At 31.4% G+C, this 115437-nt stretch overlaps 12 protein-coding genes and 1 long non-coding RNA gene across 16 annotated transcripts; 10 read left to right on the top strand and 3 right to left on the bottom strand.

Moving 5' to 3' along the window:
* Nucleotides 1–11449: 11449 nt before the first annotated feature.
* On the top strand, nucleotides 11450–13275 carry LOC114192535 (E3 ubiquitin-protein ligase ATL6). Its single transcript, XM_028082283.1, has one exon. It carries the CDS (start codon nucleotides 11641–11643, stop codon nucleotides 12742–12744), a length of 1104 nt encoding a protein of 367 aa, XP_027938084.1. The 5' UTR covers nucleotides 11450–11640; the 3' UTR covers nucleotides 12745–13275.
* Nucleotides 13276–24593: 11318 nt separating this feature from the next.
* On the top strand, nucleotides 24594–28152 carry LOC114191649 (DNA excision repair protein ERCC-1). The gene is made up of 9 exons (XM_028080955.1): nucleotides 24594–24862; nucleotides 24959–25094; nucleotides 25275–25378; nucleotides 25817–25916; nucleotides 26062–26138; nucleotides 26598–26697; nucleotides 26850–26921; nucleotides 27016–27084; nucleotides 27224–28152. Exons 1-9 carry the CDS (start codon nucleotides 24645–24647, stop codon nucleotides 27536–27538), a joined length of 1191 nt encoding a protein of 396 aa, XP_027936756.1. The 5' UTR covers nucleotides 24594–24644; the 3' UTR covers nucleotides 27539–28152.
* Nucleotides 28153–29221: 1069 nt separating this feature from the next.
* On the bottom strand, nucleotides 29222–32642 carry LOC114191648 (probable serine/threonine-protein kinase PBL7). Its single transcript, XM_028080954.1, has 6 exons — nucleotides 32128–32642; nucleotides 31597–31844; nucleotides 30470–30855; nucleotides 30063–30192; nucleotides 29818–29907; nucleotides 29222–29697 (listed from the first exon to the last, which is right to left on the bottom strand). Exons 1-6 carry the CDS (start codon nucleotides 32429–32431, stop codon nucleotides 29524–29526), a joined length of 1332 nt encoding a protein of 443 aa, XP_027936755.1. The 5' UTR covers nucleotides 32432–32642; the 3' UTR covers nucleotides 29222–29523.
* Nucleotides 30847–36357, top strand: LOC114191650. Of its 2 annotated transcripts, XR_003605991.1 has the most exons (6): nucleotides 30847–30948; nucleotides 32124–32282; nucleotides 32934–33063; nucleotides 35103–35186; nucleotides 35267–35297; nucleotides 36017–36357. It is a non-coding gene; the product is annotated as an uncharacterized LOC114191650 (long non-coding RNA). The 2 variants fall into 2 exon arrangements; XR_003605990.1 differs by lacking the exons at nucleotides 35103–35186; nucleotides 35267–35297; nucleotides 36017–36357 and having other exon boundaries at nucleotides 32934–33272.
* An 8532-nt stretch (nucleotides 36358–44889) lies between these two features.
* LOC114191476 (heavy metal-associated isoprenylated plant protein 34) lies at nucleotides 44890–47552 on the top strand. Its single transcript, XM_028080656.1, has 3 exons — nucleotides 44890–45212; nucleotides 45309–45384; nucleotides 45664–47552. Exons 1-3 carry the CDS (start codon nucleotides 45183–45185, stop codon nucleotides 47253–47255), a joined length of 1698 nt encoding a protein of 565 aa, XP_027936457.1. The 5' UTR covers nucleotides 44890–45182; the 3' UTR covers nucleotides 47256–47552.
* Nucleotides 47553–67052: 19500 nt separating this feature from the next.
* Nucleotides 67053–67924, top strand: LOC114189548 (nuclear transcription factor Y subunit C-3-like). Its single transcript, XM_028078141.1, has one exon. It carries the CDS (start codon nucleotides 67053–67055, stop codon nucleotides 67836–67838), a length of 786 nt encoding a protein of 261 aa, XP_027933942.1. The 3' UTR covers nucleotides 67839–67924.
* A 1930-nt stretch (nucleotides 67925–69854) lies between these two features.
* On the bottom strand, nucleotides 69855–72030 carry LOC114192288 (alpha-crystallin domain-containing protein 22.3-like). Of its 3 annotated transcripts, none has more exons than XM_028081966.1 (3): nucleotides 71043–72030; nucleotides 70403–70484; nucleotides 69855–70298 (listed from the first exon to the last, which is right to left on the bottom strand). In XM_028081966.1, the coding sequence occupies exons 1-3, from the start codon at nucleotides 71941–71943 to the stop codon at nucleotides 70295–70297; spliced, it is 987 nt and encodes a 328-aa protein (XP_027937767.1). In that variant the 5' UTR covers nucleotides 71944–72030; the 3' UTR covers nucleotides 69855–70294. The 3 variants fall into 3 exon arrangements, with proteins under 3 accessions (XP_027937767.1, XP_027937768.1, XP_027937766.1); XM_028081967.1 differs by having other exon boundaries at nucleotides 69855–70484; nucleotides 71043–71527; nucleotides 71658–71753; XM_028081965.1 differs by having other exon boundaries at nucleotides 69855–70484.
* Nucleotides 72031–79593: 7563 nt separating this feature from the next.
* On the top strand, nucleotides 79594–81642 carry LOC114192813 (coleoptile phototropism protein 1-like). The gene is made up of 4 exons (XM_028082634.1): nucleotides 79594–79741; nucleotides 79836–79905; nucleotides 80027–81118; nucleotides 81198–81642. The coding sequence occupies exons 1-4, from the start codon at nucleotides 79608–79610 to the stop codon at nucleotides 81564–81566; spliced, it is 1665 nt and encodes a 554-aa protein (XP_027938435.1). The 5' UTR covers nucleotides 79594–79607; the 3' UTR covers nucleotides 81567–81642.
* A 421-nt stretch (nucleotides 81643–82063) lies between these two features.
* LOC114189960 lies at nucleotides 82064–84446 on the top strand. Its single transcript, XM_028078690.1, has 7 exons — nucleotides 82064–82253; nucleotides 82635–82729; nucleotides 83057–83136; nucleotides 83217–83272; nucleotides 83385–83497; nucleotides 83805–83869; nucleotides 83939–84446. Exons 1-7 carry the CDS (start codon nucleotides 82079–82081, stop codon nucleotides 84234–84236), a joined length of 882 nt encoding a protein of 293 aa, XP_027934491.1. The 5' UTR covers nucleotides 82064–82078; the 3' UTR covers nucleotides 84237–84446.
* A 5198-nt stretch (nucleotides 84447–89644) lies between these two features.
* LOC114191885 (amidase 1) lies at nucleotides 89645–95213 on the top strand. The gene is made up of 10 exons (XM_028081331.1): nucleotides 89645–89902; nucleotides 90032–90184; nucleotides 92116–92240; nucleotides 92401–92526; nucleotides 92969–93151; nucleotides 93363–93510; nucleotides 93627–93795; nucleotides 94300–94434; nucleotides 94556–94717; nucleotides 94927–95213. Exons 1-9 carry the CDS (start codon nucleotides 89793–89795, stop codon nucleotides 94688–94690), a joined length of 1284 nt encoding a protein of 427 aa, XP_027937132.1. The 5' UTR covers nucleotides 89645–89792; the 3' UTR covers nucleotides 94691–94717; nucleotides 94927–95213.
* A 555-nt stretch (nucleotides 95214–95768) lies between these two features.
* Nucleotides 95769–97229, bottom strand: LOC114191886 (NADPH-dependent aldehyde reductase 1, chloroplastic-like). The gene is made up of 4 exons (XM_028081332.1): nucleotides 97048–97229; nucleotides 96533–96909; nucleotides 96101–96459; nucleotides 95769–95992 (listed from the first exon to the last, which is right to left on the bottom strand). The coding sequence occupies exons 1-4, from the start codon at nucleotides 97168–97170 to the stop codon at nucleotides 95970–95972; spliced, it is 882 nt and encodes a 293-aa protein (XP_027937133.1). The 5' UTR covers nucleotides 97171–97229; the 3' UTR covers nucleotides 95769–95969.
* An 11248-nt stretch (nucleotides 97230–108477) lies between these two features.
* LOC114190682 (uncharacterized GPI-anchored protein At3g06035-like) lies at nucleotides 108478–109445 on the top strand. Its single transcript, XM_028079659.1, has 2 exons — nucleotides 108478–108675; nucleotides 108764–109445. The coding sequence occupies exons 1-2, from the start codon at nucleotides 108546–108548 to the stop codon at nucleotides 109261–109263; spliced, it is 630 nt and encodes a 209-aa protein (XP_027935460.1). The 5' UTR covers nucleotides 108478–108545; the 3' UTR covers nucleotides 109264–109445.
* A 256-nt stretch (nucleotides 109446–109701) lies between these two features.
* LOC114190914 lies at nucleotides 109702–115061 on the top strand. The gene is made up of 9 exons (XM_028079991.1): nucleotides 109702–110386; nucleotides 110875–111123; nucleotides 111226–111519; nucleotides 111736–112401; nucleotides 112485–112553; nucleotides 112749–112916; nucleotides 113206–113422; nucleotides 113527–113871; nucleotides 114473–115061. Exons 1-9 carry the CDS (start codon nucleotides 109790–109792, stop codon nucleotides 114559–114561), a joined length of 2694 nt encoding a protein of 897 aa, XP_027935792.1. The 5' UTR covers nucleotides 109702–109789; the 3' UTR covers nucleotides 114562–115061.
* The last annotated feature ends 376 nt before the right edge of the window (nucleotides 115062–115437 follow it).

Raw genomic sequence — 115437 nt, 5'->3', positions numbered from 1 at the left:
GAAAAAAGAATACCAAATTTAAATTAGTGATTTTTTATTTTATAGTTAAAAGGGACAAAAAAAAAGTTTGAAGAAAAACCCCTCAAGTCCTTATTATAGCAGTCTCATAAAAGGGTAATTTCAAAGGGGTATATTATGCTTTTATATCCAATGCTTCATACGCAATAAATAATTTATTTTATATTTTATTATAATTACATGTTTGTGATAGACAAGTAATATAATAATATATTTGTCATAGTTGAGTGAGAATATTACTATTTAATAATAACGACACGATTTTTTAAAGTCAATTTTCTAATATAAGTTTTTAAATAATAGAATTTGAATAGAAAATTATATTTAATGTTTGTTACGAATTTTATATTCCATCTCATTTTAAAATGTAAAAAGTATATAAAAGTAACTATCTTCCATGTAATTTTATTTGAAAAAATGAAGACAATAATGCTAAACACAACTATTAAAGTTTCCTAAATATCAATTTCTTTTAGTGGTGACAAAATAGGTGATTCTAGATTATAGATAAGCAATAATTACTTGCAAAAAAATCAATTTTTTTTTCATTTGATTTGAAATCTTCACATGATCGAGAATATACGAAATATTGTAACCCACAAAAGTTATTTTATATTTTAGCTTTCAAGAAAAGCTAACATAGATGCCTAAACTATAATTTATCTTCTTTTTTTCCTCACCCACACCAGCTAAGAGATGCTACATACTACTAAAAGTGTCCTATATATTACATACTTAAAGTAAAAGAAGTGTAATATAAGTCAATTTTATTAAAAAAAAATAATATATTCCTCTTGTGACATTTGACATATAGATTTGGTATGGTTAGTAATATGAAGACTTTAGATACATATATATTTCATTTAATATTGCCTTTATATCTAGCCTTATACGCAATAAAATATGTAATAAAATGAACCATATTATAAATCTGAATTTTACTCAAGAAATATTCATAAATCTAAATGCTTTAAGTGATTATTAATACTACATAACATGATTCGTTATTTAAGGAGGTCAAACGTTATAACCAATATTCTAAAGGAGTTTTTATTGAGATGGAAAAGGCTCACCAAATTTAATGTGCTATAATCTAATTTCAATAATAATAATAAAAAAAAAACTATTCATTTAAGTCCTCAAAAACCCTTCTTTTTAAGGATTAGTTTGTTTGCCTAATGGAGTGACTTAGATTGTTAATAGTCTTGCACATGCATTGATGATTACTTTATTTTATTTATAAACTTTCAACTATAGTTGTCAAAATAGATCAAAATCATGCATTAACTCAGTCCACCACGAGTTCAAGCTCGATAGAATTGAATCTTTTTACAAATTTCACTATGAGTTAATTTTTACCTTATCCACCAATAATTCATTTCATCTAGGTTGAACCCATGATAAGTCAGATTAACTCACCAACCTACTTGGAGATAAATGGTCGCACAAAATTTTTATATTTAAGTTGGGTTGGGTTGCTTTTTTTTAGGTAATATATTGGGTTGATAAATGCAAACATAATATTTTTTTGTGGTTTTAGTTTGTATTTGGGGTTGAACATTATTTTGGATTGTATTTGGATTATATTGAAGTTTATTTAGATTTTAATCACAATTAAAGTTTAGTTTCTTTGTGACGAAAGAAAAAAAAATATATTTTTTTAATTAAGTAAGCTCGTGAACCAGTAGATCAATCCGTTAAACCCATCAACCCGTGGTGGATCGAGCCGGATTCAAACTTTTTTAGCTCACAAATAAGTGAGCCGGATTAGGTTAACTCAATAAATGACCAACTTATTATGAGTTGCATTGTATAACTCATTTTGACAATTTTACTCTCAACGAACTGATATATTTAAAGTGGATCTGTATTTCTTAATTATAATCAGGAAAACGTGTTTTCATATGCATAAAAGGACAAGAAAATAATATTAAAGGATTTATAACATTAATACTTTTATGGTGTTGTTGTTGAACTATATATAGGATATGTCGCGAACGAGCACAATTCATTGCAAAACTGAAAACATGCAATGGCGGATCTTAATCACAAATTTTGGAGGGGCCAAAATAATATAATTATTTGACTATTAAATTGTTGGATCATTAATAATGTTTTAAAAATTGGTTCCTCTAACTAAATAATTTAATCTTTAGTATAATGTTATGAAAAATATAATCTATCTTGTTTCCATCTTCATGAATAGTTTCACTTTTATCACTTTTGAATAATGAATCTATTCTTTTATTATTCATCAATATACCTATTTTTTAAAATAATATTAAAATAATTTATCATACCTTACTAAAAAAATTGAGAAGTGTAAATATTAAAGAAAAAATATAGTATATTTAAGTTACAATTAAAAATCGGTTATGAAAAAACACATAATACATTATTTTTTCTTCTATATTCATAAAAAATGAATCTATCAAAGGTTTATGAGATAAAAGAAATAATGTTAACTATTAAATAAATATTTAATTATCAAGTAAGATAAAAGATAATTACTTTTCTTTTCTTCAAAAAAGAAATAAGATAAATGGGAAATGAGAGAAAAAATAATTATCTTTTTTCTTTAAAACAAATATGACAGTGAGGAATGAGTATAATTTTTGTAAAACTAACAAGACAATAAGAAAGAACATAAAAAATATCTTAATAAATATTTTGTTTAATTATTCTTTTGGTTATTATTTTAGTTCAGAAATGTTAAGTTGGTTATCCAATTTTATTTAGTTTCAATTTGGTTCTGAATTTTGAAAAACTTATGCAATTTGGTTATTTTCATTAAATTTCTTGAAATGGATTGATGCTTCTTCATTAAAATTAAAGTTGTAAATAAAGATAGTTTGTTTTGTTGGTGTAATTAACATAATCTTACTATCAATCTTGATGAAAATTGTTCATCCACTTCAATAAATTTAACGAGAATGATCAAATTACATCAATTTTTTAAAAGTCAATATCAAATTGAGACTAGAAAAAATTTGATGACTAACTTGACATTACTAAAAGCCAAAAGATTAATTAAACCTAAATATTTTTATTCTTTATATATTTAATTTTATGTTTTATTATCTATTAACATTAATTGGTTATATTTTATAAAAAAATAAAAATACAAACAATTTAATTTTCATCTATTTATAGAATATACTACTTATAATTTAAAAAATTTTAAAAAAAAATCAAAAAATTTAAAATAAATATAATTTAAAAAAAAATTCAAAAATCTTGGGGGGGGGCATGGCCCCTCCCAGCACCTACAATGATCCTCCCCTGAAAACATGGGTGTGTGTGTGAATAAGGTTGATAGAAATACGAAAGATAACTGCTTCGTTGTTTGTTGAGAGACACGTATTAAATCAAATTGTGGACCAAACCTAACCTTAGGATGCATATTATTCACCACATAATATAAGTCTACATTCCATGACTTAAATGTGTTAATTAATTAATACAAAAACATCATTTTGGTAACCAGTAACCACAAATCGGTTATGGATAAGAGAGTTATTACCGTTGATTTTCCTCTCTCTGTTTCATGTTTTTTCTTGTACTTCTTATTTGTGATATGTGTGTGATCTCATCGATTTAAGCCACCTATCATAAATAAGTAATAATGTATGAAAAGAAAGAACCAATTGATTAGCATTTACAGCGATTTTTGTTTCTTGGTCGGATTCAAATTTTTGTCAAATTAAGTGTGAAATAACTTACTGTTATAAAAATAAATAGCAAAGGAAGTTACTCCTTAGTAGAAATTAGAAGGATTTAAAAAAAGTAGTAAAAATTTCAAAACCATATTTATTTTCGTATCCACAGTGTCAGCATTAATAGCAAATACATGTCTAATTAATTTGTCGATGTTAGTTAATGACAAACAAAAGGAATGATTAATGGTTTGGCCTTGATGAAGAAAAATGTGCTGCACTTTAACCTCTTTATGGTCTCTTTCGTATATTTTTATATCTATAAAAGAAATAAGCAAGTAGAACTTTTGCGTAATTATTGATGGTTTTTATTTTAAAAATTAATACATTTATCTGATTTTTTTCATTGATTTATTTTTTATGTCTTATTGAACAAAAATATAATTATTGTGGTAAAAAAAATAAATTAGAAGATCACTTAAACAACATGGCCAAAAACTATAGTTACTAGTCACAATTGTTAAGATAAACAATTACCACTAGGTCAAAAGTTATAGTTATTAGTCACGGGCGCAACTTTTTTTACTTAAGAGTGTAACAGTCCAAGTATCACAATTCGATTGTGACCCGGCTCACTTGATCTCTACCACAGAACAATTGATGCCACCCAAAACACTTTTAAAGTCTTAAACTCTTACTTATAATTTATTAATTTTCTCATGGTTTAGAAATAAACATTAAGAATTAATAATCCTTAATTTCATTGATTTCCTTTAATGGACCAGTTTCTTTTATTATTATATCAGAACTTGGAACATAGACTTTTGTATAAGTGACAACATCCGAGTAGTAACTTGAATATTCCTGATGAATGAAATTGAATCCCTTCTTGCTCCAAGCGAAAAAGATTCACTTGCAAACGTTAAGTCAATAAGAGAATATGATCTTGTATAGAAAGAGAGAGTATGACTATATGAAAAGAGAACACGTCATAGAGTCCCTCTTCCTATACTTATTTATAATACTCTCTTTGAGTCTTAGACTCATGTGATAAATCAGTAAGATAATTGTTGGATATTGGGCTCCCTTCTTATGTGGAAAAAAGATCCAAAACTTTAGAAGTCTATGTCTCACTTAACCTAGTGGAGAGAGGGCGGCAAAATAAATAGGAAGAAAGAACAATAGAGTCAGAACACATTGAAAACCCTAGCACATAGGGGGAGACGTAAAGGGAAAAATCTATTCAGGTGTTTCACAGAGCTGTCACCGTAAAATTGGCACCATGGATTCGTTCACCGTTGGATCAGGCTGAAATTTTTACAGCAGGTTCGGAACACATTGTTCTTCATTCTGATAGGTTGGATCGTTGATACGAGGTCTGAGTTAGGAGATATTAATTTCGCACTGCAGCAATAATTTTATAGGTTTTTTTTTTTCTTTTGTTCTTCTCTATTTGAAAGCTTTATTGCTTTGGAATTTGGTTGGGTATTGACACTAATTTGTGGTGTTGATTGATACTCTTTTGTACTCTTGTTGATCAAACTATTTCTTTGGTCTGGACGACTCATGATTTTTACGCTTGATTTGAGGGGTTTTCCACATTTGATGCCTTTATTTGTGATTGTGGTGATTGATTATTGCTGCTCTTTGATCGTTGCTCCTCAAGTTAGGAAATTATATTCGTTGTATTATCTGGTATATTGTTTGTGTTGTTCCTAGCCAATCTATGAGAAGTAACAATCAAAGAGTAGCAATAATAAATCATCATAAACACAAATGAAGGCACCAATACTTTTAACGTGAAAAGGGAAGAAAAACCTATAAAATTATGCCTACAGTGTGAAATTAATATCTTCCAACTCAGACCTTGTATCAACGATTCGACCAGTCAGAATGAAGAACAATGTGTTTCGAACCTGCTGTAAAATTTTCAGTCTGATCCAACGGTGAACGAATCCACAGTACCAATTTTACGGTGGCAGCTCTATGAAAAACGTGAATAGATTTTTTGCTCTACCTTTCTCTCTACGTGCCAGGAGTTTTCAGTATGTTCTAACTCTATTATTCTGCCTTTCTATTTATTTTGTAGCCCTCTCTCCACTAGGTTAAGTGAGACATAAGCTTCTCAAGTTTTGAGTTTTTTTGTTCACATAGGACAGGAGTCCAATATCCAACAATAATAACTTACCGTGATATCTTACCAAACAAGAGTGGACCTTGGTTATGACTAAGGGGAGCCATGGCTCCCCTAAATTTTTTTTATTTTAATTGTTATATATATTTATATATTTTTCAAATTATTTTTATACAATATTTTTTTATTTAAATTAAGTTTATATTATGAAAAATTATAATAAAAAATAAAATAAAGATAAAATAAAAATTAACTTGATAAAAGACTTTGTTAATGTAAGAAATTAATGTTCTATTTCTAGTTATAAGGTAAACTATTAAGAAAGTGTAAGAGGAAAAAAAAAACAAAAAGATAAATTGAGAAAGGGATATTAAAGAACAAAGATATTAAAAAACGTATTTTCACATTATCTTTTAGAGAGAGATTTGATAACACATTCTTACATAATCTCTCCCAAATTAAGTGTTTTCCAAATTAGTATGAATCTCGATTACAATTTTAGGAATTATTTTATGAAATTGATATAAACAATAATTATATTTTTCTCCAAAGAAATATAATCCTAAATGTAAAAATTTATAAATTTTTGTGTTTATTTTATGGTTATTTTATGCTATGATAATGAATGATATTCATTTTTTTCTTCTATTATCATGTTGTTTTGAATGGAGAGAATGAAGAGCTATTTTTTTTTAATTAAAAAAAATAATTTATATATACAAATTTGAATTTGACACCTCTAAGTTTTTTGTTCAAGTTCCGCCACTGTTGCTAAATATACCAATTATAACGGGATACTTGATATTCAAACATAATCATACAGACAAAATTTGTTGCTATGTCAAATAGAAATATCCTATAATACTGCGCCTTAGTGAACCAAATTATCTATTAGAGCCGGACAAGTAAATTATATATTAATTTGATTGTATTTAAACATAGAAAGTTTTCATAATAGGGCATATAGTCCTTAATTATTATTGAACAGTAAATAACATCATGTTAATTGTACATGACATTGTAGATATACTTTTCTGACCTTTGTATAAATTAATAACTTCAATACTTACTGTATCTTATTGACCCATACAATTTCTAATGATACACAAGATCCCAATCACAAGTATAAGCGAACATAATGTTAATAGGGTAATCATGTGAGTTCTTCTATTTTTTCTATAAAGTATATTTAAAATAAAATAGTTTTATATATGATTCTAATAATCTAATTAAGTTCGTATACATGGTAGGTACTAATAGTTTATCTGACAAAATAGCAGAACCAAAGTTTGTGTCATCAGGGTCAAACCATAATAGTCAAACATCTCGCTGGAGAGTAATTTTTATAACTATATCTTTGGTTATGCATTCTGAAATCTTTAAACTTATTCATGATTAATTTTAATTTGAAAAACGTGATATTTTCATAATAATTATTTATGTACACGTGTATGCAGTTTGTAGTTATCTAAAAAATATTAGAAAACAAGTTTTGCTAAGATTTTACAAAAGTCAAAAACAATATTAAACATGTCATTTTTTGAAATAATTTTGCTAAATCAACAACATTTTTCAATAAAGAGATTACTTTTTACCGAGATAAAAAGAAAAATTAGTTTTAGACAATTAAAGATACAATATTTATCAAATTGTGATAACGTCAGTCAATTCTGTTTTTAATGAAGAGTAACTATGACTGAAACGAAAGTAATTAATATAAAGGATTGAGCAGTTTGATGAATCCTAAAATTTTGAGTTGGTTTTTGTGATATTTAAAGCACTTGAGTGCTACTATTGACACATACACATGTTTTTGATGTATTGAAAAAAAAAAAAAAAGAGAGGAGATGATAAGATTTGAAATGAAGTGTTAGGTATGGTGCGAAGCTCCCAAGTTACAACAGTTTATTAGCCACCAAAGTCCAATCTACGTTTCTAGAATTTGACCGCTGTGTGGCTTAACTTCCAAAATCAAATTCATTGCACGACCAAGAAAATCGCCAGCAAGAAACTTAAAATAAATAAACAAGGTCAAACGAAAAGAGAGACAATGAAATCATGTTCTAGAAAGGAATCAAAATATCAATATTCATTTCATATTGTTATCCACTGTTCACTATTAAAATATTAATAATGTTATCCTCATCGCAATTTCTGGCAAGCTAACTCTTATTTAATCGTGCCTCTGAGCAAGATCCTAAATCAACCTTATTTATATACATAAGATTAGGCGTTATTGTGTTTGTGTAAGATTTTATAAATATATTTATTAAAAATTAAAAATAAAGTAAAATATATCAAAAAAAAATGGAAAAATAACTATAAATACAAAAAAAAAATAGAGATAAATGGTTATATAAAAAGTTTAATAAAATTGAAATTTTAAAATGTAAACGAAAAAGAGAGAATTTCCATTACATATTATTATTATTATGGATTTACGATAATTTCATCTATCTAATCTAGGTGTTCGGTTAGAGATAATAAAAATATTGTATTGAGCTTATAACATTGTGATCGTTTAACACCCAATTCTATACATCTTTCTCTAAACGAGGGGTCATAATAGAAAGACCTTATATAATATTGCTTTGGATATAACCCAAGCCTACTACTTTTTTTCTCTCCATTCTTATTGGATACATTAAGTTGTTGAATTTGTTTGTCCTCATACTTCATGTTGCGATATGTGACAAGAGACAAAAATCCTCTTTTCTTCCATTTATCTTTTTCATTACCATTCCGTTTTATTTATTTTTTAAATATTTCATTAGTCCATGTTTTTTCACCAAAATCTTGAATAGATTTTTAGATTTTTTTTAATCTCAATTAGGTTTATATTTTAAAAAAATGTGTAACAATTAGGTTCATTCCATTAGTATGATGTTAGCGACATTATTTTTAAATTCAAATATAAAATTTATAAAATAGTTATTTTTAAACTAACCTAACATTTATATATAAATTACTTAAAACAATTTTGTAACAAGTTAAAATAAATATATTTAAAATTTTAAAACAAAATATAAATAAAGTTTAATGTAAAATATAAATTTAAATAAACTTAGTATTATTAAAATATTTAATAAAATATAAATTTTAATAAAAATATCATTATAACATTAATATAAAATTTAAATTTGGTTTCAATTTGGAGGGAATGAAATTGAAAAATTAAAAAAAAAATAATGGACTGAAGTGGAATCAAAATAACAAATATATGGTTCAAATTGAGATTGAAACAATGACTTGACACGTGTCACCATATTGAATTGACACGTCGCACAATACTAACGTGACACATGACATAAATAATTTTCAAAAAAAAAAGTTAAAAAATTAAATAAAATTTTAAATATAAAAGATTCAAAAAAAATTAAAATATTAAAAAAACTTAAAAAAATAGGAACTGACACATGACACATCCTTAACCATGTTAACACCATATTAACCGAATAAACCTAATTGTTAAGCATTTTTTAAAATATGAACCTAATTAAGACTAAAAAATTTGGAGACCTATTGAGATTTTGGTACAAAAATATGGACCAATAAAATATTTTAACATTAATTTTTTTAATTAAACTCACAACTTCTCTCATTCTTCTTTATACATCCTTCAAATCAATCTTATTTCTTTAAATTATTAGAATTAAAGTCAGGACTTTTCTCTTTCATCTAATTACTAATTCACCTTATCACTCATGATTTTATATTCATTGTAATTATCAACTAGTAGGATTGTAATAACATGATTCCTATTCGTTTTCAGATATTTTTTCCACATAACATAATGTTGTTTGAGTGTATAAAATCAAATGTTGTCAAAGGGTTTTACTATAAACTAGTTTGAAATATTGTTACACAATCAAATTTTTTTTCCTATGACATATATTGTTTTTGTGTCTGATATTTTATAATTATGAAAATATTAAAGAGTAAAAGCGTGCGAGTATATATGATTATTAGACTAACTTCATCGTGCAACTTTGTCTCTAAAAATAATTAGAATATTCATAGACGAATTTGCAGACAAAGTATAGTAGCGATAGGCATTTTCGCCTCTACACGTCATATCTGAAATAGATTTTATTTATTTATTTCGATTATATAGTTACTAATATTTGTTTCTATATTTATGTATCCGATTTTGGTAACAGAAGTTTCGTATCCTTGTAAAACATTTTTTTAGTGGCGTCAAATTGAATTACACGAAATGGATCTTTCTACGTATCTCAGTTGTAATATGCTATAATATTCTGTACTTATGATAATAAATACATCATATGCTAATAATTATATAAAAGCCATCTGAACCGATAGTAATATTTATAATATACAATACATATATTTAACATTATTAATACAAAAAAATGACTAATTATATCCTTTAATATTAATTATAATATTGTTTTTATATGTACTTATTGATATTATGTTAGTGTATGCTATTTATGAATATCTAATAAATACACAATAGTTAATCTTTTAATTTGTATTTACTAACAAATGTTAATATTATTATACATTTATTACAATTGTTATTACTATATATTACATTAAATTATATTCAAACAAACACATTATAAGTTATATTTATTAATTTTAATATTTTTCTGTGTAACATTAATATCCTCCATTCAATATTAAATATATGTGTAAAAGACATAATGGTGTAAATGTTTCATTGTTATAAAAGTCAACTACTTATTGATACTACAAAACATGACAGACAAATGATCTTTATATAAAAAAATTGGGAAGTCTAGAGGTTCTCATTTAGTTATATTTTCCTTCATAACATTTGGTTTAGTTTGAAATTTATCTATCCAAACATATAATTGATTGCGAGATTTCAAGGTACAAGAAAACCAACAGTTTCATAAAATTCCAAATGAGAGAAATCCTTTGAGTTTTTCTCACTTTCCCTTAACTCTAAACGACAAAATCCTCAGAATTGGAGTGTAGTGGAGTTCAACGTGGTTGTGCTACAAATGCCACAAAATCATTTTTTTACTTATTTTGCATGGCCAGGGACGTGCTTCTTCATGCAAAAAAATAAAATAATATTATTTTTCAGTTTTGATTAATGAGAATATGCATTTTAGACAGTGTGAGTGAAAAGAAAGAATAAAAAAAAAACTATTTCGTTGTTTTTGTTGTTTAACATGGTTGAATATAGTACAAAAGTTATAATTAATACATCATTTAGGGAAAAAATTAATGTATTTTGTATTCTTTTTAAAATTGGTAACATTTTTTTTGGTGGTGTTTACATGTATTATTAACATTAGAAAATCATGATAAAGCTATATATTCGAGAATCTCATTCAATACATAGACAGAAGTAATTGATATTAGTCGAGGTGGTGAAGAGTTGAATAGATGTGAAATTAAAAATAAAAAATACATTACTTTTTTCCTTGAATAGTTACAGAAGAAACGTAATAGATTATGTAAGGAGCGAGGAAAAAGAGAGAGACGCGTGTGTAAGATGGAATGAAATAGTTGACTAAATAAAAACAGAAAGTAATATTTTATAAAAAAATGAAGAAAAAAAAGGCAGTTAGAAAATGATATGATTTAGTTTGGAAGTTTCTGGGGTGATTACACGAATTATATTGTTACTGTGGAACACCGTCTCTGACCAAAATCCGATGTAACTTCAACCAAGACTTCATAACCTATGAACCTTCTCTTCCCCTTCATCACTCAACAAAAACGAATCATTTATAAGCGCTTCCTCTTTTTCTTCTTCACTTTATAAAATCTCATACCCTTTTTTTTTTCTTCTCTCTCTAGAGTTTCACCTTCCTCTACACAGTGAGCCAAATGAAGAACTCAAGTGGCTCTAGAGAAAATGGAGGAATTTACCTTTTTCTCCTCCTCCTCATCGTTCCTCTTGCGGCTGCACAATCTCCTAACAACCAAAACGAATCGTATTACAACCGCTTCAGCCCTTCCATGGCCATCATAATCGTCATCCTCATCGCCGCCGTCTTCCTCATGGGCTTCTTCTCCATCTACATCCGCCACTGCGCCGACACCCCCTCCGCCAGCATCCGCAACCTCACCGGAGCCACCGCCCGCCCCCGCCGCGGCCTCGACCAGGCGGTCATCGACACGTTCCCCACGCTCGAGTACTCCGTGGTGAAGATCCACAAGCTTGGAAAGGGGACGCTGGAGTGCGCGGTGTGCTTAAACGAGTTCGAAGACACCGAAACGCTGCGTTTGATCCCCAAGTGCGATCACGTGTTCCACCCGGAGTGCATCGACGAGTGGCTCGCCTCCCACACTACTTGCCCCGTTTGCCGCGCCAACCTCGTCCCCGAGCCCGGAGACTCCGTCAGGGGAATTCCAGTTCTCAATGCTCCGAACGACATCGAGGACCAATCCGAAGCCCAACCCGAGGCCCACGACGACGCCGTCGAGCCTCTTCCCGAACAGCAGCAAGAGCCTAAGCTTCCAATTTCCTCTGAACCCCCTCAATTGCTCAGCCTAAACCAGACGCTGAACCGGAACCGCACTAGAGGCTCCCGGTCGGGCCGCCCCCGCCGGTTCCCCCGCTCTCACTCGACCGGTCATTCGCTGATTCAACCCGGCGAGGACACTGAGCGGTTCACCTTGAGGCTTCCCGAGGAAGTTAGAAAACAGATACTTCTCAACCCGGAACTTCATCGAGCGAGAAGCTTGGTTATGTTGCCAAGGGAAGGTAGTTCGCGGCGTGGATATCGAACCGGCGAGGGAAGTAGCAGAGGGAGGTCTTCGCGGCGGTTGGACCAGGGCTTTAAGTCCGACCGCTGGGTTTTCACTATGGCGCCGCCCTTCTTAGTGAGGGCCTCTTCCGTTAGGTCGCCAAGGGTGGCCAATAACGGCGGCGCAGGAACATCAGCTGCTGCGCCCTTTCCGCCGCCGGCTGCTGTGGATTCTGTTTGAATTTGTTCCTTAATTTATTGAATTAATCGATTTTTTTTCTGCCACGGTTTATTTTTTGGTCTGAAATTGGGAAGACGTGTATAATATTTGCCACACTTGTTTTGCGTTGAAGAAAATTAGCTGGAGTCGTGAATTGTGATGGTTTCGTAAGCCATAATCTTTGTCACCGGTTCAGCTAAAAGGGAATGCCCAGAAAGTAGAAAGCTTTGGCAGCGATGAGAACAAAAAGCTAGATTTTTGTTTGGAGGCACAGGAGATCCGCAGGGAAAATGGCATGCACATTACGTGTACAGATTATACATGAACCTTGTTATTTTTTTCTTTTTTTTTTTTACTTTGGTGATTCTTGTAGTGAGTTTGGGTAACTGGAAGGAAGATAAAAAATGAAAACGAAAAACATGATGAGACTCGAAAAGGAGATTCAAAAGAAAAGCTACCACAACGAAGGAGGAAGAACATGCATGTCAGAAAATCGAAATTGTCCTCACCAGCCTGGAAAAGAACCCGACATAAATAAGATGTAGAAAAAAATAATAATGTATTTGATTAGTAAATTTTGTCATTATAAGTTAAAAAATAAAGTTTTCTTTTTTATAATCGCTTTTTTTTATTAATAACATTTTAAGAATTATGTATTATCTTAAAAAAAACAAAGACAAAATAGGAGAGATTCTTTTATAAAAAAAAGGAAAAAAAATGATACCATTTAACAATATTTATAAGGATAAAATCATCTTAACAAAATAATAATTTTTACATTTTTTAATAAAAATAAAAATAATTTTCGGTAAAATAGATAATTGAAATTCAAATCAATAAAATTTAAAATAATATCAATATTTTATTAACATAAAATTTCAGAAATTCTTCTGGCCTTCAAGTTTATTTATAGTACATGCACTACAAATTTAGTGATCAATTATAATTTTTTATTTATATTAATGACTATTTTAGTAATCAATTTTTTATTATTAAAAATTAATAATAAATTAAATGCTTTTTTTAAAGTACAACATTTTGTTTATAATTGCTTTCTTTTGTTTTTGAAAAAAAAAAGATATATTTTTTTCTCTCATTTCTCATGTATTCTCTTCTATTCTTGAAAAAGAAAAAAAGGTAATTCTCTTTTGTCTCACTTGATAGTGAAATATTAGTTTATTAATTTATTTCATGAAAATCTTATATATTAATTTTTTATTTTATGAACATAGGAGAAAAAATATTATATTGTGTGTTTTTCTATAACTAAATTTAATTTATCATCAATTTTTCCTTTACCTTGTACGTCTCTCAATTTTTTATTAGATTATGATAAATTATATTTTAGTCTTAATTGTATTTTAAAATAGTTATATTGATAAAGAATAAAAGAATATATTTATTTTTTTAAAATGATAAAGGGCTGAATAATAGATATAAATGATAAAGAATAGATTAAAAATAATATATATCTGAAGATGAAAACACGACAAATTCAACTTCTTTAGATATTTTGAATCATGATATTGATGATCCAATTCTTCAGTTAGAGGAGCCATTTCTTAAGGTTCAAAGAATTATATGTGAGGAGTTTCATATTAATTATTTGGAAAGTAATCCAAAACAACTTCTTCAAATATGGGAATATCCAATAAGCCAAAAAGATGAAATTAGAAGAGCTTATTTAAAATGGGATCCATATGAAATACAACTTGAAAACTATCTTTAAAGAAAAAACATCCAAGGAGATTTCAATCTAATTGGTTTAAAATTTTTCTTTCATGGCTAGAGTATTCCCCAACTAATGATAGAGCTTATTGTTTGGCATGTTATCTATTCAGTTCAAAGCTATATGGTCGTCCTAGGTTAGATGTGTTTACTAAACAAGGTTTTAGATCATCGGAAAAGGTTAATGCAAGAAAAAAAATGTGCATTTCTCAACCACATTGGAGATAGTCATTGCTCACCGCATAACAATGCAATGAAAGTTTGTGAAGACTTGTTGAATCAATCTATGTACATTAATAACATTATAAACTATAGGGCTGGACAAAATATACCGAACTGCACTGCACTATCAATAACTGCACTGAACTAAAAAATAGTTCGCCTGAACTGCACTGAACTGAAAAACAATTCAGACGAACTGAACTGCATTGTTTTTTTTTTCTAATAAACTGAATTGTACTGGACTGCACTGCACTATAATATGAACTGAACTGTTATAAACTGAACTGTTTTGTGAATTGCACTAAGTTTGAAATGAACTGCACTATTTTTGAACTGGATTGAACTATTTTTTAACTGAACTGCATTACTTTTGAATTTAACTAGACTGTTTTTGAACTGAATTACATTGATTTTGAACTAAATTGCACTAGTTTTGAACTGAATTTCACTGTTTTGAATCGAATTGTACTGATTTTGAATCAACTACACTATTTTTTAAACCAAACTATACTATTTTTGAACTAAATTATACTAATTTTGAATCAAACTATACTACTTTTAAACTAAATTATACTATTTTTAAACCAAAGTTTGAAAGTGTTTAGGAAAACTAATTTTACAACTTTATTAATTTTTTTCTTTTAAACATGTCTTAATACCCATCTTATTAGTTGTAAATACATTATAAAATGTATGTTTAAGTAAAATACAAGTGATGAATTTAAATATAGAAGAAATATATATATATATATATATATATATATATATATATATATATATATATATATATATATATAAATGTAAGAAGGGCTGAATTATTATTCACATGGACTTGAATTTAAATAAAGATATATATTTTTAAAATAGAAATGGAAAAACATATTAACATCCTATCGGTGCTTAACAAATACTCTTTAATTTGTAGAGGAAGTCCATATTTAACAAATACGTCAATAACTTTAATGGTTTCTTTGCAAAAAAAACATGCATCCAAATTGGTTCTTTTTCTCATTAAAGTTTATCATTGTCTGTATTTTTTGAACCTTGTTTATTAGCTTTCAAACATAAAAATCTAAGTTTTTTTACTGTAACAGTTGGTGCTGATTGAAACAAAAGAAATGGAGACTGTTCTAATATAGAATAGGAAAGGGACACCCAGTTTAGTTCGTACATAGGTTAACTGATATAAGTTTGGTTTGTTGAAACTGAACTGAAAAACAGTTAAGTTCAGTTTTAATTACAAATAGTTCAGTTTTGTTCAGTATAAAACAATGCAGTTAACCATGGATCAGTACAATTCAGTATATTATGCCCACCCCTAATAAACTATAATAATATAATGAAAGCCTTTGTGGTTTTTGTTTTGTTAATGTTCATTATACAAAATTATGTATTTATTTTTTTATTGTATTAATAACGATAATTAAATATATAAATTTTGGGTGTATTATTTTGGCTCCCCCAACAATGTTGGTCAAGATCCGCCATTAATAATGACTAACAATTTTTGGTGACTAATTTGATTATTAATGAAGCATTTTATTGTACTAATGGAAATATATTTATTTCAAAATGTATGATAATTTCATTCTCATTGCACTTCCTTTTCATTAGCATTTTGTAACATGTTTTTTTTTCCATTACTTGCGTATATAAAATCAAGACTAGAGTTATGGATGAAACAGATTTAACGACTTTTGTGCTATTCGATAGAGATGTTTCTACATTTGTTGATTTATATTCCATATTCTCAAATTCATCTCCAACAATGTAATCTAATTTTTTGTATCTAGAATACAAATTATGTCAAACTTCCAAATTTTCAATATGAGGGTCTAGAATATAAATAAATGAGAAAAGTGTAAAAAACGCATTTAAAGAATGTACCATTAGTTTCAAAAATCTTATAACATGATTCATTGAATAATGTAGAGATATCTTTATCAAATAACACAAAAGTCGTTAAATATATTTTATCCATAACTCTAACATTGATTTTGTATATGCAATGGAACGAAAACATGTTAGAAGGATGGGAAGAAAAATAAAATGCAATATAAACGAAAATAAAATTAACATATATTTCGTAATGAATATATTTTTATATCCTATGAATAAACTTGAAGGTCGCAACATTTCAAAAGAATTTATCAAATTTTATGTTGAGAAAATATCGATATTTTTTTAAATTTTATTCATTTGAATTATCTATTTTACTATTAATGAAAAATTATTTTTATATATATCATTATAACTATATTTAAAATATTAAAATATTACTAATAATGGAAAACCATTTTTATAAATACCATTATATTACTATAATTAAAATATTACTAAGAATCTTTCATATTTAAGTTAAGAAAGTGTTGATATGATTCTAAATTTATTGTAGAGCATAAAAATGTTATCAAATTTAATAATATATTTGTTTTTATTGTTTAGTTTTCTTGAGATTTAAAAAATTCATTTTATTTTATAATATTATAACTATAATTAAAATATTAAAATATTACTAATAATGGAAATCCATTTATACATACATATATATATATATATATATATATATATATATATATATATCATTATTACTATAATTAAAGTATTACTAATAATTTTCTAAATTTATGTTAAGAAAGTGTTGAGACGCTTCTAAATTTAATGTAGAATACAAAAATGCTATCAAAGCCTCGAATAATATATTAGTTTTTATTGTCGAGTTTTTTTAAGAGAGAATTAAAGAAGTGTTAGGAGCTACCACGTGTTTAAAATATTCCCAACAAGTTCAATTTGTATAATATGTGTATTTGTATTATATATATATATATATATATATATATATATATATATATATAGAGAGAGAGAGAGAGAGAGAGAGAGAGAGAGAGAGAGATTCACAAATTATTAATTATATTTAATGAAAAAATTCGTTGTAATGACTAATTAATATTAGGTATATTTTATTACTATTAACATTAAGAGTTATACAGACTAATTTATATGATTAATTTGTTTTTTGATTAATTAAATTTAATTACATTTTTTAAAAACCAAACATGAATTACCTTTTTAATATATCATATATTAATTAATAAAATTTGATTCACAATTCAATATTAATTGTTAAATTACTAATTATCACTTATTATTATTTAATAATTTCAGATACAATTATGTTGTCTTATAAACAATTATATTGAGTTAAAAATAAAATAAAATTTAGATTTATACAAAAATCACGTGGGTTGCATTTGAATTTAGTTTAATAACAAATATATTGTTCCCAATGGTTTATAGTTAATATTGTGATGGAAATTTATATTAACATTGTTCATTCGTGCTAAAGTGTTATTTGCAGAAGTTTCTTAATTTTTTTAAATAAAACATTATTTTTCATAGCGTTCAATAAAAATATTTGTAGAAATTAGATATTTAAACACAAAAAATAAATTATCTATATTAAATATCATATATTATATAATGTTATATATTATATTATATTATATACTGTATATTATGTATTATGTATATTAACCTATTGTTATTGATGGCAGTAGTAATTATATATTGCTTTTTATAAATAATACATTATTCATATTATTTTTCTATTTTTTAAATCATTTAAATTCACATTTTAACAATCAATATATTTTAGCATTTATTTAAAAGATATGGCTTTGATTTATTATATGTTTTATTTATAGTAAATAGAAATATATGTATTATTACGAGTACATACAATTTAAAATTAACAGTAAAATTAGTAAATAATTATTTATTAAAATTAGTTTATTTTAAAATAATATTATTGGTTAAAGAGTAAAATTGAATAAGTAATGTATGTATTCAAAGAATAATATCATTTGATATAATACATTATGGAAATATGGAAAATAGAAACATATAGTATATGGAAATATATAGTATATGAAAATATAATACCTTCAAATATGGTGGCAAAACGGTTCAGCCCGGTTCGTTTTAACTTATACAGTCTTTGACCCATAAAAAAGAATCAATCTGAGTTGAATCACCACTCAAAAAAACGGGTCAAAAAACATAACATGTAACAAGGCTAACCTTTTACTGTTTTTTATAACTTTTTTTTAAAATATTTTTATTTATAATTTTGTTTTTGTATATATACTTATAAATAAATATGTAGACCATATTTAATCATATAAATATTTTATAATTGATTAATTAATATTTTGATTGGATAAATTAAAATAATTATTATATCTACATATTAAAGTTTTTTTTATAATCAATAATTAGAACTTAATTTGTAAGTGTCAATGATTTAAATTATAACAATATTACATATTTATATTTATACAAAAATATACTATAGAGATTTAATTTTTTAATGATTTTTAATTTTAAAAATCAAACAAAAAAGATGGACCAACAAGCTATGCGAGGGTTGTAACTCCAACTCAACCCACATTTTTTTGACGGACAAGGAATCGACTGACGGGCCAAACTCGTTTCAAAATCTCTACCTTCAAAGTTATTTATACTATATCGAAATATGAAAATATATAATTACAAAATTAGTGTGTTTATTTTTTTTAATAATAATATATTTTTAATATATAAACTTTTACGTATTTATAATAATAAATAATAAAAAATTAATAATAAAATTAAATATATATTTATTTAAAATATAAAATATTTTTTATTTATTTTCTAAATAATTAATTTTGTTATTAATAATTGTTTTAATTTAAAAAATAAATATTTTTTAAAAAACAATAATAATTTTGTGTGATAATTATTTTAATTTTAAAAAATATTATTTGTTAAAGAATAAAATTGGATAAGTAATATATATATATATATATATATATATATATATATATATATATATATATGTGTGTTTTTTGATGTGAGACTTGGTATGAATGAGTGATCTGATAGTATCTGAAAAAATAAAGGTAATAAATAATAAATTTTGATAGGATAAACTCTAATCGACGACTATGATATTATTATATTAAAAGAATTATAAACTTAAACTCAAATATTTTAAAAAAATTAAAATTAAAAAAATTAAATTTAGATTTTTTAGAAAAATCTCGTGTTTCTTACGGATAAATGTACTAATTTATTTCTTCAAATAAATGATTTTTTTAGGTAAATTGATGAGTCAAAACATTTCACCTTGAGTTTAATTTATTAGAGTGGCATCATGAGAGTAAGAGATGATATAATTTCACTCATTTTAAGATAAAAAAGTTTCATTTCCGGTTTAATTAAAGTCAAAATTTATATAAGACAAGATTAATTTATAAGTTTTGAAACTCTAATTAAGTTGATCTTAATCCAAGATTTATTTAAATTTAATCAATAAAGTTAATTTGGCCAACTTGCTAAATATTTACATTAGTTATTATTTTTGGATGTTGGATTCAACGTCCACTTAACAATCTTTTGATATACTAAATATAATGCGATTCTCTTTATGTTCGGGAATTTTGTTTGGTGAATATATGCTAAGTTTTCTAATGCTAAAATCAGTTTAAAATTGATTAGTGAAAGTAGTTAGTACTATAATAAATACATTATGAATGTGTCGACAATCATATTTTTAACTGTATTTATAACTTTGTATAGTTATAATTTAATAATAGGGTTAAATATGTTTTTGTTCCTAAGTTTTAGTGAAATTGAAATTGGTCAATTTTCAAATTTTTTGACCAATTTAGTCTTTTATCTCTAAAAATGCATGAATTTAATTCTTTTAACCAGATTTTGTTATGTTCATCTGACGGTTTAAACGCAGTTCATGATAGTATTTAATTGTTATATCGTTTGACACATCTCCGCTTTGATGTTAACTCAAATATTATCATAAAATGCGTTTAAAATGTCAAATAAATTTAATAAAATTTGGTAAGAAAAACTAAATCAATGCATTTATAAATATGAATGACTAAATTGATAAAAAATTTTAAAAAGAGATTAATTCCAAAATCCACTAAAACTTGAGAGGTAAAAACATATTTAACCTTTAATAATATTATGGAAAAAACTTTTTTGTTGCTCAGTAATTAAGAATATTTTTTTTATGCAATTTATCTTTGGAGGAGAATATAAAAAAGGTTTATATCTTTTGTTTATTGTATTTAATTATATTTGTGTCATGTTGTTTCATCGAATATTAAAAGAAACGATATAAAAACAACAAGAATAACGAATTCCGAAAAGAAAGAATTTTTATTTTAATAAAAGTGCGACTTTCTTTTTTTAATTTAAAACATTGACATAATTTGACCCGGTCAATTAATTAAAGTTTTGTGGCAGCCAGAATTATAGGCAAGGGTGGAAAAATGACCTAAATTAGAATGATGGTTTATTTGACTTTAAAATACCCCAAAACACAATCCTTGACGTTTGCAATTAAATACCCAGTTACCATTCAATGCTTTTCGTATGACATTTCATGACTTCAAACTTTCAATAAAATCACATAAAAAGTCTCTCAAAACATAAATAGATATCTTCAAGAAAATCTCTATAAACATACTATATCATTCATAATATTTATAATTAAAATTTATTAGAAAAGAATATTAATGTCACTTGTAACTAGAGTTAAAACAATATGCATTCACTCTCAATAAAACCCAATAAAAGATAATATCGTAAATGAATATTCATATGTAATATATAATGAATACCAATAATATTTATATTTGTATATTAAAGAGATGAGTACGAGTATCATAATTAATACTCATGTATGTTATAATCTAATTTAAATTAACTTTTTTTAGAAAAAATATGATAAAAATATATAAAAATTTTAAATGAATTATTTTTTATTAATTAGTTTTAAAAAAATTTAATTTTTTTATAAATTGTTATTTACTTTTTTAAATGAGTTATTTGTAATGTAATATATTATAATTTAAATTTATGGTTAAATATGTTATTAATTTTTTTTTTTACAAATATTTGTTAATGTCTATAGATATTAAAAAAATAACAGATATCTATATAATGGATACCAATATAAATATAATAACGAGTAAAAAAAATATTTATCCTACGAATAATAAAAGTTATTTTACCTGTCGTGTTGTATCCTGTTTGTAATAATACTATATTCTTTTAATGAGTAGGTCACCGGTTGCTTTTGTAAAAAATGAAAAGAAGATAAAAATACAGTGTAACATGATTTAACCACATTTGAGTAAAATTCATCCCATTATATTTTAATGAAATGGGTGGTGCTATCAAAGATAAATATTGGGTTGACTTAGAAGCTATAACTAGGAATTTGACTTGAAGTATTTATTTTTGGATAAATGCTTTTCATAATTAAAATGAGTTAAAATATTTCGTATGCATTTAATGAAAGTAAAACTAATATAGTATATTATTACTTCCGTAGATTGACATTTATCATCAGTGGACTATTACAAAATCTATCGCCGACTTGAGATAGTTTTTTCTTCTATATCCAAGACAAAAAAGATATATACCAATAGACATATTTTCAACTTTTTATCAGAAGACATTATATCCTATTATAAGAGATATTACCTTGAAAAATAACCAAGTCAACATAATAATTAAAAAGGAGTAAACTAAATGAAAACTAAGATTATAGACTTATAAACTTGAAAAAATTAATTAATTAAAAATAAAAGTTATAAACCCAAGAAAAATAGACAATCAAATATGGAAGGTTCTTGGCTACGACCATTACCTATTGCAGCAATTATTCTATACTGTTTCAATAATGATATTTTTAGTTTGTTTTCTTTCTCTTTTTTCTGAGAGAAAGTTTATTTTGTTTTTTGAAAAACAACTTGAAAGCTTAATTTTGAAATGTCCGTAGACATCTTAATGTTCTTTTCTTTTGAAAAATTATTTTTTAATAAAATTTTGTTGATAAATTTTTTATAATGTACACATAATAATAATACTATTTAATGGATGAAAGAAAATTTTGATATGATTTCAAAGAAAAAAAAAGTTTGACGTGTTTTAAAAAATAAACTTTATTAAAAAAGAAAGGTTATGAAAATATCATAATCTTTTACTTTTCCTGAATTATTCTCTCTTATTTATTTCATATTTATTTATAGGTGACACACATTTCATCCGAACTAAATTATCCGGTCTTTAAATGTTGGAAACATTATAATGTTTAGACATAACATTAAATTTTTTATTCTGTCTCACTTTATTCTTCTTTATTACAGGAGTTTAAAGTATCTGTATACATTAGCAGAAAATGTGGTAATTACTTTAACTATTTTTATGTTAGATTTTCAAAAATATTATTGCGGTAAAAGTTTCCCTCTGATTATATCGGAACATCTCATAATAAATGTACTGAATTTTGAACTGAATATAAAATTCTTAAGCCGTTTAATTTGAACTGAATTTAAAATTCTTAAGCCTTCTCTGTATTCTTGTAAACTGTTTAATAAAAATACACTAGCATTTAAAAAGTGTTTTAATATATTATGAAGACACGATTAAAAAACAATACATGAAAATTGAATAAAGAATCCAAATTGGTTCAACTGGATGGTCTTATTAGTCGTTGTTGGCCATTATTACGACCTCTTTTTAATAATATAGCAGCCATGTAAGACAGCCATTGTTGAGAAAAACGATGAATAATGTTTGGTAGAGATTGGGGAGGGACCATTGGTAAGAAACAGTTGTAGAAGGCCTTAAAGTAGAGAAATTAATTGGACGGAGTAGGCACGTTGCGTGACTGAGTTTTGTTATCACTTTTTCAATTTCTCTCTCAGTTTTCAACTACTTTCTACCCTTTTCACCCACAAATCCTTAATTACATACGCCACAGTATCCACCCACCTATCTTTCAATACCCACCAACTCACTCCTTGGGATAACGTGAACATCTTCACCAAACTTTAATCTCTTTCTGTGTTGATACTAACATTTCCTCAACATCAAATTTGTCAGCAGGGGGACAACGTGGACCTGAGTCGATGGGTCGGTTCACAGATTCGTAAAAAAAAAATTGTGAGGCAAATATATATCGATTTTTTTTTTTTAAATTTCTGTATGAACATTTCAAATTTTGGTACGAGTAGAAAATGTGAGTGTTATAGTATTATTTATTTTTAAATGTGTTAAAATTTGAATTGTGTACATCAAAGTTTGAGGATGAATATAATGAAAATATTAAATTATCAATTTATCATTTAACTTTCCAAAACTTTTCTTTAATTTTGTGAACTCTTTAAAGTTTTTCAATTTGTTAAATATTAAAAGCTTTATCATAATTTTTTAAATAATAAATAAATAAAAAAGTAGGCCGACTCGTAGGCCAAAACTTATATGAGTGGATTAGACTTTTCAGCCTGCATTTTTAATGTGGAACGGGTCAACTCGACTTGCATTTTGTATGCCAAGTGCAGGACGAGCCTAAACGAATCGGACCGGTCCACTTTGTCATCCGTATTTGTTATGGCTACACAATCCTTCTAGGTTAAAGACAGTCTAATAATCTCACATCATTTAAAAATCAAGGTCTAAGATAGTTTAAATATTTTCTTCTTTCTAACATTTTAGATATTTTTTAAGAACAAAACTGTAGTGAGACATACTCCATCAATAATAATGTTTTGCCACAGACTTTTTTTTTCATGGTCTTTGTACGGTCCTGAGAAGAACATTGCTTTTTAAAAGGCCCAATCTAGGCTCTTTCTCTTAACACCCTCATGGTTTCTTCCCATGTCTCCATAATTACGAAAAATTTCAAATTGTATGTACGTCTGGATATTGGTGAAATTTTGATTTTCCCACGGTTCAATTGGTAAAAGAAGAATGAACCCGAACATTGCAATGAGGCTTGCCCAAGCCCAAGCCCAAGCCCAAGTCCAGTTGACACTCGCACGTGAAGAGGACCGTGAAAAACAAGTTGGAGGAAGTTCGCGCGAATTGAAGGCGCAAGCGGAGAAAGTAGAAAGATGCAGAAGGAGGAAGAAGAGAAAAACAGTGATGGAAAGCAGAAGAAGAGTTCAGTGGTGATAAGAATACCTTCTTATCAGGAAGTAGTAGAAAGTTCACAGGCAAAGTCGACTCCACCATCTCTCTTCCTTCCCTCCCAATCCTTTTCCCAAGCTTTCGCCTTCGTCAAATCCTCTGAGTTCTACGCTCCTCCTCCACCACCTCCTCCACAACCCAGGTATACACGCTTCTAATTTCTGCATCCTAATTCTTTACTCATTATCGCCATAACGGTTAATATTTTGTTCCTTCTGTTAATTCTTTTGTTTATTAGGGAAACTGCTCAATCGGATGCTCCATCTTCAACCTCGACACCGTCTCCCGCTACTGCTGCTGCTGCATCTTCATCAAAATTACCCTCCTCTCAGGCCTCTCAAAATCGCACTTCAATTCTTGTGAGCCACAGACAGGTTGAATGCCTTTTAAAATTGTTATCGTAAAAGTACGACAATCGCTATGATTTTAGCGCATTCTAATTCAATTCTCATATTGTTTTTTTCTCGTGCATAATCTTAGGTGATTATTTTGTCAACGTGTTTCTTGTATTATTAATTAGTGTCACGAAGTGAATTTTCTTTTCCGTTTTGCAGAAGGGAAACCCCTTGCTCAAACACATTAGGAACGTTAGATGGGCGTTTGCCGATGTTGTTTGTGACTACATGCTTGGCCAAAGCTCCTGTGCTCTCTATCTCAGGTTATTTTCTCTTTTCTTATTAAGTTTCTCTTCTGAACTTAGATGTTCTAGAGTTTGTTTGTTGCGCACTTGCTCTCGTCAGTTTCAACGCCAATACACAGTGATTCTTCTAAGTTTTCTGGAAAATATCAGTCGTTGAAAATGCATATCAAAGCGTCAATCGACACTGGATATCCTGATGCATGCTCTATTAGTTTTACTGTGGCGTTTCGTGGGATAATTGCATGTTTTCATGACTGGAAAAAATATTTATTATTCAATTCAGTGTATTGACCATGTTATATAGTTTATCCTTGTGGGCTTGCTTTTATTCTAGATTCCTTGTTACCTATCCATGGTCACTTCAATATCTTACATGTTGTTCCTCCTTTACTAGTTGGGTTCATTATAGTTCTATTTTTTTGCATCAACTTAACTTAGTTGGATGATTTAATGCAGTCTTCGGTATCATCTTCTGCATCCAGACTACTTGTATTATAGAATTAGGGAGTTGCAGAAGAATTTCAAGCTTCGAGTGGTTTTATGCCATGTTGATGTGGTCAGGCACTCATTCAAACTTCTATACCATCTATTTTAGTTTATGTTTTCCAGTGATCTACCTAGAAATTTATAATTAACTATACCTGTTTTGCTATCTATACAGAGGAAGTGACATTTCTCTGTTGTTTTCTTGTTGATTGCAGGAAGATGTAATAAAGCCTCTACTTGAAGTTACAAAAACAGCTTTGCTTCACGACTGTACGCTCCTATGTGGATGGAGGTGCAATTGACTTTACTTTTAACTGCTTGTGAAGTATGCATACTGAAGATATAATTTTTTTTTCTTTACTGTTAGGAGCACGAGTCTGCTGCTGTTATCTACTACACTCTTGTGAACTTGTTATCAAACTGAGTAGAAAATTTAACATGCAATCAAAATTTATTGTTAAGGAAAAAAGTTGGTTGTTGCAACTTAATGAAGCATGTTAATGTCACTATCTATTTTCCAACTGTTTTTTTTGTGACTCAATTAATACATACACCTTGGAAGGAGAAATGCTTATCGTAGTTTCTTTCCGAGCTTTTGGTTTAGCAGAATTTCTTCCATATAAAGGAGCTTGAGATTAATGTAGCATCAACATGCATGTGAGTTTCAATATCTGTAGTAGCATCTGCCAAGATTTCCCTTCTCTTACCTGTCTAATCGGTTTTATGTGATTCCATTGTACTGTTGTTATAGTCTGGAGGAATGTGGCCGGTACTTGGAGACCATAAAAGTTTATGAAAACAAGCCTGCAGACATTATTCAAGGCCAAATGGATACAGATTATCTATCACGGGTATGGTTATATTTCTTCTTTTATGTTTGCTAATTTTTATGGGTTTTATTTAATAATTTCAAAAGTAAATTATAAAGGATGCTTTTCGTAAATTGATTACATTCGATGCATGGCCACCAATTGTGCTGAAGCTATTTTATTTTCAACTGTAGCTAACACATGCCCTTACAACAGTACGGCATGTTAACAAGACTGATGTTGTCACCCTTGGTACCACATTTGGGGTACGTATGCTGGCTTTTAGTGCACGCAGAGACACACGTAGAGTGATCTAATTCACGAAAGCACTTTCATCAAGCTATTTTCTTGTCTTTTCAGTCTCTTTCTAACATTATGGGTGCATCTATGGAAGATCTAGCTCGTTGCCCTGGCATAGGAGAGCGCAAGGTATATTAATGTTACCAATAGTGAAATTGCAAAGGGCAATTGATTTGCACTTGCCCATTTTTTGTAGCATTGGTGCATGATCTTGAGCCATTTTGCTCACTTATATTAACCAACAAAATCTGAATCTTCCCAATGACAGGTCAAGCGCTTGTTTGACGCCTTTCATGAACCTTTCAAACGGGTGGACTCAAGCTGGCAGGCCTTTCCAGATACTTCTGTTCAAAATGAGCCAGCTAGTCCAGGCTCATCGATCAGGAACAATACTGAATCTTCCTCCTTGATTGAAGACAAACAAGATGATGTAGACGATGTGAGCAAACGTAGGAAGAAAGAACCCGAAGTTACTGTCAAGTCTGCCCTTTCTGCAGCTTTTGCCAAGTACTCCGATAGAGTTGGAAAGAGGAAAGAAACTTCACAAGTGGAGGAAAAAGGAGAATCAGATGCTTTCAAATAATCAGAAACTGAAATATAAAATCACCATGATGTTTTTCACTGGTTGTTCAATAATTTACCCTTGAGCGTAATCTTATGATATTTAGAGGCTTCAGTTATTATGTCTATGCATGTGAAGCCATGGAGATTCTTTTGGGACGGTAATGGGGGAAACACTTGTAACAAGTGAAGAGGTAACTGTTATAATATGGCAGCTGAACTTGTAGGAGGTTAGGAGTCTTTACTCAAATGGGAAGGAGGAGAAAAAAATCCGTGGGAAGATTGGATTTTCGGTGTTGAGATGAGTTTTCCCTGTTTAAGAGATATTCTCACTTTTGTACATTGTGTCTACCTTCTATTCTAAAGTCTCAAACCATTTAGGGATTTTTTTGTCCAATGTTTGTACAAGATGTAGCCTATTTCTGAAACCACTTTAGGGTATAACAACAAATAGAGGGAAGATCTGATTTTCGGTTGTTGAGATAAGTTTTTACCCATTTAAGAGGTACTTTGTACGTTATGTCTAACTTATTTTCTTGATTCTGAGACCACTTTGGATTTGTTGTTTCATGTTTCAATCAGTTGTAACCTATTTTCTGAATTAGTGCCTATCAAGCTCTTCTTTTGTCTACTGCATTATTTATCTTTGGATCTTGCCTTGCCACCATTTTAGGGTAGTGTTGGGGTTCAGGTTTAGAATTTACGAGTGGTGCATATTTCTGGATGGTGCTCGAAGTTTTCAACTTTACTACCGGATGCAATAGTAATATCATAATGTCTACCTGACTTTTACTTAGAAAATAATATGTTAAAAATTGTGTTATGTTTAATATTGAGTACCATAAGCAAAATATAATCTGAAAAGTATTTTGATATTTCATTATATGTTACTATATTTTAAGATAGAGGGTACATAATGTATATATACATCAGTGACATAACACTAGCTGGTGTATCACATAAAAGTAACAGGTACACGAAACAGAATTAAATAAAATCAGAAAAGTAAATCAGATAGATTCACCCAAGCAAGTTATAACCCCACTTCGGAACCTATGATCTAGATCCTAGTTATTTTCTGCTCATGATTTGGATTCTGTAATTTTTGACATTGTCAAGAGGGCGCTAGAAAAGTCATTTTATTGTTTAATGGAGAATGAAGGAATATGCGACAGACAGTTATAAAGGACTTCTAGTTCTCCAAGTCCGGGTTACAAATACTGTCGCAATCATTTTACTGATCTTTTTTATCAGGAAATGTCCATTGATATGACAAGCGGGGTTCCTTGTTGTGCTACATGCTTTGTGGGGAATCCTTGCTTTAAGTCAGACACCAGTCATGCAAGTTAAAACAGGTCAGCATTATTCCATTATGTCCGTCACGTCTGCATGTTGGTATTTCTCCTTATACTAAAAGTGAATTAGCTTTTAATATATTTGTCTCATATTGCACCGCCTAAAATTCAGCTCTTTGCCAATTGCCAGGTAGAAAGAAGCTAAATTCCACGATCTCCTTGTCAGTCTCTAAGAGGGGGAGCTCTATATTTAAGGTCGTTTTCCGTTGGCCAAAGATGATCCAGTCTGATTTTAGGTATGTCACTAAGTTTGTTTCTACGAGGTGAGTTACGGGATTTAAGAATTTACAGGAAACGATACTCTTGAATATTAAGTTTCATCATATTGCAGGAGAAATGTTCTGTTCATATTAGCGACGTAATTATTAGAAAGTTCACATTCCTCTTATTTTCTTACCTTGTATCTTTGCAAGTTTCTCATGACAAAGACAATCTAAAAAATACAGATCATAAAATGATAAAAGCAAAATCTAGAACTACAAGTTCCATGATCGTCTTTCTGTTTGCATTTTCTTCCATCCTCTCTTCTCCGCTATTGAAGGCTGTAGAGATGAGGGTTTGCCAATTCGGTGGTGCCCCCCATTGTGTGTGATATTGCTCGTGTTTTGGGGCCTAATGTTTGTCCAAGGGCTAGTTTAGTCTAACACGAATGTTAGTTTATTTCTAGGCTGCTTCTGCTCTTTGTGGTTTGTTTCTGAAATCGTAGGGAACTAGAACTAAGGGAGGATGGGTTCTTAACAAGTGGTATCAGTGATTGTACAACATCTGTCATGAGCGGCCTGTAATCAGCTTCTGGCTGTATGCACATTGCTGCAATGGCAGCTATCTGCAAAATCCCATAGAAACAGAAAGCAAATGTTACTTGATAGGAAAAGTATGGTTAGTCCAAGACAAAAGTGACAGACATGAGGGTGAGAGAATAACTATGACTAAACGAAAAATTGACCTGAATTAAATCCTTCTTAGAGTACTGTCCGCGTAGAGCTGGGTCAACCATTTCAATCACCTTTTCTCTGTTTGTCAACCGTGGAAGAGCCTGGTGAATGCATAATATCTTATGTTACAAAATTAATATTTGACAATACTAGAAACTTAAATCTCAACTCTGTTTTTTTCTCCTTTGATTTTCTTTAAACAAAAGTTGCATAATCAATTTTATTCTATTCAAAATGCAGGGTGCTATTTACTAACCCAAGAGACAAGGACATGTTCTCCCGGGGCCCGCTTGATATCAACAGGCACACGTCCCGTGAGGAGTTCGAGAAGAACCACACCATAGCTGTAAACATCTGACTTTGTGGTAAGCTTACCCGTGGCATACCTACATCATGCCCAAATTCAAGGGACGAATTAAATTTACGCAATAATTTATGAAAGAAGCTGTAAATATATCATGAATGGTGTGCAGTATAAATTTTTTATATGTCATGTATCATACATAAAATTGAAAATCACAGCCTGCTTGATAAGGACTTGACTGTGACCATGTGCATGGTTCTTTTTTTAACGTTGTAGGTTATGTATGGGATTGGGTGGGGATGAAGATAAGGCAGGGCGGTTCCAAATGACAGATGAAATGGGGCACTCATAATACTCACTCTGGTGCCAGATATCCAGTGGTCCCCAACACACGGGTGGAAACCTGACCGTTCCTCTTCTCTGATCCCATCTTAGCCAATCCAAAATCAGACACCTTGGCACGGAAATTTTGATCCAGCAGAACATTGTTAGTCTTGAAGTCTCTGTGGATCACAGGAGAGACTGCATGTTCATGAAGGAATTCCAGTGCCCTGGCACAATCAAGGGCTATCCTCATCCGGGCCCACCAATCCAACGGTTGAGTTTGATCGTTGGGGGAGTGAAGATGGTGGTGAAGTGTACCATCGGGCATGTATTCAAAAATCAATAACCTGTGGTGTTGGTCAGCGCAATAGCCAAGTAACTCCACCAAATATGGAGAGTGCAAGCGACTTAGGAGATCGACCTGCAATAAATGTCATTTAGTCTTCACACCCATGTGCTGGATTTGAATAAAGCTCACAATATGAGTTGGCAAGTGGGATGGACTGATAGAAAGGTAAATGAATGTTCATTCCAATTTTCATGGTCCCAAATTTGGTTGCAAAACGCCAGAGATTTCTTTTAAAAGGATAATCGCTGACAGGAAATGTCTTATTGTCTGTATTTTAATGACCTATGAATAACTTTTATTAATATTTTGATTCAATAGAAGTGCATAATTCAAATGACTTGAATATTTATAACTTATTTTAATTTTGTGAATGATTTTTTTAATCTTTGACATGTTTTCACAGTTTACAAAATCTTCTAGGTTAGAAGATGCAGAAAGGTTAAAAATTTAAGATATTATATATAGAAAACCTAAGAATAATTTATATCCCTAATTGCTAGAGTCAAGTGTCAAACCATGAAGGCATAAATAATCTGCTAGTAGGATATTAAGGTTGTCACGTGATAGTTTGTAAAATTCCTTTCACATTAATGTAAACATTTCGTTACTACTTACAAACTTTGTTAGGCAAGCAATACACGTTTGAGCTTAACAAAAGACAAAAACAAAGTCTCTGAACAAACTGGATCTAATACAAGGAAAGGAGACATTGGGAGAGAGAGAGGGTGCAAGTAACAACAAGAAATAATTAAATCTTTGCGTGCTAAAGAGAAGAGGATATATTAACTCATTAAATGAAGCATACTGACTCACCTCTATTCTGAAGGCACGCTCCCCTTGCTTACCCTCACTGCGAAGCAACTTAATTGCTGCCAAAGTGCCATCACTTAGAACTCCTCTATACATCAAGCCATGTCCTCCATTACCACCAATCACATTTCTTTCACTGAATCCATCTGTAGCAATTTCTAGTTCCCTATATGTGAACACTTGGACTCCTCGAAATGTAGATGCTGGGGTCCTGCTCAAATTTCCCCCGTGAAGACACCCACTCTTCACTTCTACAATAAATGTCTCCAAGCATTTATGGATTAGCTTCTGAATTTTAAAGCCTCACCCCTCAAAGACTAGTTGAATTAATGTTAAGAACAACTATTGAATTAATGATACGCAAGAGACAAATTTATATGATCATCTGCAGTCTGGAAAGTTGTGCAGTTGTAATTGCTAGCAAATTAACTCTTCTAAGTTTCCATATAGTTATGGTAGTTGTTTGCTTCACTAATTAGTATTCAAGATACTATTTGCAACTAACTGATAGCATGTGATGTGGCAACTAGTTACCTGGGCTAGAATTCAAGGTTGATGAAGTAATGAGCCTGCTGCTTGTGTCATGAAGCTCTGTGCTGTCTTCTTTGCAACTGCCACTTTTGGTGGAAGATTTTTGGCGACGGATCAAGAATAGGACCACAAAAATGACAAACAGGACCGTAACTAAGGTAACCAATGAGATGGTAATGAGAATGGTTTTGGTGGGGAAATGGCCGTGGCTATGTCTATGTCTTTCTGAATGTGAGCGGTGCTGTGTGAAAGAGTGGTTCTTAGCTGGTGGCCCTGCAGGTACGGTGGCTGTAGTATTAACTTCCATGACTGACAATAGAGAGAAAAAAAAAGTAAATGGGTTGTGTGTTTGGGGTGAGAAAGAAGTTTGAGATTGGAAGGCAGGAAATAAAAGAGGATGGGGGAGAGTGGGGAATGCCGAAATGGATTTTGTTTACAGTAATAAACAAAAGAATGAGGGTTGCAAGCATTTTGCTAGTTTTAAGCCTCCTTTCCTAGGAGGGCAAGCCACCATCTCGTGAATATTTAATTAAGTGGTTTTGGTGTACTTCCTTTGTCTCTTCTTCTGTTATTTTCTGAAGAATTGTCTTTTTCTTTGCATAAGAAAATCTCGGAAGCTTTTGCACAATCATTCACTCTCGCGCTCTCTAATAATTCCCTAATTCTATATCATACACATTCTGTTTTACTACAACAAGAATGCATTTGTAGCGTATCTTTTTCTTAGTCTTCTTTGGAAATAGAAACCAAAAGAGATAATTATGCTTTTGGCTGGCTGATCAGTCAATTTATATCTGCTTTTGCTGCAGGAAGTGGTCACCGGTCAACCAGTTCCACCACTGTTAAGAATGGAGCAAGAGGGTGAGTTTGTAAGGTGACTTTCTGCCAATAACAACAATCCAATTACCACCTGCATAACTCAACATCCCTGAATTCAAGGTTCAGTAAACCACTTCCATCATGCATCATTTTGTATGGTTTAGTTTTTTCATTTGGCTTGAAGGCTAACTAAAGAAGGGGACAAAATGACAAACACATTTGCTGCATTTAGCTAATAATCTAAATGAGTAGCTGAAATATGCTATTTTACCTTTGCTCTCTGCCCCCTGCTTGTTCTGAGGACCTGATTTTGTACATTTTGGCTTGAGTTTTCTTCTTTCTATCCATTTATTTGTTTTAATTAAACCATTTTTCTATTAGTTATTTTTTCCCATTTAAGGGAGATGTTGGAGTGAAATAGCAACATTTTTTCCCAGTTAAACCTTTTAAAAAAGGTAAATTGTATGGAGTGGAAAGAAGAAGCCCCCACATGGATTGTTACGGAAGATTGGCAATCATATGGATCCCAATCACATGCCTTTGTGTTGTGCAAAAAGTGGAGTCGTCAAAAGACCAGAAGGGGAAACATTCTCTGAAACTTAAACACATTTGCTAATGACCTACCTTCTTTTCCATCTCACCAAATAACATTTGCTACAAACCCACAACTAATCAACACGTTTCCTCTTACCACAACATTACACTTATCTACCCTCCACTAAATAAATACCAACACTACATCAAATTAAACCCTTTTCCCACAGGTACTATTCCACTCAATCAACTTAATATCACATTTCATAAAAAAAAAAAAAAACCTTTTCTATACATATAAATGCCACTATTCACAAATTATTTTATACAAGTTCTTTAATTGAAAACTTCTTTCAAAATTGTGTAGGAGTCAATTTTATATTGTGAAGAATATATATTTTTTTGTTTCTAATTTTTTAATTTTCTCTCTAATCTTTATAAACGAAGTCACATGCATATCATTGGTGATATTTTTCTACTAAGAAAGATGGATTAAGAAAGACTTTAATCTTGAATAACATTTGAAAATATATTACTTAATAGTAGGTAATACATCTAACAATTCTCAAATTATTACTCAAGCTCTTAAGCTCTTAGTACTAGTTTCTTACCTTTTTTTTTCTTCATATTACTCGGTATAAGATTATTCTGAATACTTAATTAAGACCAACATATCCTCTTTTGACCTAAAGTCTCATGTAAACAGAGTAATTTCACAACAAAGCTTTTAAGAAGACCCTTTCTTTTTCTTCTTCCTCTAAAGCAAGCATCGAACATATAGCCACTAAATCTATGTGAATTGCTCTTGCCTTTGGTGATTTTTACAAAGTCATTGTTGACAACCATCATTTCGTGTTATTAGTTCTTAGTGTCCTGCATTTCAGACTCCATTTTTCATTGAGATTGATAACTCTCAATTTTTATTATTTAAATGATTAATTTTTTGGAAGATGTGCCTAAAAAGTAATCTTTTCTTAAAAAAATTTCTTAATGAAATTTTGTCTTGGAAGAATTATGGTGTTAATCTATGTATTTATGCATGATTACCATTTGAAGGATCTATGTTGTGATCTCTACTTTAAAACTTGTAGGAGGCAAAATTTATATTATTAAATCATCTCCGTGGAGAAAAAATTATTAAAGACACACCTTTCCCATCTTAAAACCTTTCCAATCTAAAATGTGAGTGAAGAGATTATGAAAGAAATATGCAAAATGCCTATCATAGATAACTCCTAATCATTGAGCACAAGTAAAGAGTCAATTGATGAGATTGATAAAACATCTATTAGTGCAAACTCTCCTAATTTTTAACTCGTTAAATAGACATCAACCAATTTTTCATCTATACATAAATCCATAAAACACATACCCTTCATAAGAGGTAATCATGCTCAAATCACAGTTGAATACTATAAATGTAGATACCGTAGAGAATCAGTCCTTTTTACTACATCCAAGTCCGTTGGTAGGGTAAATTATTTTTAACTTGTGAAAATTTTCTAATGGTAAGAAAAATTAATTCAGAATTATGAAAAGACTTCACTGAACTCTGAAATGCTTATAAAGTGATGTTAAATTAGAATAAATGGTTTGTGAATTTAATTAATTTAATTCTTGAGCAGGGTGGGGAAATGTGGTTCGTTGAGTATGTGAATAGAAGCCCAGATAATTGGGCCCATAATCTCTCTGGCCCAGTTGATGTACCAGTAAGACCCATTATTGGTCGGATTGTCTCTCCTTTTTGTTCTTTCCCGCTTTTTTTTATTTGTGTTCTTCCAATTTGAAGGTTGTCGTGGGGCCACGCAAACTGAATACAGGTACGTTCTCATCTGATCAAAGTATTACTTTTGGACCCAAAGTACACACAAAGTTAAAGTTTCACTTTCAATTAAAATTACACGCGAAGATAAACAGCAGAAGTAACTTATTATAATTATTACATAATTAACTAAGCTAAAATGTAAACTATTGACATTAGAAACTTCAGCTTTAGCATATTTTAAAAGTTAATTTAATGGAGATTGAAATTTGGTTTAGTAAGAATTTCTAAAAAATAATGATATTTTGATCCATTTTTTTTATTCACTTTTAATTTATTATTTTAATCACTATTTAATTATTTATTTTGATTTTTTTAGTAATGTGATGTGATATGATAATCTATAAATATAAATGATTGAATTGGTGGATTAGAGGTAGATCAAAATATATTATCTTCTATAAATACTCTCAACAAATTCACGCACTACAAAACGAATCCCAAAATTTTGTTTTTTAGTAGACATATACACAAATTTCTCAACATGTACACTAACTATTCATCTTCTCACTCACATATTATAAGAAGCAACTTATTTCAATTTAAAAAGACAATAAATGATAAAAAAAAATCCCCTGTTTTAACCATCGTAACTAACCTTAAACTATGAAGAATGAGTTGGCACAAAATATTATGATTTTGTTGGTGACTTGAGAGATTTATAGTAAAATCTTAGTCTCCTAGGGTTTGGCAGGTTGTGATAATATTATTTGGCAGTGATACGCAGCTTGGTCTCTAAACACATGCAGCCTGCAACATTGAGCCAAAGATTTTGTTGCAAAGGAAGAAGACATGAAATATGATTGGCGTGACAGCTAACAGTCGTGAATTGGAGAGTACACATAGGACAGTGAGAGACAAGATTGAAGATAGATTATGCAAAAGAGACAACATCCAAACTCATAATTCATCACAACTTGTCAACACAATCTCATCAAACATCGTCAAAAACCTCAACTATCATAACAATGTTAAGGATTCGGAATGATGTTTCAAACTACAAACAATTCAGAAATTTGTTACAATTGATTTTTCATAGCCTGAAGAAAGAAAAAGATCGCATGCAAAACCTTATCTGATATAAAGAGTAACTTTTTTAGCTACCATTTTATACAAATAAAGTACATACTGATTACTGTTAAAGAATCTGATATCTTCTATGACAAATTTCAACCATAGTTTTTTATCCACAAGATCCTAGTTCAATACTTAAAAAAGTTGTAAGAGAGCAACTACTTCAACACTATATTTACTAAGTCCTTGGGCTCCAGTCATGGGCCTATGGATGCACAAGACCTCCCAACCACAAAAAAAAAAAAAACTACTCACTAAATATTCATTTAGATTATCAAATTTTAGAGGTAAGTATCGGTCTTGGATCAGATTCGAATTGACCTGACCAATTAAGTATACATAAATTTAATATTTTAAAATTTATATTCGACCATTCAAATTATTAAATTATTTAAATTTAAATTGTTCAAATCATAAGTTAAATCAGTTAGATCTTCTAGATTGCAAGTTAAATAAGTTAGATTTTCTGGATTGCAAATTTATATTTAGTTAAATATTTTTAATAAAAAAATTTCTTCTATTTTGAATCTTTAATTAAAAAAAATCACATTTTCAATTTTAATAATGATTGTTATAATGAATTATAATTCTATATAACTTACTACTAAATTTTAATAAATAGAATAATATTAAAAATAAAATTTGAAATTTAAACTATATTTTTAAATTTTTAAATATTAAAATATAAATTTAGATCCGGTCGGATACCCATAAAGTTCTTACACACTATCTGAGTTCAACTTAGTTAATTATATTTATCTAGCATTATCCATTTATTCCATCTAACTGGATCATATGTTCAAATTTCTTTGGGTTCGGTCAGATACCGGTTTTGTTTTTCAGCCCTATCAACTCTATCAGGACAAATTGGTTTTTAGAATTTACAGAAAGCTCTTTACTTTGAGCTTTAATCACTCAAAATTATAATAGTGGACTGGGAATAAAATTTTGGGAAGTGACCCCTTCATCAAATTTTGGTTATATTTATCTTGCATTTGTTATGGAGGCAATGGGTTATCATACAGCACTTGAAAGCAGAAAGCAATGTTAAATGAGCCTCAACTGGAAGCTCATTCAAGATTTTTGATATGATATTTTATCTTTTTCTTTGGAACACTGCTGTTAAAGCAACCACTATAGACCACAAACTTCTTGTTCCAAATGTGACAAAAATGGTTTAACCAGATTCATACACCCCAAAAAAACTAGTGGAAAATAGAACTAATGAGACAGAAGTTATAGAGACTAAACAGTGCTTGAAACCCCCCTTGGTGGGAGCACATGACCCAATATCCATTTGAATAATGAGAAAGTGGGTACATGTTTTTTTTTTCTTGGAGTTCTCTGTCCTCACAAAACAAGTTGTACTTATGGATGAAAATCACTTCTGTTACCTTGTGAAACATCAACAAGACTTGCATGGTTGATTTAGTTTGGTTTAATTTGAAACTTCTCCAGATTCAGAGAGATCTTACAAATACATTTTAAGCAGACACAAAAATTAAACTTTATGGTAACCAATGCAAATGTAGGACTATTGGGAGTGTAAAACTGCACCAGGCTAGGTTGTCACAGTTAAAGAAACAGATATTATCCACTAACACAATGAAGGACAAATTAATGTGACAAAAATGTTAAGACAGATTTTAATGCATCTTGGAAATTGTTGTGTGAATCCTAAATCCTAAACTCATCGAATCTTACCAAACACATTCTTCCACTAATGTGTTTTCAGCACTATCTTACTCTAGTATCACCAGATCTAATAACTAGCAGTTAAAACTGTGTACAGTAAGTAACCTCATAACATTGAGGGGTTAAAATCATATAACACTGACCATTGACTTTGACTTGGCATTAATTTAAATTTTGAATCATAGTTTATCAAACGTTATGAAACTTTGAATAAGGAATGTTGAGATTTTGTGTGTACATCAGATACCAATATGATGCTCTTATTTACTTCTGTGACGTTGGCTAATGTTGTTATGTTTAAGCTGGTTAATCATTACAGACACCACTACTCTTGTTTATTTACTGTTTTCATTTTGACTAAGAACCAATTTTGTCGTTGCTAAGAGTTGATTTTAATTCTTTGCAATGTTACAGCATAAGTCAATATATACTCAACATGTTTCATTTCATCACCCCTCTATAGCCTACATTCTCATCTCTCAGTAGCTGAAAATCCAATCAGTGTATAGTAACACAGTGTCTTTCTTCTCAGTCACTTGAATGTTCATTGAGAATGTGGTTGTGATGGCATAGTATTTGGTAAGGTGGATGGGGCGGTGAATGTCTGCAGATGCTGATTCTGTGTCTTTTTTGAGTAATTTTTATTTAACTTTTTTACCAATCTCTGAGTGATATCGTTGCAGTTTAATCATCTTTAAAGTTGACACTTTTATCATTTGATGTGGACTGAATTGATGTTGGACCTGCAATGGTAAGTCTCAATACAAGTTAGTTGAACGTAAGGGCTAAAGTTATTGTATGTTCTGCTACCCTTGATTTCTGATTATTGTAGTTTGAGAATTAATTGAAGACCTTCCAGATCTGTGTTGAAGTAGCTTGTAGGTAAAATCTGAGAGAGGTATGTTTCTTATTTTGGCTTAAGACTTTAACTGCACAAAGGTTTATGCCATGAATTAGGCCCTGGAGCTAGGCTATGCTTTGTCATTGACATGTTACTTGTACAACAGTATCTTTGCAACGTTATTGAAATGTGAACATCATTTGTCGCCTATCTGAATCTAATAATGGTCTGAGATATCATTCACAGAAAATTACAATAATGTCCTTTGAGATAAAGAAAATTTTCTGATAAGGGTTTTTGAGACAATCATCAGATAACTGTCTTACAGTATTCTTACTGGTATATCACTACTCATATATAGCCTCTAATTAAACAGAAGTTATCAGTTCAATTCCTGTATATTGGAATTTCTTTGAACCTAAAAGAAGATAATTAGCACAAGTGATAGGTAATATACAGTGATCTTCATAATTAGCACAGGTGAAATGAATGAAGAACTGTTGGCATGGTATTTTATGGTCTCTGATGAGTTTCTTTGGTCAAAGTTGCCAAATTGGGAATGAGATTATTCTCTCTTTGGCACAGGTTTGCACTGTTTCACATCCATTTGTTATCACCTTTTCTAGTCTGACTTCTAATAGAATATCAAAATACAATAATATATATAAATCAATCTTTTCCTTTTCTTTTCTTGCTCATTTATTGTTTATCCTAGTCTCTAGTCTCTTTAAATACATAATAAAAACGTTCTTGTGCATATTGTCCACTCTTGTGAACATCATGAATATGAGTTCCGTTTGCTCAAAGGAATCACACATACACAGCATGTGAACTAGAGTACTACATGATTTCAACAATTGATATTTTTTGACTTGACTCAATTAGTATTTTCAACTTAACTAAAGTAATGTTTTCAACGTGCCCAAAAGAGAGTTGAGTCTCAGATTTGTTCTGCAATTTGCACAATGTTGAACATCATTGGCAACTTCAATTTTTACCTCGGTTAGAAAGTGGGACATCATCCATGGTGTTTATTTCTCCAATTTTATCTGTATGGTGATGTAAGAGAACAGTGAGGGAGATTGAAGTGGGAGGCGAGTGAGTGAGTTATTTAGCAGAACAGAGACAGAGGAGGATAATTTCAAAGTGGTCAATCAAGTTATGTTACGTTGCATCGTTGTTGGAGAAAGTGAGGTAAAGAACACATCAGTCAAAATGGTCTGTGAAGGAGCATAGCATTCATTAATGTTGTAAATTTTCTTTTCTCTTCTTTCTTTGTGTGTCTGTGTGTATCATAGATGGAGTAAACTCTGTGGTGGGTGTTCCCTGCACAAGGTCCCAAGAGAATAAAAAGGCAGAACAAAAGTGGGAATATAGAATATCAACCGCGACAAGCAAGCGTAAAACCACAGTATCTTTGGCATCTTAACATACTTTAAAGTTGAATTTTGATCCAACCCTCTCAGAATTTCGAATATCGAAGTCAAATAAAGGTACCCAAAGCACACTCCTCTCTGTGCTCTCAAATCTCAATGTCTGAAACTCTTAATTCCTGTCTTAAAGCAAACCGAACCACTCCGGACACTAACCATCCTATTCTATTCCACCTTCTGGGGATTGCTGCTTCTTCTCCCATCAATTTCAATCTATTAATTAACTCTGCTTTCATATAATTCATGCTACTCTATATCATAGTACTGTTCTACACTGTAATAAATTAGCAACAGTATAATTTGTCTTTGCTCTTTGTATTGCTACTTTGCAGGATCAAACTTTCTGACTTGAAATTTCACTGAAACCTGACATCATGGTCAACTGTCATACATTAGCAAACGAGAATGTCATGAGTTCAGCTTCAGCATGCGTACTGTCTAACGGGTCGGGTACGGGTCACCACGGAACCATGCTACCCCGATTCATCCATTTTATTAGGTTAGGATGTGTAGCAGCATCTCCCTTCCACTCCCACACCCACACATGGTGTCAGTGTCAACACAGAACCAATAATTCATTTCACTTTCAAACCAACCACTGTTAAATCTAGCAGAAAATTTAGCATCTTTTCTTATGTTTTTTCTCTCTCTGTTGTTAGTTAGTTGAAATACTAAAGACCTAGTATTTCACAATGAAACAAACATGTCTTGAACATAACTTTTTTATTTTTTTTTGTTTTTTGCAAGGAAAATAAAAAAGGAAATGGAATTGAGGTTGGGTTTTGGTTTTGGTTTTGATTCCTCCAATCTCATAAAAGCACTTATGACTCTGAAGTGATTACCCAACAACTCCACTGTACCAACCTGGCCCTTCTGTTTGGGGTCCCGAGCTCTTAATTTATCTGTCAAGTTCATAAACTAGTCCCTGCCTCCCTAGGGCACATGTCCCTCTATGAAAGGTAGCCTATTCCTTCTGATAAGGACCTCACTTCAGTTTTCATTGCCACCACCCAACACCAATCACTGTCCTTCTTCAGGATTAAATTAGCCCCCGCAAGTGTTGTTGCATGTCTTTTGTTATGTCAAATCTCACTCCATTATCAAAAACTAAACAACCCTTAATCAAGATCAATGTGAACATGATCAACTACGTCTTAATCTGCTGTAGCAGTGCTCAAGTTGCTCAAGTTTGGTAACGATAATAATCTCTCATCTTTCGAAAGTTTGCCAATAAAAATAGTACTTTTGCCATGCACTGATACATCTAGATATTAAACAACAACTTTATGCATGTTGCGTGAATTATTTGACTACAATTTTGGGGTTAGAAGTCAGATTTTTCTTTGCTCCATTTTCCAAAATTCGGCTATATCAATTCTGTATGTATGTGACCATCACCATAACCAACCAACCAAATATCCACCATTGAACCGACATGTAAGTTCTTAAGACCAACCGTCCCACTAAGATTTTCCCTTTTTTCTTTTATGCAAGTGTCACTTTTTAACCAGATTTTGGTGGGATATTTTGATTCCCATTTTGATCATTGATTTCCTCGTTTATTACGAGGAGGGAATTCAATTCAATACTCTCAAGCCGAAATAATAATAGTTGCATAAATAAAAAATAAAACTTCTTTTTTTCATAATATCACTACTGACTAAACTAAATTATTGGACTGTGACGTTTTCTCCATTTTGTAACATATCTTTAATAATTTTCAGGAGTTTGATAGTTTGATATGTTAGATTCAATGGGTTCATTATTTGGCAAATACAGGTGTTGTTGTATAACAACGGAGGAGGTGAAACATCAATTCAAAATGGAATCAAGTTTATTTTTGGGTCATTTTCCAGACAGAAAGGATTAATAGAAAGTGCCTGTTTTAGACAGAATTTTGAACCCCATCAATTATTTTTGTTTGGAATGAATAATCTATATGCTAAATTCTAGCGGATTATTTATCATAGTTGAGCTTTCAATACATGTGATGGGTTTCCTCATCCCTTTCCTCAATGTGATTTCACATTTTATGGACCATTTTGTTTGTTATTTTCCTGGTGACACTACCAGCAAAGTTTGAATTTTAAGTCAAGGGAACCCCAACCTGAAAAAGACCATTTAATAATTTTTAATGCATTACAATGAGTCCAAAAAAACAAAAAGTACTCATTTTTATAATATTTTTAAACCAACCCCATAAGGTAAAAAAAAAAATGTAAATATCATTTGTTAAAATTTAAACACGAGAAGAGTCTAATTCAATAAATGAGACATTAAATAGCACATGAAATAATTTATTGTAAGAGATATATGCTTCAATCACTCTTGTCAAATAGGTATATATATATATATATATATATATATATATATATATATATTTATGTGAATTGGGTGGATCTGTAAACTAAAACTTGTATCTGAATAATGGAGTGATGGGTTAGTTGACAGCCAGGTATTTATGAAGCTCTTCTTATTGGCATGTATAATCAATAATGCACCAAATTCTCTTCACTTTTCAGTCTTAAACGTTTAAATATGGTAAACTCTTTACCTCAAACATTGCTTGTTTAGTTTTTCAAATAGATTGGAGACTGTAAATATGAAACCAAGAACTGATAGTTTTGTTTTAATTATGTATTAAATTGCAAAAATGATGTGTTAGTTAAAATATGAGTAAAATGTATAACTTAAAGAGCAGTTGTGTGTGTCCTTGTCAGTGGCAGGGTCCCTAATTAAAGGGTGAAATAATGATGAATAAGAAAACTCTGAAGTGGAAAGCTTGTGAGAAACGAATCTTCTATTCCTTTCATAATACAAGATGTTCAATTCAACAACAGGAAGGAGTTGTCTATTAGCTATTAGGCCATGAACAGAAAACAAGTACAATTCATATAATATAATTTGCAGCACTACAAAAACAAAGATTGATTAGCACATACACTACTCTTTTTTTTTTATTGATTTAGTATACACACTAGTTGAATAACAAGTGGTAGCAAACTATAAAAAAGGAAAGGAGACAGAAAAGAAAAGAAAGGATAAATGGAAAGTGGTGGAAATTATGTGAAACTAAACCAACCCCACATCCTACAAAAACAAAAGCATTTTGATAAACTTTGGATTTTTTTGAGAAGGTGTTTGCCATGGTGGTGGGGTGGTTCTTTTGTAGATTACAGAAATCTTTTGAGGCTTTTTTTAAAAATTTGAAAGGATAAAAATAAAGAAAAGGTGACATGGGGACAGCAAATTTGCACCAGGTTGGACTTTTAATGAAGACAAACAATGATTTTGGTTGGAAAAGCAGGGTCCTAACTCGCAGAAGATCATTGTTCAGTGTTCTCCTACTTTAAAAAATTGTGCATTATTTTAGAGTGTAGTGATTGGCTGTATTATATGTCAGTACCATCGGGATGGGTTTTGAGAGGTCCCTGTGTTCCTTGCTTTTACACACAAACCCAAATCCCTTCTTTAAATTTCAGAATCACCATTTTACCTTCACTCACAACTCTCTCTTCCTTTGTGCAATTCCAAAAGCATGTTCTTGTGGCACACTTTCACAACGGAACATTAATCCACAAACAATATATACGTTACAACAAATAATTATTTTATGATCATCAAGCTAAACAGTCAAACACAAAAGAAATCTTACGTCGATTTTATATAAGATCAATTCAAAATATATAAGTGCATATAAATTTCATCTTATAAATTGATTTTGTAATGTTGAATTAGATTTAAAGTTCACTTTTTAACGTAATATCAAAGTTATATCTTAATAAAATTTGTTGTTTGTTAGATCTATTATTTCTCCTGCTATAAAACCACTCGTTGATGTTTAATTCTATACACAAGATGTACATAGATTGGAATCCGATTTTCTAGGGTTAGGTTAAGTCTAAAATCAAATATTCCCATGTATCCAAGTTTAGCATGAAATGGTTATGAGCTCATAAACAAATACTTTCCAATTACAAATTATAACTTGACTAGAGTGTAGTGCAGAGGATTGTAACGTAATATGCTTTAGAAATTATCCCTTTGAAGAATTGAACTTCTCAAGTAGTTCATTGACTAATTTTCTTGATAGGGAGAGTTCTACTCTGCTTTCACGCAAGGTCACATGCTACATAAGCTATTGCAGTATTTTTGTCACTTATTTTTCTGCTTCTTTTTGACTGGTTGAGTAGCAGTTTCTCTTAAACAATTCATGTCAAGTCACGAACAAGACCTTAGTTTTTAGAAAAATTACTTATATAAAATATATACATGTTTGCAGGCCCAATTTAACAGAGCCGGCCCAGAAGTTAACGGGCTGAATAGGGTAAAAGAAGGAGGGTCAAAGTAAGTCAGGGTGTCATTTTATGAAAAGGAAAACAGATATTAAAAAGATAGTTTGGTCCTAATTATTTAGGTGAGGCAATGGCAGTATTAAGCTGTCAGTGAGAGACCACTTTGAAAGGTTCACGAGTTTCTTATTTATTTATATATATATATATATATATATATATATATTATAAGTATATATATATATTATAAAGCATAAAACATAAAGCCAACTCACAGTCATAGGAAGCTATCTACCCTGGTTCCAAAATCAGCTTCTCTCTCTCTTCTCTTCTCTCTTTCTCTCTAAAATGTGACTTTGCTGTTCTTGTACGTGTGTGTGAGCCTAAACAGTACGGATACTTGAGGAAGGGAACAAATATAGAAGTGTCCAATGCGTACCAACAATACCCTCTCCTCTCTCTAAAAAACAATTCTCAAAACACTACTCTCACTGTCTGTTCTCTACTTCTCCACTCACATCTCTGCGCTGTGTGTGTCAACCACCAGGATGAGTAAACAAGACATGCTCAAAGTTCAGGTGCAAACTTCTTCCTACTTTCACTCTTCTCTTCATACCTTAATTAAACTTATTCTGTTTAACTGATCTGTGTTGTGTTTATATTTCCCCGTGTAGAATTGCCTTCTCAAGGTGAATATCCACTGCGATGGCTGCGAACAGAAAGTAAAGAAAATCCTACAGAAAATTGATGGTACATCTCTACCACCCACCCTCACCCTTTTGCCTTTTCTTTTTTCAAATTCTCATGTGATGCTAATTAGCTTCATTAAACTCAACTTTATCATGTCACTTAATTTATGCATGTTAAAGCTTCCAACTTTACTCTTTTTTTCTTTTCTTTTCTTGGTACATAGCTTGGAAGTTTTCTTTATTGGGTGGGATGGTTTCTGTATTTGCAAGCAAAGATAATTAGATTTGAGATTTGAGAGTTTAGTTTTGTGGTTAAGCATAGTGAGTTATTGTTGTGCAGGGGTGTATTCCGTGAACATAGATGCGGAGCGGGGGAAGGTAATGGTGTCAGGGCACATAGATCCAGCGAAACTGATAAAAAAGCTGAAGAGGTCAGGGAAGCATGCCGAAGTTTGGGGTGGCCAGAGAGGCATGATGTACAACCAAAACTACCCCACCTACCCTCAGTTCAAGAACTTGCACATAGATAACACCAAAGGGGGCAAGGACAACAAGTCTCAACATCACAAGGGTGGTGCTCCTCAGAAAGGTGGAGGAGGTGCTGGAGGTGGTGGTCAACTACCACACTTCCAAAATATGAAGGAAGGGTCAAAAGTACCACCCAAGAATCACAAATCTGTCAACTTCAACTTATCAGAAGATGAACTTGATGACAGTGATGAAGATTTTGATGACTTTGATGATGACTATGATGAGCTTGAAGACGATTATGATGATTTTGATGAAGAGGATGAGGAGGAAGAGTATGGACACGGCCATGGTAATGGCCGCGGCCATGGCCAGGGACAGGGGCATCCTATGCAACACAACAAGATGATGGCCCAGATGGCCCAGATGGGCCAGATGGGGAATGGACGTGGGCCTCATGGGCCTGGCGGAATGATGATGAACGGGTCTGGTATGAACAGCCATAAAGGGAACGGGGGTGGGAATTTTGGGAGTGTGAAGAAGGGTGAAGTCATTGATCTAGCCATAAAGGGCAAAGGTGGAAACTTTAACGAGGGTAAAAATGGAAATGGAGGAAAAAAAGGCAATGGAGATGGTGGTCAAAAGAACAAAGGTGGAAAGCAAAAGGGTGGTGGCGGTGGGGGAGATAACAATCATAACCATGGTAACAAGAAAAAGAACCCCAAAGCCAAAAATGGTGGTGGCTTCCTTGTTCGGTTTCTGGGCCTTGGGAAAAAGAACAAGAAGGGAGGAGGTTCACCCGACACAACAACAAACAAGAACAAAGACAACAGAGGTGGAAACAACAACATCATCAACAGCAGCAAAGGAAAGAAAAATGGAGGAGGTAAAATGGACAAAATTGACTTTGACTTTCAAGATTTTGATATCTCACCACCCAAAGGTAAAAATGGCAAGGGTGGTGGCAATAATGGTAAAAACAGTAACGGCAAGGGTCACGGTGCCAATAATGGTAATGTGGGGCACATGGGTCCAATGAGTCACCAGATGGGCCCCATGGGTCAGCGAGGCCCGATGAATCAGATGGGTCAAATGGAGCATATGAGGAACATGAACATGAACATCCCGGCGGTGCAAGGATTACCGGCGGCAGCAGCCGCGGCGGCGATGAACGGTGGGTACTATCAAGGGATGCAGGGGATGCCAATGCACATGCAACAACCAAACCCTTACAACATCCAACAACAGCAGCAGCAACAACAATTGATGGCCATGATGATGAACCAACAACAACAGCAGCAGCAACAGCAAGCGAACATGAGCATGTACCCGCCGCACATGATGTACGGAAGGGCACCGTCGATGAACTACTTTCCGCCGCCACCAATGCCGTCGCACCCGATGGCGGATCCTATCACGCATGTTTTCAGCGACGAGAACACGGAGAGCTGCAGTATCATGTAAATTATTAGTGGCGACTAGTTTGTTTTAATTAGGTTTCTTTGTATTTGTTTGTAGTATTTTGTTTTGGGGGTTCATTAAATTTTGTCCTAGTGCTAGAAAACTGTGCAACATTTTAGGAGTACTAGAGATATGATGTGGTGTTTGTTTTAATTTTGGTCCTGTGTAGGGCATGGTGTAAGACCATCACAGACTCTCACATGGCCTTTTAATTTCCTCAAATTAAATACAGCCATATGGGTCTGTAAAATTCAATGCTCTTCATTCTATTGGCCAGATATGCCCTTTTCACACTGCTCACAATATTCTATAATTCAACTTTTACTTATTTCTTTTTATAAGTTGTTTCTAATCAGGGTGTTCTGTTCTGTTACACTATGCTTTAGTTGCTTCTTCTTCTTCATCTTAGTCCTTACCTAAATAATTAGTTGAACACACGTTGTTACACTATGCTTTAGCTGCATCTTCTTTTCTTTCACTCTTTCTCTGGGGTCTTGGGAAGATGACAGAAATTCAGAAGAGGCAACAAAACTTCTTCAAACTTTTATGTTCCTCCTTCGAGGTATGAACAGTAAAAGCCTAGAGTTGTGTGGGACCACAGTCCTTATATGTTGAAAACTTTTTCTTTTCTTATACGCATCTTTCAAATGTTTCATTCTTTTCAACTCACAACTTACCTTTTCAAACAAATGAAAATAAGAGAAATGTATATGTAAGACAAATTTGTTTCCATTTACATATACCGGATTTACTAGTTACTTTTTTAAGTACAAAATTTAAATGCATTACTGTTTGTGCTACTATTGGCTATTAATTTATAATTAGATTTAGAGTTCTGTATCGATCAATTATTAAAGTATTACTTAAATTATCATTGTTTGTTGTTAATAAGTAGTGTTTGATAAATAAATATATTGTAGAATGTTGTAGTATTTTCTGTGTAGAATTAAATAATTTTTTATACCTTCTAAATTTTTACATGGTTAATTTTTTATCATTTTTTTTCAAACTAGTGTATTTTTTTTAATTTATCGGAAAAAATACTTTCTAAAATATGAATATTTCAGGAAAGTTTCAATCTAAAATGCTTTGAATTAAAATCATGTTACCTTAAGACAAAGAGCTTTAAAAATGTCAAGTTAAAGTCATGTCACCTTGGCATTAGGGGTAGCAAAACAGATAAATCTATCTTGGCTAGTCTTGTTGTTGACTCGTCAAAATCGGATCAGGATGGATCAACCCACAAGAGAAAACAGATTAAAAATTGGTGCTCGTCTCGCAATTAGGCGGACTGACGAGCTAGATTGGTCTAATTTGTTCTTGTTCTTTCACTATGCTGCAATAGATTGGTTGAATTTTTTTATGGCCCAATATTTAAAGACCCAATTTTTATGACCAAGGCCTTCCATCTATCTCTTTCGCCTGAGGACAAGCACCACATGTGCCACCGTTGTACGTCTCTGTCTGGCCAAAGTCGTCTTTCTCGCACAATGAATGAAGATACCTCGATTCAAATTTGATTTTTATTTCTCATTGTTTTCCCATGGTGAAACCGTGCAAGGCCAAGAACAACAATGTTACTCTTGTGAATTAGGTTTTGTTACTACTGAGATCATGTTCAAGATCACATGTTTAAAATTGATTTTTAATTTTACTTAAGTGTAATTCACTTTCGGGTACACTGAATTGGCGTTAGAGATTGTGACTGTAGGGTTGCACGCGAAGAATTTAGGGATTGAGAGTGTTTAGGTTGAGTGAGCCAACAAAGTTTGAGTATTACATGCATTAGCAACAGTAGATGAAAAATGATAAGAGGTCTAGCTTTGTGTTCTCAACCTTGATGCTAGAGCCACACATGCGTTTTAGTTTTTTGTTAAAAGGGTTGCGGGCTGGCCCGCTTTGACAGATACCTTGACCCAGTAGGCTGGTGGGCTGTGAGGGTCGGGTTATTACAGGCTACCCAGTAGGCTGGCGGGCTGTGAGGGCAGACCCACTTTGTTACCCTTACTTGGTACAACTTTTTCACAATGATGTTGTGTTGACTTGGTACCATAAAGAAAAAGCCTATAATAATTTTGTTACTAATAAATAATTATATTTCTAATTTTAATATTAAATTTATTAAGATGACATCATTAAATCAATTATTACATATGAGATATTATTAGTTGTCATTGTTTTGTTCTTCGAAAAGTTTGAAGAGTAACATATATTTTAATTATTCTTGAACTCAATTCTTAAATAATGACAATATTAGAAACAAAAACTTATTTGTGTAAGTCCTTATTTTTACTCAAATAGAATTTTATTCTTATATTTTTTCTATCAAGGGTTTAATTATACTCTTTTTAAATTTTAAATTTTTATATTATATTGTTTATAATATTTATTATACCATAATGACAAATATACACATGAGATAATATTTTTTGGCGTAGTGATCCACCGAACATTACAATAAATCAAAAAGCCCAAAAGAATCATCCCAATTCAGTCCGAAATCATAAAACCAAGACTTACCATAAATTATAATATAGTATAGTTCTCTTTAACTTCAATCATAATTGTGTGGAATATGAATGATACATCGTACATAAAGTATTCACTTTCTCTTTAATCCAAAAAACATAAAGTGAAAGAAAAAACAAAAGAGAATGAAAGAGATCCATGAAAGGGGATCAAAGAGAATGTAGAGACATCTCTTATATATTCATTAGGAATGGATATAACTATTAATTTGTTTTATCCTAATAATAACTTTTAAAATGATAAATAAAAATATTTTTTAAAAACAATTGTCAAAAGGAGTAAGAGGGCTTTCTTAGAAGTTATCAACGAGTGGGCTCCAAATTCTATTGGGCCATAACACTTGTTAAATATAAAGGAGGTGGCATAAGGGTGGTGCTTTTCAGGAGATGTTTTTGTATTCTGGAAGTGTTAGGGTGTTAGAAGAAAAATGATGGGGTGGGGGAAGTAACTCCCGTGGCATATGAATCTTGACTCAGGGCTGATTGGCAAAATTTGTCCAGGTTGATTGGTCATGCCTGATTCATTCTGTCAAGATTCACAAACTAACCATTCAACTTTTTTTTTCTAAGAAAAATTAAAAATTGGAATTAAAATAGTTTAAAAATTAATTTTTATATTATATTATTTATGGACGAAAATATGTAATAATGTTATAATTTAAATTACGATTTAAATATGTTTTGGTCCTTATTTTTGTGAGAAAATCTCAATTTGATTTTTCATTTTTTTAATTAAGTTTCAATTTTTGAAAAATTAATCTAATTTAATCTTTTATCTAACAATGTTAAAAATATGTTACATATCAATTCATGATTTATTATTATTATTATTATTTATTTATTTTTTTAAATTGTTCACGTGTTAACTCAGGCGTCGTGTCACATGACAGTAATATATGATGTGGTAATGACAATGTCACATGTTAGTGTAACTGCCATGTGTTATTGTTATATTCAATTAAGATCCTATATTTGTTATTTTTATCTAATTTAGTCCCATTTTTATGAAACAAAGTAATTTTGGTCCTCATCAAATTGAGACCAAATTTAATTTTTACACTGTCACGACCACATAATACGACAATAATACGTGGACAATTTTCTTTTATAATTAAATTAAAATAAAAGACCACAAATGACACTTGAAAACGTTGTTGGTACAATACTAAAAGAAAATATCAAAAATTCTTCAAAGATTGAGATTTAACTAAGAAAAAAAAAATAAGAAACCAATTTGAGATTTATTCACGAAAATAAAGACAAAAAACATATTTAAATCTTAAGTTATTTTGATGTATATAACTTAGTTTATAATTAATTATAATAAAATACTTTAACATGTAAAAATAATTTATTCGATTAATAATATTAAATAATAAATTAAAGATTAATTAAATATTTATATTATTAATTATATTTAAAAATGAAAAAGCTTTAAAAAAATATATGAAAAGGTCGGTGTGTTGGCAATCTTGTGAAACCACACTTTGGGTAGGTGGACCAACATTTTCAACCTATTTAGCCATAATGGAATGTCAACTCATTTTTTTACTCCTATAAAGAACACTTTCTTTCTACATTGTTGGATTGATAAAAATAACATGTCTTGAAAAGTTTCACATCGCTTAAGATAACCTAAGGGGTGGGTGTTAATGACTATATAATGAGCGATAAGTCCATGATGTTCCTTGTCTCAGTCAAACACACTTTAAGTTTGCATTTGTCTTTTCTTATTCTCTTGTAGTAGAGTGTTGCGAGGTTTGAGTTTAATTCTTGCTTTGGAGAGTGTGAGTATACTTGGGGTTAAAGGGCATGTGAGGGTAATTTATATGTTGTACAAATTTTCAATAATGTTATTCTCTGGTTGTCGTGGTTTTAATTCGATTTTAGGGTTTCCACGTTTTATTCTTGCGTTCCTTATTTTTATCTCATTTCTCTGTTAATAAAGTGATTCTCTGAGGTTTTTCCCAACAATGGTATCAAGAACTATGGTTCGTAGGATTTTTCTTAGTATGATTTGTGGTTGCAGCGTAATTTGATCTTCCACATCAAAAAAGATTAATTCCTTGTTATTCGAGAATCATCCTTGGTTGCTAAAGTTGTAATGAGAAATTTGATGGAATGATCATTGTCAATGTTGTGTTGACGCGGTGAATCTGCAGCTGGGTTCGTGGAGGTGCAAGGATCGTTAGTCGTGTTGGATATGCAGTGGAGTTCACATGTGGCGAGATGCTCCTAGATCTGCGGAGGACATCGTAGTTGGTGCTCGCATGGCCCAGTGAGTTATGTACGATGGAGATTTGATTTGTGTGAGTCATAGTTTGTGACATGTGTGTGGAGGAAATGCTTTGCGATTTACATATCTGCTTCGACGAGAGTCAATGGTGGTGCTACGTCAGCAGGTATTACATCGATAAGTGTTGCTTTTCTGGCGAGAGAGTAAAATGGCACGGTGGCTGCGAATTGCGGATGTTCGATTTGTGGTTTTTTTGCAAGGTTTGGTTGTTTTGCATCTAATGGAAATTCTTGGAATGGTTTGATTCTAAGTGGAAATTCTTGGGATGGTTTAATTCCAAGAGGAAATTCTTGAGATGGTTTGATTCCAAGTGAAAATTCTTGGGATGGTTTGATTCCAAGTGAAAATTCTTCGAATGGTTTAATTCCAAGTGAAAATTCTTGGGATGGTTTGATTCCGAATGGAAATTCTTGGGATAGTTTGATTCCAAGTGAAAATTCTTGGGATGGTTTGATTCCAAGTGGAAATTTTTGGGATAGTTTGATTCCAAGTGATACTCCTTATGGTGGAGTATGATTGCTGGTATAGGCAATGAAGATGTGTTTATTTTAATCAGGGTGAAGAATGTTGGACTGATGAAAATAACATGTCTTGAAAAGTCCCACATCGCCTAAGATAACCTAGGGGGTGGGTGCTAGTGACGATATAATGGACTCCAAGTCCATGATATTCCTTAATCAAACACACTTTAAGCTTGTATTTGACTTTTCTTATACTCTTATAGTAGAGTGTTGTGAGGTTTGGGTTTAATTCTTGCTTTGGAGGGTGTGTACTTGTTGTTAAAGGACATGAGAGGATAGTCTATATGTTGTACAAATTTTCACATAATGTTATTCTCTAGTGGTCGTGGTTTTCCTCCAATTTTAGAGTTTCCATGTTATATTCTTGTGTTCCTTATTTTTATCTTAGTTCTCCGTTAATATGACTTTTACTCATACATTTTGTTTTTATAATATTTTACTTTTATTAAATTAGAAATAAATTGAGAAAGTTATCATTATATAATATTTTTTATTGTTATACTACCTATAATTTAGTTAATTAAATGGATAATGATATTTCAACAAAAGTATTTGACAAGTTTTTTACAAAGGTGACGTGGCAGTGGTTTTTTTAAATTTTTATTACGAAAAGGTTAGTTCACACGTGCGGTGGAAAGAGAAAGGAAACTGAAATTAAATGTAAGTTAGAGAGAGAAAGTGAAGAAGAGAGAAAGGGGGAAAGTGAGGCTGGGGGGTTGCGGAGTGAGAAATCGAGAGAGAGACGGAGGAAGTAAGGTCGCCGGAGTTTCTGGTTCAGTGAAAGCGAGATTCCGGCAAGCATTTCGCCATCGTTAGTGGAGGATAGTTATCAATGAAAGCGAGAAAGATAGAGGAAAAGAGGGATAAAGTGAGAACGAGAATGAGAGAGTGAGAGGAGTTAAGCATTGCAGATTAGTGGTCAATAATTGTAGTCATTGCCGCCGTTTGGGTGGGTTACCGAGACAGGTCGTAGAAGAAGTCGTCGACGACAAGGAATTCGTCTTCCCGAGCGTACAATTAATATTGTGTTGGGACATTTGTTAAAAGAAAAATGATATCGGGAGTTAATCGAATTAGTCAATTGTCATTTATGTGAATGTTAGGCAGTGCATGAATGATGGATAAAGGAATTTGTAAATTACTGAATTCATGAATGAATGATCCAAATAGCATATGTAAATGAACTTTACTGAAGTCTGCACTGAACAAACTAAACTTTGCATGCAACTCCCCACTTAGTTATGCGTCACTCCCCACTTATTTTTCGATTTGTTGTTTTGTGGGTTGTGTGTTGTTTGACAAAGCACCCAATGTAGTTCATGGAGATTGGGTTATGGAGAAGAATTTGTAAGTCATTGAATGAAAGAGCAATGATCCAAATACCATATATAAATGACTTTGACTGAAGTCTGCACTGTCCATACAAAAACATAAATGTTACTCTCCACATAGTTATTCATTACTCCCCACTTAGTTTTGGATTGTTTTATTTGGTTTATGTCTTGTTCATCAAAGCACCCAGTTTAGTTAATGGAGCATGGTTGATGGAGAAGACTTTGTCAATGATTGAATGAAAGAGCAATGATGCAATTACCGTATATGAACGAACTTTACTCATGTCTACACTGTGCAGTCAGAACATTGTGCGTAACAACCCACATAGTTATTCGTTACTCCCCACTTAGTTTTGGATTGTTTTATTTGGTTTTTATGTTGTTCATCAAAGCACCCAGTTTAGTTAATGGAGCATGGGTGATGGAGAAGACTTTGTCAATGATTGAATGAAAGAGCAATGATCCAATTACCGTATATGAATGAACTTTACTCAAGTCTGCACTGTATAGTCAGAAAAGTGTGCGTAACTCCCCACATAGGTATTCCTTACTCCCCACTTAGTTTTGGATTGTTTCATTTTGTTTCTGTCTTATTCATGAAAGCACCCAGTTTAGTTAATGGACCATGGGTGATGCAGAAGACTTTGTCAATGATTGAATGAAAGAGCAATGATGCAAATACTGTATATGAACGAACTTTACTCAAGTTTGCACTGTGCAGTCAGAACATTATGCGTAACTCCCCACATAGTTATTCGTTACTCCGCACTTAGTTTTGGATTGTTTTATTTGGTTTGTGTCTTGTTCATCAAAGCACACAGTTTAGTTAATGGAACATGGGTGATGGAGAAGACCTTGTCAATGATTGAACGAAAGAGCAATGATGCAATTACCGTATATGAATGAACTTTACTCAAGTCTGCACTGTACAGTCAAAAAATTGTGTGCAACTCCCCACATAGTTATTCTTTATTCCCTACTTAGTTTTGGATTGTTTTATTTGGTTTCTGTCTTGTTCATCAAAGCACCCAGTGTAGTTAATGGAACATGGGTGATGGAGAAGACCTTGTCAATGATTGAACGAAAGAGCAATGATGCAATTACCGTATATGAATGAACTTTACTCAAGTCTACACTGTACAGTCAAAAAATTGTGCGCAACTCCCCACATAGTTATTCTTTATTCCCTACTTAGTTTTGGATTGTTTTATTTGGTTTGTGTCTTGTTCATCAAAGCACCCAGTGTAGTTAATGGAGCATGGGTGATGGAGAAGACATTGTCAATGATTGAATGAAAGAGCAATGATGCAATTACCGTATATGAATGAACTTTACTCAAGTCTGCACTGTACAGTCAAAAAATTGTGCGTAACTCCCCACATAGTTATTCTTTACTCCCCACTTAGTTTTGGATTGTTTTATTTGGTTTGTGTCTTGTTCATCAAAGCACCCAGTTTAGTTAATGGACCATGGGTGATGGAGAAGACCTTGTCAATGATTGAATGAAAGAGCAATGATGCAATTACCGTATATGAATGAACTTTACTCAAGTCTGCACTGTACAATCAAAAAATTGTGCGTAACTCCCCACATAGGTATTCCTTATTCCTCACTTAGTTTTGATATCTGTTATTTCGGTTTTGTGTTGTTTGACAAAGATCCGAGTTCAGTTCATGGAGCTTGGGTGCATGGAGAAGACTTTAGAAATCATTTAATGAATGAACAATTATCCAAATTGAGTATATAAATGACCTTCACTCCAGTCTGCGTTGTACTGGCAAAAACATACATGTAACTCCCCACATATTAATGAGTAAGTCCCCACTTTGGTTACAGTACTGTGTTTTTCCTATACTGAATTTAGACAAGTGCTCCTTTGAATGTCCATTTGATGATAGAAATTACATTTTGAGAGACTAAATGAATGTTCAATGTTCCAAAATGATACACTTGATTGAGTTTAGTGAAAGCTGAAACATTTTAAACATACAGTGTATTGTAGCTCCCCATATACGTTTGCGGTACTCCCCAAAACGATGTTTAATATAGTTTTAGTGAATAAACCACTTGAAGTTTTGATACGACGAACAATAGGGACAATACTAAACAAATGGTTGCCGCCGACCAAGAAAGGTGGACCCAGAGTTCGCAAAACACTACCAACTCCAAAAGCTTCGTCTTTTGGATGATAGGGAGAGTCTTCGCTTTCACTGATAACTATTCTCCACTAACGACGGCGAAATGTTTGCCGGAATCTCGCTTTCACTGAACTAGAAACTCCGGCGACCTTACTTCCTCCCTCTCTCTCTTGATTTCTCACTTCGCAACCCCCTGGCCTCACTTTCCCCCTTTCTCTCTTCTTCACTTTCTCTCTCTAACTTACATTTAATTTCAGTTTCTTTTCTCTTTCCGCCGCACGTGTGAACTAACCTTTTCGTAATAAAAATTTAAAAAAATCGCTGTCACGTCACCTTTGTAAAAAGCTTGTCAAATACTTTTGTTGAAATATCATTATCCTAATTAAATATGTTCATTTCAACACTCTTCCTCGAGTTAGTAAACGAATGTCATACATTGATGATTAACAAAGTTGGTTTGTTGGAACTTTGGTAAGACTATATGCAAGTTGAATATCTGACAATTCCAAAAAAATTTATCAAGTTTTTTCTTGATTAAATTTTTTTATCAACTATTACAGATCATGCTAGCGAGGAGAAAAGGATGAATCAAAGCAAAGCAAGTAACAATCACGACACAACATCAATGAAATCGAAAACAAAACAGTTGCAACATTCATCTCAATAGTAGAAATGAAAACAAATGAAACAAACATTCATCCTATGGCGAAACAAAATTAGAAAACTAGGTAAGGATAAAACCTTTGTCGTTGTGATTCTCGGTTACTTCTCCTTTCCTCTTTACTCTTCTTCTTCTGCTTCTCTGCTTCACTCTCCTTACCTTTTTCACGTCTTTTCCCAAAGAGACCACCAAAACTCCAAGAATGCTCCAAAACCCTCGATCCCCTTTTCTCTTTTAGTTATCCCCTTTTATATTGTTCCTCCTAGCACTTGAAACGTCACCTTAACGTCATTAAGTCTGTTATAGGTTTCTTGAACCATTAACGGGAATTAGTTGTTTTGATTAAGTTCTTTAGTTATTTAAATGAATGGGTTAGGGGTCAATTAGTGCAAAGTTAGTTTTGTTGAGTGCGTGTTAGTGATTGTGGGTTAGCGGAGAGTTAACATAGAGTTAATTTAGTTGAGCGTACGTGAGATGCGTGTGAGGGGTTAACGTAGAGTTAGTGTGAGAAGTGTGTGAAGGGAGTGTGAGTGAGTGCATGCGTGTGAGTGTCTCGTGAGATACGTATGAGTTACGTGAGGTTTAATGTATGCATGGGGCTTAGAGTGTGTGCGTTGCTGTGAGTGAATGTGGGTGAGAGAAGAGAGTGTGTGTGAGCGTATTATGTGAGGTGTGGGTGTGTAGTGTGGTCGTAGGCAAACCATGGAGTTTCACCACATCTCTAAATAAGAGTTTTGCTATGTAACTTGCATCATCTACCTTGTGGCATGGTATGAAATGAACCATCTTGCTAAACTTATCCACAACCACAAAGATAAAGTCAAATCCCCTTTGAGTTTTAGGTAGACCAAAGATAAAATTCATGCTAATGTTTTTCCATCGGGATGAAGCAATTGGGAGAGGGGTGTATAAGCCATGAGGCATAGTTTTAGCCTTGGCTTGTAAGCATGCAATGCACTTATGACAATGCCTTTGAACTTCCTTTCTTATTATTAGTTTTCTTTTTTAACATTTTTTTTGTATGTTTTTATTGTTTTTATCTCTTTATTCCTTTTTTTTTCTTAAATCTTTTATCTCACCCATTTGTATTTTCATCCTATTTTCGATTTTTTTAGCCTAATTATATTTTCTGGACGAAATTGGATGTTGACACTCTACAATAGATTTTAAATATAGACTATTCTAAGAGTAACCCTTTGATTTTGGTTGGTGATATTGTATCTAATACTCTAAGTACATATGTAAGTGTTGTCATAAACGAAAAAGAAGTCCAAAATGTTTGGAATTTTTTCACAAGAACAAGGAAAGATAAGTATGACATTGAAAAGACCATGCGTAAATATTGTGGCCATAACTACAAAGTTGCCAGAAACCTTATAACTAAAAATAATTATGAGACTTCACATTTAAGTTGGCATGTCAATGTATGTAAAAGTATTGCAAACTTAGATTTGGATTTAAATCTTTATCTAGAAGGAAAATTTGGGACACAAAAATTCAATCAAAAGATTCATCTTAAGTTACTTGTGAGAGTCATAATTAAACACGGTATTTTTTATAATTTTGTTGACCATGAAAGAATTAGAGAGCGGATAAAAAAATTAGTCCTAATTTTGACATGAAATGTAGGAACATTATTATTTTAAATATGGAAAAGGAATAAATAGAAGAGATTGATAAAGTTAAGAAAATTACTTTTAAGGGTTGTATTTGTCAAATTGCACACTTTGTTGATGAAAAATGGAAATTAACAAGTAAGATTCTTAACTTTTGTTGAGTGAAACCACCATACACAAATGTTAAACTAGAAAGTGTTGTATTTGATTTCCAAAACCAACATGGTACTCATTAGAAAAATTTATCAATTACCTTGGACAATGCTTATGCTAATAATATCTTGTAAAACATATAGTTGAAGATGATTTAAAGGTAGTTGACGAACTTCATACTGTTAGACATGGTGTTAAGTATGTTGAATCATCAGATATAAGAACTTTCAAATTAAAAAAAAAAATATGATAATGAAGTTGACATAAATATGAGCATTCGTTTGAGATTAGATGTGACTACAAGATAGAATTCAACTTATGTTATGTTTGAAAGTGAATCAAATAAGAAAGCTTATGAAATTATCAAAGTGATTGATAAAAATTTTAAAAATTGTTCATCTTCTAAGAAATGAAATAGTGGAGAAAAAATGTGTCAATTCTTAAAACCAATTTATGAGATTACAAACATGATGTCTGGTTCATTTAATCTCACACTATTGTGGGAAACACTTTTAACAATGATTAAATAAGGCATTTAAAGACGGTATTTTGACTGTAATGATATTAAATGTCTTTAACAAAAGACACACCCTTTTTTAAGTACGCATTAAGCAAAACCAGTAAAAGTAAAAAATTATATATACAATTCATCCTTAGATCTTGATCTTCACTCAATTCATTTACATATTTAAAAGCAAATCTGTTTACAAGTTCATTAGCCATATACAAAAAATTATCACCACCCAATTTCGTGGGTGAATGCATTTGTTTTGTTAAAAAAAATAAATAAATAAACAAAAAATAAAATAAAATAATATGTTTTTGATTGATGGTAGGTTTTTTAACTTTAATTCTACCATGGAAAAAAAAAGAAAAAAAGAAGAACACAGGATAATCTAATTTGTCTTTAATTATCACACTCTTTTCATGAGCCCAAATGTTTTGTACATACTTTCATCTTCACTCCTCATTTGTTATTTACACTCTACACATGATATGTCATGTCAGTAAAGGATATTTTACTATTTTATAATCTTTGTTTTGTAGAGAAGGGTATAATATTAGAAGCAATATTGTTCATAATAATTACAATAAATATCTTGAATTTATACTTATGTGATGGATGTGTCTCATTGATTTTTTTAGAAGATATTACTTTAATTATTAAAAACAAATATTCCCGATAATAATGCTTTTTAAAAAATGGTACGATTTTAATAATTGGAAGAAAATATTCCCTATAATAATGCTTTTTAAAAAATGGTACGATTTTAATAATTGGAAGAAAATATTCCTGGTAATATTTAAAATCAATTATATAAATAATATATTATGATTTGATCCTAATCTTCATGATATGATTCTAGTAATTACATGCACCAATATTTTGTTAATAATTATAATCAATACCTTATGAAACGATTTAATTTCTATAATATGCTTTTTTGGGACCAATTCCTTCCTAATATATTTATTAGAATTAAAGACTAGGATTTCAGTGGTATCAAAGGTATCTATATAAGCACAAAACATCTCCAATACAAAAAAAAATCGAAAAACCTCTCTTCTTTTTTATTACCAGAGCACACACGCATAAAGGAGTCACCTTACTATCCTTTCAGTCGGTTTTGCTCTATTCGTGACCTTAGAAGGTAAATTTTTCTTGCTCACAATGTTATTCATGTATTGCCGAGACTATGTTATAATATCAAGTGTATGATTGATTGACCCGTTGTATGGCTAAATGTGTCTGGGGTTCGAATGTTAGGTGATTTTGGGTTTGGGTTCGTCATTGATATGTTCAACCCTTCTCTTTCCTTTCATGTGCGATGCCATTATTTTGGTAATTAGAAATATTTTTTCCTAGGCTCTTAATTCTCTTAAAAAAAAAAATAATATTATTTCTTTTATATAAGTATTAAATACCATACCATGTCTCAAACTTGCTTGATAATTCAAACACTCCTTCATAGGCTTTTAATTCTTTTTCTTATTAAAATAATAATGATAATAAATAAATAATATTTTTTAATATCATGTCAAGTCTCGAATTTGTTTGATAACTAAGTCATTTATCATGTTGAATCTCGGATTCTCTTGATATTAATAAAAAATATATAAATTAAAATCTAAAAATTAAAAATAATAATAATATCAAACAACAAATTTTTTTATAAAGAACTATGTTCTCCCTAATTTTCCAAATGAAAATACGTACGAGTGAGGTATAATCCTCGTCGGGCCAAAAACATAAAAAAATAATTTTATTTTTAATCTTTATTATTTTTTTATGTGTTTTTTATTTTGTTTGATTTTTTGGGGAACAACAAATATTTTAAACATCAATTCTATCTTGCACTCTTAATTCAAGAGGGAACCATCTTAAGACGTGCATTGTGCAGTACGAGTGAGGTATAATCCTCGTCGGGCCAAAAACATAAAAAAATAATTTTATTTTTAATCTTTATTATTTTTTTATGTGTTTTTTATTTTGTTTGATTTTTTGGGGAACAACAAATATTTGAAACATCAAATTCTATCTTGCACTCTTAATTCAAGAGGGAACCATCTTAAGACGTGCATTGTGCAGTGTTAATACCTTCCCCACATGTAACTGACTCTCGAACCCAAATTTGATTTCAAAGACCATTCTTTTTTAAGGTTTTTCTATAGTTTCCCATAATAATCTATAGTGGCGACTCCTCTTTTAAATTATTTTCGTCGTCCATCGCGATCTCAATTGCGACATCCTCTTATACTGTGTTCATGGGCTTTTACCTAGATGGGCTTGGTCCACGTGTTTAATCACCTTGATTAACTTTGTCTAATATTTTGCTAATATGATTTAGCTAATACTTCACCTTAACCATCATCTACAATTGCTAATGACCTAACCGATATGATGTCATTCTTATAGAAGTACATTTAGGCCGAGGACATTTCAAGCCAAGTGGTCGAGGTGTTTACATAACATAGGCTACAAAACATAACCAGTATTGTCATGTCGGACTTGGGCTATTTTGTCACCTCCTAAGTATATATATTACACTAGCCATCAAGGATAGACATGATATTCTTTTGAGTCTTCAAATTGGCAATATGATGTCGGTATTTGTTTGGCTAATACGTGCAAAGAAAATTTGTATTTTTTTAGTTGTCTCGCTATATAGACCTACCTTCCATTAGTAGTGACGATTGTATGTAGCTAGAGATGTCAACAGGGCAGGTAAGGTACGAGTAGTAACTCCCATGTGCCCTACCTGTGAGATAAATATTCATTCTGTACTCGTACTTCGGTTATTCGTTATACAGGTACCCGCATACTTTTTAAATATTCACAGGTACCTGCGGGTATTTACAAAAAGAAAATTTTAATATTCAACACCAAATTTTAATCATAAATTCAAATAAAAATACAATGCATAATATTTATAAATTTCAAACAAAGTGCAAATAATGCATTTAAATAGTGTTGAATGACAGTTTATAAACAAATGGAGATTTTTTAAAACCAATTAATAAAAAATAACTCATTCAAAATCAATGTAGTAATGTTTTAATCATTGTTTTTTATATTTTTTTAATTAAAATTATAGTATAGCGGATACGGGTATCCACGGGTATAGATACTATGATACATGTACCCGTCCCGTTAACATGCGGATATAAAAAATATTCGTACTTGTTACTCACAGGTATCCATTTTGAATATCCATTTCTTACCCGTTACAGGTTTTATCCATGGATACCTGTGGTTATGAATTTTTTGACACCCTATATGTACCCATTGGGCTGTAATGGTTGCCAATTCCACCTTGATCCATTTGGTGAAGTAGTCGACGCCTACTAGTAGAAACTTTACTTAATCCTTTCCTATAGCGAAGGGCCCTATAATATTCATCCTTCATTTTGCGAAAGGTCATGGGAAAGAATATATGATGCAACCCCTCTTGTTTCCATGAATCAAATTACCATGTTTTTGTCATGGTATGCATCTCTTCACATATTCGATGAGTTTTCCTTCGTAGTCAGTCATAAGTAACTGACTCCTAACACTCATGTTGCCATGGTTCTCACTTTTGAGTGATATCCATATATACGCTCATGCACTTCTTGGATTATGTCTTTTGATCTCCATGTACCGTAATGATATCATGTGATGCAGAAAGGAAATGTATGTTTATTTAGATGAACCAACAATAGATGATTATGAAGATAATGAAGATTTTGATGTACTCAAATATTGAAAGACTAAAGAGACAAGTTTTCCTATATTGTTTATAATGGTTCAAGATGTGCTCAATATTTCGTTTACTATAATGACATCAGAGTTAGCTTTAAGTAAAGGTGGACATGTACTTTCAAAAGTTAGAAGCTTCGTTCTTCTTATTCATGTGTAAATGTTGATTTGTATTCAAAATCGGTTATATAGAGTTTTTGAAAATCCTAGTGGTAAGTTTATATGCTATTATTTTTAAAATTACTTTAGATTAAATAATTAACTCTAAACTAGTGGTTTGATTGTATTCCAATTGGTTATGAAGTTCTTCAAGATATTTTGGCCATGAAATCATTGATGAGTTTAAGCTTCTTGAAGATATTGAGGATTTACAAGTTTTTTTATTGATTTTTGGTCCTTTAGTTCATTGTTTGATTACTACTTCTCTTTTTAACTATGGATCCTTTGATTGTCAAAACAGTCTAATAAATAAAAAGATTTTCTTAATGATATATTAAGCCATTATCTCAATACAATAGACATAAAAGTTTCAAGCAAAAAAATTGCAGAAGTTATCAGGATAGGTTGTCTGTGTAATATTATTGACTTCAAAATTTGGTTGGGATATGTTGAGCTTACGATAATGGGAGTATTTAGTGTATAACCTGCAATTATTTTTGGTGAAATTTAGAGTGAACATCAATTAAAAACTTTATTATTTTATAGTTTTGAAAGTGGCACCTTTAGTTCATTACTTAACAAAAAGATTTTTTTTTTCTTTTGCTTCCAAGCAACCTTGCATGAGGGTATACTTCACAGGGTTGGTCAGTCAGGGAGGTCATGATGTTGAAATGGAACAAACACTAAAAAACAGTGAAGTGGTGGCAAAAGCTATAACGGTTCAATATTGACATCTAAAATTGTTTTTGCTATTTATTGTTCTAAATGTATTCAAGAACCAATTGGAATCCTTGTTAGGATATTAGGAGATAGAAAGGATGTTATTGAATTCATTATTATTATTATTATTATTATTATTTATTATAATTTCTCACAATATTTATGTTCATGAGCATCTACAATTCATACTTTCTAGAACATGCATAAACTAAAGCCTATTCTTTATGTTAAGGATGGAACAATATGATGCATAAATGCCTAAAGCCTTAACAGAAAATTGGTATAATTCTTGCTAGTGAGCCAACGCAGCTTATACGAGTTGGCTCATCACGAGTTGGATTGAAAATGAGTAACCCAACCCGCTTCATTTTATGATGAGCCAGAAATTTTGTAACCCAGCTCAACCCACCATGGGTTGGTAGGTTAAGTGGGTTGGCTAACCAACTCACATAAAAAAGATATTTATTTATTTATTTTTTAGTATTCAAATATTTAAATAAATTTTTAAGTAACCCATGAGATGACAATCATAGTAAAATCAAGAAAATCACGCTCACCACTAATATATGATGAATTGTTTTCAAGAAAGTATTCATATAATCTAAGAAAACATGGTTAATATTACACATTTTATGTCATGCTATTTAACAAAATATAAATAAAAAAACTATATATTTTTGTCATGCTAGTTTAGAAAAAATTGTTTATAAGACGGTCGCTTGAGTAATTTACTATAAACATTATAGTTAAAAATTAAAGTATCAACATATGTAACTTGACAATCAAATTAATTAAACATTCAAACTATTCAAATATTATTGAGCAACATTTTAGCATTTAAAAATATGAATTTGTGAACATATATAATAGGAGTAGTAAATAATTATTAAAAAACTTTAAAAAAATTAAAAGAAAATTAAAAAAAATTGTAAAAAAATGTTGGTGAATTAAGTGAGCCAACTCACCTTCAACTCGGTTCAAACCCGTTTAACCCTAGAGATGTCAAAATGGGTTTCAACCCGTGAGCCAACCCGACTCACCACGGGTTCGAGCCGGGTTGGGTTGAGAAAAATTCAACTTTTTTAAAAGTGGGTTAAATTCAACCCGACTCACTTAACTCACGGGTTGAAGGTGGGTTGACCCACTTAACCCACCAACATATTTTTACAATTTTTTTTTTAAATTTTCTTTTAATTTTTCTAATAATTATTTATTAATCCTATTATCTTTGTTCACAATTTCATATTTTTAAATGCTAGAATGTTGCTTAATTATATTTTAATAGTTTGAATGTTTAATTAATTTGATTGTCAGGTTATATATGTTGATACATTAATCTTAACTATAATCTTTATAGTAAATTACTCAAGTAACCGTCTTATAAACAATTTTTTCTAAATTAGCATGAAAAAAATGTATAGTTTTTTTATTTATATTTTGTTGAATAGCATGATAGAAAATTTGTAATATTAGTCATGCTTTTTTAGACTATATGGATACTTTCTTGGAAATAATTCTTCATATATTGGTAGTGAGCATGATCAAAATATTGGTTCTTGATTTTACTATGATTGTCATCTCATGGGTTACTTAAAAATTTATTTAAATATTTGAATACTAAAAAAAAATTAGGTGTGTTAGTGAGCCAACCCATTTAACCTACCAACCCATGATGGGTTGAGCTGGGTTACAAAATTTTTGGCTCACCATAAAGTGAGCCGGGGTTCACTCATTTTCAACTCGACTCGTGGTGAGTCAACCCGTGTGAGCCAGATTAGCTTACCTTGACATATCTATTTAACCCATAAATTAAGTAAGCCGAGATGAGTTGAATCCACTTTTAAAAATATTATATTTTTCTCGACCCTTGACTCACGGATCGAAATCCAAGCCAAATTGACAGAATTAGTAAGGATGTAGTCCTTATTACTTCTTGACAAACTTACCTCCTCCGAATATTTAAATTAGAATAATTATATTATAAAAAACGTTTTTAACTCGACTATCTATTTTTAATCTATTAGTTTTTGCTTTCAAATTAAAATAATCATAATGATATATCATGCAGATTTTGAATAACAATGGTATTTGATACAATATTATAAAATAAATAGAAAAATAATACTAAACGGTGATGAAATATTTGAATGTCACATAAATATATAATTAGCACAAAATTATAGCTTCTATAGATAAACTTAATATCACAAAAAACACAGATATTTTTTATTTCGTTTAGTGAAGTAATTAACCATATTGGTTTTATTTATTTTATGTAAAAATAGTTATATTACATGGAAAAATAATAGTAATAACTATAGGAATAAGCAACAACATAATAACTCTCCTTTATAATATATATATATATATATATATATATATATATATATATATATATATATATATATATATATATATATATATATATATATATATATATATATATATATATTTATTTATTTATTTATTATAAACAAAAACAAAATAGCAAATGTAATGTTGGGTTCACTAAAGAAAGAAAAATTGTTAGGTATTATTATTATTATTACAACAAAAATCTGAATAGATCACACTTTTTTTTTTGGTACTTGCCCTCCTAGGTTCGTTCGAAGAAAACATGATTAATAGTTACGAAGCTCTGTCTTTTGTTATGAAACCCTGAAAAAGGATTCGGATCTTTGAGCGTGCAGGAAAACATTCCACAATGTGTTTTTGGTGCACTAAAACTCGGGCATAATAGATCTGTATAGAGAATTTCTGATGGTTTTGCCTTTCTTCTCTCCTTTCTATATTCATTTGTAATCCCGTGCAGATTCTTAATATTTGCAGAACAAAGCATCACGTGTCATAGAGAAGGTAGCAACTCTAGCTACACGAATACACATATCTACGTAATTCTGTTCATGCATTTAGGGCATTTAGGTGTAGTGAAACCTGCCATTATCTACCTTGTTGTCAATCCAAACCCCGAAATTTGGATGAGTACTTGTGACATGTATACCATTGTCTATCTACCAAAACCATGAAATAATATCATTTTTCTTGTGATGGATACTATTGTATGCGACTGGTGAACTTGTAAATGTGTAAATGAATTGAGTGAAGATCAAGATCTAAGGATGAATTGTTTATATAGTTTTTTACGATTTTGCTTAATGCATACAGAGAAAAGAATGTGTCTTTTTTTCCTCCCTCCAACTCCAGTATTTCCTGTATAAAGAATATGGTTTTGTGTATATGATTCCACATTTTGAATAAGGGTTCTCTGTGTACTTTCAAGTATGAAAGTAGTTTTGGATATAGGTATTTTTGTACCTATGAGTCTGGATGTACATTTAGAAGGGGAGCAATGGTAATCCAAAGATGAAATTGTCTGCATTTGCATACTCTGTTTTTGTGCAGGGATTGATTTGTTTGATTTGACATGAAGCAGGATGGATCATCAAGGGCATGGGCATGGGCAGAACCCATCTCTGGGAGTTGTTGGGAGTGGAACTCAACTCACTTATGGTTCTAATCCATACCAAGGAAGCCACTTAACAGGTTCACCTGGGATGGTTGTTGCATCACCAGGGACCATTCCATCCACTGGTCAAGCAGCAGCAACTCAACTAGGACAGCATCAACTTGCTTATCAGCACATGCATCAGCAACAACAACAGCAGATGCAGCAGAGACTCCAAGGCTTTTGGACAAATCAATATCAAGAAATTGAGAAAGTCACTGATTTCAAGAACCACAGCCTTCCCTTGGCAAGGATAAAAAAGATCATGAAAGCAGATGAGGATGTGAGAATGATATCAGCTGAGGCACCTGTCATATTTGCAAGGGCATGTGAAATGTTCATATTGGAGTTAACCCTGCGTTCTTGGAACCACACTGAAGAGAACAAAAGGAAAACACTTCAAAAGAATGACATTGCAGCAGCCATCACAAGAACTGATATCTTTGATTTCTTGGTTGATATTGTGCCTAGGGAGGACTATAAAGATGAAGTGCTTGCATCAATGCCAAGAGGAACTGTACCTGTTACAGCCCCCCCTGAGGCACTTCCTTACTGCTACATGCCTCCTCAACATGCACAAGTAGGAGCTGCTGGTGTCATGATGAGTAATAAGCCTGTCATGGACCCTTATGCTCAACAGTCTCATCAATACAACATGGCACAACAAATGTGGCCACAACCACCAGAACAACAACAATCATCATCAGACCAGTAGCTACTTCTTATAAAAGGCTCTTCCTTTTTATTTCTCTCTTGTTAATTAGTTTTCCACGGATTTAAATCTTAAATTTGGTGTTGGACTGCTCATTTCAGTACATTATAGTAAAATTTAAGTCTGCAGTTTTTGAGTTGTACTTTCCATCTTTTTCTTTATGGAATTTCCTATTTCCTCTCATAGAGATTCTTGATGTATGGCAAATATAAATTGTCAATAATGTTTATGATTTAACAGTTATAGTTGCCACTGATGTTGGTCACGAAACAGCATTATGGTTTTGGTAGTTATTTCAACCTGACTTTGCATTGGTGAAAGCATCTGGCTTTTAGATGTTATTAGTGACTGTCCTGTCTTGTGTTGAAGATGAAGAAGTCCATGTTTTGATTGAACATTTGAATGTTCTTTCCCTCCCTCCCATGTTTAAATAGTTCTTCACCATTTCCTTCCCAGTCTTTTACATGAGCCGTGGGATTACTATAGCGGTGAACGTTTCAATAATCAACCATATTCGATTCTCTAAATAAAATATATGAATCAACTTCATAATATACATTCTAAATTTCAAATTACTTTGATTTTTTGTTTCCTGGTAAAATATACAGATTGCAAGTACCTGTTAATTTCTTCCGAGAATAAGTATATAATTTGCTGAAGTTCCACATAGGATACTCCATTTTATATGATGTTAATGATAGTATATATAGAGGAAGTAAATCATAATTTTTCCATTTCCTTTTTCATCTATTTTTTAGAGTTGTTTTGTAAAAACAATAAAGACAGTAAAGTTTTTTAATTATAAAATAAAGCAAATGTTTACTTTTCTATTTGAAAATTTATGGATACAATTAATAAAAGAATAATCAGTATGATATTGTTTTTTACAAAATGACAAATAAGTATAATAAAATCTTTTTCTAAAAATTCAACATTAAACCAAAAAAAAAAAAAACAGAAAGAAATGCATGTTAAAGTTTTAGTGTGAGCCAGAATAGCATGTTAAGTATTTTAACCCAGTTATCATGGTTTTTTTTTTTTTAAAGTATAGATATTTGAAATGAAATTATTTGATAAAATAAAACAACAATCTTGTTTGATCTTGTTGTTTGATTGAATTTTAGTGGTAGACCAATTCCAATTTTAATAGACTGAATTTAGATAACAATATATCACTTGTTGTATTTTCTTACTTTAAAAATAATAATAATTTGATTGATAGTTACAGAAGACAATACGGGATGTAGAAAGGACCAAAAATTAACAGCATAAAACAAAAATTAAGTAAATAGATTATTGATCTTAATGCTTAAAACCGGCAAGTAATAAAATGGCTACCTTATTTGATTATGATTGTATTGGTATATAAAGTTTTAAAAAGTATATTTATAAAATATGGTTAACAGTATTTTGACATATTAAGCTTTTTCTGTTACCAAAAAAAATTATAATATACTTTATACTACATTCTTCAACCATAAACATATATTAACATATTTAAATAATTCATATAGGAAAGTGTGAAAAAAAAAATTATATATATATATATATGAATCAAATAGTTAATCAATGTAACACTTAAAATGTTAAACCCTCAATTCTTTGACATTTCAGCTTCTATTGCAGTATTATTATACATGTAAAACAAAAGTACATGTTTCTGAAACCGAATTGAGAACTCATTTAAGGATCAGAATGAAAATGTGTCAACAATAAGAATGGAGTTAAATAACACTAAACACGGAACAATACAGCTTTCAAATTTCAAGGATTGGAACCCTCAAGAACAACACAGTCATCCATCGCGGTCTGAGTGTTAAGATTGTAATATGTGAAGGTGTCAATTATCAACCAATCTCTTTCCATAGGTAATTTATGAACTTAATCATTCAGTGGCAGTGTTTTTGACTTGGATATAATGAGTTGACATTTAAAAGTTTCAAAGTTCAGTAATAATGGCTTGCATTCTTTCAGAAATAAAAAAGTAGGAAAGTGTCATAAATCAATTCTGAAACCATCTAAGAAGAAAGAACTCAACTTTTACTGTTATCCAAAATCATTGATAAATCATAACTATTTCCATGTGCAGTCACTGAGGGCCTAGTTCCAGATCGATGGAACAATATAAATTACATATAGAGTTACCAAATGAAGAGGGATTGTGTGTTTAAGTTGCAGAGTAGTAAGCACAAAATTAACACAAGTCTGTGAACCACTCTTTCATATGTGGATAAAATGGATTAGCTAATCATGTGACAATTGGATATTGAAAGTGAAGATAGTGTAGCTACCATACTGGATATTGTCACTCAACCCACAGCTATTTGACATTTTGTATCGATCCATAGTAACTTTCAATGGTGTCTAGTGAAACAAAAGAGATGATTCTAACCAAACAACTTGTTCATCCTGATTTCGCTTTCATAACAATTCCTTCAAGAATTCCATCAGTGCCAAAATTACCTGAAAAGTGATGTGGATCAACAGGACCAGGCAGCCGGAAGGACAAGGTGAATTGACCTGGTGGACAAAGGTTTTGAGTTTGCATTTCAAAAACATGAGAGTACCTGTATACTGTAGTCTCTCCTGTTATAGTTACTCCAGATATCAATACCTTTCCATCAGTCTCAACATCACATAGAAGTTCCTCTGCAGGAATAAACCTCAGTTATGTTAGTTATCGGTTATCAGTAGCGATATCTGAGACACAATGCTGTAAAAATTATCAAACAGTTTATTATTTACCAGCAAAAATTACATCCTTTTCATGGCCCATTTAGAAATTTGACATACATAATCATTACTTAGCACATCAAAGCATCATTGATCATATCCAAGAAAGCAAATTACAAAAAATCAAATATAATAAGCTTCCAGAAGGGTAGATTCCTCCTACAATCCATATCAGCTAGCATGACACTTAACAAATTCATTTCATCAATCAAAAGCTTTTAGCAATAAAGTTCACAACATTTACACAAAATAGACATTCCCAAAATTCAGGTATATACATCATAAAACCTTAGAATTAAAAGAACACACATACACCAAGACAAACACTATCCAGTTATTCGCACTGGTTCATGTCAAAATGTGTTCTTCTAAATTTTATATGCAGTCCTACACAATTTTCATGAAAAATTTTCAGTTAGCGAAGCCATTATATTAAAAATGAATTCTTGAGAGTTGACACTGAACAAGACTTACTTTCATCCCTTTTGACTCCTGGAAGAGACACGCGAAACAGGTAGGAGTCTTCACACTCTCCAATGTCCAGAAGTCCTATGCTGGGACCAAATTGTGCCTTAGCCACACTTCCAGTTAAGGCAAATCCATTCTTTGTAGCAGCCACCATGTCAGACAATTCCTCCATAGAAGGACGTGTAGGAAGGACCAACATAGCTGCCCCAACTTCTTCAGGATCATTACTCACATCATCTTCAATATCACCACCACCCTGATGTCGATTACTTGTAGTATCCCTCACACGACCATTAACATTATCCTGAAATTTATAAAACCTACCAGAGAACTCATTGTCATTCTTCCCCATGGGCTTGCTAGAGTTGTTTAGAACACAATTGTCGTAAGAAGAAACACCCAGTTGCAACCTGACAGCGTCTCTGTCCACATGCAACTCTTCCACCCCACTCAGTCTCTTGAACCTCTCAACGTCCCCTGGCTTTATGTACCTGCTATCAGGATTGTTAATAAACAGAACGTTGTGAATGATTTTATAGCGGTTTTGGAAGCGGGAGTGAGGGTGTAAGTGGGGAGGGAACAAATCGAGAAAGTGGGGGTAATTGGTATTTCCACTCTGACCTTGAAAGAACCGACGCAGAAAGGTTAACTTAAGGATCAGTGATTTATCACTCTTCCCGAGTATATAATAATAAACACGCTCCAATTCAACAACTTTGATGAAAGAATTGGTTAATTGATTCAATGTGTATGGAGGAAACCCTTCTGCTACTCTCTGCAATATTGATTTTTTGGTGGCTGCTTCGGATTTGACGTCAGGACCAAAGTAGGTTCCCACAATGAAATACACTAAAAAACACTGATCATCATTGGGTGTCACATTTTTTAGGTCAGCCTCGGAAACCATCACGCACCGCCCCTGTTTGTTTGTTTGTCACAGTGAGAAACAGAGTAGCAGCATGCACAATGCATAGCACAGAGTGTAGAGAAGGAGTTACACCAAGAGTCAGCGTAATAGAAACTTTAATGCTATTAATTGTCGATTGTGGTTATTTTTTCTTTCGGAACTACATTTGGGCCTGGGCCCACCGAAAATCCAACCAATAATCAAACTTGTGCCGCAAGCTTACCCAATACCTACCCTTGCACATGATCCTTCATTAATTTTTGTTTTTCAGTTTCAAAATCAAAACATTGTCAGTCTTTTGTGACAAATTTTACATTTTAAGAGAGAGAATGATTCCCGTTGAGAACTGTATGTAGATTTTTTTAAGCAATAAATTAATGAATATAATATATGTAATCAATCATCTATTGTTGGTCTCAATGACAAAATTGATAAAAATAAATAAATGAAATAATTAATATAAAAATTAAATATGTTTGTTTTTTTTGAAAATTAAGATTAGTCTCTTAGAAATCTGAAACAAATTTAATTTTTTATTTTTTAAAAATATATAAATTTAACCCAATTTTATTAAGTATATTTAACATTTCAACTACGTTTTATTATAATATTTTAATTTATTTACACAATTTGGTTTGACATATATTTTTTCTAATGTTAACTAAGAATTATATCGTTGAATAAAGTTAATAAAATTTAATTTAAAGAATTAAATTTACTTATCTCTATTACAGATGAAAGACTAAAATAATTTAAGATTTTTCAAAAAAAAAATAATTTTTATTAAGAATTGAAGAAAAAAAATATATTTAAGGCTTAATATAAAATATTTGATGGGGGAAGAAAAAAATGGGAAAAATACATTTTAATAAATTTCAACCCAGCAACTTCTTCTTCATTTTTTGTTTATTAATTTTGTACTCTTTTTAATATTGGTAAGGTCATGTTATTTCAACTCAGTGATGTTTGGTTTTACCAGAATTTGGGATTACAAAATCTTATATTCTATTTTTGATTTACATTTTAAAATAAAACATTTCTTAAGTAATATTTCTAAGATTGTATATTTTATATTTTAATTCATATTTACTATTTCTTTAGCTTTATTTGGAAATCTATATTTATAAAAATATTTTTTTTCTTATTTAAATAAATTGGGTATATCAAGTAAGATTCTTTTAATAATCGTTTTTTCAAGATTTGTTTTATTTAAGTCAAGGAATTCTTAAAAATCTATCATTTTGTTATACTGGTAATTTTAGCTTCAATATTGATCCTTGGATGACTATTGTGAAAGGAACTAAATGCATTTTATTGATAATTAGTTGCCAACATAATCAAACTTGGGAGGCAAGCTTGCTACTCAATGCCTACTATTAATTTATTGGATTTCAAAATCAACAAAATTATGGTAAAAAAAAATGAAAAAAAAATTAATTAATATAAGAATTTGTTAGTGGAGAGAGATGACAAAAATAAATTTAAAGAGTCTGTACCTTTTCTTTTAATACTACAGAATTTCAAATAACTTTTAATAGGATTATTCTTATAAGAAAGCTGTTAACTATGTTTATTTAAATATTTTTTAACTTTTCAATTATATTCAATATTGCAGAATTTCAAAAAATAATATCTCAAGTGCAGAATTTCAATATTATATTTTAAATAAAATAAAATTACCAATTTATTTAATTTCTTAAAAATTTTAGGTTTCTACAATTAAATTTCCTTAGGTTGAAAAAAATGATAAAGTATCCGATAAAAATCAGCACAGTAAATCCTTATTTAAGTTTGATTTCCTTAAAGTGGTATTCATTAAGTAACAAAATTATTCTGTTTACATGTGCTTCTTTTATCTTATTATGAATATAAATAAATTAATTAATATAATTATTATTAAAATAAAAATGTTATTAAATTTATTAAATGTACATTCTTAAAAATAACTATAAAAATAGATACAAAATTTAAATGATAATATAATTAAAATATATTTATTTATAATATTATACAAAAAAAACATATATTTTTTGTGTTTTTATTTTCTTTTTCGATTTCATTTTCAGTAACCATCTTTCTAAATTTAAATAATTATTCATAAATAAAATATAATTTTTTAAATTTATATTTTTTATAACATTTTTTTAATTCAATTGATTATTTTTAATAAAAATTTATATAAATTATCAATTTTTATAATCATTTATAATAAAATAGTATTTTATAATTTAATAAAAAAATTACAATAAAAAAAGTAAACATAAAAAAAATGTGTTTTTACTGGTATTAATAAAGTTAAAATCCAAACAATATATTACTTGTATCATCTTGTAGGGATATTGATCTCACAAGTGCCATCTTTATTTTGATAGTCACTACAGACATAACACAATCCCAATAATTCATTAGTCAATATTTGGATTTTGAATTAAAGAACAGAGAATTTTTACACAGAATGATGTAACTATTCATTCACTCATTTGAATATTCTCCATTTTCGGACTCTACTTCTCTTCCTGGTTACAATTACACTAACAGGAGAACAAGAGAATTTCTGAATCCAAAATTTCATGTCCTCTTTACTCAATTTAGAACTCAAAATCAAAACTATCCCGAATAAAAACCCTAAAAACCATTCTTTCACCCCTTTCTTTCTTAAAAAGTACCTAATCAATGAAACCGCTGCAAGACAAAACGAAAAAATCTTCATAAACAGATCAAATTCTCCAATCTTCCACGACCACAAACCGCTTACAATGCAGGTCAAAACTAATGCAAACCACACAGACACCTTCTTCCTTACCCTCCATTTTCCAGCCACTCTACGTCTCCGGCCACCTATAAGGCGACTCAGAGTATTAGAATCACTGCGCGCGATTTCTCCAGCGATGGAATTGAAAGGCTCGGGTAAGATCTTGAGATTGAATGCGACTGTGGAAGCCAGTTGAAGAATTGTTCGATTGGATGGTTGAGACCAATCACGCCTTGTAGCGCATGCGATTGTGAGACATGGATAGGATTGCGAAAGGCGAAGCGAGATAGGATTGAGAATGTGAGAATTGATTTGGATTGAAGAAATTGAAGATGGTAGAGGGTGATTTGAAATTGAGAAGGAACATTGGGTTCCGCGCATGTAGGGTTTCAGTATCAGCATTCTATTGTATGATGACCGTTATCTCAGAGAAATGTAGAAGAAATGTAAGAGAAGATGAAGGAAGGTATATTTATTTGGGTATTTTTCCAAATCCCAAATTCAATTTTCAATCCCTCCAGGGAGGCTTCTGGTTTTTGAATTGTTTTCAAATTCAATGACAAATTATCCACTCGACAAAAGTTTTTTTTTAATAAAGTATTCCATTTTTTTTTTTTTTACTTTTAAGTTATAAACATTCGTTTTATTTACATTAAACTTGTTGAAATCTTATAAAGTTAAATTGTAATTTTAATTTTCTTTTAGTTTTTTTTTAGATTTTAAATTCTATTAAAAAAAATCTAGTTTTAGAGGAATATAATTTAATTATAGAATATAAATAATTTAATGAATTAAAGTATAAAATAAACACATACAAGAATGAATACTGAGTATATATATATATATACTGTGAAATTATAAATTACTTACAATTTATAATATGATTATTATAAAAAACCATATATTTATCCTATGTATAATGTAATTAAATATAAGTATAATAATTAACTATATTATATGATATTTAAAATAAATATTGAAAAAGTTTATCCTGCCTAACCACTATGTGATTAGATGACTGTTAATATATAAATTTCTTATTTGTTATATTTGGAATACATTATAATTATTTAATGTCATTCATGTACTTTAAAACTCATGAATATCACTAATTAAGAATAAAATATGAAACTTAAAAATCATTTACATTCTCCATGCAATAAAGTCAGTCAGATTATTTGATTAATTTACATATTTTAAAATTTACATTTAACACATTGAATATTTAAACAGTAACACTTTGCATTCATAATATAATTTAAAAATCATATATCTGACAAATTAAACTTCTAAATGGTTAAACTAATTGCATATTTAAATTATTCAATTCATTGGGTATTTTAAAATAGCATTTCAGGGAGATAATTAATTCTCCTCTTTTTACTTTATTTAATTTCTTATTTTGGTTGTGTTTTTGAGTGTTTTTATTTTCATTCCTCTTGGTTCTCTATTTGTATGTTGTAGATGTTTTTATTTTCTTTTTATGCTAATTTTTTAGGATTAAATATATTTTCGGTCTTTGAATTTTGATACAATATTAAAATTTGTATATATTTAAAATTTACATTTTTCATTTTCAAATTTTAAAAATAATTATATATATATATATAATTATTTTAACTTAACTATATTAAAAATTTTTAACGTGTGAAACATATCTTTTAGTCGATATTTAAAATAATATAAACATTTGAATTGTTACCGTAAAATATGTTTAACATATCAAAACTATTTAAAATAATTAGATTAAATGATCATATTTATTATTTTTAAAGTTCAAAAACAAAAATTATATCAAAAATTTAAAACATAAACAAATTTCGATTCAAATTAAAATTTAAGAATTAAAAACGTATTTAACCCATTTTTTATTTCTTTTAAGACGTGATTCTTTTATTTATTTATTTTAATCTTTTATCTCGTCTCTCAGTACAGATATGCAGTGAGATAGAGAAATCCAAGTCTGAGAAGGTGGAGATGAGATCAAACTAAAAACTGGAGATAAGAACTTGTTTTCACGCCGCTTAAAGTCATGTATGAAAGTATATCCTTTTGTTCATTAATTTTGCAACCTTAGCGTGGAAAAAATTGAGCACTAGAATATTCAAATAATTTCAAATCAAATACAATGCGGTCAATGTTTAAATACAAATTTATTTCTCATTTTCGTCACTTTTTTCGATTTAATCCTCATTTTAATTTAGTGTTTAATTACATCTTAATTTTTATTAATTTTCTGTAAATTTAATCCTTTTTGTTAACAATGTTAAATAGTTAATAGAAATGACCAATGCATGTCACATATGAATTCTTGGTTTTTCTTTTCTTTTTTAAATTTTATAAAATTTTAAATTTTTAAAAAAATTATTTACATGTCAAATTATCATTGTGTCACATGTCGATATCATATCATGTGTTAGTTTATGGATGAATTATTTTCTTTTTATTCAATTTAGTTTCTATATTTGTTATTTATGTTCATTTTAGTCTCTTTATTTGTTATTCTTTTTAACTTTAATTTTAATCTAAATTGAGATGAAATAATTTTGTCCTTCTTAAATTGAGACCAAATTTAAATTTTTCTAAGCTAATATTTTAAATATTCATATTTCATTTATACATTCTTGTTCACAGTCTTCTTCCCTCACTAGGCATTTTTTTTTATGTAAATCTTGCTGTTAGTTTATTTATCTGATTCTATATAAGTGACTCAATATAAAATTTTCAGTATTATAATACATTTCACACAAATTAAATTTATATTAAATAATATACTATTCATTCAATTAAATACCTGTGAAGTGTGTATACAATTTTCTATTGTAAATCTATTAAAAATACCATTAATCTAATTCTGAAAATAATTATAACAGAATACATACTTTTACATTAGATATGTCGTTGCCTAAAATATTAAAACATAATAAATTTTAGAATAAAAATATCAGACAGATTATTTTCTTATCGGTAAATTTAATATAGATGATTTAACTTGAATAAGTTAAAAAACATTTATTTTTAAAAAAAAATTGAAATATTTTAAAGATTGATTCGGATAATATTAAAATATTAGGTCTTTATTTAAATAATAAAGCTGAAGAATAATTACAACAGAAATAATGTTTGAGGTGTCCATTTGTAATTGGAATAAAGTTTGAGAAACAATTTGTTCAATCTAATTAGTCCTTTTCCTTTATCTTATAGAAACACTTATAAATCCACGAAATATGTTCTATATTTCTCCACCTCTGAATTATAGAAGTAGGTATATATCATATTTACATGCAACCTTTCTCTCACTTGGTTTCAACATCATCTCTTCTGAAATTGATTAATGGCCACATACCACGAATTCCACATTCATGTATGCATTAACAAAACCGCAAGAGCATTGTGTTGTGTAATGTAAAGACCCTTTTGCTCAATAAGTCATATCCACGGGGAGCTCATCAACACACTTTTTACCAATCATCTTGATCGACTGGTGGGTCAATCATTAGGGTGGGCCGACCACTCTGACCAATCTTATGGATAGACCATCTTGACTCATTAGTGGGTTAACTATTTTAACCAATCGACTGGTAAACTGATTACTCAGACTAACTGTCAAGATAGACCATTACATCTTGGGGTTGATATATTAACCGACTTGCAAGATTGATCAATTGCAGAATAAAAGTTAGACCAATAACTACTATGAATAAAGATTTAAGGTATGGTCGTTCACACTATTTCAAAACCTGTAATATGTTTCGTCCTGACTCGATCCACCACAGATTAATCATTTAGTGAGTCAACTCAATCCGACTCACTTATTAGTGAGCCAAAAAAATTCGAATCCAGCCTGACTCACCATAGATTGTTGGGTTAAACGGGTTGGCTCACGAACTCACTAGCTTACTTAATTAAAAAAAATACAATTTATTTTTTTTTCAGTCATAACTAAATTATAATTAAAATCTAAATAAACTTTAATATAATTCAAATACAAACCAAAATAACAAAAATACGAATTATTTATGTATTGACTAAAAAACAATTTAACATGACCCAAATGTAAAGCCTAACTTAACAAAAAATACTTTGTAACCTTTTATTTGTTGGTTGATGAGCCAACCCTCCTCATCACAGATTCAACCGGTTTAGTCGGGTCAAAAATCAACCCATATTAAAATTTATAGAAAATTTTCAATTCAATCTTATCCAAATTTATGGTGGGCCGGATTAGCTCGCAGGTTCGGATCGATTTTAACGGCTCTAGTTCCCACACAAACATACAATATTTAATACTTCTTTACTCGGACGCTAATTGACTTAAATGCCGGATTGCATTATGCATCTAGGGACTTCCAATGAGCCTTTGAGGATAAGTAGAGCGGAGATCGTCCGGCCTTGCAAAAACATGTACACAATCAAGAAAAAGTGCATACCAATGAGAGAAAAAGCTTTCCATTTTTTTTTCTGGCCATGGTTATGATTTAAAATAGTAAAAGGAGACAAAAGAACAGGTTTTGTGACCACACAATGATGAGGCTGGAATCCGTTTGGGTTAGAAGGTTTAGGAGGTCATATTAATTTGGTACAACCTGCAGGAAACAACTTCTTAATTGATGAAGGTGACACCATGAAGAAGTGTAGTTTTTTATTTATCAATAAGTGGATGAGATTGCACTGTTGTTGACTCTCCAATATTCCAATTGCTCTAATGTTTCAACAGTGTCTCCAAAATAACCAAATACTGCTTCAACCAATTAAATTCACACAGATGGCATCATTGATGATCATAATAATGAGGGAACAGTAACACCTTCTACTCTTATTCTAAAAGCATGACTTTTTGTCTATATATTCTCTACAATCCATGCCGAACCCCTTCATATAATTTCCACCACTGAAGCTCTTAAAGCTAGGAATGATGAAGAAAGAGTTTGAGTTTGCAGTGTTTGAAAAAGGTACAGTGGGAGGTAAAAGTGTTGACCCATGTAACCTTCTACCACCTAATCTTCCTGTTCTTGCTCATACCTTGGAACACACACAACCAAACTGGTAAATTAATGTCTCTTCCTTCTACTTGCAAACAGAGTCAAAATTATAAACATGTGTGCTTGTTTCATCTTAACTAATTAGTCTCATTATGCAGGATTGCTAGGTCAAATTCCCCTACTGATTTAATTATACAAATTGGTGATTCTAGCTTCCACTTGCACAAGGTGGGTCAATCACACCTTTCATTATATGGGAATTTGCATGTATTCTTGTCAAATAAAAAAAAACAATGTTCCATGAAATATTCTTAAAAGTTTAGTTGTATGTGATGTGGTTGATTTTCAGGTTGTCATGGCCTCAAGAAGTGAATATTTGAACCGGCTTGTGTTTGAGAGGGGAAGCAATAGAGAAAGTGGTGGTGAGAGCCTCATCATCCAAATTAAAAATCTTCCAGGTGGTAAAAAGTCTTTTAAATCCATAGTCAAGTTCTGTTATGGAAGGAAATTTGATATAACTGCATCCAACATTGCCCCATTGTATTGTGCTGCACATTTCTTGGAAATGAGTGAAGATCTCCAACAAGGAAATCTCATATCCAAGACAGAAGCATTTCTCACTTTTCTCATAATATCTTCATGGAAAGACACATTTCAAATACTTAAAACCACTGAATCTATTTCCCATTGGGCCAAGGACTTACAAATAGTCAAACGTTGCTCACAGGCAATAGCTTTGAAAGTGTGTGCAGATTCAAATGCATCTAACTTTGAAAGACCCTTAAGTGAAACTGATAACAGTGTTCATGATTGGTGGTTTGAAGATGTGTCATTTCTACGAATAGACCATTTTATTGAAGTGATTCAATCGATCAAAAGATGTGGAATCAAACCTGAACTTGTAAGTTCTTGTATAGAACATTGGACAAGAAAATGGTTTTCTCAAATCAGACTTGGACTTGATAAGGAGACTCCAAAATCCTTAACTCTGCACAGAATATCCATTGAGTGTTTGATTAACATACTTCCTGCAGAAGAAAACTCAGTTACTTGCAACTTTTTGCTTCATCTACTAAAGGCAGGGGTGATGCTGAAAATAAATTCTGAGTTGTTGTGTGTGCTAGAAAGAAGGGTAGCCTTAATGTTGGACAAATGTCGTGTTCCTGATCTCTTGGTCAAAAACCAACATGAAAAACATTCTTTGTATGATGTAACTGTTGTACTTAGGGTGTTACGGTTTTATGTTTGTGGCATGTCAAGTAATCATTCAGCAAAAGCAAAACCAAACAGTGTTGGAAGATTAGTTGATGGGTATCTCGTGCAAGTTGCAAGGGATGAGAATCTCACAATGGAAAGTTTCAAATCAATTGTTGAAGCATTGCCACAAAATGCTAGACACTGTGACGACAACCTCTATAGAGCCATTGACATGTACCTCAAGGTAATATCATTTCCAAGCCTTAAGATCTCATTTTGTTTCTCACAGCACTGAGACTCATTAAAGTGACTTAATTTTGCAGGCACATCCTAATTTAACAGAAGAAGATCGAACAGATATCTGTAGAAACTTGGAATACCATAGATTGTCACAAGAAGCACGTAAGCATGTGATGAAAAATGATAGGTTGCCCTTGAAATTAACTACGGAATTTGTCCTTTTGGAGCAAGTGAATATGACAACATCAATGACAAGTAATGGATCAAGTTACCGTAGAACACAGGCTCAGACAATCATGAGAGTGAACAAAGATTTGGAAAGAAGGGAAATAGTAAATGCCCAGGAGATAAACATGATGAGAAAAGACGTTGAAATGATAAAATCACAACTCTTGAAAGTGTATAGCTGCAAACTAAAGCTCCAAAAGCAACTAAAGGGATGCATTCGTTGAAAGAGAGTTAGTTTATTATGTAAAAACACTTCTGTAAACCTTCTTGATAGATTGATAGAATGATGTACAATATAAATGCCACTTAACTTTTTTCTCAGAATAATGTGAAGAAATTTGAATGCAATAGAAACTATGATGTAAAATGTAAAATGTATATATTTCATTTTGTCCTCTTTCATTGTATTCCAACCCCATTCCTCTGTCTAATACTCGTTAGTCATAAAATAAGTTCAAGGAAGAATGTTTGAATTTTTCAAGAATCAATTATATATAGGTTTTAAGATAATTTATTTTGTTTAAATTATTTAAACATTACATTAAATTATTAGAACATATCAATTCTTTATAATCATCATTAACTTTACATTTAAATACTCAATTATTGAAAGTAAAAAAAAAGTTAAATATAATCTAAAAAGTTTTAATCTTTATCTCAAATTTTATATACAATAAATATATATTTTACTATAATATATAATTTATCATATGTATCATCTTGTCTAGTAATATACATGAGAAAAGCGTATGAAATGGCAGGAAAATTAGGGTTGGAAACGATGGAAGATGACGCAGCGATTGGGGCGAGCGACCATGTTTCATCGGACTCGAAGTCGGAGGATTCCAGTTGCTGCTGCCCAATCTGCTTGGGGCCATTTCTTCAACTGTCTTACCTCGACAAATGTTTTCGTATGCCCTCAAACTATTCCCTTTTACTCTGTTTCTTGATAACCATCTCATCTCTACCTTCTTTTGCAAGATGATGGTAACTTTTCTGTCTTTCTAATCCCAAAGTTTATAAATTTATTGCATGTTGTAGAGACCCTTCAATGGGTTTGACTGATTGATTGATGATTTGGTTGGATGCTCTAACTTGTAGTATTGGGGAACCCTTTTGTTCGAAAATCACCCTGGCAAATTTTATATCAAGAAAAAGCTTTATTTTATTAGGATCAATGCTTGAGAGTTGAGATTCAAGAAGCAAAAAAGAGGCAATTGTACCATTTGACACTCTTACTGTTTTTTTATGTTATTATTCCTAGCTAATCAATGAACTTATTCTTGTGGCAGATAAGTTTTGCTTCAATTGCATTTTACGCTGGACCAAGGTGGTTGCTGGCAAGCACCGTTCTCTTCCTTCTTCCGTAAAATGCCCCCTCTGTAAGGTTCGGTTAAATGCCTTCATTTTTCAACTTCTAGAACATCATATATTTTTGTGCGCTATTACCATTGTTATATTGTTGTTTTTTCCTTTTTGACTTTGATCGAGTATAAATTATTCTCTCCATTTTACACCCTTTAAAAAGAATTTCAATTCAGTACTTTTAAGTGATCTCAATTTACTGCTCCCTGAATGCTTCTTATGGATGTCGAAATTCGCAAAACATTACGGATGATGATTTATGATAATCAAGTGGGTGAATGGTAGTAGAAGTTAGTATCAAGCTCGATCAAGTGACCTGCTGACATCTTTGTTCGTGTTTAATATGCAGACAGAAAATTTATCTATCGTGTATGAAGTGGAAGGAAGTTGCTTTCAGCGGCACTACGTGAATAAGGATTTTGAAGATAGGTTTGTCTAGTTTCAGTCCAAGTTAAAATTTTTGGTAGATTTATCCTTTTTATACTTTGCTCCTCTGTTTGTGTGTGCAGTTTTATATTGTCAAGAGCGCACAGATATAGATTACAGTGCTATTACACTGATCAAGGTGTTCGTCCTACTTCTATGAGATAATGGTGCCTGTCTATCCTTTGGTTTGTGTCAAATATTCGTTATTGATATTTTTATGTTACTTTTTTTTATGAACTCGGTGTGAGCAGGTTTGTTAGATGACATATTCAATATACCACAATATTGGAGATCTCGTAAGTACTCTCAGCCAAACTTCTGGCTTGAAAGTTGGTTAAGAAGAGAAATTCAAGCTCTTATCCAGGTTAGTAAACTTATCAAATTAGTGGTTTGTTGGTGCATTCTCTCTCAGGCCTTGACCCTGGAAAAATATCCAGTAACAGTGTGATTTATCTGCTACACGTATATTGATCCACATTTGTTGCGTTTTCTTTAGTGCTATCGTATGTAAGTGCTTAATCATAAGTGAAATTTCTGATTCTTTCAAATCCTTCCCTCTGTCATTTAATCACTTTTTTCTTGGGGAGGGAGGAAAAAGGGGGTGGGGGTTTCTATAGTAATTGCATAGGTGTGTTAAATCTTGACTTAAACTTGCTTTTTCCAATCTAAAGGAGGAGGATGTTGACATCATTGTGCACCATATAATTGGCGTGGTCAAAGCAGCATTATATACAAGGTAAGTTTCTTTGTGCATTTTGAGTGTGGAAAACATGGATGGTGACTAGTAATAACTTTTGAATTACAGAAGAGAGCAGAAGTCACTCGTGATTGCACCCGAAAAGAAACAGGAAGAGTTCAAGATGTCAGTCTCTGAAGCTGCAAAGCGATTTCTGGCTGCAAGAACGGACAGATTTGTATACGAGATTCAACTATTTCTTGCTTCAGGAATGAACATTGAAGCTTATGATGCTGTATACGTACAACGGTTAGGTTGGAGTTCTCCCGGGATAAATACTGAGGTTTCTCACAGTGCATTAGTTGATCGCACAACTGCGATTCCATACCTGTACATATTTGATGGTGACTTTGATGAAAATGAGTAGATTATTTGTTCTGTTCTTCTCATGTATTTGCTGTAATTTCTTCCTGAATAGCATAGGAGAACTTTTTCACACTTCAATGAGTGGTCTTGATCCTCTTCAGTTACCGCAGAAGGTGCAATTCTCCACCCAAGAGTGTAAAGTTGTTTAACACATGCTTGTTGTTAATATAACAATTTCCATAGTCTAATTTTATGCAGTTGTAACAAAACAGGGGAGGCTCCTTTTCCAGCATGTTAAAAGCTTGATTCTTTAAGCAATTATAAGCTAACAACATTTGCTCACTTTCAAAAATTAATAAAGAAAGAAAGCATGTACACACTTGATTATTTGGTTTAATGTATCATATGGGGTGTTACCCAATGGGGTGTGAAACGTGTAGTCATCTCCAATGTGCGACACAACATAAATCAATAAAACAGAAAGATAAAGTGGAGGAATATTGCCGTGTATTTGTATTGCATATGTATGTTGTGTTTATATAAACATAATATAGTACAATCATACTCTCTGTAATAAAGTCATCATTGAATACAATAATAATACATGAAATAATTGATAATGATGGTTGCACACACACGGACAAAATATTAGGGATATTGGAATAATATTATATTGACATAATATCTCTGGTATTGATTCTAATAATTAGAATCACAACTTTCTCTAACTCCCTCTCTCAAACTGAGGTGACTTAGTTATCCTAAGTTTGTCTTTTAATATGTTGAACCTTGTATGTGTGAGAGGTTTGGTTAAACAATTTGTAATTTGATCTGCTGTGGGCACATAGGCTATTGTGACTTGATTCTGAAGCACTTGATCACAAATGTAGTGAATATCTATCTCAATATGTTTAGACCGAGCATGCATCACTGGATTGGATGCCTGTGCCTTAGCACTCAAGTTATCACACCACAAAATCGGCTTTCTAGGCATAGGAAATTTCAACTCATCTAGAAGTGATCTGATCCAAGTTACTTCTGCTGCCAGGTCAGCTAAAGCTCTGTATTCTAACTCAATACTTCATCATGACACCACTTTTTGTTTTCTTGAGGCCTATGAGATTAATGTCTCTCCAAGGAAAATACACTGCCCTGCTATGGATTTCCTATCATCTATGCTAGTGGCCCAATCCAGCTATATCAAGATCGGTTGAGGGTTTGATATGGAGACAAAAATTTGTTAATTTGTTGTGCCATGGTGATATCTCAATATTCTTTTTATTCCTTGCCAGTGATCCATGGTTGGGGAACTCATATATTGGCTGACTTTGTTGACATAAAATGTTATGTCTAGTCGAGTGTTGGTCAGATATTGTAATGCACCTATAGCTTGTCTGTATAGTGTAGGGTTAGCAATAAGTTAACCTTTAGCAATGAATTGTTTCCCTGTTACCATTGGTGTAGGGCAAGATGAAGCTTTTTTCCATATTAAACTTCTTGAGTAGATCTCTAATGTACTTTGTTTGTTTAAGGTACATTCTACCAACATCTCTGTGTACTTCAATTCCCAAGAAGTAGTGTAGAAGGCCAAAGTCTTTGAGAGAGAAAGCAATGTTTAATCGAGTAATGAAAGTCTCTAAAGACTTATTGTTGTTCCCTGTAATTATTATGTCATCAACATATATGAGAAGGAGTATGATATGACCATTTTCTCTAAGAACAAATAATGACGAATCACTCTTGGTGTTTTGGAAGCCCCATCTCAATAAAGTATCTTTCAACTTGTCATACCAAGCCCTTGGGGCTTGCTTCAGTCTGTAAATTGCCTTGTTTAATTTGCATATGTGACCAGGCTTGGTTGAATCTATATATCCTTCAGGTTGATGCATGAACACATTTTCTTTAAGATTGTCATTCAAGAATGCATTATTTATATCTAATTGTCTAACCTCCTAATTTAAATGTACTGCAATGGATAGGACAATTCTTACCGTGCTGAACTTGACCACTGAACTAAAGGTTTCATCATAGTCGAGACCCGCAGTTTGTTGAAAATCTTTGGCAACCAATCTTTCTTTCCTTCGTTCAATTGAGCCATCTGCCTTGTATTTAGTTTTAAAGACCCACTTGGAGTCTATGATGTTATTCTACCATGAAATGGTACCAAAGTCCACGTATGATTAGCTGCTAGAGCTTTGAATTTTGCATCCATGGCTACTTTCCATTTTGGACTGAGTAGAGCTTCATTAACATTTTTTGGTTCCTTGTCTTCCGTGTCTGTTTCTAACAGCCATATATAGGGAAGTTTTGGCTTGTAGATCCCTGTCTTGCTTCTGGTTTGCATCCAGTGCGTGTTGTCCTGCTGAGTCTGTTGGTTATTTTCTTCTGGTGTGTCATTTACATGTGAGGTTGCCTCATCTACATGAATAGAGATATCATTGACCGTTGGTTGATCATCATTGACAGCTAAGTCACCGAGAGTTGGTTGCTCTTCATTGGAAACTAAGTCACCTTCTTAATGATTTACCTCCATGTGAGTTGATTCAACTGTGTGGCTTGTAATGGTACCTGTAGGACAAGAAGGAAGAATAATATGGATTGTTCCAGTCAGTGTTTTTAATGAATTTCTTGTGTCAAGAAATCCATCATGGAAAGGAAAGTGATTCTCATTAAAGACCACATGTCTCGAGATGAAAATTATGCCATGAGAGTTGAGGCACTTATAACCCTTGTGAGAGTTGTTGTATCCCAAGAATACACACTGTGTAGTGTGGAATTGAAGTTTGTGTTGATTATATGGTTTAAGGCAAGGATAGCAGGCACAACCGAATGACTTTAGAGCATGATAATCAGGTTTCTTTTCAAATAACAATGAAAAAGGACTTTCATTTGGGTTAACTGATGAAGGCAATCTGTTGATGAGATAAACTGAGGTAAAGAAAGCTTCCCACCAGTAGTGTAAAGGCATTTTAGCCTGTGCCAAAAGTGTGAGCCCTACTTCAGTCACATGTCTGTGTTTCCTTTCAGCTCTACCATTTTGTTGAGAGGTATACAGGCAAGACATTCTAAAATGAATTCCCGATTCAATGGCTATTTTCTGGATAGGTTTAAACTCACCTCCACCGTCACATTGAAGAGCTTTTATCTTATTAAATTGTTTTTCAACCAGGCTTTTGAATTGATTGAAAGCATGTATTGTTTCTGATTTTTGTTTTAAAGGAAAAGTCCAAGTGAATCTGTTGTAATCATTAATGATAAGAACATAGTACTGAAAATTAAAGGGAGATAAAATTGGGGCAGGTCCCCATACATCACTGTGAATCAACTCTAAATGTTCCTTAGCATGAGAGGAAGATGATTTAAACTGTAACAAGTGAAGTTTTCCAAATTGACAAGCTTCATAAAATGAAAATTGATCATGTGATGATGTCTTGACATTGCAATTCTTCAGCACCTTTTCTAAGACTTTATTGTTGGGGTGTCCAAGCTTTCTATGCCAATTCTCCTTTAGCGATATGTAGACACATGGATCTTTATTGACTTGAGAGTTGACATTTGAAAGTTGGTATAATCCATCTCTAAGTTTCTCTCTTAGTAGTATTTTCCCTGTCAATTTGTCCTTCACATAACAATAGTTTGCATCAAATTTAACAAGAGCGTTATTGTCTGCAGTTAGATTAGACACACTCAACAATTTTTTTATTATTTCTGAAACATATAGAACATTATGCAAGTTGAGGTTATTCAATGTGGTTGTGCCTGAGGCCAATATTTTCAATCTTTCACCATTTCCAACTAAGAGAGAAGAAGTCGTACCATTGTTTTCGTTGAGATCTTGAAGTTTCTCATTTTGATGGGTCACATGATTGCTAGCTCCACTATCAAAGTACCATTCATAGCCCTGATTGTGGTAGGGAGAGGCTATGAAAGCACTGTGATTTTCTCTCTTGTTATTTTCAACATTATGATTTGAACATGTGTATGACTTATCATAACGATAAAAGCAATTCATTGCTATGTGTCTGATCTTGTTACATACCTGACATATTGATTTAGATCTACCTCTTTCTCTACCTCCTTTAAAGTTAGACCCCCTCCAATTACCTTGTGTCCCTAATTTGTTGCTTCTGAAATCAGTTTGGGTTGCAAGGTTTGCTGAAGTATTCATTGAAAGGTTATTGAAACAGTTCAGTTGTTCTATTATGCTTTCAAAAGCCAATAGTTGGACTTGTAGATCAACCCAACTAAGATTGATTTGATCAGATAATTTGACCACCACCGGATTGTAATCAGCATCCATTTATTTAGTGTTTGAATTATCAAATCTAAGTTGGAGATTGGTGATCCTGCCACCTTTAATTTATCTGCCAAGTTCTTCATTTTGAGAAGATATTGATCTATCTTCATTTCTCCTTTGCGAGTGTTGTGAAATTCTGACTTGAGGTAGATTGTCCATGATTTTGTGTTTGCACCTGCTAGGCTTTGGGCTTCATCCCAAAGTTCCTTAGAGGTTTCACAGTGCAGCAACTGTGTTGCAATATCAATGGCCATTGAATTCCTTAGCCACCCTAGGAGAGCTTGATCTTGTGCAATCCACTCTTCGTAGTTAGTATTGGTTTTCTGAGTTTTGTCACTTGTAGTGACAAACGGTTCTGGGCATTCTTTTATTCCTAGTATGTAGCCATCAAGTTTGCAACCTCTTATCAATGGAAAAACTTATGACTTCCATAGGAGATAGTTATCTTTGTCCAACCTGACAGAACCAGTTGTGTGTTAGTCATTTTTGTGATTTGTGTTGGTTGCAGAAGACATGATTGGATTGAGAGCCTTCAAGTTTAAGAGCTCTGAAACCAAGAAAGATAAAATGGAGGAATATTGTCATGCAAATCTGTGTATTTGTATTGCAGATGGATGTTGTGTTTATATAAACACAATATAGTACAATAATAATCTCTATAATAAAGTCATCATTGAATACAATAAATAATACATAAAATAATTGATAATGATGGCTGCACACACGGGACAAAATATCAGAGATATTGGAATAATATTATATTGACATAATATCTCTGATATTGATTCTAATAATTAGAATCACAACTTTCTCTAACTAAGTTTAAATCAGAAAAGCTGACTGCGGGAAACATTAAGAAAAGTATGATCGATAGGAGTACATAAATGAATCAACACGAATAAATGGTGCGAGAAATTTAATATGAAGTGAATAAGGTGCGCGTAGGTTGAAGAAAAATCTCATGTTGGAAAAACTAAAAACTATGAAGGATAATAGTACAAATGAATGAATGATGCCAGAAGTGAAAAATAAAACGTTTTTTAAACTTAAAAGTAGCAAAAGTGGACAAGGACTTCAAGAAAATGAGAATGGTGTGGAAAATGAAATATATTAAATGGTAGGTTAGTAGAAAACAAATGTGGCTGATATTTGGATTGGCCAATCAAAGTTTAACCTTATCTTTACAAGGATCGTAGAAGTAAAACACAATGCTATGAAATTTATTCTTACTTGAGATGCTCTTCAGTCATTGTTATATCTACTAGCATCACCATATCCATTAGCGGTTTGTAAACGTGAGAGAGGAACTTTACAACAGGAATGGAGACAGCTTCAGATGACTACGGGGCATTCATGGAGAAATTCACTTTACCACCAAATTCTGCTCCTGATGTACCCCTCAATTCACTCACCTTCGCTATCAAAGATATGTATGTATTTTTCCTTTCGAGCCACAACATTTCTGTAGTGAAAATTCCACTTTTGCTGACGCCTAAGTCAGCTAGACTTTGATAATGCTTCTGCAAGTTGAACTTGAAGGAGGTGTTTGTGTGGAACAGATTTGACGTGGAAGGATATGTGACCGGCTTCGGAAACCCTGACTGGGCAAGGACACATCCCGTGGCCACTTCTACTGCTCCAACAGTTTTGGCTCTACTCGGAGCAGGTGCCACTTGTGTCGGTAAAACTGTCATGGATGAAATGGCTTACAGGTTTGGTTTTCTTTGCTCATATTTTGGCTTATTCCAAAACCCATAGGGTTCTATTCTATAGTTCCAAACAATATTGAATGATGTGCCTACTTAGTGGAAATTGAATGCTTCATGAAAACCTTTTAGGAGTATTCAGTAATATTTATATTATTCTTTATACATGTAACTTTTATAGCATTCACCACAAAACTTAGTTCGTTGAATATTAGATTTCAACATCTCTTCTGCATACCACCAATAGAGGGGTACCGGAGCTGCAGATCCTTTTAATCTAATATCAATTGGGTATAAAACATGCAACATTGAAGAAGAAGGAAATCACGTATGCTAGAGTTTTTTTGGGATGATTGAGAGAGTCTCACTAGCTATATTTCCAAAGATCGTAAGAGAAAAAAAAAAGCAAAGGAAACATGAGAAACTTTTTAACAAGAATTCGAAAGATTCATAGGTGTGAAGCATGTTTCAACCAAAACTCATTGTATCATCTCAAAAGAAATGAACTGAGATATGGGTGACGAATTTGGAAGAGGAAGAAACTATTATGGCAGAAGAGAAAATATTGGAGATCAAGCAAATGTGTGGACTATGTAAGAAGAACAATCATAAAAAAAAAAAATATTATTGGAATAAAGACAGTCCAAAATGTTATGCTTGTAAAGAAACTGTCGTTATAACAACCATGTCATAAATCACAATACTAACATAATGGTTAGTATGGAATCTATGGCTTGTCTTTTTTAACACAGTCACAATGGGACAAAGCACAAGTGGTGACTTGTACAGTGGTGACCTGTGACTTTGGTGTCACTTTTCACTTTGTAAAATTGTGGCCTTAAAATGGTATGGCTTATCTCAACAATCATGTCACAATTATAATTGTAGAAGAATAAAATGGTATGGAATCTCTTATAACATTGTAGAAGCATAACATGTCACTTTGGAAATTATAACTGTAGCAGCATAAAATGGTATGGAATTTGTAAGAAAAGAGCAATCATGTCACTTTGACGATCACCATCACGATTCATTTGCAGAAGCATAAAATGGTGAATGAAGCGTGATCTTTGCTTCTCAAAAAACAACTCAAGAGCATAAGAGATTATGGTATTTGGGGGCTGCAACAATCACATAACCAAAGATAGAAAAGTTTTTGTTAACATAGATTCTTCATTTTCCTCAAAACTTAAATTAGGCAATGGAAAGTATGTTGGCATGAAAGACATAGAAAGCATTGGAGTTACAACAAAGTAAGAGGTAAGGTGATTCATAATACTATATACGATAAAATTAGGTGAAAATTTGTTGGGCACTGGCCAACTTTTGGAAGATGATTAGTCTCTTCGATTTTAGAATCAGTACTGCAAATTCTTTTATTCAATAGAAAGAAGAGTTGCTACGGTGAAAATATCAAATAACAGAATTTTCACTTTCTCTTAATTACGAGAGAAAACTTAACCTGATGGTTAGAGAAGAAAATGACTCTTGTCTATGCAACTAGAGATCTGGACACTTAAATTATAAGGGTCTTATGTCATTTTCTAAAAAGAAAATTACTTTCTTTTTGTGACTATATGGAAATTTAATGTTCAAAGAGTGACTATTATCTATCATTTTCGTGTAAACTGTGATATTTTAGGATAAATCTTAGAGTTGGAAGAAATATAACTTTCTTAGCTTTCAGTCACTATGTAGATCATACGGAAAGGACAAGGTTCCCAATAATTAAGATGTCTCAAAAGTACGCAAGTAAGGTTGCACTTCATTTAAATGGATTGAGCTTTCTTAGCTTTCTCACTTCTGCTCATTTTGATTGAGCTTTCACCTTATAAAAAATGACTGATAATTTGTATTTTTTTGTCTCGGATATGTGCATATTTTGAACACCATATTTCTGCTAGTCACATGATTCACTGCTCTTTCGTGCGTGGCAGTATAAACGGGGAGAATATACATTATGGCACGCCTAGAAATCCTTGTGCAGCAGACCGGGTTCCTGGAGGATCCTCTAGTGGTTCTGCCGTTGCAGTTGGTGCAAAGCTTGTTGATTTCTCATTAGGTCATTTATTCTTCCCTTCCATCGGTTATTTTTGTCAACATTTTGTTAATAATTTCAAGTGCTGTTACATTTTCATCAACTGTGAGCTATTCCTATTTTCCGTTGAGTTTCATTTTGGCTTCATTTGATTAATTATTTGAAGTGCTCTTTTCAATCATAGGAACTGATACCGGAGGAAGTGTAAGAGTGCCCGCATCATATTGTGGGATTTTTGGTTTTCGTCCTTCTCATGGTGTTATTCCAGTATCAGGAGTTATCCCTATGGCACAAAGTTTTGACACTGTGGGTAATAATCCAGTAACTTGATGACTGTTAAATCTCTACATTTCATAATTTTTGTTTTAAAGCCTAAACGTATCATGATGAAATTGTGATTAGATAGTCTCTAGGGGAGTTAGTTATCAGTTTCTCTTAAAGTTTACGATGAATAAGTTTCTTTCTTCAATCCAGTGCTCTGAAATTTACATAACAATTTATGTAAAACCTTTACCTCACGGTTCTAGTACTTGTTTTTCTCTAGTTATCTGGTTAAAAGGTATTCATGATATTTAGCAATACGAAGTTAGCTATGAATTTTTTCCTCCAAACTTTATGTTTGAATTTTCCCTTTTCTACATTTCAACTCCTATTGATATGATGTCAAGTAGTGGTGTTGAAATTATAGCTCCACTAGCTGTTGAGCACTTCTTCTCGGTACTCATTTTCTTGTTCCTCATCTTTACATCTAGGATGGTTTGCCAGGGATCCAATGCTTTTGAGCAAAGTAGGCGGTGTAATTCTACAATTGCCAGATGTAGCACCAGCTAGACCTTCTTGCTTCATCATTGCAGAGGACTGTTTCCAGCTTTCATTCATTCCATATGATGTAGCTACACAAACTGTCGTGAAAGCAATAGAGAAGTTTTATGGAGGTGAATGATCCGATAGATCCGTTGCTGTCAATTCAATGTTATTGATTGTTAATTATAAAACAAAAGATTCCAATGATAGGAATTCTTCTACCCCTTTTAATTTAGTTGTAAATCTATTTGTGGTTTGATCCCACTAATGATGTATAATATGCATTTTGGGAAAGTTTATTTTACTAAGTGAGAAGGTTTTTTGTTGTATCCACTATTGCAGGGGATGTAATAAAGCAGGAAATCCTTGGAGACTATGTGAAGACCAATGTTCCAAGTTTGAAACATTTCATGAGTGAAGAGAATACAGACCAAATATTTAACATTCCATCACTGTCTGCAGTTTCAAGTGCCATGCGGTTACTTCAAAGGTATAGCTGACCATCAATCCCTAGTCTTCAGTAAAGATAATTGTAATTTTCTAGCGGATTGTGGGTTGCCTTAGATTGAAACTTGATTGTAGCTTTATTTTTAACTTGTAATGTAGCTATGAGTTCAAGAATAACCATGGTGAATGGATCACAGCGGTCAACCCAGATTTAGGTCCTGGAATCTCAGAACGTGTATCAGATGCCCTAAAGACAACAGGGGAGAACATTGATACCTGTTATTCAGTAAAAAGAGAACTGCACGATGCCCTTGCGGCTCTTCTTGGGGTATTCTTTCTCTTTGACTCACGAGGCATGCACACAGACCATAGCACGATATTTGGAATCCTCATAATTTACTGATAAACAGCGTATTTCAACATATGAACATGAAATATGTTTGTGTGTGTGGCATAGATTCTCTCTTTAAGTCTTAAAAAATGGAAGCCTCCTTTACTTTTTGCCCATTGGGAAGTAATTTCAAACATGCTTGTTATAAATCATAGATCAATTTTGCTTTTGAAATACTATTTGAGACCCTTCTGGGCTAAACATTTTTTTCAGCAAAACTTTTCATTTGTCAGAAGTAAGAATTACTCTGTACTTTTACTTTTTATTATCTAGCTTGAATGTGTTTGTTTTGGAAACAATTAATTCAACGATGAAGATCATAGATTCTCCCTCCAACTCTCTTTTGTAAAAATAAAGGAGTGTAGTCATTAAGCAACACATTTATTTTTGGAAGCTTGCCTTTTGTATAAGTTACTATAATACTGTGTTAAAAAATTTCAGGATTTTGGTGTTCTCATGATCCCCACAGTTCCAGGGCCTCCCCCAAAACTCCAAACAAATGCGTCTGAATTAGAAATCTTTCGTGCAAGGGCTTTTAGCCTGCTGTCCATTGCTGGAGTATCTGGATTTTGCCAGGTTTTCCCTCTCTCTAGTGTTTATGAGCACTTGGACTCATATTTTCCTCAATCAATTAAACTGCATATCAGAATGTATGTCAGAATGTTATAACAATGATGTATTTCCTGACATTGTGTAGGTAAGCATACCACTAGGGATGTATAATGATCTTCCCCTATCAATTTCTCTGGTGGCCAGACATGGTGCAGATAAATTTTTGCTTCACCTTGTTGAGAATCTTTATCCTAGCATCAAAGAACAGAAAGCTGCATAACAGAGAGCATCAGTTACTGATATAGATGTAAGTTCTATATTTTTACCTTAACCGGGAAAAACAAATGTATAGAAGCTTTGAGATCTCTGTGCCGTCACATTTTAGTTCCTCCTTTTTATGTGCTTGTTTGAACAAAAAATGAAGTCAGATATATACTAGATGCTTTCTGTTTATTTCTGTGTCTACACATACATTCTTAGGTTTATGCGCAATAATATGCTTCCCATCTTTTGCAGATGCTTTGAGTATGCATACTAATGTCAAAGCTGGAATGTAAGGAGGGAAACTGCGTAAAGGAAATTCATGCTTATCAGAGTCTTGTTTCTTTCGGATGTTATTAAGTTCAATCATTCCTTAAGTCAGTCTTGTTTCTTTCGGATGTTATTAAGTTCAATCATTCCTTAAGTCATACCAGTCTGCTTATGCTGCTTGGCTATGAAAGCAAATTGAAATTGATTGTAGTACCTCAATAGTACTATACTATATTATGTTAACAAATAATTAGTTGTTGATGCATTTGATATTCAGCTGTGTCAGCCTCAGAGAAATAAGCTTTATGGGAACCTCACATCCACACGTGGAGAGCAACATCCATTTATCACACACCAACACTTCTCCCTTCTCTTCTTGAATTTGGCTGGCATGTCATCAAATGTGAAGTTTAATTGGAACTTTACTTTACCACACACACTTCATCCATACATGATCTTAGGTACCAGAAAGGCACTACTCAGCTTGGAATCAAGTATAAGCCAAGTAAAACGGAATATTTTTTGGAATGCTGATAGTGATTAGACCGAAAAGCTGTGAATTAAATAAAAACTAATATTAACGTATAGTATAATGAAATAATGTCGAATTCGAAGAGGGAGAGCTAGGCGTGTTAATGCTTGGATTTGCTGTGAGTGTCCATTTTATGACCTTTTATTTTTTTATTTTTTGTATTCTCAGAATAGGATATTTCTCTCCCCTTCTGATGAAGTTCGATTACCATTCATTTCTGTGGCTATGGAACCTTTGATATCTTTTCGTAGTTATTGGTTAAACTCGATTAAGTAGAATGCAACACGCATCTCCATAACCAGACACATGTACAGCTTAACGCATACAGAACTTTATTGCATGATTTTACTATTCATATTTCGCTACAAAGACTTATTTTATTCGGCTAGCTTCTACATTCAAAAGTAGATAACATCCCCACCTTCACCAGTGAAGAGAGAAGCTGATTCACACAAAAACGTTACACCGTACTTCATTAGAGTATCACTGATGCAGTTTAACCATTGACAATGGTTCCACCTGAAAAAGCACATGCCATGTTAATCAGTAAGTCAACCAGAGTGTAGAGTACTATATAAAGTCCATATAAAGTCCATAGCTTTGAAATATAAGCATAAGCAGTGTTACCATTGGGGTGAAGGACTTGTCCAGTTATGTAAGAGGAGCACGCGTTGGAAGCAAGAAAAACAAAAGATGGTGCAACCTCAATAGGTTGACCAGCTCTCTTCATGGGAACTTCACCTCCAAATTCTGCAGTTTCTTCCTCCTTGAAAGATGCTGGTATCAATGGAGTCCAAATGGGTCCTGGAGCAACCCCATTTACCCGAATTCCCTTGCTAACCAGCTGAAGGGATAGTCCCCTCGTAAAGGCCACAATTGCTCCCTTAGTTGAAGTGTAATCCAGAAGTTTCGCATTCCCCTTGTATGCATTCACTGAAGTCGTGTTGATTATGCTGCTTCCCTCCTTCATGTGCTTCAAAGCATGCCTACATATATAACAAAACCACATCATTCAATGTTTTCTATCACATATATATCATTCACGATTCACGATTTTACCTGGCCATGAAGAAATAGCCAAAGATATTGGTTCGAAAGACCCTCTCAAGCCTAGGCTCATCTATCTCCTCCACAGTTCCACACTCGTATTGCTCAGCTGCATTGTTGATCAGAATGTCTATGCGACCAAAAGCACTCACCACCTCGTCAACCACCCTCTTGCAATTCTCATCATAACCCAAATCAGTTGGTATGGCTATTGGATCCTTGGCATCCGCAGTCTTGGCCCTCTTTATCATCTCCAGGGTCTCCTTTGCATCCTTGTCCTCACTCCCCTTCACATATGTGAAGGCCACAGTAGCACCTTCTAGCGAAAACAAGTTACACACTGCTCGTCCAATCCCAGAATCACCACCGGTAATTACTGCAACCTTCCCCTGAAAAAGAAAATCCAGTTTTCTACACAGAATGAAGAGCGGTGACACCAAACAAACAAAACGCAACGTGCATGCATGCATGCACCATCTTTTCTAAACTAAAAAATTAGTACAAAAGAAGGTTGTTTGTGTGTCTACTTGGAGTTTATTCGACGGCTTGTAGTCGGGGCTGGTGAATTGGGGTGGTGGAGTCATGAGATGTTCCTTGCCCGGCTGTGTTTTTTGCTGCTGAGGAGGGAATTTCTGTTCAGAGGAAGCCATTGTTGGAAAGAAGGTTTTGGAAGAAAGGTGATGATTGTGAAAGATGCATGCATATATATAAAGGATTGGATTTGACGGTGTGAAGAGGTGAGGGTGATGATGTGTTGATGAAAAGGGGTTTGAAGATGCAACGTGGTGAAGAGTGGCACAAGGAGGTGTTCACGTGTCCTTTCACTCGCATGCACTGGACCCGTCTGAGGAAACGGACATTCTCGACCAACAAAAAGTTATGCTTCTCCCTACGTCTTCCTTTTATGTTTTTAATCCACTTTTTTTTTTCATATTATTCGATATATGTTTTTTAAATGTTTAATACATCTTTTTCATTTTTTTTCTAATATTTTTACTAAGTAAATTATATTTTGAGAGGCTCACTCTAGAAAAAAGTTGCTTTAAAAGGAATTATACTGAATGTGTGATGGGTTTAATTAAATTACAACTTACTAGATTTCATGATATTAATATATATATATATATATATATATATATATATATATATATATATTTTACTATCACTTACCAATTTAGGATTTATTTGCGTTGTCATTCGATTCGATAGCGTGGACATAGAATTCATTGAAACAAATTTATTTCACATACTTTGGAAAGGAAAATTACTAGACACATTTAATAACCTATTCTAACCAAAAATATATATATATATATATATATATATATATATATATATATAAAGAATTATAGTTAATATAATAAATTGTTAAGCGGTTGCATGATTTGGAAAATAATTGATGAACGGCACACTAAAAATCATGAGAGACAAAAATATAACTAACTATTATATTGATTAAATTAAATATTATTTTATAAAATAAAAATAAAAATATTTGAAATTAATTTTATTAGTAATAAAAAGTATAATTTTGAATCATAAATAATACTATAAAAAATTCTTAAAAAATAATCAATTTTATAATAAAAAGTAATTAATTACTATAATAACCAATTTATATATTAATTTATAAAATTAAAAATTATTGATAATTAAAATAGTAATAAAAAATTATAATTTGTAAGATTTTAGAAAATGACGTTTTAAAAATATGATGGTTTTAAAAATAGTGACTCAATTATTTTTTATTATTTCAGTATTAAAAGGTGATTTTAATATAAATAAAATTGTTATAAAAGAGTTTCAGTATTTTTAAAACACATTATTTCTCTAGAAATCATCTTTCTAGACTACCGTCTAGGAGTTCTGTCTCTCTGATAATCTGATTGAAGAACCGAGACCATATGATTGATCCTCTCAGTGAGCTCTTCAAGTTGGACCGTCGTCGATCAGTTTCTCTATTCACATAAGTTGAGTTTTCGCCTCCTTTTTGGTTTATTTCTGTTTTTTGTTGCATGCGAGTCTTTTTCCGCTCACATGTGTAGTTTTAATCATCACTATTGTTGATTTAGTAGCTCGCTCGGTGAATTATTGACGAACATTCCCTTTGGACCAGTGAAATACTCATTGGACAAACGACCTGATTGTTGGTCAAAGTATCTTTTCACTCAACGAGAGGATACGTTCACTAGCGAGTATGTCAAATCTTGAACAGATATCAATTAATTGAATTTAGAAACTTTGTATGTTTTATATATTTAATATTAATGGTATTTGAATTATATATATATATATATATATGTGTGTGTGTGTGTGTGTGTGTGTGTGTGTGTGTGTGTGTGTGTGTGTGTGTGTGTGTGTGTGTGTGTGTGTGTGTGTGTGTGTGTGTGTGTGTGTGTGTGTGTGTGTGTGTGTGTGTGTGTGTGTGTGTGTGTGTGTGTGTGTGTGTGTGTGTGTGTGTGTGTGTGTGTGTGTGTGTGTGTGTGTGTGTGTGTGTGTGTGTGGTGTGTGTGTGAAGTGTCAATTGTATTCGGATAATTGAGTTTAGTGTCAATTGTATCTATGTTTATATGTAGTGTTATTTTGGTAAATTGAGTTAAGTTTTTTTATGAATATTTCATTGTTTACATTAGTTTACCCTTCTTTTGTGTTTTTGTTTTGTGTTGTTTGTCTTTCTTTTGCGATGATCACCTATTCGATGGGAGTATATGTGGTTGGAGTTGTTGGAGCACCTCTGGATGATGAGGAACCATCTTTTAGGTTGATAGAAGGTTTTTGTGGGAACCATTATAAGTGAGTAGTGTGTGCTTAGAATTAGAATTGGTTTTTAGTTAGTTTGTATAAAAGTTATACTTTTAGATTCCTATCTGTTATAAGACTGTATTAATATATTGGATATTTTGTTTTGACTACTATAGTGAAACAATTCTATTTTATTAGTTTGATTTAAGCTGCTAAAATTAGGATGTCACATAATTATTTCTAAATTAATAACTAAAATAGTTTCAATTGTGAATTGGTCTCTGGTCACTAACATTAGTTTATAAATTGGTCTCTAATTAATTGATTAGAGACCAAATTATAAATATTTTTTTTGGTAGCCAAAATATTTTTAACCTTGTTAGTCAAAACTTTTCTAACTAATATTAGTGATCAATTTAAAAACTAATTCATAATAAAAATTATTTTAATTATCAACTTAAAAATCAATTATAATTTTTATTAATAATAGAAACTATTTTAACTATCAATAATTTTTAGTTTATAAATTGATATTTAAATTAATGATTATAGGAATTAATTTCTTTTATCAAATTAATTATTATTTTAAAAAATTCTTATAATATAATAAATAGTTCAAAATTAGGTAGCTAATATTAAAGATAATTCATAAACTAATTATAATTTTTTATTAATAATAAATACTATATTAGACATTAATAATTTTAGTTTATAGAATAATATTTAACTTGGTTAATATGATAGTTAATTGCTTTTCATTTTATATGTTTTAATAATTTTATAGTGAAGTTCAAAACATTAATATGATATATATACTTAAAAAAATTATAAATTCACACACGAGATATGATATGAAAAAAAAAATTGAAAAAGTGTTTAATATGTATATATAAAATAAATATATATCTTTATCATTTTGTCATTATCTTGTTAAAAAGTATTAACGTATCATCTTTGAAAAGGAAATATGATCTTTTGACAACATCGTATTCCTTCTTCTTTTTTTATTTGTCTAATAAAAACTTCAGATTTTTATAATGACACCTAGTAAAATATTTGTTTCGAACATGGACTAAGGTAAAGATATATGATTAAGTATTTTTCTTTTATCATTAATTTTATTTCTTAAAGAATGAAACTTTTGAATATATTATCTATCAGGAATCTTCACACAAAATTTTTTAGAAAGTAACAATAATTTGCTAAAAATTTATATATTTAATTATTATCACTAATATAACAAGTATATATAATTTAGTATTGAAATCTTTTTTTATGTTTCTTTTTAAAAAATTGATAGTTTTGAAGTTGTATTTACTCATTTTAAATAAGTTTTTATAATTTTATCTCTTCCCTTTGTTGCATATTTCCATATTTAAAATTTTTTTTTAGAATAAATTTCAAAGAGTTAATATAAAACTCCACTCCTCTAATTCTTTGAATCTTAAGAAATGATTCATCTAATTCAACAATTGGATTGTGTCATGCTTGAAAATATGTTAAGAAATAAATTTGTCTTATTTATATTTTCACGGTATCTTCTTTTTTATCTCTTAAAAAATGTATTATTTTATTCCTCTCCAATATATTTTATTTGAAATAAAGAGTGTAAGACTGGAAATTAATTTATCAAGATCTAATAGAAAATTGAGAAACGTAATTACTAAAATAAATCTATGATAATAAGTTAGAATTAAAAAATGGTTATAAAAAAACATATACCGCATCATTTTTCCTTCATAATCATAAAAATATATAAAAAAAAAAACTCATGAGATGAAAAAAATAGTAACTATTAAACTAATATTTCACTATCAAGAGATAGTTGTATTTTTTTATTTTCAAAAAACGAAAGAGGACATATGAGAAATATGAGAGCAACAAGAATGAATTTGTGTCTAACTTTTTTGTTTCGAAACAAAAGAAAACACGACAAGAGTAGTAGATGAATACAATATGTGAGAAACTTAAAAGACAATAAGATATAACATAATAAAAATATCTCAATAAATTTTGTTATTTTTTATTATATTTAGTTTTGTATTTTATTATTTATTAACATTAAATATTATTTTGTAAAAAATAAAAAGTTATCCAATTTAATTTCATTAATATAATATATTACATATATTTAAAATAAATAAATAATTTGGGAGGACCATGGTCCTAATGAGAGTTTGGATTCTCTACTGATTTTTCTCTGTTGTTACTTCAACATACACTGATGGCTATTAATTTTGAAATATATTAAAATTATTTTTAAAGTACTAAAACACTGTGTTTTTAATACTCAGCAAAGGACAACACAAAAAACTCAGTAGAGTTAAGGGAGTTTGGTGAATAGACTAACAATGTATGGGTATGGATGATGAAATGGAGAAAAGATTGGTTTGAGTGGGAATTGCCTCAATTAAAGATTTTAAATAAATGTTAAATCAAACACAAATTTAAAGAGAATGAGAGGACCTTTGGGTATAGAAAGATGAGGAACAAAAATTCACAGTCAAATATACATACTTGAAATTAAAAACTCCAATTGTCAAGAAAAGTTATGATATGATCAATATATTTTGGAGTATAAAGGTAGTTTCATCGTCGTGAAGGACAATATTAAATAAAATAGCAATAAAGGAAATTCTTGAAATGGCGTTGCACTTTGAACGTGTAAGGACCACTGTTTACTTTTAATTTTTTTACTATACCTAGGTCGTTTTAGTTTTTCAAGAACTTCAATTTAAAATCATTTTCAGTAGAGTTGAGACACTCTTAAAGTATCTATATTTATTGATATTCTTTACCGATAGAAAAAATATATATAATTGGCGAAATGTACCATATGGGTTTATATATAACTTTAGAATATTCTGAGAGTAATTCAGGAGTTTGAGTAGCTTCATGAAGTTGTACTTGTAACAAAACCAATTGATAAATGTAATATCAATCGTAAAAGTAACCTCTGTGTGTTGAAGTGAAGAATCTCACAAAAATATGGGAAACACACAAAATCTGGAAGGTTATGAATAATATTAACTTTGGCTCTTGAAAATAAAAAATCCAGCAAAAATCATAATCAGTTTTTTCCCATATAATGCAAACTGTTCACTAGAATGAAAAAAGAGAGAGAGAACAAATACAGAATCCTCAAATCAGATTTAATTGTAAATTTTGGCGTTAAGTACCCCATACTTTCTCTTTCTGATTAATTGGTTTATTAATAATAACTAATTTATATACTATCATAGCTATAAAGTATGATTTGAATTTCATAAACCCTAAACCCACGAATCAGGAATTCAAGAATTAAACTTGTTTGAAATTGTATTTTAAGGGAGAAGAAAGAGTTATGAAAAAAAAAATATATTTGAGTAGCTCAACCAATGGTACTTTTAATTCGTACAACATAATTTTTCTTGAAAAAAAGTATATATTTGTTTTTAATGAAAGGATTACAAGAATCCCAAATATTTGCTCGTCAAAATATTTCTTTTAGGGTATGTGTTTCACTTTGTGAGCTCGGCGAATATGTCACTTGTAATTTTGGGTATGTGTTTCATTTTTTAGGTGTTTTCTTTTCTATGATGTTTTTTTGTCATTTACACTGTACACTTTTTCTTATCTCTTTTAGTATGTTTTAGTAACGATTTCTTTATTATTTAGTTTTTATCACAAATGGTTGTAATTATTTATATTATCTTTTAGTATTAATTTTGTTGAGTTTGTTCGATCTAGTTCTAATATTTTTTGATGTTGTAATTATTGTTGTAATAAAAAATAAAGGAAAGAAAATCTAAAAAGATATTTTTAAAAAATAAAAAGAAATATATTTAAATTTGATAATTTTATTTTATAATCAATTAATGTAATGTTGTATGACAATTTTATAAAATACTATATGTGATTTTTAACCTCTTAAAATCTAAATTAATGGTGATAGTTTTATTTTCGTTATAATGTTAAACCAGATGTAATAACCTTAAACAAAAAAATATTCAGTAAAAATGTAAATTTTAATAAAAGTATCAATATAACATTTATATGAAAATTAAATTTTGTCTCAATTTAGAAATGGCAAAATTATTTTATTTTAAAAAAAAATGAAACTAAATCAAACAAAAATAACAAATATAAAGACGAAAGATACTTACACGTGACATTATATTAACACACTGCTATTGTCATGTGACAAATGTTGGCTTTATACGTAGACATTTTATTTAATCTTTCACAAAACTTAATCCTAGATCCCAAACTTACTTTCTACTCCAAGTTTTGGTTAAACCATTTTCCTTCTTCTACACCACATAAATCATATATGTCCTTCCATTACCTTGATGTATACTGTTTTTTCTTATGTCCTCTTAGACCTTTCCAAGACTTATATTTTGATTCTAAGATATCCTTCCACAATCCATATTCCATCGTCTCTGGTCTCCACTTCCATTTCACTATAATAAAGATTTATTAAACAAATAGATATATTTTAATCCAATTCATCTCTTAGGTTTACAATTCTATAGATATAACAATTTGACACAATATCTAATCATGTATTCATTATTAAGTTACGAAAACATTATACAAGTTAATGATATAAAAAATGTCATACAATTTGATTAAAAGACAATATCAATGTATTAAGTATGGTTATAACAGTTATGACTATACTTATATTTTTTTTATCAATATTTAAAAACAGTAACACCTTACTTATTGATTTTTTCTCTCACTCAAATCATACTTTAAAGCTGTGATATTATATAAATTAACTTATATTAATAAGTGAATTAATCATAAAGAAATATAAAATACAACCATTTGACTATTTCTAATTATATTTTAATTATTACGTTACAAAAATTGATATAACTTAATATGATAAAAAAAAAACTGCAATCTTATTAAGCTTGAGTTTAGATGGAAGTATGGATTTGAAATAGTAAAAACTAGTGGATTTGAGAAAAAAAAAAAAGCGACATTGAAATTGTTGGAATTAAAAAAATGATAAAAAATAAAAGTTTATTTTATAAATTACGTGAATGATTTGATATTATATATATATATATATATATATATATATATATATATATGACAGATAATAAATGTTTTAATAATAAAATTGTAAATAAAAATATAAATTGAAGTTACAATAAATTTTAAATTAAAATATAAAAATTATATTTCAAAATAGAAATAATTAAAATAAATTAATGTACACTAATACAAAAAAGGCTTTTAACGTCTGATATTTTCGGTTTTTGACGTCTGTCCAAACACCGACGTCGTATTGGGTGACGTCAAAATTGACGTCGGAAAGGAGAGCAGACGTTAATTAACGTCGGGACCAGGAAAGTCAGACGTTAATTAAAGTCGGGGCCAGGAGAGTCAGACGTTAATTAAAGTCGGGGCCAGGAGAGTCAGACGTTAATTAACGTCGGGGCCAGGAGAGTCAGACGTTAATTAACGTCGGGTCCAGGAGAGTCAGACGTCAAATAACGTCTGTCAAGGTTCTACCAGACGTCAAACAGTGCTGTTTTTTTAAAGTTTTGTTGTTTTTACAACATTCTCACACCTGAAAATCAGAAAAAATCCATAATAGTTTCTAAACGCTTTTCTTAAGAGTATTAACTTCTATATTCCATAACTACTAGTTAATCAATAACTAGAAAAAGCCATTGAATCAAATGCCTTGTACTTTAAAAAAAAATGAGTACAACAATATTGCATAGCTATGATAGTTTATACTACATAAATCTGTTAGGTATTTGTTATCCTCATGTCATCATCTTAATCTTATGTCGAGAGAAGAAAATAACTCTAGCAGATTACAAGAGATGTCTCATAACAAAATCAAACCAAAGAGAAACAAAAGACATGAAAAAGAACATTACCTCAGTTACTTGCTGGTTTTGAGGTCCTTGATTTAACCTTACCTCACTCACCCTTCTTAATGGAGAATTAAAGATCAAGGAGTGACCACCTAAATATTACTCCAAGGCAACTTAGAGGTCAGTTTAAAGAAATGTAAACACTTCAACATCATTCATAAAAAAGAAAAATACTAAGAACTCTCATGTAATGAAAACATAAACTTTATAGTTCATGGAATGAGTCATCCTTCATTATTCACTCCACCCTAAATTCATTATGACTCATTTTCGTATGGAGTTCACAACATTGATCACCACATCACGCTCATTTACCCTCCAAATTAGATACACGGGTTATTAATTCAATTTCAATTTCAATTTCAAACGGCATGCATAATTAAAAGTCTAAAAGGAGGCAATCCACATGAGAGTGTTTGGTACACTTCTTATAATCATACACATATGAAAAGAATTACCTACAATATGCATCATGCCATTGTAATCACAATTAACACTCAATTTAGTAATAACCCTAAATTTAGAAATGAAAAACTAACCCCTTCTAGCAAATGAAAGACGAACTTGGAGAAGGTGGCTTTAAGGTCTCTACACGCTGTTAGCCAAATGGGGATGAAGAGCAAGTGGGACGAATCTCAAAACGCTGCAAATGGAGATGAAAACGTAAAATATTCGGTTCAAAATGCCTAAAATCAATTCATAATCAAATCCTAACAAGTTTGGTGGTGAAAAACGTTCAAAACTCACCTAGATAAAGTCGAAATGGGGGTCGCCGGTGGAAAACGCTCACGGAAACAGTGAAACAGCGTAGGGTTTCTGCGTTTCGCGTAGAGATAAGTAAAACTTAACGTCGGTGGTGAAGGAGTCCGACGTTAAGTGACGTCGGGGGAAAATCAGTCTGACGTCCTTTTTTAAATGACGTCGGGGTTTTTTGGGCAGACGTTAAATTACGTCTGATCTGGAACAGACAGACGTCAATTTACGTCTGACCTGGAATAGACAGACGTTAAAAAAGTCCGATAATTTACAAAAATGCCACCGGTCATTTTTAACGTTGGACATTTTTTGGGCAGACGTTATAGGAGTGACGTTATAACGCTTTTTTGTGTTAGTGGTAAGATAGATAAATGTAATTATATATTAAAATTTAAATAAATGTAAAATAAAAAAATAATTTATGAATAAAAATTATATCATAAAATAAAAATAGATAAAATATCAAAATTTAAATGAGTTAAATTCAATTAATTTATTTCTTATTTTAATAATTTTTATTTTTGTTTTGTATATATTAGTGAAGTACTAATTGGATAATTATTAAAAGGGTTATAGAGCATTAATAATATTTTTATTAATCATATAAACATAAAATAACAAAATATTCAGAATAATCTCTTATGTTTTTTAACAATTTATTATCTAACACTTTCTTCGCAAATCCCTTCTAAGAAGGACCAAAAGTTTGTGGATGAAACTTACGTCGTTTTTTGTAATTTAAATAGTTTTTCACACTTTCATCTTTATTCCATATGCACTCTATCGGTAAAAACAACTAGAGGCTAAAAGACACTATCAATATAACAGTATGTCCTTAACATGTGTGTACATACTTTAAATTATATTTACAAAATTCATATTTATTTATTTTTCTTTATTTTCTCATTGTTAATTTGATAATGTGATAAAACATGACCACAGAAATGAACTTACATGGAGTATTACATAAATCTTATTGCCATCCTTATTATTATCAGGGTTAAGTATGTTTTGAGTCCATGAACTTTGATCCAAAATTAGAATTCGTCTCTGGTCAAAATTTTGATAAATTTTGACCCCTAAACTTTAAAATTGAATAAATATAGTCCTTTTAACCCAATTTTGTTGACTTTTTTTGTAGGTTTCGAACGCATTTCTCAGTAAATATTGAACTGAAAATGTGTCAAACGGCGTAAACAACTTCAATATTAACATGAAACACATTATACATGTTGTAAAAAATCAAAGTAATTGGGTTAAAATGACTATATTCATTCATTTTTAAAGTTTAGGGACTAAAATTTATCAAAGTTTTGACCAGTGACGAATTCCAATTTTTGGCCAAAGTTTAGGGACTAAAAAGATACTTAACCCTTATTATTACTAGCAAACACACAGGCGCTGTCAGCGCCTGTGTATTCGCATTTTTTAATAGAAATTTAAGATCAATAATAAATATATAATTTTTAAAATAGTTGTTAAATATAAAATTAAAGAAAAATAAGATATGTAAAAAGAAAATTTAAATAATGATTTAAGACAAAAGAGATTTGTAAAAAAATGATTAAAAATAAATTATTTATAAAATAATTAATTTTTAAAATAACTAAGGATAAAACAGGTATTATGAGATGTGGACATAAAAGAAGAATGTCCTTTATTGTTATAGAATAGATCAATATTAATATAAACATACGTGCTACCGTATTTATGTGTATGTATTTTTTAAACATAATTTTATATTATTAGACAATAATATTGTAATGTCATAACAAATAATTATTAATAAATAATTTTTTTATTAAAACAGTTTTATTAAAAGTATATAAAAATTACTATTAATCTTTAAATAATAAATAAATATTATAAAAAATAACAAAAATAGTAATTGTGAATAAAAAAAATACTTTTATATATAATTTTTTAACTCAACTTAAATTCAAAAATATCAATTAACCTCACAGAATCGTCCCATCGGAACAAAACAAAGGCAAAAGTTTTGAAAAAAAGAAATTGGAGATGAGAAAAAAAGAGAAAATTATGCATTCGGAATTTATTTAGAATGAAAAATACAACAACTTTTCCAAATCATGATGCCTATCTTGTTAATACCACTTTTCCCATAAGCAAATAGAATAATTGCAAAGATGCACACCAGACGCAAGGTACCAGAAAAAGTAAGGAGGAACTCCCTCTATGCTATTAAAGCATAAGGAATCATCCAACTACCACACACTCATTATATTTCTCTTAAATAACTCTCCATGCATAATTTATACAACTTTACTCTAATTATTTTTATCTTTATTTCGAAATTAATTAAAACATTTGTTATTTACTCTGATATACTCAAACTATCACATTATCCAAGAGTTGAGACATCTATCCAAATTCAATAAAAATACATTGTATTACTATTTATGTATTATATTTAAATAGGGTTTAACCCCATATTTTGAAATTTTCTAACATCAAATTCAAAATGGAAATTTTTGAATCTTTTCATTCTTATTCCATTCTCCTCACCAAAGTCTCTTTTTTTTTTTTCTCTTTCTAATTCTAAAGTTTCTGATATTTCATCCTCATGGGGACTTCTTTATCTATATTTATAAATACACGTTTTCACAATCTATCGTAATCACATGAACACATTGTTACACACACATTCTGTTTCCATTAATTCAATCATGCTCTCTTTCAATGTTGGTCTTTACCTTCTCATTGCCTCTCTCGTCGTCTTCCACATGATTCCTAGTCCAGTGGCCTGTGATGGTAACTATGTCTGTTTAATTCCTTGGAAATCTAATGTTGTGACAATTCTGATTTTATTGATGGTTGATTTGTGTGGTTTCCACTGCAGACAAGGAGAAGGATCTGCTTCGTGACATCAACACTTACAGAAAAGTTTTGAACCTTCCTGTTCTGGATGAGAATAAGAAGGCTTCGTGCTTAGCTGAGGAGATTGCAGACGATCTAGAACACGCGCACTGTGAAGATTTTCGTGACTACTACCCTACGCCTGGTAACAACTCCAAAATCCCCAACTTCCAAAAGAACATTGACAAATGCAACATCAACATCAACGCCACCGCAGAAGGGGTCATCATGCCTCTCTGTGTCCCCAAGTTGAGCCTCGATGACCTGTTTTCCAACTACACCAAATCCAATCGCTTCACCAAATACCTCAATAGTTCCAAGTATAAATCTGCAGGGGTTGGCTCCGAAGATGATTGGATGGTTTTTATTGTTAGCACCAACACTTCTTCTGGAGATTTCTCCTTCTCCTCTGCGTCTTCTCTGCTTCCTCACTTCCTCATGCTCGCATTCTTCTTCACCACGCTTCTTCTTTTCTTCAACTGAATCCATTCTTTTCTTTTACCCCTTTCTTCATTTATTGCTGTAATTTTGTTTACATTCGCAATTTGCATGTGAGAACATCACCGTTCACGTACTTGTAATTGTAATTGATCATGTATATTGGTATCTGACATGGTGTTCTAGGGTTGAAATTTGAGTAAAAATAAGAGTTTATGTTTAATTGATGTTGTATTTATTAAATAATGTTGTAAAAAAATTATTCAAACATGACGAAATAAATATAATTGATTAACAGTGTGTAATTCTGAAATGAATATTTATTGTGCAATTTAACTTAATGGAAGAGAATAAAATAAACAATAGTTTTCTAATAAATTAATGTTTATATGGTGAATTAGTGTAGCGCAATAAATCCACATCAGACGATGGGTGTAGTAGTGGTGTGGTGGCAGTGGCATTACATAATTCACACGTGACACTTGATCTCACCATTTTTTTCGCTACACATACGCGAAAACGTTATTAACATCCTACGAAAGAAACGCAATTGCTAGCGAGTCTGGGAGCTATGGCGGAGGAGGAAGACGACGACGAGAGCTTCGGCGACTTCACCTTCGCGTCGTTTCCGAGTCAACCCTTCCCTTCCACAACGAACGACAATAATAACGTCCTCGTCGACAACGATTGGGGCGACTTCGTTAACCATTCCGGCCAGATCAACAACGACCTGTCGAAACCCTTACCCGATCCCACGACGAAACACGTGAATGGCAACAACGGGGTCGCAGTTCAAGCCGAGGCGGCGAAAAAGCCCAAGGGAGCTATTCCGCTCTCGATCTTCGGCGAGGAGGAGGAAGAGGAAGAGGAAGAGGAGGAACGCACTCCTGCTAATGTTTTCCCCAACGGAGGGGTTGTCAAAGGGGGATCTGGTTCGAATGGGTCCGTTGGAATCAGTGATTTGATTTCCAATTTGTATAATCAGCAGCGTCCTCAGATGGATTCTCTCAACGGATCGGTTTCGGTATCCAATGGTGCTGCTCCCAATCCCGCGAACTCCAAGGGAAGCAAATTGAATGAGGAAGAGGGTGAGGATGAGGAGGATGAGGACGGGTGGGAATTCAAGTCTGCGGAATGGGAAACTGGAATCAAGAGCCAGGATGTTAAGGTAATAGAGCGAATTTATTTAAGTTAGGGGATTATTGAACTTGAAGCTGAAGAGAGTGCTGGAATTCATAAGTATCATTGATTTTTCTTTCCTCAGTTTCAGAATTGTCGGTGGATATTTTATATTGCTTGTACTATTGAAACGGGGTTTGGGAAAGCATTGTACCATATGAATTATGTGATTGCTTTTTATTTTTGCTAGTAATATGTGATTATTTTTAGTAGTTTCCATGTGAGAAGCAAGAGTTAATTCCCTAAAAGAGAACAGAAAAGGGTAGGAAAATTGTGCTAGTGGGTATGGATCAGTTGTTATGCATGCTTAAATTTTGTGTTTTGGGTCGTTTTTTCCATTGCCCGCCAATATCTTTGATTTAAAGTGCATTAAGGCGCTATTTTGTTGGGCTAGAGATTGTTACATCAGATAAACACATACTTTCTCATTCGTGTGATGAATTTGGTTTCCCTGATAATTTGTATTGTATTTTAAAGGCTGAAGTGCAAAAGCATGATAATGGTGCTCTTCATATTGTTACTGCGTCGGATTCGTCCAATGGGATTTCGGACAAAGCTGGCGGGTGGCACCTGGAGTTTGAGTCAAGTCCACTATTTGCTTCGCAAAATCATATTAACCCACGACTAGGTCTGAATAGTGAATCAAAAGTTGTCGGAACTGGGTTTGCCGTGCCCAGCCAAAGTTTTGGGGAGTTGAATTTAGGGTCAGGATCAAATCAAAATTTGGTCAGTTGTTTTCACATAATTCTTCAATTTGTGTTACATTGTTCATTCACATTATTGAGGAATATCCATTAACACCATCTGATTCTGGTTTTGTGGTATTAGAAAGCACCGGAGAAGGCTGACACTTATCCCACTAGTATGGAATTACTCAAATTTGACAGTACAATTGGTTCATCCCTTGCATCAGTATCTCATCAATCTGATGAATGGAACTTGGGAGTTAATTTCAATTCCAGTTCTGTGGGTGAAGACAATCATAGTTCAGAGCCACACTTGAAAAGAATCGAAACCAAAATCAATCAGGCTGATAACAGCATAAACAATGCTTCGCCAACTATAAATGTCAATTCAGATGTCAATTTGTTTGAATCAGAGGGTGCTATTACAAAACTAGAGGTACTGAATCAGTATGATGTCATATTTTGCATATCATGTGGCATTGTATTGGTTTAACTTCTTGAAGAAGGATTTTCAATCTTGATTCTTGAGTTACTTTGGTTTTATGAAAAAATTTCACAAGTTTGTCTTATGACTCATTCCTCTGTTTATGCTCATTTAAGTGTTCATACTTTTTAAACATAATGCTGTTGTTACTATTCTTTCTATTTCCAGAAGCCCCTAACAGGCTCGGAGAATCGTAGGGAAGCCTTGTCTCTGTCAATTTTTGGTGATGAGACACCAGATACTGATGAACATTCTGTGCCTCAAGATCTATCTCACTATGCACCCACACCCCCAGTAAGGAACAATTTCAATAGCCTTGCATCCAACTTATCTATCAATGACATATGGAATTTGTATAATCAAGCTGAAAAACAAACTTCTCCAAATTTGACTCCAAAAGCAAGTGAAAATCAGATTCTTGCCTTACCTGAAGTATCAGGCTCCAGTTTGGTTACTGATAATGATGGTTTAGATGATGATTTCTGGGACTTTAAGGATGCTTCAACTGGATCAAGATTCACCCATGAATCTTCACAGCAAACTTCCTCTAGTTACACATCGCAAGTCAATGACAATGGATTGCATTCTTCTCCAACTGTTCTAAATTCTGATTTGGCCAACGGTGAAGATGATTTTGAGGATGATTCATGGGAATTCAAGGATGCCGCCATCTCTGGAACACAAAGTCAAGATCAGACATCTACTCTAGATCACACACATTTACCAGTGACCTTGTTATCAACGAAATTAGAGCAGAGTGACTATGCAGAGTTTTATAGCAAATTGAAGGACGAATTGAGCAATTATGTTCTGTCACATCTTCAGAATCTCAAGGTAACTAACCTTCTGTGATCTTTCTTTGTTGATAATGCTAAAACTTACTGGAACTGAAATCACTTATAAATTAATGTTCTTAGAAAAATCTAAATGATGCTACCCGTTCGGGTGAAGATGCCAAAGCAAAAGCTCTTGAGGAACAAATTCAGGTCAGTATATGAACTATTTTGTTATCTATTTCCTATCTAATGTTTTGTGCCTTTTGCTTATTTTTCCCTTACTGTAAATGTAAAACTCTGGGAAAGGGATAGGTGAATGGGTGGATTTTTTTCCTTGTCATTAATCAAATGCACAAGCTATTAATAGTTTCAGCACTGTTTCTACTCTCTTTTCGTCTTTTATAGGAATTCTCTGAGATACTTCATCAGGATAAAATGAGTGTCCCTACTGAATATCTCTCTGAGGATTATTGCCCAACAGATGTCTGCTTTAATGAACTTCTTGAAGTTTTGAAAGAACCTAAGTTCCAACCTTTTGAGTCCGAATACCAGCTAGCATCAAGGTTGTTGACGGTAAGTCTATTTCTTGAAAATATTCTGTTGTAATTCTTAAAGTTTAGTCTGTTGCACGTGCAAATAGTACCCTAACTATGAATGATTTCGATAGTTTCAAACAGAATATATGATTAAATGTCTGATTTAGCCATTTCTGTCAGTAGTGATGTACTGATATTTTTTCTCAATTTTCCTTGAGATTAATTTAATGGATAATAGTTAATATTTTCTTATTTTCTTTATTGATAACATTCTTTCTTACTAGACCATTAAGCTTAACAACTCTTGTACATTTGTATTTTAATAGGCTGAGAAGGATATTAAATCTGCTATTGAACTTTTGGAAGATACAGTATCCACGTTAAGGATTCTCAAGTTGGGATCAAGAGAAGAACAGTGTAATTATCTTACCGTATGGTCCAAAATAGTCTCTGTTTGTTCTCAGGAGCTGAAGCATGGTGCTAATGTTTGGAAGCAAGCCGTACTACAGAATGTCCATGTCCAGATATTATCTAACCAAAAAGGTAAGCTACATAATTATGTCATGCCTAATACATATGCTGCCGATGTAGATGAACTTAAGGAATCTGCAATAACCCTTGTTTTCTGGGGTGGTGGGTTCACATAGGTGTTCAGTATATCATTGCACTCGGGGAAATTTATAGAGTTGCAGAAATCATTGGAGCTTCAATCAAACTTCACAAACCTTGGATGTTATCAGATTACACAGATCATAAAAGTTTATGTTTCCTTTTGGACGAGTGTTATAGCATATGGTTGGCTTCTGGACTTCAAGAAGCACTTTTGAGTATATCAAGTCAGAATATTTTTGAGCCAGATGAGATTTCAAGGGAATTAGTTGAATCCATCAATTATATTCACGAGCTTGATGAACATGCACTTCGTAGCTATGTTATCTCCGGAGAACAAACTACTTGTCAGTTGTCAGCCTTGCCAGCTGGTTGCATACCAGGTATGTGAGCTATAATTTTGTCTTCCTTTGAATGTAAGTGATAAAAATTGATTTAAAATTAATCTGGATCCTGTGCTGTTCATGCTTAATAGGTAAAGTCCTGTTAATAAATTTTAACCACTTATTGTGTTTATCACTTAATATACACGGTTAAAATAAAAGCTCACGAGCTAATTATCCCACTGAAGTAAGCACTCATGTTCCCCATTCTTTTATAGTTATAGTTGGCTTTTATTTCAACTGAATTTGAAATAAATGTAATAAATGGTTAGGATTTTATTTAGCGAGACCTCTCCTGTTAACGATAAACATGGGAGAATCCAAATCCATTTAAAATTACTTTTTGATAGAATCTTTTCCTTACTGTTTGTTACTGTACATAAAGGTGTCCAAATGTCCATTATTAGTGAATAGGAAAAATATAATATTGTGTGAAAGTTTCTTGCTGCATTATATTGGAACAGCTTATATCTCGTTAACACCAATTTACATTTGCATTTAGTATCTGTTTGGATCAATAGCTACAATGTGTGGAAATCTCAAGTACCTACCTACCACTTTGGCTCTGTAATTTATTTACCAAATGACTTTTTTGGATCAGGGTTGAATTTGGTGACATGGAACGGGAAGCATTGTATGGTGAAGGTTGCAAACTTGTGGGTCAACCTAATAAGTTCAGATTCACCCTAGAAGTGACACCTGCCAATTCAACTGTCCCTTCACAACGAGTGGACTATTTCACTTTTGCAGTGGTTGTTTGGAGTTTTTATCTCTCTTAAGTTACAGTGAGTGAGATTGTGGCGGGACCCATTGTTTTGTTAGTGGGGGTGAGACCTTTGGCCCACTAACAGCAGCTGTAGTGAAGGGAGATTATGTAATGGGATGAAAATCATTCTATTGAGTCGAAGCAGGCAAAGTTACCAATTAAGTTCATTCTTTCTTCAATAGGTTACCATTCTTTCAGGGAAAGCTTTAGAACAATAGCCGGATTTGTTACACAGGTGTAAGATGTATTATTACTAGTGATAACGAAGAATTATATACTACGACTTAGAGTATAATTTTGGATACAATCCAGTCGTGCAGAGGGAACTGTATTGCTTAGTTATCGTATGATTCTGGTGTTGTAAAGTAACTGGTATTCTTTCCTTCACAATTTTACATAATGGTTTTTGGCATGATTTAAATTATGAATAGTTTTGTTTAAATTTTAAAACCAAGTGTCATATTTGTCCCTTGTGCACATTGTACAATTTTTTTTAAAAATATGATAAATATAAAATTGTTAATGTTGAATCCAAATTAAAATCAAATATATTAAATGTTATAAAAATAAAAAATTTATAGATTTTATCATCATAAAAATATTACTATTTTATATATTAGATATTTTTTTTATGTAAGTGTTAGTAAAATATTTTAAAGCATCGAATATCAATATGTAAAACACACATCCATTATGTTTAATATATCTCTCTTGAAAATACTAATAAGATAATGTAATAAAAAAAATACAGGTAAGCACAAACACAATTAAATATGTAAACTAAAATAAGATACAATATA

This window comes from Vigna unguiculata, chromosome 7 (genome assembly GCF_004118075.2).
Source record: "Vigna unguiculata cultivar IT97K-499-35 chromosome 7, ASM411807v1, whole genome shotgun sequence".
NCBI classification, from domain to species: domain Eukaryota; kingdom Viridiplantae; phylum Streptophyta; class Magnoliopsida; order Fabales; family Fabaceae; genus Vigna; species Vigna unguiculata.
The sequence above is the reverse complement of the archived record's forward strand: the minus strand, read 5'-3'. Positions and strand labels throughout refer to the sequence as shown.

Bases quoted from the DNA above. Each gene is read 5' to 3' on its own strand.
- LOC114192535 (XM_028082283.1), top strand. From the start codon at position 11,641: ATGAAGAACTCAAGTGGCTCTAGAGAAAATGGAGGAATTTACCTTTTT.
- LOC114191649 (XM_028080955.1), top strand. From the start codon at position 24,645: ATGCAGAAGGAGGAAGAAGAGAAAAACAGTGATGGAAAGCAGAAGAAG. The intron at 26,139-26,597 runs GTGCAATTGACT...CTGTTGTTATAG, and splicing joins ACGCTCCTATGTGGATGGAG to TCTGGAGGAATGTGGCCGGT. The intron at 27,085-27,223 runs GTATATTAATGT...TCCCAATGACAG, and splicing joins CTGGCATAGGAGAGCGCAAG to GTCAAGCGCTTGTTTGACGC.
- LOC114191648 (XM_028080954.1), bottom strand. From the start codon at position 32,431: ATGGAAGTTAATACTACAGCCACCGTACCTGCAGGGCCACCAGCTAAG. The intron at 30,856-31,596 runs GTGAGTCAGTAT...CATTTATTGCAG, and splicing joins AGCGTGCCTTCAGAATAGAG to GTCGATCTCCTAAGTCGCTT. The intron at 29,908-30,062 runs GTTAGTAAATAG...TGCATTCACCAG, and splicing joins AACATGTCCTTGTCTCTTGG to GCTCTTCCACGGTTGACAAA.
- LOC114191476 (XM_028080656.1), top strand. From the start codon at position 45,183: ATGAGTAAACAAGACATGCTCAAAGTTCAG. The intron at 45,213-45,308 runs GTGCAAACTTCT...TTCCCCGTGTAG, and splicing joins AAGACATGCTCAAAGTTCAG to AATTGCCTTCTCAAGGTGAA. The intron at 45,385-45,663 runs GTACATCTCTAC...ATTGTTGTGCAG, and splicing joins AATCCTACAGAAAATTGATG to GGGTGTATTCCGTGAACATA.
- LOC114189548 (XM_028078141.1), top strand. From the start codon at position 67,053: ATGGATCATCAAGGGCATGGGCATGGGCAGAACCCATCTCTGGGAGTT.
- LOC114192288 (XM_028081965.1), bottom strand. From the start codon at position 71,943: ATGGTTTCCGAGGCTGACCTAAAAAATGTGACACCCAATGATGATCAG. The intron at 70,485-71,042 runs GTAAGTCTTGTT...TTATTCCTGCAG, and splicing joins AGGAGTCAAAAGGGATGAAA to AGGAACTTCTATGTGATGTT.
- LOC114192813 (XM_028082634.1), top strand. From the start codon at position 79,608: ATGATGAAGAAAGAGTTTGAGTTTGCAGTGTTTGAAAAAGGTACAGTG. The intron at 79,742-79,835 runs GTAAATTAATGT...CTCATTATGCAG, and splicing joins GAACACACACAACCAAACTG to GATTGCTAGGTCAAATTCCC. The intron at 81,119-81,197 runs GTAATATCATTT...TTAATTTTGCAG, and splicing joins CCATTGACATGTACCTCAAG to GCACATCCTAATTTAACAGA.
- LOC114189960 (XM_028078690.1), top strand. From the start codon at position 82,079: ATGAGAAAAGCGTATGAAATGGCAGGAAAATTAGGGTTGGAAACGATG. The intron at 83,273-83,384 runs GTGTTCGTCCTA...CGGTGTGAGCAG, and splicing joins GTGCTATTACACTGATCAAG to GTTTGTTAGATGACATATTC. The intron at 83,870-83,938 runs GTAAGTTTCTTT...TTTGAATTACAG, and splicing joins AAAGCAGCATTATATACAAG to AAGAGAGCAGAAGTCACTCG.
- LOC114191885 (XM_028081331.1), top strand. From the start codon at position 89,793: ATGGAGACAGCTTCAGATGACTACGGGGCATTCATGGAGAAATTCACT. The intron at 93,152-93,362 runs GTGAATGATCCG...CCACTATTGCAG, and splicing joins AATAGAGAAGTTTTATGGAG to GGGATGTAATAAAGCAGGAA. The intron at 93,796-94,299 runs GTATTCTTTCTC...AAAAAATTTCAG, and splicing joins CCCTTGCGGCTCTTCTTGGG to GATTTTGGTGTTCTCATGAT.
- LOC114191886 (XM_028081332.1), bottom strand. From the start codon at position 97,170: ATGGCTTCCTCTGAACAGAAATTCCCTCCTCAGCAGCAAAAAACACAG. The intron at 96,460-96,532 runs GTAAAATCGTGA...TTATATATGTAG, and splicing joins GGCTATTTCTTCATGGCCAG to GCATGCTTTGAAGCACATGA. The intron at 95,993-96,100 runs GTAACACTGCTT...GTGCTTTTTCAG, and splicing joins ACAAGTCCTTCACCCCAATG to GTGGAACCATTGTCAATGGT.
- LOC114190682 (XM_028079659.1), top strand. From the start codon at position 108,546: ATGAACACATTGTTACACACACATTCTGTTTCCATTAATTCAATCATG. The intron at 108,676-108,763 runs GTAACTATGTCT...TTTCCACTGCAG, and splicing joins TAGTCCAGTGGCCTGTGATG to ACAAGGAGAAGGATCTGCTT.
- LOC114190914 (XM_028079991.1), top strand. From the start codon at position 109,790: ATGGCGGAGGAGGAAGACGACGACGAGAGCTTCGGCGACTTCACCTTC. The intron at 112,554-112,748 runs GTCAGTATATGA...CGTCTTTTATAG, and splicing joins CTCTTGAGGAACAAATTCAG to GAATTCTCTGAGATACTTCA. The intron at 113,872-114,472 runs GTATGTGAGCTA...TTTTTGGATCAG, and splicing joins GCCAGCTGGTTGCATACCAG to GGTTGAATTTGGTGACATGG.